The 130,362-nt window shown below is 57.6% G+C and overlaps 12 protein-coding genes and 1 long non-coding RNA gene across 42 annotated transcripts in view; 8 read left to right on the top strand and 5 right to left on the bottom strand.

The window, feature by feature from the left end:
• Positions 1-5,471, bottom strand: part of LRRC45 (leucine rich repeat containing 45) — a 7,877-nt gene extending 2,406 nt beyond the window's left edge. For 2 of the 6 annotated variants that reach the window (XM_033438772.2, XM_049701490.1), the window contains exons 1-12: positions 4,796-5,431; positions 4,254-4,315; positions 3,795-3,865; positions 3,338-3,516; positions 2,935-3,075; positions 1,980-2,092; positions 1,551-1,609; positions 1,182-1,259; positions 746-881; positions 566-643; positions 357-468; positions 201-271 (exon numbers count right to left, since the gene is read on the bottom strand). In XM_033438772.2, the coding sequence (XP_033294663.1) occupies positions 201-271; positions 357-468; positions 566-643; positions 746-881; positions 1,182-1,259; positions 1,551-1,609; positions 1,980-2,092; positions 2,935-3,075; positions 3,338-3,516; positions 3,795-3,865; positions 4,254-4,315; positions 4,796-5,015 (1,320 nt within the window). In that variant the 5' untranslated portion in view covers positions 5,016-5,431. Of the gene's footprint in view, positions 1-200; positions 272-356; positions 469-565; positions 644-745; positions 882-1,181; positions 1,260-1,550; positions 1,610-1,979; positions 2,093-2,934; positions 3,076-3,337; positions 3,517-3,794; positions 3,866-4,253; positions 4,316-4,795 lie in introns of all 6 variants that reach the window. The other 4 variants (XM_004275590.2, XM_033438771.2, XM_033438770.2 and 1 more) reach the window with 4 other exon arrangements.
• Positions 5,472-5,580: 109 nt separating this feature from the next.
• On the top strand, positions 5,581-9,667 carry CENPX (centromere protein X). 2 transcript variants are annotated; one of them, XM_004275732.4, is made up of 5 exons: positions 5,581-5,741; positions 8,349-8,400; positions 8,615-8,668; positions 8,968-9,056; positions 9,151-9,667. In XM_004275732.4, the coding sequence occupies exons 1-5, from the start codon at positions 5,712-5,714 to the stop codon at positions 9,163-9,165; spliced, it is 240 nt and encodes a 79-aa protein (XP_004275780.1). In that variant the 5' UTR covers positions 5,581-5,711; the 3' UTR covers positions 9,166-9,667. The 2 variants fall into 2 exon arrangements, with proteins under 2 accessions (XP_004275780.1, XP_033294677.2); XM_033438786.2 differs by lacking the exon at positions 5,581-5,741 and adding an exon at positions 5,910-6,051.
• A 1,163-nt stretch (positions 9,668-10,830) lies between these two features.
• ASPSCR1 (ASPSCR1 tether for SLC2A4, UBX domain containing) lies at positions 10,831-41,718 on the bottom strand. 10 transcript variants are annotated; one of them, XM_033438774.2, is made up of 17 exons: positions 41,546-41,714; positions 40,588-40,643; positions 37,518-37,632; positions 36,133-36,233; positions 28,092-28,149; positions 27,073-27,146; positions 26,284-26,719; positions 16,865-17,004; positions 16,547-16,628; positions 16,115-16,181; positions 15,605-15,667; positions 14,993-15,045; positions 13,808-13,935; positions 11,573-11,624; positions 11,267-11,336; positions 11,016-11,191; positions 10,831-10,931 (listed from the first exon to the last, which is right to left on the bottom strand). In XM_033438774.2, the coding sequence occupies exons 1-16, from the start codon at positions 41,645-41,647 to the stop codon at positions 11,058-11,060; spliced, it is 1,731 nt and encodes a 576-aa protein (XP_033294665.1). In that variant the 5' UTR covers positions 41,648-41,714; the 3' UTR covers positions 10,831-10,931; positions 11,016-11,057. The 10 variants fall into 10 exon arrangements, 9 of the variants coding, with proteins under 9 accessions (XP_033294665.1, XP_012390516.1, XP_033294666.1 ...); XM_012535062.3 differs by having other exon boundaries at positions 13,808-13,932; XM_033438775.2 differs by having other exon boundaries at positions 13,808-13,911.
• Positions 41,719-53,695: 11,977 nt separating this feature from the next.
• NOTUM (notum, palmitoleoyl-protein carboxylesterase) lies at positions 53,696-61,997 on the top strand. Of its 3 annotated transcripts, none has more exons than XM_049702597.1 (11): positions 53,696-54,304; positions 55,098-55,456; positions 56,583-56,635; positions 56,718-56,813; positions 57,338-57,398; positions 57,647-57,705; positions 58,103-58,205; positions 58,866-59,272; positions 59,812-59,959; positions 60,976-61,023; positions 61,254-61,997. In XM_049702597.1, the coding sequence occupies exons 2-11, from the start codon at positions 55,125-55,127 to the stop codon at positions 61,558-61,560; spliced, it is 1,614 nt and encodes a 537-aa protein (XP_049558554.1). In that variant the 5' UTR covers positions 53,696-54,304; positions 55,098-55,124; the 3' UTR covers positions 61,561-61,997. The 3 variants fall into 3 exon arrangements, with proteins under 3 accessions (XP_049558554.1, XP_049558553.1, XP_004275636.1); XM_004275588.3 differs by lacking the exon at positions 53,696-54,304 and having other exon boundaries at positions 54,788-55,456; positions 58,866-59,057; positions 59,172-59,272; XM_049702596.1 differs by lacking the exon at positions 53,696-54,304 and having other exon boundaries at positions 54,782-55,456.
• A 7,599-nt stretch (positions 61,998-69,596) lies between these two features.
• On the top strand, positions 69,597-73,393 carry MYADML2 (myeloid associated differentiation marker like 2). The gene is made up of 2 exons (XM_004275587.3): positions 69,597-70,981; positions 71,244-73,393. Exon 1 carries the CDS (start codon positions 69,995-69,997, stop codon positions 70,916-70,918), a length of 924 nt encoding a protein of 307 aa, XP_004275635.1. The 5' UTR covers positions 69,597-69,994; the 3' UTR covers positions 70,919-70,981; positions 71,244-73,393.
• On the top strand, positions 72,310-78,719 carry PYCR1 (pyrroline-5-carboxylate reductase 1). Of its 5 annotated transcripts, none has more exons than XM_033438764.2 (8): positions 72,564-74,299; positions 74,703-74,827; positions 75,079-75,149; positions 75,859-76,038; positions 76,279-76,497; positions 76,677-76,769; positions 76,924-77,087; positions 77,906-78,719. In XM_033438764.2, the coding sequence occupies exons 1-8, from the start codon at positions 73,812-73,814 to the stop codon at positions 78,069-78,071; spliced, it is 1,506 nt and encodes a 501-aa protein (XP_033294655.2). In that variant the 5' UTR covers positions 72,564-73,811; the 3' UTR covers positions 78,072-78,719. The 5 variants fall into 5 exon arrangements, with proteins under 5 accessions (XP_049558541.1, XP_033294655.2, XP_004275634.2 ...); XM_004275585.3 differs by having other exon boundaries at positions 72,589-74,299; positions 76,276-76,497; XM_049702584.1 differs by having other exon boundaries at positions 72,310-74,299; positions 75,859-76,497.
• Positions 78,720-79,612: 893 nt separating this feature from the next.
• LOC125962199 (uncharacterized) lies at positions 79,613-81,900 on the bottom strand. The gene is made up of 2 exons (XR_007473706.1): positions 81,462-81,900; positions 79,613-81,369 (listed from the first exon to the last, which is right to left on the bottom strand). It is a non-coding gene; the product is annotated as an uncharacterized LOC125962199 (long non-coding RNA).
• Positions 81,901-82,085: 185 nt separating this feature from the next.
• MAFG (MAF bZIP transcription factor G) lies at positions 82,086-91,359 on the top strand. Of its 3 annotated transcripts, none has more exons than XM_004275584.2 (3): positions 82,086-82,285; positions 86,349-86,411; positions 86,509-91,359. In XM_004275584.2, exons 2-3 carry the CDS (start codon positions 86,376-86,378, stop codon positions 86,959-86,961), a joined length of 489 nt encoding a protein of 162 aa, XP_004275632.1. In that variant the 5' UTR covers positions 82,086-82,285; positions 86,349-86,375; the 3' UTR covers positions 86,962-91,359. The 3 variants fall into 3 exon arrangements, with proteins under 3 accessions (XP_004275632.1, XP_033294657.1, XP_033294658.1); XM_033438766.2 differs by having other exon boundaries at positions 82,098-82,281; XM_033438767.1 differs by lacking the exon at positions 82,086-82,285 and adding an exon at positions 85,242-86,199.
• A 57-nt stretch (positions 91,360-91,416) lies between these two features.
• SIRT7 (sirtuin 7) lies at positions 91,417-97,979 on the top strand. 4 transcript variants are annotated; one of them, XR_007473705.1, is made up of 11 exons: positions 91,417-91,576; positions 91,647-91,784; positions 91,866-91,970; positions 93,648-93,718; positions 93,808-93,880; positions 95,250-95,348; positions 95,423-95,659; positions 95,807-95,887; positions 96,065-96,171; positions 96,618-96,703; positions 97,290-97,430. XR_007473705.1 is itself a non-coding variant. In XM_004275583.3 (10 exons), the coding sequence occupies exons 1-10, from the start codon at positions 91,424-91,426 to the stop codon at positions 97,486-97,488; spliced, it is 1,263 nt and encodes a 420-aa protein (XP_004275631.2). In that variant the 5' UTR covers positions 91,417-91,423; the 3' UTR covers positions 97,489-97,979. The 4 variants fall into 4 exon arrangements, 2 of the variants coding, with proteins under 2 accessions (XP_004275631.2, XP_012390495.2); XR_004486414.2 differs by having other exon boundaries at positions 95,423-95,887; XM_004275583.3 differs by lacking the exon at positions 96,618-96,703 and having other exon boundaries at positions 97,290-97,979.
• Positions 97,980-98,252: 273 nt separating this feature from the next.
• On the top strand, positions 98,253-105,622 carry PCYT2 (phosphate cytidylyltransferase 2, ethanolamine). 2 transcript variants are annotated; one of them, XM_012535074.3, is made up of 14 exons: positions 98,253-98,412; positions 100,277-100,365; positions 100,949-101,110; positions 101,367-101,433; positions 102,098-102,182; positions 102,350-102,394; positions 102,631-102,684; positions 103,123-103,261; positions 103,516-103,598; positions 103,847-103,924; positions 104,102-104,167; positions 104,333-104,398; positions 104,674-104,762; positions 104,848-105,622. In XM_012535074.3, the coding sequence occupies exons 1-14, from the start codon at positions 98,258-98,260 to the stop codon at positions 104,957-104,959; spliced, it is 1,290 nt and encodes a 429-aa protein (XP_012390528.2). In that variant the 5' UTR covers positions 98,253-98,257; the 3' UTR covers positions 104,960-105,622. The 2 variants fall into 2 exon arrangements, with proteins under 2 accessions (XP_012390528.2, XP_033294651.2); XM_033438760.2 differs by lacking the exon at positions 102,631-102,684.
• A 2,137-nt stretch (positions 105,623-107,759) lies between these two features.
• Positions 107,760-108,668, bottom strand: NPB (neuropeptide B). Its single transcript, XM_004275731.4, has 2 exons — positions 108,122-108,668; positions 107,760-108,047 (listed from the first exon to the last, which is right to left on the bottom strand). The coding sequence occupies exons 1-2, from the start codon at positions 108,365-108,367 to the stop codon at positions 107,919-107,921; spliced, it is 375 nt and encodes a 124-aa protein (XP_004275779.1). The 5' UTR covers positions 108,368-108,668; the 3' UTR covers positions 107,760-107,918.
• A 1,953-nt stretch (positions 108,669-110,621) lies between these two features.
• Positions 110,622-115,434, bottom strand: ANAPC11 (anaphase promoting complex subunit 11). 3 transcript variants are annotated; one of them, XM_012535097.3, is made up of 3 exons: positions 115,295-115,434; positions 114,671-114,791; positions 110,622-110,969 (listed from the first exon to the last, which is right to left on the bottom strand). In XM_012535097.3, the coding sequence occupies exons 2-3, from the start codon at positions 114,777-114,779 to the stop codon at positions 110,824-110,826; spliced, it is 255 nt and encodes an 84-aa protein (XP_012390551.1). In that variant the 5' UTR covers positions 114,780-114,791; positions 115,295-115,434; the 3' UTR covers positions 110,622-110,823. The 3 variants fall into 3 exon arrangements, with proteins under 3 accessions (XP_012390551.1, XP_004275629.1, XP_049558559.1); XM_004275581.4 differs by having other exon boundaries at positions 115,275-115,415; XM_049702602.1 differs by having other exon boundaries at positions 115,265-115,404.
• Positions 115,410-119,321, top strand: ALYREF (Aly/REF export factor). Its single transcript, XM_004275580.4, has 6 exons — positions 115,410-115,792; positions 116,252-116,383; positions 117,855-118,002; positions 118,575-118,638; positions 118,734-118,911; positions 119,005-119,321. Exons 1-6 carry the CDS (start codon positions 115,556-115,558, stop codon positions 119,017-119,019), a joined length of 774 nt encoding a protein of 257 aa, XP_004275628.1. The 5' UTR covers positions 115,410-115,555; the 3' UTR covers positions 119,020-119,321.
• Positions 119,322-130,362: the final 11,041 nt, after the last annotated feature.

Raw genomic sequence — 130,362 nt, 5'->3', positions numbered from 1 at the left:
GGGTCCCTTCTAGAAACTGGTGGGGAGGTTCTGGGTCTGACATCTACCAGGGCTGTTGGAGAAATGCTACCAGCACCCCAAGGTTGTCGAGGGAAGCCTGGCCAGGAGTGCGCCTTGGGGACACCATGCCACACCGAGGTGTCTGCAGGCCCCGATGAAGCGGAGAGAGCAAAGGCCAGACGACACAACTAATGAGGCACCTCCTTGAAGCGCAGGTGTTCCGCGTCCTCCAAGCTCTGCCGGGACCTCTTCTTCTCCAGTTCCAGGCGTTCTGGAAGCACAGGGGAAGAGCGTGGGTAGGACTCCTCTGGGGGCCTTGGTTCTCAGGACCCAGTGGCAGGCCTGTGTGTGCCCACCTTCAGCCTGGACAGCCCGCATCTTCAGCTCAGCTGCCGTGTTGGTCAGCTCCTGCCTGGTCAGGAATAGCTGATCCTGCTGAGATTTCACTTTCCGCTCCAACTCGTCCACCTGGAAAACCGGCACTGAGGGAGGGAAGCTTTGGCCCCTTCCCTGAAGCCCTGCCCCAGGCCTTCCAGGGACCTGCCCCCACACCCTGCCCCCATACCTGGTTTTGCAAAAGCAAGTTCTTTTCATTGGCAGCAGACAAGTCTCTGAGGAGCTTAGACTCCCGCTCTGCAGCTTCCTGGGGGTCAGATGGGGAAAGGGCACCACTGGACACCTGCCACCACGCACCGCCTGCCTACCCCACACCCAACCACCTGCCCATCCAGCCCTCCCTGCCCACCTGCTGCTCCAGCCTGTGCTCCTTTGCCTGCCTCTGTGCCAGGCTCCGCTGTTCCTGCTCTGTGGTGGCCAGGAGCTCCCCCAAGTCCTGGGCCTTCTGCTCTGACAGAGCCAGGGCGGCCTCAGCCATCTGCAGCCTGCAAGGAGGGAAGGGCTAGCCCCACCCCATCCCTCCTCTAGACTCTGCTAAGTCCTTGCTGTTCTCACTCTTGCCAGACTATTACCCCAGCTAGCGCCCACCTCCTCCAAGAAGCGTTCCCAGGTTACCATCCCAGCGGTCCCTCCACCTCCTTTGTACGCTGGGGACTCGAGTCCTTGTCTGGACAGTCCTCCTCTGCCCTGTGGGCAGGTCTCTAAAGTGTTTTGAAGCCTCCGCACAACCCCGTCCTACCCTCTGCTCCTCCTTACTTGGCGTCCTACCCTCTGCTCCTCCTTACTTGGCCTTGAGAGCGTTGATGATGGAATGCCTCTCGTTCAGGGCTTCCTGAAGCTGCCCCACGCGTGCTGCCGACGCCCTGTGGGCACAGAGGAGGGTTCAAGAGACCCAAACCCTGGCGCCCTCTGGGCCCCTCCCTGCGGCAGCTGCTGCTCCTCACACTCACGCCACCTCCAGGTGTGGGCTGAGGAAGTCACGGTGCAGCCTCTAACCCTCCAGCCAACTCCCTCAGTAAACACACCCCACAACCTTGTTCACGGGCAGGCGACGAGGCTCACGTCAGGTCACTCCAAGGCCAGAGTGAGGACCCGAAGCCCGGGTACCCCCAGCGCACCACCTCCCTGCCCCCTGGCCCTGGGGCCACACTCACTTGCTGCTCCTGACCATCTCTTCTCTCTGTCTGTCGATCGTCTCCATCAAGTCCAGAAACTGGGGACAGAGCCAGCCAGAGCCCGGTCAGGGCCCAGAGCCCGCCCACTCCCCACCGTCAGCGGACAGGAGGGCAGACATCCACTGAGGCGGCAGGACACGAAAGGGCTCAGCCTCATCCAAAGGGAGAGTGGCTCCCACGCAGGGAGGCCCAGAGGGGAAGCCCACCTACCCGCCCACCCAGCCAGAGGGCATCAGAACAAGAGGCTGCCTCCCAGGCCTGGCTACTGGCTGCTTGGAGAGGCTCCAGGGCCCAGAAGGAAGGAACAAGGCCATGGCACGGGGGCTGAGGGGGGCCCTTTGTCCATACAGCCAGGGCGGGGCTGGGGTCGGGGCGAGGCCCTGCAGTCAGAGGCAGCACTGTCCTCACCTGTTTGGACTTCTCTTCCCGGAGGTGCCGCACCTCCTTGCTGAGCACGTGGGCGCGGGCCTGGCTTTCCCGGAAGGCGGTCTGCCGGTCCTGGTTGTGATCCATGGCTTGCTCTGTTGGAAAGAGCCAAGTTGTCTACCGGGAGGCCGAGCCCCAGGAGTGGCCAACGGCCAGCCCAGCCCCATGCCCAGAAGACACTGCGCGAGGTGGTATCTCACCCCACAAATCAGACCCCTCAGTGCACTAGCAAGTGAGGGGCTCAGAGGGGGCGGGGGTAGGGACAACAGTGAAGCCAGGAGCCTGGGAGGGGGAACAGGCACACGGGGAGAGGTGGGGAGGCTGCTCAACTGCCAGAAAAGGTGGGCATTTGGGCTCCGCCCCAAAGGCCAAAGGCCAGCGTGTGACGTTTAAGAGGTGAATGGTGTGCTCAGCTCCCATGCTCTGGAAAGGTCCAGGCAGCATTTGGAGAGAGGCCAGCCCGACGTGGCCACAGTGCCAACTGGGGTGACTCAGAGGCAGGCCCAAGAACCAAGAAGTGGGAGAGGACATGCGTTGGGCAGACCCAGCAGGTGGTGATGCCACACTAGATTGCAACCCAGGCTCGGGCCCTTGGGTGGCTGGTGCTGCCGGTGGGACAACGAGCCATGGGGAGTGGCAGAGTGCTCAGTGGGCTTGGGGCTGAGGAGTCAGGGTCATGACAGGCGGAGACCGTGGTGCGAGGAGGGTGAGGCGCAGCACCAGGCAGTCAGCACTCTGCAGGCTCCTGCCGCTGCCTTTTCTTCCCTGGAGCCTGCTCTCACTTCCTCTGTTTTTAACATGCTACCATCATGATGCCGTGTTTACTTGTTCTGGCCCAAGCCACCCCTCCCTCAGTGGCTGAGTCTCTGACACAGGGAATCAGCTCTATGTCCTGCTCCAAACAGTGCAAGCCACCAGCGGCTCCATGTGCCCGTACCCACGGCTCTGAGGATGTCACCGGGGATGCTGTTCCCAGCCAGCTCCAGCTTCCACAGGGTTCTGTTGCTGGGGAGACAGTTTACCAGGGCGCGGCCCCCCAGGAGGCCGATGTGATTCCAGCGCAGGTCTGGAGGGAAATCTGGTGTTGCCAGATGGAAAGCACGGGGCGGGGGTGGGAGGGCTGGCCCAGCCTGGAATACTGGTACTCCCTGCGATCGGCCACAGATCAGGAGCCCAGCTCAGCGTGCCCCTCCTCTCCCACCCCCACCCTTCTGGGAGAGGACAAAGGAAGCAGTGGGAGGGCTGAGGAAGCGATGAGATGCAACCCCTCCCCCTTCCCCCCCAGACCAAGACCTCCTGGCCCGGTCTGAGGACGAAGAGGCCAGTGCTGGCGGCCTCACCAAGCTGCTGGAGGCTGGTGTTGCTCTTCAGGGCCAGAGCCAGCTCCTCGGCACCCTTGTGGCTGATCTGGTTGTTGCGGAGGTCCAGCTGCCGCAGGGCGCCATTGGCTGCCAGGGCCCCGCAGAAGGCCGCGAAGGCTTCTTCCCACGTGCCCAGGCTGTTCCACTCCAGGGTTAGGCTGCAGGAAGGGTGGACGTGAGGTGCGTGGCCCCGAAGGCTCCCATCCTGCTCCCATGGGGTCCAGCGGGCTTGAGGAGGGGCACAGGCTTGGGTGTCTCTGGCAGAAAGGCTGGAGGCGCGTGAGTAACTCATACCCGCCTACTCCCCACCACGGAAGACCGGCATGAAGGCGTGAACTCTCATGTTGCAGAACCGTGTCCGCTGGAGCCAACCCAGAACCACGCAGAGAGAGAGCGGGGGCTCGGGGGAGAGCGGGGGCTGGGACCGCCACCCTACCTCTGAATGGACTTGTTCTGTCGGAGGAGTTTTGCCAGTGCCTCGGCCCCTGAGGCGCGAAGGTTATTGCCCTAGGACAGGAAGAGGCCAGCCAGTCACTCCCCGGCATCCTGAGCTGGGCTCTGAATACCCTCGCCAGGCGTCAGGCGTCAGGCGGTGGGGGAGGCCATGGCAAACGGAAGGTGTGGCTCCTTTCAAATTCTGCTTTCCCTGCCCGCAGTGGCTTCCTAATGCAGGCTATTTCAGTTTGCTTGTGAGAACATTCTGGAACTCATGTTCCTGCCCTCAGAACACCGACACGCGTGCGTGAGACCATGAGCAAATGGTGCGGAGCCTGTGTGCTAAGAGTGCTTACAGACACAGTCTCCGGCCACCATGCAGACCCCTGGTCGCCAGGACACCTGTATCTTCTCTACTCCTGCTCTCAGGTGGCACACCCCTGAGTGCAGATCCACCCACCTTGAGATCCAGAAACCGCACGATGGTGTTGACACACAGCCCCTGCAGCAGCAGCACGGCCCCTGTAAGAGAGCAGGGCAGTCACCCTCCACCCCTGGTGTCTCCGTCTTGGGTCAGCTCCCCACACATAGGGGAGAGACGGCTGTCCCAGTGGCCCCCACCAGCCAAGGTTCATGCCAAAAAGGAGTCACCCCACTCCTGTGTCAGGTTTGAAACATCCGCCAGGTGTGGAGTCAGGTGGCTCACCAGCACAGCGGGACTCTCCTAAGTCAGGGGACACTAAGGCTTTCCCATTACAAAGAGAAACTGCCTTCCGCTCCCGGGTTTCCAGAGAGGACGCTGCTGCTGCTTTATGACAGTAAAAGGGAGTAACCTCACAAAGAAGACATCGGGTGGGACTGAGTTCTCTGCTAGAGATGCTAAGCACCAAGGACTGTGGCACGTGCAGCTAATAAGCAGCAGAGCAAAAAGAAGCCAGGGGAGCCCGGCCCCAACACTGAAGTTGGAAGGGCTGCCCTGGGCCGCCGGCCCTTGGTGCCCACCTTCCTCACTCAGCATGCAGTCACTCAGGACGAGCTCTGTCAGCAGTGCCTCCTTCTGTAGCAGCTTGCCCAGAGCCCTGCAGGTGTCCACTGTCAGGCTCTGTGTGGCCAGGTCCAGCCGGCCCTGCGGCAGCTGGTGCATTTGCTGCAGAACAGTCTCCTGGGGCTCGGCCCCACTCTCCTTGCACAGCCGGCTGTAGGTGCGCCGGAACTCCTCCATGTCCCTGGGGTGCAGGAAGGGCTTCCCGGAAAGCGCCTAGACAGGCCTCACCAGGAGCCAGCTGGGACCGGGAAGCCGGGGAAGGGCAGTACGGCAGGGCCTCTCCCCTGGGGGCCTTCAGAGAACCCCCGGCAGCTCAGTGGGGGCACAAAGACTCTAAGTCTTCAGCAGCCAGGAAAAGAGGCGCAAACTGAGTTGGTCCAACAGGCGGGAGGCCCCAGGAGGGCAGGGGCGGGTGATTCTCAGCGGACCGCTGAAGCCTGGGACCGAGGAGGTGGGGCGTCCTCGGGGGCGGGGCCTCCAGCGGCGGGGCCGGTCCGTCCGGACGTCGCCCGTACCCCTGGGCTCCGGGCCCGATGCCCCAGCCCTCGCGCCGCTGGCCCCCCGCTCGCTCGTCACGGCCGCCGCGCGCCTCAGTATCCAGGAAGAGCAGGGAGCTTCGGGAAGACCTGGAGGAAACTACAACTCCCAGGAGGCTTTGCGGAGGAGGGGCGCTCACCGCGGGCTAGTGAAGGCGAAGGAGCGGGCGCGCGCGGAGGGTCCTTTGGCTGGAGGCGGGGGGGCGGGGCTCCAGAAGGCGCGCTCTTTGTCGATTGGTTGGAGTCGCGAGGGAGGGTCTCCGGAGGGCGCGCTCAAGGTTCATTGGCTGGGGACGCGGGGGCGGGGCTCCGGAGGGCGCGCACCTTGGTGGCGGTCATGGAGGAAATCGGCGCCGGCTTCCGGAAAGTGAGAGAGGGCCTGCTGGCGGGGCGGGCTGGGGGCGCGGGGCGAGGCCGCCGGGGCGGGGGGCACGCGCGGGTCCGGCGGGGACGCTGCGGCCCGGTCCCCTGAGTGACCCACGTGCGGATCCTGAGCCAGCCCCCGCGCTGCCGTCGGGTGCCTTATAGGGTGAGCCCATTCCCAGAATCTGGCAATGACCCTCGTCCTGCACACCTTTCGTCCTCCGTGGATGGGATCCCGCGGCCGGGTAGCGGAAGGTTGGGTAGGCAGCCTGGTCTGCGGCAAGAGGGAGAGGGTCTGCAGAAATCGGGCAGGGGTAAGTGCCAGCACAAATGAAGGGAGGCTCAGAGAGGAGCCTGGGCTCCCGCCCCGCGGCTCCGGGATCCGCAGGACTCACCCTAAAGAATTTAGCGTAGAGCACAGTGCGGCCCAGCTCGCGGGTAGTCTCGGCGCCTGCGTATTCTAAAGCTTCCTTTTGGCCTGTTTCCTATCACACCAGCCCTGTGCTTTGCGTCTCACTTGAGCCAGGCTGGCTTCGTTGCCTGGTGTGTACGTGGCTCTACAAGTGCTTTTCTTAGCAGCACACCCAGCACAGTCAGGCACTGTTACATGTACTTGAAATGGATTAGCCCGTGTAATGCTCAACACCATAGGAGATGGGTACTGGTACTACCCCCACCTGCCAGTGGGAAAGAGGCAGAACTAGAGTCAAACCCAGGCCATCCGCCTCCAGAGTCAGCCCCTTTGCTCTGCACCTGGCAAATGGGGCTCTGGGTGGGTGGGTGGTGAGGTCAGCTGCCTCCCACACCCCGCAGGCTGTAAGTGGTCTGAGTCTCACATTGTTGCTCTGTCTTAAGGTTAGGTGACATTGAGCCCTTGATATCAGGCCTTTGTGGGCAGGAGGGAGAGTCTCAGCCCCTCATGAGTACTTGTCCAGCCAGTCCCCAGTGGGTGTTCTCTTTCTATCACCCAGAATCGTCACTCTGCCCTGGCCTACAAGGGGTATATAGTGTCAAAGGGAAAACCACCGAGGCAGGGGATTGTAGGAATCCTCCACTGTAATAGCTGCAGAGGGGAGCACTGGGCTGGGCCTCCTTCATGCAGTCCTGCACAGCTCTGGAGCCCTCACCCTCAGAGGGCTCTGGCCAGAGCTGGGGTTATGGTCATTACCCATGAGCAGGGCTGTCCCCGGGGAGGGGGAGGGGTCGTGGTGCCCCCACACAGTGGGGCAAAGGCTGACCACATCCCAGGTCCCATCCTACCCTCTGCAAGTTTAGGGAACCTCTGCTCCCAGCTGGTGCTGACTGCTTTAGTTATCACAGCAACCCCATGCAGCTGCCCCCCAGCAGCAGCCTGGTTGATTTAGCTCTTCCCCAGGGTCTGGGAGCTGGCGGAGCAGTAGAGCCTTCTGTGCCTTTGCTGGTACCTTTCAGGTACACAGCAAGGAGGGCCAGCAGGTGGCGCCAAGCTCACGTGGTCACTGCTGGGAGGATGAGGCTGCTTCTTTGGTGCTGCCCCAAGTGACTGGTGACGAGCTCTTACCCTCCTGAGCCAGGGCTTCGTCAGGGTCCGCTCCCTCCACTCTGCTCTCCAGCTTTGCTGAGCTGCACTGGGTGAGGCAGTGCCATCTCCGTGGCTAAGGCTAGAGGCCTGGTGGGTCCCTAGCTCACCTTCCCTGCACGACACCCAGTTTCTCCTGGGCACCCACTGCTGCTGTCCTCCCGCCTCCCCTGGCGCTCTGCTGGCTCCTCATTCGCAGCCTCTTCTGGCTGGTCCCTGCCCTCAGCAACCTCCCTTGGTCCACCCACGTGCTGCCACCTCCCAGATCCTCATCGCCAGCTTCAACCATCTCTGAGTTCCAGCCACCCAATGGCTGCTCTGCTTGGACACCTCACGTGTGTCCCTCATGCAACATGTTCCAAGCTGAGCTCCTGAGATGCTGATCCCCAGAATCTATATCCGCTTAGTGGTGCCATACTTTGGGGCTCAAGCCTCTCCCTTGAGGAGTCTTGGCCTGGGCCCGCCCTTGTCCCATCCTCATTGGTCAGGAAGTCCTGCAGATAGTCTGGGCCCTGCCCCCTACCTTGACTGCCCATTGACCGAGGAGCCTGGCCCCTCCCCAGCTCTGCGGTTCCCACAGTGCCCTTCCCCATTACAGGAAGATCCCTTTCCACATGTCGTGTCGTGTCGTAGGCTCCAGGGAGGGACCTGGGATGGAGCTGACCCAGTGCCCAGAGCAGGGTCTGGCAAAGCCGGGCGGCATTGGTGGTGTGGACAGGCCTGTAAAGGGGCCCAGTGTGGGGAGAGCACCTCGTCCCTGGGGGCAGGAGCACAGGACTGCTCTGGATACCATGAGGACTGGAGCCCCAGAGAGCGGCAGGCAGGCACCTGGGCTGCTCCCACCGGTCTGCCACTTGCATCTAATTTCTGGTCCTCCTGGAGGCACTCAGAGAGGTTTCTCCCCACTGCCTAATCTCCCCACCCTGGGAGAGCCCCACAGACAGCATTTCCAGCCAGAAATTACAACCCCATCCCATCCAGAACTAAATGCCTAAGGGGTGTGCAGCAGAGGGGCGGGGGCGGTGGCTCACTGACGCCCCCTCCGTCCCTCAGGAGCTGGTGAGCAAGCTGCTGCACTTGCATTTTAAAGACGACAAGACCAAAGGTGTGTGAAGGGGAGGGTGGGGGGGCGGTGGCCGGGGACTGCTGGGCACCCGGGACCCTGCACTGCACCTCTGCAGGGGCCAGAGCCTCAGAGAGGACTGGGCCAGACGGAGGGCTGAGGTCACCGGCAAGAGCGTGAGGTCAGCAGCAGTGAGGGCAGAGTGGGGCAGCAGGGAGAGGGTGTGTGTCTGTAACCTCCTCCCTTCACCTTGCAGTCAGCGGGGACGCGCTGCAGCTCATGGCCGAGCTGCTCAAGATCTTCGTTGTGGGTGAGCAGAGGGACCCAGCAGTGTTCTCTAGTATCCCACCCAGGCCCGTCCGGATCATTCACGACCGCTTTGCATTTTATTTTTCAGTGGGGTAACCAAGACACATTTTTCCAGTTTTTCCCCAAGCACCTAAGCTCCCTGTCCCTGAAAAGCTCCGTGTTTCAGAGGCCCCAACCTCAGCCTTCTGAGCTGTCGGCTGGCACGGGGGTGGGCCAGCAGCCAGGGCTGAGGCCCACGGGGTTTAGGGTTCAAGGCCCCCCAAGCCTTCTCTGCCTCACTTCCCTCCTGCATCACGGCAGAAGCGGCCATCCGCAGCGTCCGGCAGGCCCAGGCAGAGGACCTGGCCCAAGTGGACGTGGAACAGCTGGAGAAGGTGCTGCCTCAGCTGGTAGGTGCACCTCCAGGAACAGGGCCTGGCCCAGGAGACGGGGGTGGGGGGGTGGCTACATCCACGAGGCTCTGAGCGCTCCTCTCCCCCACAGCTTCTGGACTTCTAAGGGTTTCCACCCTCACTGTGGCCACCGCTCCACGTCATGGCCTCTGGCTTCAGACAGGACAGGAGCTGCTGATCCCCCAAGGTTCTCCTCCAGCTCCCAGGATTGGCCGGGTGCCAGCAAAGCACCACTCTCTTCCCCCTGTCATCCCCTCTGCCTGCTGCTGATGGCCGGGATGCAGCAGATAGAGGGGTCACTGACAGGATGAGGGTCCTGCACCTGGGTTGGTGCCCTCCCCTCACGCCCCCCGCCCTCAGGACAGCCGAGCACCCACCGGTGTGGGAGAAGCACTTGGTCACCTGGAAGCAGGTGCGGGAGACCCGCCTGCCTGAGCAGGTAGCCTGTGTGTCCTCCACAAACAAGCAGAACGGTGTGGTTCTGCCACCGACATCAAAGCTTGTGTGTCACCTTCTAGCCGTCTGATATTCCCCTCAAAAGATGCTTGCCTGAGCTGTATATTTGTTCTCACAAAGCAACGTCAGTAAATCAGAGCCACGTCCCCAGGCACAGCCTCCTGTTGCCATTAATCACCCAAAGTCAAGTTGCTTCAAAGCTGGGAGAGGACAGAATAACAAACAGCATGTGTGAGTGCCCTGCTGTGGGCCAGGCTCAAGAGGCTGTGAAATCGGAGCCCTCGCACGTGTGGCTGCTCGCCTGGGACGGTGCCTCTGCCACAGGGCTGCTGTGAGTGTGGTGTGCCACCGGCCCGGCAGGGGTGCTGGTGGGGCAGGGGGAGCCACGCCAGCGGGAAGGACCACCGGTCCCAGGGCCACAGGGCCAGGCAGCTCAGAGCTGCTTGGGAGCCGCTAGAAGCCCAGTCGGGAGGCCTGGCTGCCCTCCCCCCCCAACACAGTACCCACCTCCCACCAGTTCTGAAAGCTGCTGGGACTCATCAGCCCAGGACAGAAACACCCAGAGGGCCCTGGGCCCAGTGACCATGGGGTCAGGACTCTCACAGAGCTAGAGGACCTATTCCACTGGGGAGGGACGTCTGCCCCTGCTGCCACGGGCACCCAGGAGCCCCACCCCCATGCCCAAGGATGGCATGGGTGGGGGGCCAGCCCTCCCTCCCTAGTTTAGCCCCGCTGGCCCCTTCTCGCACCCGTTCCCCGCCTCTGCCCCCCACTCCCCTCTCCCCCCTCCTGCAGGGAGTCTCAGGGCTTCAAAGCTCTGGGCGCATGTGGAAGTCATTAGACCTGAGGGGAGAGGCTGGCGACAAGTGCCAGAGCCCGTGCCCCACAGCCACTTTGAAGTGCGCTCAGATGGTGGGGCGGGCGGGGCACCGGGAAACCCCAGGCCAGCCCTGCCCGGTCCCACCGCAGGGTGGGGGCTGCGTCCGCCCCTCTCCTGCCAAGGGCTGGGGGCCCAGCCTGAAATGCAGCCAGGCAGGCGATGCCTGGAGGTCCTTCTCCCTGAACTTGTGTCCTGCCTAGAGGAGTCGTCATGAACAACGTCAGTGAAGTAAAAACCAAGGGGCAGGCGGTTCAGGGCAGACACCTGTGCCCTCGTTAAGGAGAACAAGCCCCAGCAAGCAGCCTCCCAGGCCCACGTCACCGTCCAGCCAGGCTGGAGGCCCGCGGCTGGGGACGCGGCGCAGGGGCAGCAGCAGGAGGAGGGCCGTGGGTCAGAGGACCGAGGGCCTCTGCCCTGGAAAGGACGACAGGAGGGTCTCAAGAGAGGCTTGCATGTTTATTCCCGCTCAGGGTGGGCAGGGGTCCTGTGGCTGGCAGAGTGGCACCTCTGGGCTGGCGGCTCTCACCTCTTGCTGGCTGCAGCGCAAACACATGGGATGACCTCTGGGCCCTGGGCTCCCGCCCAGCAGCCCCTCCCTGCCCGGCCACCCCCCATAGTACCTGGCAGCTTCAGCCACTTGGGCACCTTGCCCAGACCCCTCCTCACTGGCTGGGCCGTCCCAGGGCTGGGCTCAGGGGGGCCCACTGCCCCTTCTTCAGCAGTTGGCTCCAACTCAACGGGCGCAGGGTCAGGGGCTGGTGGCGGGGGTGGGGTTCCAGCAGCCCTGGACATGGACCTGAGAACAAAGGCCGAGGTGCCAGATGGTGGGCACTGTGGCAGCGGGCTCTCCCCACCCTCTGTGGACACTCACCTGGCCACCAGCACGTCAGCTGCAGACGGGGAAATGGTGTGTTCCAGCAGCGTGGGCTCCAGGTAGATGCCTGCAGGAGGCCCAGCCTACCCTCAGGCCACAGAGAATGGGGTGCCCCTGCCTACTGCTGCTCTGCTCTGGGAGGGGGCGTGACCCAGCCTGAAGCCCCCAGGAGAAGGGTATGGGGTATCGGGGCCACAGGTCTCCCTCCCAGACCCGAAGTCCCCTGCTCTGGGGCGTCTGATGAGCTGGGATGTGCGGCCCGGGGCTGGTCAGCAGCGGTGGGCAGAGGGGGGCCCCACCCACCTGTTGGCTCCTCAGATCCAAAGTGCACAAGGGCAGCAGGGAAGAGGTTTGCCTGCAGGGAGGACAGAGGAGAGCTCAGGGACCAAGTGGGCACCGTGGAGGACGGCAGAGAGGGCCGCACTGCACTTCCATGCTGGCCTCATGGGTGCTGCACCCATAAGGCCCAGGGCTCCGCTGAGGGCTACAGCCCGACCAGGCCCCTCCCACCGTGCAGTCCACTGCCCAGCTTCACCTATTCCTCCTCTGGCACCAACCCCAGTGCAAGCCAGGCCAAGGCATCAGACCATCGAATCCTAGGGCCAGCCCCAAACACCAGCTGAACAGGAAGTTCTCGTGGTGTGTGTGCTCTGGCATTTTTACCTACCTCCCCTTCCTGCCCAGTTCCCGGGGTAAACAGTTGACAGTCTGAAGGTGGGAACTAAGCTTGGAAGCCCCCGCCCTCAGCAGAGACTGCAGGAGGTCAAGAGGTCAGAGGAGATGCAGACTCACACAGAACTGCATGGGTGGGGGCATGGGGCACAGCCCGCCATGCCCCCCACTCCCCTCCCTCACCTGTGCTGCCCAAAGAACAGAGTGCAGGAGTCGGGGGCACTCCATAGGGACTGACATATGAGCCCAGGTGCACTGGAAGCAGCTAGACTGGAGACAGGAGCACCAGGGGAGGGACCCTCAGTGGCCCCGGCACAAGGGGAAGGTGGGGGGGGGGGCTCTGGGAGCCAAGCTGCTTTGGGAGTCCCAGGCTGATCGGTGCCTCCAGGCCTACTGCCTTGACCCAAAAGCCCATAGGTGGGTTCCCTGACTCGGCACTGGTCTCGCTTGGTAAGGAAAAGCCAGTGCCAGCCAGCATCAAGCCTGTCCTGCAGGGTGGGTGTTGCACTGGGGTCCCCACACCCCTCCCGGAGGCCTGTCCATGGGGGTGGTGGTGCAAGATTTCTGCTCAGGACTGGCTCCACCTGCGCAGGTGTGGGACAAGGACACATCACGTGGCCCCCAAAACGCCCCCGGAGGCCTCCCAGGTAGGGGGCTGGACTGTGGTGCAGAGTCAGGGCTGTTGCAGAGGATCCCGAAGCCCTCCAGTGTCGTAACCTGCCTCTATTCCCGCCTCTGCACCCGACGAGGACCATGGCTGTAAGCCCCAAAGCTGGCCTGAGCCAGCAGGAAGGCCACCGCCCAAGGCTCTGTGTCCTTAGCCCTGGAGGAAGGGCCACTGCTGCCAGCTGAGCGCATCCTCTCTGCCCAGCTCTGAGCTCCTGGCGTCTGGGCGGGGAGTATTAATAAGAGGAAGCTTCAAAGGCCAGGCCTAGGAACGCTGAGATTGCAGTTGAAGCTGAGGGACAGAGAAGGGCCGTGAACACTCTGAAACCCCACTGTGATGCCTGGAATGATAGCCTGATGCGGGGAGATGGGCTGCAGGGTGGAGGGCAGCCCCAGGGCCCTGGAGGCACTGGAAGCTGGGGGCGTGGGGAGAGAAACACAGGTAGGACAGTGCCTCAACCTTTCTAGGGTAGCGCAGTGAAGCCAGACCCTGACCCGGCCAACCCGCCAGGCACTGGGGCCACCCACCCGGCTGGGCTGTCTGGGAGCTGCAGAGCTTGAAGTCTTGAAGGACCCATTTGGGCCCCTCGAGGCAGCTCCTCTTGAACCTGGCCTCCCTGCCTTTCCTCAGCACCTGCTGGAAGCCCCCTACCTGCCAGCCTGTGTCTCAGGGAATCCCATTGGAAAAGGGGTGAGTGGACGGCACAGAAGACCACCATGACCGCCAGGAGGGAGGGTGTACCCCTCTGCTCAGGCTGACGAGGTCTACATGGATCGTGGTGGTCTTCAAGGCCCACTAAGGGTGATGGAGGGGCTCTGGGCGAGGCAGTGGTGGGGGTGGCTGAGACAGGAGCCGAGTGAGCTCCCTGAGGCTTGGGGCAGAACCAGCACTAAGGGGGCTCAGTCCCAGGAAGCAGGTACGACGTGGGGGGTTGGGGACCTTTGTGTCCACGGACTGGGTCCTCTGCATCCTCCCATCCTTGGCCTCACCCTTTTTTGGCCTCTCCCAACGAATAGTCACTCTGACCTGATCCAGTGGCCAAAAAGGGCACTGGGCTGCCATCCCCCACACCCACCCTGAGCTGTCACTTTCTGGGGCGCAGGACCAGCCCCCGGGCAGCCTCCAGGGCAGCCGGCAGCCAGAACGCGGCCCTGCCAGGGACATGAAAGCCAGCAGCTTCCGCGCCCGCGCCTGCTCACCCGCAGGAGGGAGGAAGCCTTCCTTCCCTGAGCCCTGCCAGCTCTCTGATCGCGGGCGGGCAGGGACGCCACTCTGAGCAGAGGCCCCACGGCTCCAGGGCGAGCTGACGGATGAAAGGAGACGGCTGCTGGTAGCGGGGGCAGAGTGTCACCAGGAATCAGGCCACGTGGGCGGGACAGGCAGCACCCCAGGGTTCCTAATTGGAGGGGGGTGCCTGGACGCTGGCCCCTCTCCATCCCAAAGCATCTTCCAAATTCAATGTTTATCAACAGGCTGGCCAGCGAGGGAGAGTGGGGAGGGAGGGAGGGCGGGTGGGGATAGAGGAAGGAGGCCCAGTGCCTCTGGGGCTCCCGGGGGGCTGCAGAAGGGGGCTGAGAAGGGGGAGTGGGGGCGGGGGAAGCACCCTGCTCCCCCCAACCTTGACTCCTTTCCTTGGTGGGCTTCCAGCCTCTCTGCTGCTCTGGCCCCATCCCCCCATGACGGTGGCAGTCCTGAGCAGCAAGCAGACCCCCTTGCCCCAACTAGACCTCTGCAGGGCCTGCTGGCCACTCAACAAAGGCCAGCCTCTGTTACTAATTAAAATATCTGAAGACACTTTAAGAGGAAACCATTAGGCTAGAGGGCTGGGGAGGCCTCAGGCTGCTCTCCTGGGGTGAAGGGACAGGACATTCCTTCTTGCTCTGGACTGCGGCCCAGCAGGGCACCGGATCAACGCTCCTCACCCTGGGAGCTCTAGGGGCCTCCAGCTAGCAGGGAGGGCCCACCACGGCATTCCCAGAGGAGGCCACAGGGCCCAGGGGAAAGGCAGGGGCAGGGCAGCAGGCCTGGCAGCAGCCCCTCCCGTCTGGGCAGCTGGCCACCTGCAGCCGAGGCCTCTGACCCTTGGCCCTTAAGGGGTTCCCCTAAGCAGCCCCACCTGCCAGCCCCTTCTCATCCAGACCCAGGGGCAGTCCTGGCTCAGGACGGTGGCAGCCAGCCGGGCAGGCCCATCCCCACCGGGACAGGAGGCAGAGGAGGCTGGAAAGCCCCCAAACTGACTTCAGCAGCACCCGGCTCCCTCCTAGTCCACCCTCTAAAAGGCCTTATCATACTCCCGACTGTGGCCTCACGCTCCCTCCTGGGCAGGTGCCCCTCCCGGGCCAGCCTAGCAGCACCCACCAGCCAGCCAGGCAGGCAGGCAGTACCTGAAAGAGGGTCAGCGTGTGGTCGTCCAGGATGGTTTTTGGAGGAGCAATGACTGCGGAAAGATGGTTGTCTGCGCCAGGAAACACCTCACGCCCCCCATCACCCCCCCATCCCTTGCCCATGCACCCCCTGCCCCAGGACAGGCCTGAGAGTGAGCATGAGGCCTGGGCCATAGGCCTCAGCTGAGGAATTTCTGAAGTACTCCTCAGCTCACATCCCCCTGTCCATCACTCTACCGCTGCAAAAACCCAGCAAGAAGCTGGGAAGAGGGCCTCGGGCAGACTCACCTGCAAGGGGACACCTGCCCTTCACAGTTCCCTGTGCAGCCCTGCGGCCTGACCCTTCACTACCCAGACGCCCTCCAAAGGAAGCCAGCAGCTCGCCCCTGTGCCCCCAGCCCCTACAGCTCCTGGCCAGGTGGGAAGCAAAGGGCACAGGGGCGCTGAGCAGGGTCAACCTCCCTCCCCAACTTCCCCAGTCCCGGACTCATGCTCAGACACCGGCACAGGACCTGCCTGCCCCATGATGCTGTTTCTGTGGGAAAAGCTGCTTCAAGCCCCAACTGGGAGGTGCCAGGGCTGCTGAGCAGGAGATCCCAGAAAAGCACTTACACAAGTAGAACGGCAGCTTGGGGTTGCCCAGGTGGCTCCTCACGAAGTCCCGCAAATCCCCCACTGCAGGAGGAAGGGTGGGGTGAGCAGGGATCCCACACTCAGACCCACTCCAGGGCCGGGCCCCCTCTGCAATGGGACGGGAGCCAGGTCCAACCTGTGTGCAGACCCGCTCCCCAAGGTCACCAAGAACCCCACTCAGAACTGGTGGCACTGCTGCCTTCCTTCCAGGTGAGCTGCAGCCCCAGGCCAAAGACCCCGCTACTGGGTGTGGGGGAGACCTGGGTCCACCCTTCTCTGGGTGCCCCTCTGTCCCACCCATGCTCAGAACAGATGGGTGCACGGGGCCACCCAGTCCCACGGGTACTGCCTAGCTGGTCTGCCGAGCCTCCAACGTGAGCCGGTCCCCAGCCCTGCACCCGCTGCCTGCCCCATGGCCCAGAGGGAAGGAGCCTGGAAGAGCTCACAGGGCGCCCCCACCCTCCCGGACGCCCAGACGGGGCTGCTCACCGGTCTCGCTGGGGCGGAAGAAGCCCTGCAGGATGTAGCGGTCAGGAAACAGGACCCTCAAGACCACCTAGGCCAGGACAAGCCAGCTTGTCAACAGGACAGCTGGAGTCCAATCCAGGCGTCCACACCCCTGGGCCCACGATGGCTAGGTCCCCCGGCCACGTCGGGCCAGCACCCCCTCACCTTGGCTGCCCCCTAACGCTCCTGGCCCCATGGGCTGGACACAAGGACCAGTCAAGTACCCACGTGCACTTGTGAAAACACACTGATGTTTTTCATCTTAGAATGGGGCTGCCTGGCTCATTAACGAACCACGGCCGTGTAGGCCTGGGCTGAAGTACAGGAGACCATGGCCAGTGGCTTGTGGGCTGCAGAAGCCGCAGGAGGCCCCAGTGCAGAGCCATGTGCAGACCACCTCCCGCCCAAAGGTACCTTAGGGTAGCGCTGCAGCTTCTCCTTCATCTGAGCCTCTCTGAAGGCCTTGGTCACCAAGGGGGCTTCTTCCAGGCGCTTCCTGGGGTGGGGGGGTGGGGTAGGGGGTGGCAGTGGTGAAGGTCCCAGGTCTCCCCAACCAGAGCAGAGGCCCCACACCAGCTGGACTCTGGGTTTCTCCCTCGTCCCCCTGGACTTCGTGAGCTGCTCCGCAACACAGGGCCAGACAGGACTAGGAGCCCCCTGCCTGGGACCCCTCACCCTCTGAGGTGTTGCCAAGGGAACGGGTGTCTCTGAAGGGGCCGGGTGCACACCCACCGTTCACTCTTGAGCTGGGCCAAACGTCTTCTGACATCATCCACGGTCACTTCGAAGAACTCGTCAGGCAGCTCTGCAGGCCAGGCCTGGAGCAGCACCTCCAGGTCAGGGTGGCACACCACGGGGTCTCGGTCCACTGGCTAGGCAGGCAGAGGGCTCGGCTGATGCAGGTCCCGGGAAGGGCCCAGGCTCCCGACCCCAGGGGGCTGGGGTGGCCGTGCAGACCCCGGCTGAGCCATGTGCTGCCAGCCCCGCCTGTTAGCCCATGGCCAGGGCCGGGTCTCCGTGATGGGGCATGGGACAGCCGAGCCTGTCCAGGACTGGAGCCCCTCCCACCATGCCTGCCTGCTTAGCAACACTGACACTGAGACCCTCACTCACCACCAGGGCACATGGCCCTGGGGTCTTGGCTTAGCCGGGTCAGCTGGCGCCCTGACTGCTGGGGGGTACTTGGGCAGTGGGTGAACAGCAGCATCTCTGTTCACTTCCTGTCTCCGTGGGGGCTCCCCACGAGCCCCAGGGAGCTACCTGTTATCAGGGTCTCCCAGTGGGGAACAAACTTGGGGAGCAATGCCCTGGTCATGGCCATGTCAGCGGTTCCACGGGAAGGGCAGGAGAAGCGACAGCCCCCAAATTAGAGATTTGGCAAAAACCTGCCAGCTGCTGGCCCTATGGCCAGGCTGACCCCTCCTCCCTTCTCTGGGGGAGCAGCTGGCCCCACCCTCTGCCCACCGTGGGGACACAGGAAGGGACAGCGTCTCTCCTAATTGGCAGCAACGGAGAGGGAAATTATAAGGCAGGGCCTGCTCTGCTCGCAGTGCCTCCGGGTGGGTAATTGTAGCGAGTGTAGCCCAAGTGACTATGTGGGGAGACACCTTCGTGGCGCTGAGGCCGCCCATGGAGCCGGGCCCGACAGAGGTGTCCAGCTGCGCCGGCAGGGCCTATGCCAGGTCCTACCCTCCCTCGCACAGAACATCCACAAGCCGTCTGGGGTGAGGTCACTTCTCTGCCTTCTGCTCCCGCCTGCCCCCTCCTCCCCGCCCCAGCCTGGCACCGAAATCCCACCTCCTGCCTTCAACACTCAGAGCCGGGCTCAGCAGGCTTCTCTGATCATCCCTTCCTGCGCTCCGGCCCGACCACAGCCCCACCCACTCTAGAGGTCAGACTCACCAACCTGGGGCTGGTCGAGGGCTGAGGCTGCCCAGTGCACCTGCCAGGTGTCCCAGGGCTGCTCCCCCAGCCACACCCGAGGCCTTGACTGCCCAGGCCAGCAGGTCTCTGCCATTCCTGAGTGCACAGCTGTGTCACTCCTCGTAATGAAGGGAGGTGGGTTCTCGCCAGGAAGCCCCACTGATCTCAAGGCACTGTGGCAGGGTGGCCAGGAAGGGCTGGCTGAGGCCCGGGCAGTGGGGTCTGTAGGTGGCTGATCGAGGCCCCTGGGGGCTGCCCCCTCAAAGCCACAACCCTCCTGCCGCCCACAGGCAGTCCACACCAGAGCTTTTTATAACAAGATGCCAGGCTGCCCCCCATAGCCACGGCGCCTGCATTCCAGAAGGGCCGAGCACTCGCCTGGGCTCCCGGGGGAGGGCGAGGGCAGATGTGGATGTGCCTGAGCTGGGCACCGCCGTGTCCACGAGTGCCAGGCCCCCGGCGCTCGAGCACAAAGCCCACAAGCCAACGAGCAAGCTCTGGGACCTCCCTGTCCCAGTCCCGCCCTCCGAGGACCCAGTTCTGGACACATGAGTCACCCCGAGAATCCAGCAATTGGGTGACTTGTGATCCACGGCCTGGAGCTGAGCCTGACCATCAGACAGGCCCCCTGATCCCCGGGGCGGGGCACGGCTGGGGAAGCCCGACCCTGAGTGCACGGGGCCACTCTGGCCTCCTTATCCTCCTGGGTACTTCCAGTGCACAGCCCAGGGGTAACCTGGAGGACTGCAGACTGCTAGCACTTCCCACAACCCTCCCACAACTTCCAGAACAGGGACGCAGGTGACACCAGCTGCTGGCTTCATGCTGCTCAGGGGCCACTGACTTTCAGTCAGAAAGTGAGCAGACAAAAATCTCTCTCCCCGCTGGATCTACCTTCAATTCACACCCCTCCTCCCATGCCTCAGCTCTGCTCCAGAAGCCCGTTTGTCTGTCCAAGAGCAGTCAGGAGCCGGGGTCCCACACGGGAACCAGAGCACTGGGAGAGAGCCATCTCGAGATCCCACTCTCATTCTCCTGCACCGCCCTGCGTCTTGGGGACCTCCCTGCTCCTGGGCAGAGGAGCCAGGGTTCTGAGCAGCCTCTGCTGCCCATCAGAGCCCAGGGGCCAGATCACCCAAGTCCCAGAGCTGCCGCCACGACCGGACCCCAGGCGGTCCCTGTCCCATGAGAACAGTGGATATCCATGGCTGGGCTGGTAGGACGGACCACTCTGTCCTACCAAATGACCGAGGGAGAAGCCAGGGGGCTTCAAACACCTCCATGAGGCCTGCCCAGAAGATATTTCCACCGCAAAGAGGAGAGAGACCAGGAAAGGAGGAGTGGGTCTGACCGCTCCACGTGGGAGGAAGCAGGGCAGACACGGCGCCAGCGGAGGCCAAGCCCTGGCCGTGCTCACTTCCAATGCTCTGCCGGCAATCTAGCCCTCATTTGCTGTTCCTTTACCCGCCGCTCCTTAGTCATGGGCAGTTATCATGCACAGCTCCCATCCTAGGTGGATTTATGGAGATGTTTTTGGATGGAGAATAGAGATCTAGGATGAGACACCATTAAGAAAAAAAAAAAAAAAAACGCATACAGTGACCACTGTCAGAGGGCCTCAGCGCCCTCACCATGGGGACTGGGTTCCTGTGTGCTGGCCGAGGGAGGGACACAGCCCCAGGGTCCAGGATGGGCCTCCAAGATGAACCTCCCAGTTGGTGCCTGAGGATGCTGGTGGGGTGGCAGGCCTAGAACCTTCCCAGCGCACCTGACAGCTGGCCCACCTGACAGCCCGAATCTCCAGGTCTGCTCCTCCAGATCCTACCAGGGAGCCACTCAGAGGACGCGCCTCCACTAAGAACCCAATGTCACCAGGCTTGGGTCATCCTGCCAAAGTCACAGGTTTTCCATCATCAGCTCAAGGTCCAGCTCCTGAACGCTGTCAGTGTCCAGAGCACATCCCCGGCCCCGTCTCCCGCCGCCCCCACCCCCTAACCCCAGGAAAGCCAGAGGAGCCGGTTCCTCCCCCGGTGGCCCCGACACTGCGGGCATCTCACTGTCGGCTAGAAGATGGGCAGAATGAGGAGGAGGCAGCCAGAGCCTGGGGTCTGAGCCCATGGGGTGGGGGGGCCTACATGACAGCGCATGACAGATGAGAAAACAGGCACGGGCATGATCCTGAGGGGAGGATCGGCAGGTGTCTGCAGCCTCCAAGGGCGGGGCCACAGGAGACCCGATTCTTCTGGTGGAACGCCCAGCAGGGGTCTCTCATTTCCTGCAAGCAAGCACAAGACCCTAGCAAAGACTCCCCTGTCCCAGCCTCCACCGAGGGTATTAAGACAAGAGAACACCCAGAAGACCAGAAAGGAGGGAGGTGGACGGAGAGAGCAGACGAGTCAGGCTGTCTGCAAACTGGAGGATACTGGCGAGGGGCACAGAGGGCATTTGGGAGGGAAAGGACCCTCCAGAGGTGGGGGAACAGGAGCACCCTCTGCGGGTGATGTTCAGAGGAGGCCCTGGGTGACGGCCTGAGGCTGCAGACACTGGACTGACACCTGGGCCACTCAGCCATGGGGACTTGGGGACCCGCCACCAGCTGTGGACGGCCACCAGTGCCTTCAGGAAGAGCCTCTGTCACACCAGGATGGACCCTTCAAGGGAGACCCGAGGGGAGGAAGGTGTGAGGGCACTGCCTACCCTCAGCCCCATGCCACAGGCAGTGAGATGCCAGGCCTGGAGGGGACCAGGGGACGGGGCTCTGGGCTGAGACGTGGGCCCACGGCTTCCCCCAACAGCCAGTGGACATGCTCCAGTGGCCACCACACGAGTGGCTGAGAACCCACTTGGGCACACAGGGGTCTCCTCATGTCAAAAGCGGCCTCACTGCCTGCTGAGGTTTCATTTTCTTGACAGTAATTTTCCAGGACATGATGACAGAGGGAGAAAAAATGTAAAAACTATTTGGAGGTGACCTCAACCCCAGATTTTCCAGCTGCCCTGTGAGGGCTCTTGTTTTCCTCCCGCCCTCCCACCTCCCTCTTACCCAGACTGTCCTCTGACAATGGTTTTTGGTAACAGGGAATGTGAAGCGTTTCCCCTTGAGGCTTGGAGCTGAAATGAAACACTACGCGGGAGGAAGGCGGGCCAAGCCTCCGTCACTCTCAGAGCCGGCCGCCCTCTGGAGGGAGCAACGCGCCAGCACGAGGCCAGGCCTGACCGGCAAGGCTGCACTGAACTCCAGCCCCTCATCCGCTGGGCCTGCCAGCGGCACAGGCGGAGGCCGCGCCTGCCCCAGCCCTGGGCCAACGTCCACACCTGGGCCTGCACGCCTTCCAAGCAGGAAAAATGAGAGCATCTTTAAGAAGAGGAGAAACGCTGGGCTGCGACAGTGACGCAGGCACACTTTGAAACCCGGTGGCTCCACGCCCTGGCGTGGCCCCACCTGTCTGTGCACGCAGTGCATGAACCCCCAAAGGACTGAAATAAGCAAATGTAAGGCATGGGGTGGCTCTCCTCATGCACAGGGGAAGACGCCTGCTCCAGGCCAGCAAACCCAGGGGTGGACGCACACAGCAGACCAAAGGGCCAGGAGAAACCCCGCAGAGGGAGCCCCTTGAGCCCGATCAGGATGGGGGCCTGCAAACGAGGCTGCCTGGCCCTGCGGGCAGCTCTGGGGTTCCAGGGGGTACTCTGGCAGCCGGGGCGCCCTGCCCACCAGTTCTCCATGGCTTCGCAGGTTGGGCATCTGTCTCTCCCCCGAGTCCAGTCATGGTTGAGACACAGCATGACAAGGACAGCTGGAGGGCACCTGCCTGTCACCAGGCTTTAAAAACCGCCTCAAGACTCAGTTGGGGCCTTCAAAGTTGCTGACCCATCTGCCAGCAAACCTCAAAGGGCATCCCAAGTTAAGGCCAAGGCCAGAGCCCCGGGACTGTCCACAAACAGCGGCAGGGCAGGGACAGGCTCACAGCACGCCCTGGGCCCACACACGGGGGGACAGCGGGCTGTGCTCTTGGGGGCATGTCATGGACAGGCACCCCGGGCCAAGAGGAGGAGGGTGGCAGGGCAGCAAGGGGCACTGCTCTCGGTCCACCCCAGGCCCCAGGTCCTGGCCAGGCTCCCCCCAGCCCTGCGTGTTCTAAACCTTCCCGTAAACCGGGGACAGCCAGAGGCGAAGCTGACGCCTGCCCTGAGACATGGGTGCAAGGTGCGGAGTAAGCCCCCGGGGCCACGTCTTCAGGAGATGAGACCATCCCCTGGAGGGTGAGGGGCAGGCAGGGGAGACTGCCGTCAGCCCGCCCTTCCCAGGGGGTTGGGGCCTTTGATCACGAACCCCTGTGCCAGCTGCGTGGGGGGACGCCGGCTGGGAGCACAGCCCAGCAGCACAAAGAGCTGCGGGGCAGCCTCCTGGGCCAGCGGAAGGACTTCAAAGGACAGGCCAGGGGCCGCCGGGCAGCCCCAGCCTCTCTCCGCACTTGGTTCTGACGGCCAGTAAAACTACCTTCTAATAATTAATGTTCTGACATCAAAGGCAGGAGCCGCCCGGGTCTGTAAACCATCCCGGGCCTCAGCCGAGGACCTGCCTGTATTTCATCCTGTCTCTTCTGACTCTTCATTCAAATCCAAAACCACACACAGGCAAAGCATTAATGGGAAACTTGGAAACTCTTTTTGATTACTAAAGTGTACCTTTGAAGTTCCCCCGAAAGTTCTGATTTGTTCCCTTCTCCCCTCCCCCAGGACTCGAGGGGACACAAAGCAGACAGCATGTGGCCAGCCGGGCCTCCGGGTGCACGGCTGTCAGTGTGACAGGAGGCGCAAGGCAGGCGGGCGGGGGACGCTCCACAATCAACCAGCTGCTGGGGCTCCCAGATCAAAGACACGCACTGCTGGCGGCCAGGCGGACCCTCCCCAGGACTCCTCCTTCCTGGGGCCCCTGGGGTCAGCGCTCGGGGATGCACTGGGATCCTGCGCCTGACAGCAACCACCTATCAGGCTGGCACCAGACCAGGCCACTCCCCACACAGCCCTGGGGAGTCAGCAGGCTCCCAAGAGATGCAGAGAGCCACAGCCTTTAGGGTGGGAGAAGGAGACAGCCAGCCCCGGTACTAGTTTTCTGGCCCCCAAACCTAGGGGTCCCCAGAAAGAGCAGGCCCGAAGGGAGTTGGGCCCCCAGCCCTGGCTCACCCCAACCACAAGGCTCTGCTTTCGAAAGCTGATTCTGGGCCCAGGTGACGAGCCTGTGAGACTGGGGGCTTCGTACTAGTGTCTAATGCAGCCCAGACATCAGCGTAGAAGCCAGTGGGGTCCCTGAAGAGCCAGGGCACCACCACCACCTCCCCAGGACGGACATTCACGGGGCTTGAGACTGGCTCAGTTCCCCTCCCTTCCCCCATCCATTCAGCAAGGACACACAAAGCATGGTTCAGGAAGCAGGAGGAAGCCCCCACCACCTGCCCCTCTGCAGGAACTTGGGCTCTGTCCCACCGCTGAGCCTCCGCACGGCCCACCCCGCACAGGCACAGGTGCCCCTGTCCCTCTACCCTCCCCTTCAGGTATGTGACCTGAAAGCAAGAGTGAGGAGGGTGCTCTAGAAGAGACAGGATGCAGGCTCCAGCACTAAAATATTAGTTAACAGCAGCTCAGAGTGCAGCTAAACACATCACTGAAACTGGACTGACCCCTGGAATGCAAAGATAGCTTCGTGGGGGAAATCCATCCCAAACCTCAGCATGCAAACGAACTAAATGAGAGCGAAGGCGTGGAATCACCTCAATGCGGGAAACGCAGCTCATAAAGCACCACTCTTGGGCTTCCCTGGTGGCGCAGTGGTTGAGAGTCCGCCTGCCGATGCAGGGGACACGGGTTCGTGCCCCGGTCCGGGAAGATCCCACATGCCGCGGGGCGGCTGCGCCCGTGAGCCATGGCCGCTGAGCCTGCGCTGCACAACGGGAGAGGCCACAACAGTGAGAGGCCAGCGTACGGCAAAAAAAAAAAAAGCACCACTCTTACTTTTGATAAAGAAAAATTCTCAGAGAATTAGGAATAGAAACTCTTGATTTGATAAAGATTTTTCACAGCCCACAGCATCTTTCACAGATAAACTAAGATTACTCCATGTGAGATCAAGGTCAAGACAAGGATGCCCACTAAATTTGCTGCTATTCAACAGAGACTCAATCACTGCAATACGACAAGAAAAAAAAATGAGAGAAGTAAGGACATCAAGGAAAAAGATAAGCTGACATTATCTGCAGACTCCAATTGAAAATGAGAAACTGCTGGAACCAGTAAAGCAAGTGAGCAAGGCTGCTGGGTATAAAAGCCAGCAGAATCCATGCCCGGGTGGAGCCTCTCCATTCTCACTCCACAAGCTCCTGCTCCAGGCAGGGAATCCTGCAATGGCTCTCCATCGTCTGGAAAGGTGATTTGTACAAAGGAATTCGTTTCAGCAGTGGCATCCTTCTCGTCACTTAAAACCTCAAGTGGACCCTATGCGTTGGCACATGGAGCCACTCTGGCTGGAAGGAAGGGCAGAAGAGAGCGGAGAGCCTGAAGCCCTCACTCAGAAGGTGCAGCTGCGTCTCGAATAACGCCCACATGCACCTGTGCAGCCTCATGGGCTCCACAGGTGACAACGTGCAGCCCAGGCTGGAAACCCAGGCTGGCCCCACCGTAAGGTCTCTTTATTTGGAAAGACCCTCTCCAGCCACAAGCCAGAGACCTAAGCTGGACTCTGGATGAATGCCTGAGCCTCTCCGGGGGCCAACCCCAAGAGGCAGGGGGCCCAGCACAGCGCAGGAGCCCAAAACGTTGGGAAATCTACAACACGCCTTTCCTGAAAACAGTCTGTGAGCTCTGCTGAGGGAGCAGTCACACAGAGGGACACAAAGAAGCCTATGGGGGCTTCCCTGGTGGCGCAGTGGTTGAGAGTCGGCCTGCGGATGCAGGGGACACGGGTTCGCGCCCCGGTCCGGGAAGGTCCCACATGCCGTGGAGCGGCTGGGCCCGTGAGCCACGGCCACTAAGCCTGCACGTCCGGAGCCTGTGCTCCGCAAAGGGAGAGGCCACAACAGTAAGAGGCCTGCGTACCGCAAAAAAAAAAAAAAAAAAAAAAAGAAGCCTATGGAAGCTCTGCCGTACGACTCATGAAAGCCCTACTGGAGAAAGTCCCAGAGGCGCTCCAGGGAGAAAGTCCTGCCCTGGTGCCAAGCTTGAGCACCAACCCGACAGGGGCCACGCCTGTCCTCCCTCTTAGGAGCTCCAACACAGCTGCAACTGCCCAGGGAGAGGTTGGCCTGACCCACAGACGACCAGAGATGGCCTCCATCAGACACCTCCAGGCAGACACTGGCCACACGCCTGACTTCTGCAGAGGTGCCGCCCACCTGGGGGTCCTCCTGCTCAGCGTGATCCAAGATGCAAGGCCCCTTCCACCCCTCATGTCTGTGTGTGGTCAGAGCAGGGGACGGGGGCGGGAATCACTGTGGGGGAGGATGTGAGACTAGGGCACAGCTCAAAGGTGTCCAAAGACAGATTCAACATCGAGAAGACAAAAAGCCTAACACTGCCCTGATGGTAGGTGTCTATTAAGTCGTACCTCAATAGAGCTGATCAGACTAGAAGACAGCGTCACAGAGGCAACCCAGGGCCTGGGCCGTTTCATCACAGCTCCGTGAGGGCTGCACGCCCTCCTCCCAGCTGTGGCTCAGACGGCCGCCAGGAACTTCCAAGAAGTCCCCACCAGAGACGTCCGAGGCCCCACCCACAAGCTTGTGAAGAGTGAGCAAACTCACCCTCTTCTGCCTGTTTGGCGCGTGCCCCACACGCCCACTGGCCAGTGGTGGGACGTAGCATGTGAGCTGCAGCACGCCTGGCTCAGGAGTCAATGTGGCGTGGGACGATCAAGGCCAAACCATCTTCCTGTCAAAAGCCAGTCAAACCCACCAGCCCAGGAGAAGGTGGAGGCGCCGCGTCCAAGGCTCTAGGAAGGATGGCTCTCTTGGCTGTGACATGGCCAGCCAGGACACACAGGTTTGTCAAAACCCATCAACTGTACATCTAAAATGGTGCCTCAAGAAAGCTGATTTCAGGCAAAGCAAAACCAAAAAATCGCTTCCCTGGGAAGATGAAACCGCACCCAGCGACCCTGCTGCACCCTGGGCTGAGCAGGAACGAGGTCAGGTGCAGTTAAGAGAAAGGACCCCAGCGCCCAGCTCGCCCCTTACCAGCTCCGGCTCCGGCTGGGGCTCCTGGCCAGGCCTCGACTTCTTTGGCTGGGAGGGGCCTGCAGGGCTGAAGAAGGACTTTGGCAGTTTGGCTGAAGATGACATCACAGGCCTCACGGACCCGGAGGGGCCCCCCAGTCGCTGTCCCCCACCCGAGAAAGGAACAAAGGGGGCTGGCGTGGGCTCCTTCGAGATCTGCTTTGCCTGAGCGTCCACTGGCTTCGGGCCCAGGCCATCCACGCGGCCAGCCCCCGGGCTCGCTGCCTCATCCTGATGGCTCACATCGCCCTGGCTGAGCTCCGTTGAATTCAGTGGAAACGGAGGGCTGCTGGCTGCCTGGTCGGCCGACAAGGAAGGGGTCGGGCTTCCTGGGCTTCTGCTGCAGGAGACCCCAGGCTCCTGCCTGCCAGTGGAATCATGTCTCTTCATGGAAAACCTGAGTGGGTAGGCCCGGAAAGCAAATGAAACTCCATACACGGAGCCCCGCGTCTCACAGTGCCAGCATCGTCTCTTCTGGTGACTACCAAACCAAATCCAACCCCTGAAAGCACCCCACAGCCCTTCCCGACCCGCCTCAGCTCACAGGGGAAGAAGCGTGCGTGGGGCTGCCACGCCAGCCCGGCTGAGGGCAGATCCCCCCCACCTGATGCTGCACCCCATGGTGCCCAGCCCCCACAGACTGCAGGCAGGAGAAGCGACTGGCAAGGGTCTGGGCTTCCCCACGTTTCCTGTTTCCTTTCCCTTGAGACCGCAGTTTTCTTCACTAAACCAGACTCAGAGACCCCCCACCTGATGATGGCGCTGCCCCCGGTGAGGCCCAGTGACTGCAGCGTCGTGCTCTGCAAGGCGGCTCTACCGGTCACCTGTGAGGAAGGAACAGGACATCCTGCTGACCCCTCGCTGCCTCCCCCAGCCTGGGCACTGTGTCACCAGCACCATGGGGTCCCGCAGCCAGCCACAGCTCCCAAAAGGCCTGGGTCCAGCCCCCTGCACCCCAATCTACATCCGAGCATTTGTTCGCTGGTCCATGTCTGTCTCCCCAACCCCACCCCATCTGAGGTCTGGGTGGGCAGGGCTCAGGCCGGGGTTAGGCACATCTGGCCAGCTAACCAGCCCTCTGAGGGCTGGAGCTGATCCAGGCCCAGGTGCCTGAGGCCCAGTGGTCTGTCTCCTCCAGGGGAGGACCCATCCCCCAAGGTCCCTCCCGCTCACAGCCCTGGAACCCCTGCCCCACTGAGCCCTGGGTCAGGAACCTCAAACTGGGATAAATAGGTGGGTGTGCCCTGTCTACACCAGGGGCCCCTCGGGGACAGTGGGCACCCCAGGCCAGGAAAGGGCGCTTGGCCAGGGTTGAAACAAAAAGCCCCTGTGAGCCAGGGGACAAGCGCCAAGAGGGTCCCCCGTCACGGGCGGGCGGGCGGGGACAGGCAGGGCCTCAGTGCCAGGCCAAGCCTGCACCACGCCACACTCGGTTTTGAAAAAGATCAAAACTTTGAGCAAAGCAAATATTTATTAAAATGAAACCACTTTTGTGACTTTTGGGCTTTGAGAGAAGCTGAGAAAACAAACAGGGCTCTGAGGGAGGTTTGGGAGCAGCCCGGGCGGCCCGCAGTTGGTTCCAGCGGAGCCGGCGTCCTGCCTTTTTTCCATGAAACACATCATGCTTTCAGGGCCCCAGTCTGCCCATCGCTGCTTTGAAAGGTCTAAAGGAGTGAATTTTCCAGATTGGAAAGTGGGGTGGGCCCATGTGGCGGCTGGGAGGGGGCGACAGGGCGCGGGCCCGGCGGGTGGGCCCACAGCTCACCTACCTCATCTCTCATGTACACGCAAACGGGGCTGGCCTCACACGGCCGGTCCAGACACTCCCTGAGAGGGGAGAGAAGAAAGCATCACAGGTAGCCACTGCCTGGGGACACTGCTGCCCTGGGGACAGCACCCTGGCCAGCCACTGTGGGGGACCCGCCCACCCTGGCCACCCCACGGCTGGCCATCAGCCCATGGCCTGGGGGTGTCTCCCACCTGCCCACGGCCTCCCGGCTCAGAGCAAAGGGAGGACACAGAACACGGGGACGGGCGGCACCAGCCACCTCCTGGACGTGCCTTGGGTTGCTGTCAACTGTGCCCAGGGTCGGCGATGAGAAAGTCCTGGGAGGGCATGATCTGGGCTTTTATCTGAAGCTGTCCCCTGAGAAGGTTGCTGCCCCAGAAGCACCAGGAGCACTTGGCACGGATCTATCACACAAACTCCGAGGAGAGAGTGGGGCAATGCCAGGACAAACAGGGAGGTGGGCAGCGGGCCCAGCCACCAACGCCCCTCCCCTATAAACCAGACCCTGAGATGGGAGGGAAGGGCCCCCAGGAAGCACAGCTGGGCAGGCTGGAGGATGGCAGGCATGCAGGCGCACCATCGCGCACACACCCTCAGGATGGCCAACACCACTCACACAGGCCTGTACCTCGACAGCTGTACCACACAGGCCTGCGACGACCAAGGGAAGTTTATTTCTGCATTTCCTGACACATACCCGTAGAACTAGCCCCCAAATAAACGCATGTCCCAGACCTAGCAGCAGTGCCCCAGGCCTGACCCTCTCCTCCGGGAAGGGTGACACAAGGCGTTGCGCCTGCCAGAGTAGGAGACCTGGAGCACCCTCAGGCCGTGCAGTGCTCCCGGCCAAGCCCAGGGCTCAGACAAGGAGGTGGCTGGGATGGGAGACACAGAGGCTCAGCTGGTGACTGTACACAGACACTCGGACACTCGACTGCCTGGGCCCGTCCCCGAGACCCGTGACACTGTCCTCTGCTCAGGTTCAGCATGTTTTCTCCCGTCTCTCTTGTTTGCTTTCAGTTTATGCTTTGCATATTCCTCAGGGCTGAGACACTCAAGCTAATCCAGAGGTTGCCGTGGGGGCCCCTGGAAGAGGTCCCCGGCCACCTCCCACAGGCTGCCGGTCCCCATGGAGCACCCCGGGCTCTCCCCAAGGCTGTGCTCACAAAGAAGCTGCTCCCCAGGGAAGGCTTCCAGCCCTCGACCAGAGCCTCATGGGGGCCGGCCATGGCGGGTGTGACCCCGCACACACAGCGTGGCCAGGCCTCAGGAAAACACAAGACCCCAAAGTGCCAGAGAGACAACCCTGACCAGGCCTACACACTCTTCATCCTGAAGCCAAAACAGAGAAAGAGTGAAGGAAGATACTCCAGCAAACAAGATCCCAGGGCTAGAGAGGAGGAAGGCGGTGGGGAGACACAGGGGTCCTGCTCCTTTCAACGGCAACAGAGACAGCAGCTTTCAGGGCTGGGCTCAGAAAGCAAGCTGACTGCCCACCACGAGACAGGCAGAGTCCCCTCTGCTCTCAGGGGTTCTGGCCAGGCGTCCTCCCTCGAAATCCTTGTCCAGGGCACCCAATGCCAGCGTGGGGACCACAAATCACAAACAGGGACGAGAGCACAGCAGCACCCGGGAAGGCCTGCCTGCCTGCTGCCCTCGGAGGCCCCTGGACATCAAACAGCAGCTCAGCTTTGATGTCGGCTCCTCCAGAGGGATCGGATTCCCGCGTGTGGGATCTGAGGAGAGGCCTGTAAACACGCCGAGGGGAGGGGCAGCCGAGATCACTTCCAGACTTTCCTGGCCAATTAACAGCGCTCTCCCATCCGGCCGAGGACAGTGGACCAGGAGGTTCCAGCTCAACGGAGAGCCGAAGCCACCACTCCCTGCAACAGACATTGCTAAAGTTCCACGTGTCTCAGAGGGAGCCTAGAGGGGACCTCCCGGGGACCCTTGTGCCCCTGGACCTGCTCCCACCCCCCAGCCCAGGCAGAGCCACTGGACGCCACTTGGCCCAAGGGATGATGCTGGGGAGGAGTGGCAGGATCTCACTCTATCTAAGGCCAGCACACCTGCTCTCGGGGCCAGGCCTGGGGCCAGCAGGGTCAGCCAGGCAGGGCAAAGGCACTGCTGCTGCTGTGCTCTTCAACCACCATGGAGGGTGTCACCCCATAGACATGGGCCATCCGCCCACCCAGATGGCTCCTGGCAGGGCTCGCAGGGAGGTGATGCTGTGAACTGGGGGCAAGGCAGGCATCTGGAGCCCCTTCTGTTTTTGTCACCTGTTTGGGCCTGACCAAGTTGGGCTGGTACAAACTCAGGTGCCACCGACACAAGCCTGACACCACAGCACTCCAACACAACAACCAAGGGCTTCCCTGGTGGCGCAGTGGTTGAGAGTCCACCTGCCGATGCAGGGGACACGGGTTCGTGCCCTGGTCCAGGAAGATCCCACATGCCACGGAGCGGCTGGGCCCATGAGCCATGGCCGCTGAGCCTGCGCGTCTGGAGCCTGTGCTCTGCAACAGGAGAGGCCACAGCAGTGAGAGGCCTGCGTACCGCAAAAAAAAAAAAAAGAACAACCAAAACTGACAAAAACCAACTGAAACTAACAGAGCTGTGACTTCAGGCTCAGAGGGGTCCCTGCTGCCACAAGGAAGCCCAGGGTGGGTGAGGCCACATCCCAAGGGGCCAGGTGACTCACATCCACCACCACCCAGCAGCCCAACCCACAAAGAGATGAGGTTGTGGCCCAAGGGAGCAAGGAGGCCGAGGCTCGGCCGAATCACAGAGACTCCTCCTCCAGAGCAGACGGAGTGGGGAGTTGCAGGGGGAAGGCAGCCTCTGGCCTTCCCAAACACGACGGGGGGTGGGGAGGTGCTGCGCGAGAGCCCTGAATCTAGGCCTCTGGCTGCCCGCCCACAAGGCTCTGGGTCTGGGCACAGCGTGACCACAGGCCGGCCCCCAACCTCAGGGGCAGCCCCTCCCTGCAGCCCGCTGTGCCCTGGGGGCCCTACGACCCTGAGAGAACAGGCAGACACCTACCTTTCCCAGGGACACTCGACTCCCTGCTTTTACTATGCATGGGATGAACACGGCTGAGATGGACCAGTGGGCTTGGCTGTGAAATGAGGCCAGGTGTAGAGGGGCAACGGGCTTCCGGGAAGAATCCAGCCTGGCATGGCATGCCTGGAGCCCTCCCTGAAGCAGATGCCCGAGAAGCAGAGAGGAGGACGGGCCAGCCCACATGGAGCCAGTGCCATCCGTGGCGGCTACCCGTCCACACGGGTGCCGAGCACGCGCAGGGCAGCTGGCCCAGAAGGAGGCCAGCTCCAAGTGTGAGACACACCGGATTTCAAAGACCTCTTACCAACAAAGAATGTAAAATATCTCCTTTTTCCTGTTGATTACACGTTCAGAGAATATTTTGGATATATTGAGTCAAGTTAATTATATTCCTAAAATTAATTACACCTGTTTTTACTTTCCTTTGATGTGGCTACCAGAAAATTCTGAATTACCTCCATGTCCCGCACATGTGGCCCACATGGCATGTCCAGTGGACAGTTCATTGCTCCAGATGCTAGGGTCAGGGCCGGGCCACCATCCACCCTGATCCCCATGCATAGGACCTGCCTCCTGACCAACAGTGGATCCAGGGTGCTGTGCTCATCTCCCACAGCTCCTGGCCATGCACGGCACCAGCTGCTCTGGGACTCTTACTGCTCCCAAAAGCATCAAGTGAGAAAAACCAGCTTCCTACTTGTCCCACTCTGTGGGGACTTGGACACTTGGAATTCCCAGAGCTTCCTGCCCCCGGCCAGCAAGGGAGCTGCTGTGAGCCAGCCAGAGCTCCCTTGCCTCACCGGACCTGTCAGGCAGCTGCCCCCCATGTTGGCAGGCCCTTGCAGTGGTGGGCAGCTGATGCAGCCCCTGCACAGCCCCAGCATGGTTTCGCCAGCTCACTGGGCATCTGGCCATGACGTTGGGGCTGAAGACGCTGCCCTCCCTCCCTCATCTGAACCTTGCTTCACGGTTAGGGAGTGCCAGCTTCCAAGGAAAGGCCTGGACCTGCACTTCCGGAGATGAAGCCGAGACAAGTCCCCATTTGCTAGGCCAGCAATTCTGCCTCCAGAGTAAATTCTCAGGGCGGAGTGGGGCACAGACCTCCAGCTGCCCACAGGATGGGCTGGGCGCGCGCGCGCGCACACACACACAGGACAGGACTGCACAGCCATGGAAACGATGCTGAGGGCATTTCCAAGAAAACGCAGAACAGTCACAGCAAGAAAGAGAGGGTGCAAGCCGTGCCGTGCTCAACGCTGCATGAGTCAAGAATCCGTCCCTGCGCACAGCAAGAAAGAGAGGGTGCGTGCTGTGCCGTGCTCAACGCCGCATGAGAGTCAAGAATTCGTCCCTGCGTGACGACCCCTCCCAGGGCCCACATCCTCCTGATGTCACCTCGCTTCTTATGCCGCTGTCCCCACTGCCCCCACATTCTGTTTCTTGTATCTTAAACCCAGGTTACTGAGTCAGTCAGTCCTGAGAGGCTCGTGTGAACCAGTGTTCCCAGCACCTCGGCCCCTCCACAGAGGCAGCCCCCAGACCGCCCAGCCAACAACTCGAGGGCCAGATGGGAGCATCAGGCTTCATCATGACAGGGCGACCCTGGCTCCCCAGGCCAACAGCTGAGGAACCACCCAGTCTTCCCGGGGGGATGGACCCCGTACCATGGAGCCCCGTCTCCTCCCTCTGGGATACTCCTCCTTTTGGTGGTCACAGCCTAAGCGGGGGGCCTGGCAACATGGGCTCCCACCACGCCTGTGTCTGGGGCCCAGGCGTCAGCCCCCCACGCCCCTCGTCTGCCTGCTTCTGGGTGGACCTGCCCGCCTGCCCTTTGGTGGAGCAGTTAGCAGCTTGCTCAGAGGGTGTGTGCGGTAAATGGGTGACCTTTGTGTCTAAAAATGGCTTTGTTTCATCCTCACCCTTCAACAATCTAGCAAAATAGAGAATTCTAGAACAAATGAATTTCCTACAGTATTCTGAAGGCACTGCTTGGCCACCTTCCTGGTGGTGCCACAGGGAGCCTGAGGCCTTTGTGCAGGACTGCTGTCCCTCTCTGAGCATGGGGAACCATCCCATCATCTCCAGCTCCTGATGAGTTACAGTGATGCCACCAGATGAGGCCCCACTGGTACAGGCATAGCCGGCCTGTCACTCTGGAAACGCATGCCCTTCGGTTCCAGGACGGTTTCCCACCATCTTCACCAGCTTCCTCCTGTGCTTCTGTTTTATTTCTAGAGATGCAGTATCAGGAGCCAGCGGCCTGTCCTGTCCCGAGGCCCCTTCCTCTGGCCTCCATCCTGTGCTTGGCCGCCTGGCTCTATGGCTCCTCCCAGGAGGAGGAATGGCAGGGACCCTGCACCCCAGGTCCAAGCATCGGCTCCCAAGCCTCGAGTGGCGGACCCCACGTGCCCTCAGGCATTTGCCACCTCGGAAAGAATGCGCTCAGTCAGGCTGCAGACCAGCCAGTCACACCGGCTAACCCTCAGGCGCGTGAGTAGAACGGCATATCCTCGGACCACCGGCCACTCCCAGACACGCGGCACCCTGTCATGTGTGACAGGGATTGTGCCGTTTGATCCATAGCTGTGGCTGACCCCTGCACCTTCTACTGCAGCTTTCCGATCCACTTCCAAGGGCTCTTCCTTTTTTTTTTTTTTTTTTGCAGCACACGGGGCTCTCACTGTTGTGGCCTCTCCCGTTGCGGAGCACAGGCTCCGGATGCGCAGGCTCAGAGGCCATGGCTCACGGGCCCAGCCGCTCCACGGCATGTGGGATCCTCCGAGACCGGGGCACGAACCCGTGTCCCCTGCATTGGCAGGCGGACCCTCAACCACTGTGCCACCAGGGAAGCCCTTCCTTATCTTTGAATGTTTCTTTTTAATAGCATCCAGCTCCAGTTCCAACAGCCCCTCCATCCTCGGAGAACAGGAACAAATGCTGTCACCCGTCCTGACAGCTGCCATCTCTTCCTGTCTGTCTGCATTGGCCTCTCACGTCAGCCTTGCTCAAATGTCTGGGCACCTTTGGCTGTGGGCTCCTGTTTACGCCCAGGGCTCTGGCCGCAGTGCAGCTATCAGTATCCAGGTGGTGATCTGGGGAGCCACCCATGCCCCCAACATTGGGAGCTTCCACCATTTTGGAAGCCACATGGGGGGCTCACGCTCACCTACCCCGGTTCTCGGGACAGCAAGGGCATCCCCAGTCCAGAGAGCCCCACCCTACCCAGGGAACCAGCTCTGGCACCAGCAGCATGGAGTGCGAGGGGATCTAGGACCCCACGTCATCCAGCGCCTGCCCTGGCCACCCCCCTGCCACCCCTGGCCCCTTGTCACCCTCCCCACCCACGTCCAGGTGCTGTCACTGCCTCAGCTCCTGCTCTCTCCATCCTCCAGGCTGTATCTCTGTAAAGTCCTTTAATGACGTTTTAGTTGCCTTTTGGGAGGGAGAAGAATCACAAGCTGTGTTCCATGTGTTTCTCCTCTCCTTATTTCTGCCCCAGGGCCTTTGCACTTGCTGCTCCTTTGGCCCAGATGTCTCCTTCTCAGATCCTAGTGCAGCTGGCTCCTCCACGACCTTCCCCACCACCTCCCAAGGCATCTTCCCTTCTTCTTTGTGATAGCTTCTGATAGTTTCTTCTGGTAGTTCTGTATACCTGCCTATTAGCTATGGGAGACCAGGACTAACTTCCTACTAGAGCCCCAGCCAAGCCTGTGCTGAATAAATGAAAGAAGGAAGTAGAAACAGAGGCAGAGGCCCCATCTTTTCAGCAGCTGAGAAGGCAGGTGCTGGCAACCCAGGCCCTGGTCTTTGAGGAGCCCCCTCCTCCCCTGGGTCTCTGTTTCTTCTTCTGAAAACAAGGGTAACAGCAGCCTGACCCCCCCAGCTGACAGAGGAACCAGTCAGACAACAGGTGCCAAGAGCAGTAGAGTGAGGTGGCAGCCTATGTACTCATTTTAGAAGCCCTAATACTGTCAGAAGCCACCTGAGTGGGGGCAGAGTTCTCTCAGGAGAGCATCTGGGTAGGAAGCAGAAGCTGGCTGCAGGGGCGGCATCCCCGGCTACCCAGGACCAGGCTCATAGGAGGGGAAGGGGCCAGCTGGTCTTTGCACAGCAGCCCACCGTGGCCTCGTCATAGAAAGAACTGGCAACAGGGGGACACCAGCACATCAGATACGGGGAGAGGAGTTCCATGGGAGCGGCTGAGGTGGGGGAGCAGGAATCTGGATGCTGGGACAGCAGGGGCAGTGGGTGCCACATCAGATCAGAGCAGGCTTTCCTAGAGGCCCTGTCACCGTGATGGCCCTACCCAGAGCCCCTTCTTCTGCACAGACAAACCGTGGGCAAGGTCCTGTTCTCGGCACTTGAGACACATTAACTCATCTCATCCTCACATCACCCCTGCGAGGCCCACAGAGGGCAAACAACTTGCCCACGGCCACACAGCAACCACTACACCCTCTCACGGTCCCTTCCATTCTGTTGGTTGAGACCTTTAAAAGTGGACAAAGTCTTCCATCCCACAATGAAAAACCAAACCTTAGAAGACTACCATTTTGACACACTCAGAAATAAAGTTTAAACCATTAATCACCAGATAGAAACTGACACATGTTAACTGTCGTCAAGATGTTTTCTTTAAATACGGCCCATTCTCACGACAAGGAAGTTTTACACCTGCAACATTTGTCAGCTGAGAAGCCCAGCACCCCACTTCTCCCCTGACTGCTCACCACACAGGTGGGGACCTCTTGGGTTCCCCACAAGCTCTTCCAGAAGGGCACGGCCTGGCTATCATACCAGGACACCAAGTAAAAAAGATGAGCTACTGGTGACCAGCACCTGCTGGTATGAAGTCAAAGCAAAGCTCAGGCTTGTGGCCCTGGACTAGTCCCAGTGACCGTGGCAGCATCCCCAGGGCAGAGGGAGGCAGAGCCCCAAACCTGCTCACTGACACTTACCTGATCTGGGCAAAACAGCAGAGAAGCTCCCAGAGTGTCTGGCCTGAGCAGAAAGTGTCTTGCAACCTGGAGCCATCATCCAACTGCAGAGCAATGCGCACCTGAGGGGCGAGATACAGGAACCAAGTCAGGAAGAGGAGCAGCTATCCCAGCTAGACCCCAGACCAAGTCTGATCCTTAGGGCACAGGCGGAGGGCATTGTGTTTGCCGAATTTTAGTAAGGGAGCACACTGCCTTACAGGATAATTTTAACAATTATCTCCCTAAATAGTGACACAAGTCTATAACCCACAAGGGGGTAAATTCTCCTCTGGTCCCTCTGTTGAACAACAGACACACTAAAGCACGAGTGCAGAGACCCAAAGTAAGGACCTTGCACAGCCCCACCTGTCACAGCCCAGCGCATGACTCTCTAGGTCATTGCTACTCCTGCCCTTCTAGCCAAGGGACTCCTCAAGGGCACGTTTATTTACATTAAATCCCAATAACAAACAAAGGAGGAACTGTTCTGTGGGAAGAAACTGAGAGGGGGTCTCCAGCACACCCAAGGAACCCACAAGGGAAGTCAGGGTGCTTCCATGTGAAAGGCTGAGAACCACAACTCTAATGGAAAAAGAGGTGTATTAATAAGCTCAGCCCCAGGCGCCTGACTCCTGGTGGGCTCTGGACAGAGAACTAACACCCCAGGGCCTGAGCCTCCTTGCCTCTCGACATGGATGAAAACCACTTCCCTGCAGTGTTGGGAGAATTTGCAGTTTTGTATGTAAAGGACCCACTTGTGCACAAGAGAGCAGCTATCACCATGATTCTTGTCTCTATCCACAGTAACCCTAGTGTCATTCACTAAATCCCTAGGACATAAAAGTTACTGATTTGGTAGAAAGCAATGGACTGCAGTCAGGAGACTCGGGCTGTGGTCTAGCCAAGACTGGTCAGAGGAAGCCTGCGCCCCTGAGCTGGGTGTCCTCGTCCCAGAAGTGAGGCTCCACTGGACACCGCACAGAGTCCTGTGGGCTCTAAGACTCTTGGTGATTTTCTGACCAGAAACATCAGGTCGTATGGTGGATGCTACCAGCACGCTGATACGGACACAGCACAATTAACCGCCTCTCCACCCCCCACCCCCAAAAAACATTCAGCACAAAGAATGAAAAGTCTCATTTCCAATCATCAGCTTTTGGAGTAGAAAAGTGGCTCTGGCCTAACCTAGAGAAGGCAGCCTCACCCAAGGACGAGGACAAGTGCCTCGCCTGCACAGCCCTCTGAAACAGCCCACGCTCCACACCCCGTCTGCTCGGCCTGCTGATACATCCTGCGGCCCAAATGGTCTGAATGGAAGAGCCGGGAGGAGCAGTGAAGCCAGTCCCTCCTTGAGAGCCACCTACCATGTTCTCGGGCCCCTCGCGGCTCCGGGAGATGGGCACCATCTCCAGCTTGGCGTTATTGGGCAGATTGGCAAATCTCCACTGGAGAGAGAGGTCAAGCACATTCCTCTGAAACCTGCAAAACAGACCAAAGCCACAGGCTGCCCGCCGACCCGAACACAGCCCAGCCCTGCCGGGACCACGGCACAAGCAGAGTGACGCCCACGTCTGGCTAGCAATTCCACAGCCCATGGCGCCAAGGCTGCAGGAACAGAGTGACGGCCGGCAAGCCTGCAGAGACAGGGTGGGTCCCTGACTCCAGCAGTGGGTCTTCCAAAGGAAAGAGAGAGTGAGCATTGATACAGTTCAGGCAAGAACAGAGAGAACACAGACAGGTCACCCCTGGGGCAAACCGAGGGCCTGCTCTTTCAGACTGTGAAGCAGCAACCAGCCCAAGTACAAACTCAGAAGATAAAAGCGCACGTGGGCATGACTAAGGGGTGTGCACCATGCTCTGAGCAGAAAAGTTCTAACAGAACGATGCCTTGTCGCCACTGCTCGGAGCTGCAGCAGTCTGGCCACTGTGGCCACTCTCCCTGTGCTGCTGGCCATCAGCCAAAATGACCCGCTCCTGTCACTCCTGCTTCCTGCTACCCTTGGAAGCAGGGCCACAACCCCAAAGACCAGTGACAGAGGCAAAAGTTCTAGAGAACCACAAATGGAATGACCGGGCCTGAAGTCTCCATGGAGAGCCAGGCCCTCACGGTGGCTGAGATTCACAGATGAAGGGCTGAGACCGCCATTCCTAGCTCACAAAGCCAGGTCCTCCAACCCTGGAGCAGCCCTTCAGTCTCTCTGCCTGTGTCCTGCATGTTTTAGCTGCTGCACAGGGACGTGGCAGCTTAGAGCTTCCAACAGATGAGGAAGAGGCCCACATGGGCTTGCAGCCTCCTCTGACCCTCATGCATAGAGCTCCTGGATCCAAGGAGGGATGGTTCTTGGAAGGAACTGAGGGGAGCAAAGTGAACTGGTGAGTCAGGGCGGAAATATCCACAGCCAGGAGAGAAGGGCAGGTGGAGAATCCAGGGACCTCCGAGACGCCTGCTGCTCTCTATTGACAGCCTGCCCTCCCGAGACGCACAGTCAGGGTCGTGGTCACCCTACTTCACAAACAGGAAACTCAGATGAGAAGTGCCAGTAGGTAGCCCAGGCCACCCAAAGGCAGTGCTGGGACCACAATCTGCAGCTCCTGATATCCATCTCAGATCATACCTCTTTGGTGGACTGACAGGGAGGCAGATACCCACTCCTGAGAAGAGGAGAGAGAGGAAGGGGCGTGGGCTTTGAAGGCCTGGACACTGCCTCACCCGTGGGCAGGGAGGGTGGCGGTCAGGTGGCCCTGGAGCCTGAGTGACCCTGGGCCCTCTCCTCCTGACCCCCTTAGCTCCCAGGAACCCTACAGGAAGGAGAACCACCACTGTTAACCCTATAGATCACTTGGGTCTCAGAAAAGCTCCTGCCCACAGTAGAAAATAGTTCTGCCGTGTGGCCTTGACTTTACAAGAGACAGACAGCAGCCAGAATAAGTCACCAGGAGAGGGAAAAAGAGAACTTATTTATGTCTCTCAGAAATCAGACTGTGAGCTCTATTTTCAATGAACGTTTAGGGGAAAAACTACAGCACTAGTGAGAGAATGTGAGCTTTGAATACACACAAAGTGGTCACCCGATGGCATGAATGCCAAGATGCCTTTGGAAACAATGGTTTTCTGAACATGAATAGGGCGTTTAGAAGACTTGGGAAAGAAACACCTTTGATACCCATCTTCAACACTGGCTGGAAATTGCCTTATAACAACCTCAACGTCAAGTGCAAGACAGGACAGATGACCTAAGGAAAACCCGAGAAGCGGGGCTCAGAGCTCTGGAGATGAGAGGAAGGGGTCTCACACACGTGCACACACATGCGTGTGCAAAACGCTGCCTTCGGTGGCAGTGGCAGCAGTTTTTAAACAAATTACACAGTCGGTGGATACAAAGGAGACAAGAGAAAAATCAATACCTGTTGTAACAGTCCAACCAGGCACCACGTGATCTCAGGCAGGTTCAGGGAGAGCAAAGAAAGGGCACACAGCTCTGTGACAGGATGCCAGGGGACAGCCCAGCACTGGCCCTAGGATTCTCGGTGGCAAGAGGCAGAGACCTGGGATGACGTGAGGGCATCTCCGCTCACACCTCCTCTGCAGAGCCCTACGTGAGACGCAGCACGGGCCAGGTCTAGCAGAGCAGGCTCCCACCCCTTGGGCTCCTCTCTACCCCTGAATGTGAGGACAGCCAAACAGTGAAGGACACGCCGCTGCTAAGATCGGAAGCTCCCCATACGGGACAGAAATCCATACCAACCAGTGAGGCGTTTTGAGTCTTTCATTGCCTTAGACCCCACAAGAATCTGGTAAAAGCCCTCTCTTTGGAAAAACGCCTGCACACAAAGACCCATGCACACAACTCCAGAGTCTGTGAGCCCACCAGAACCCACCTACAGTTTGCAGGTTTCTTCCCATTTCTCCATGACCACCTCCTCTTGCCCTCAGAGCTCCACCAGGAACTTACACAACCAAATGCACAAAAGCCCTCTGCAGTGGGCAGAATGGCGGCCCCTAAAGAGACATACCCACATCCTAACACCCAGAACTCACAAATGTGCCTTATTTGGAAACAAGGCCTTTGCAGATGTAATTAAGGATCTTGAGATGAGGTCATCCTGGATTACATGGTAGCCCCTAAATTCAAAGACAAGTAGCCTTATAAGAGACAAAAGAGGAGAGACACAAACACACAGGAAGCAGGGAGGCAGAGACTGGAGGGAGGCGGCCACAAGCCCAGGGACGCCTGGAGCCCCCAAAAGCTGAAAGAGGCAAGACAGGTGCCTCCCCTAGACCTCTGGAGGGAGTGCGGCCCCACCAACACCATCATTAGGGGCTTCTAGCCTCCAGAGGGTGAGAGAATAAACCTTGTGGGTTTAAGCCTCAGCAGGGCCCTGCGGGAAGGGTGGATGGATTTGGAGCCCGAGGCCCGGCCAAAGCAAACTCACTTCAGGTCGTACTCGTTGGGGTTGAAGTCCTGCCGATGGCACGTGTCCTCCAGGACCTAGGGGTGAGATGAGGGCATGAGCCAGTGTATCTGGCCTGGTGGGCCCTGGCGGGGGTAGGCAAGTGACACTGAGGCAGCCAAGGGCACAGAGTCCACCTCTTGGAGAGCCGGTCGGCTCTGTAGGACTAAGCCTAATACAAGCCAGGTGATGGACCGTCCACTCAACAGCTCCACACGTCTCACTTGCAAATCCTGCTCACTCTCCTCCTCCTCACTGGGCCTGCTTTGTCAACCCAGCTCTGTGGGACCCAACAAAACGGGTCCCCAACAAACCCGGCACCACAGACATCTTCCTACACTCGGGGACACCCCACACACAGAGAATAAAGTTCAAACTCCACAGAGACCCAGCTCGAGTGGGTCCTAGGTGCCCCCCTGGGCGGGAGCCCCAGTCCCTACCCTGCACACACTGAGTTACCATTCATCGTCTCAGCCCCCTGCACCACCGTGTATGTGCACCGTCCCCTACACTTCAGGGTCCAACAAGCATTTCCAACGTAATGCAATCGACGTCCGCCAGGTGCCCGGTGAAGTGCTGCGAGTGACTCAGCACACCCGGCCACAGCACACCGAGACGAAGGGCGACCCCGGGGTGGGGACAAGGTTCGGGGGCCCTCGGAGGCGGGCTCGTAGGACCGCGAGCTCGGGTGGGGGTGGCAGAGGCCGCGACCCCTGACAGCCCCTGAGTGCAGCGTCCCCGCCACCACGGACCCGGAGCCCGGCGCGGAAGTGAGCGGGCCCACCGCGCCAGGAGGCCGCTCATTGGACGTCGCAAACCCCGCCCCGAGGGTCCCGCCCGGCCCCGCCCCGCGGCCCTCGCAGGAACCGCAGGAGCGGCCGGCGCCGAGTCGCGGCCGTCGCGTCCCTGCTTGCCGCCCGCCGCCCGCCCGCGGCCGCACCTGCAGTAGCACTGTGCTCGGCGTCACCTTCACCGTGTGGCGCCGCCCGTTCGGGGCCAGCACCGACACCGCAGAGCCCCCGCTGCCCGCCGGGGCCGCCATCTTCTCCTCACGTGACCTGCCGCCGCCCGCCCAGCGTCAAACTTTATCCGCAACAGCCGGACGCACAGCCTCGCGGCCTCGGGGGCGGGCCCTGGGGCGGGGCGGGGCCAGCGCGCCTCCGGGCCCGCCCCTGCCTGGCCACGCCCCCGGTGCTTTCGCGGGGCCCGCGAGCGCGCGCCCGACGTTAGATAGGCGCGGTCACTCCAGCGCGGCCACGTGGCCCGGTTCTGGGCCGGCGGTGAGGGCAGCGAGTGCGTCTAGGCCTCGGCTCCCTGTCCTCGCCGGCCCGTCCTGGGTCCCACTGCCCCCTTTCCTGCCCCCTCTGGTCCCGAGGGGTAGGGTCAGGCCCGGGACCCCTGCGGAGTGAATGCCTGCCGGCCGTGGGGTGGTGTCAAGGTCAGGGAGCAGCTGCCAGGAAAGGCCGGCCAGAAACTCCAAACCAGAGAGCAGATTCAATGAAAGTCTGTGACGAGCATTGTGCCTGTCCGTGCTCTCACTCTGCCAGCAGCTAAACTCTTGACAGAACTTGTCCCCCAATTCCACCTGCCCAAGGCAGTGGAAGGGCCGGGAGGAGGGGCATGTGGGATCCTGCCACCCCTCTGGTGTGGGTGCTGTCATGCCTTGGTGTAGCTGACACATCTGTCTCACAAGCAGTTTCATACTGACAAACAGACGACTGCATGCTTATGCGAGAAAACGGGAAAGCCTCAGGGTAGCCACAGCTCCACGGCCACCCCCGAGGGACTGTCTAGCACTCTATGCAACCTCAGTGCCTCACCGAGCCACACACACTTCCTGGTCCCCATCGGCCAGTCCCCTCTCCTGAGGCCGGGGAACACCACAGGACACAGGACAGAGAAATTTTCTGGCTCAGAGACAGCGTCTGCTGACCTGCCCCACCCCCTGCTACCTGCTCACATGGGTCTCATCATCTATGTGTAGCCGAGTACACGAGGCCTTGGAGCAGACACCTGTGGGGCATTTGTGACCACTGCCTGCAAGCTCTCAAACCCACCCTTCAGCCCAGCAGGGCCCCACATGCAGTTCTGCGGCAGCCAGGCCCCAAGTTGCCCCCAACCTGGCCTCTTCAGCACTGTGGGGTTTCCTCAGAGCCTCATCTGCACTGGGACAGGCCTTTCGTGCCTGCTCACTTGTTTACTGGCTGTCCCAAGGCAGCCCCGTCTGTCTGGCCCTCCGCCGGCAGGCACGCAGAGCAGAGCCTGGCACGGGGTGGGTGCTCTGCAAACATCTGTGAGAGGAATGACTATCGATGGGACAAACGAATGCACAGTCCCCCCACATGTGCCTTCTCCTCCTTCTGCTGCCACTCACCTGGCAGGGGCAGGGTGCCCCAGGCTCAATGGGGTCTGTGTCCTGGCATTGGCACTAGGAGGTGGGAAAGGCAGAGCAGACCCGCCTCCCTTAGTGGCCTGGCTGGGCCAGACCTGGTGAAGACCAAGCAGGACAGACCAGACCCCACGAAGCTCCCATGAAGCAAGCCCCAGAGCCGACCCCTGGATGCTGGACCTCAGCTTGAGAAGCCTCCAGAGGCTGGAAATGCCCAGCAGAGGCTCCCCTGGTACAGGGGATTATTTTAGGCTGGAGGCAAAAATTCCAGGTTAACACACCAGCTCCACACCACAGCAGGAAGGACCCTCACCTGCCCCATGGCAAGTTTGCCATAGATTAGGACCCACACGCCTGGCCCTCCATTTGCTCTGTGGGGAGGCTGCCTCCTCGTGCTTACCTTCCACAGTTCCTCACTGCAACTTGGCACCTTCCCTCAAGGCCCCATCACCTCCTGCGGGTGGTCCAGGCACAGCCTTAAGGGCGTGATCACAGCAGAGGTCACAGAGATGACTGTAGGGTCAAAGATCATCTTTGGGGGACTCCCCTGGTGGCCCAGTGGTAAAGAATCGGCCTTACAGTGCAGGGGATACGGGTTCGATCCCTGGTCAGGGAACTAAGATCCCACATGCAGTGGGGCAAGTAAGTCTGCGTGCCACAACGACTGAGCTCGCGAGCCTCAACTAGAGCCCACGCGCCCTGGAGCCCTCACACCACAACTAAAGAAGAGAAAACCTGAACACCACAACTAGAGAGAAGCCCGCATGCTGCAGTGAAAGATCCCACGTGCTGCAAATAAGACCCGATGCAGCCAAAAAATAAATAAATAAATAAATAATCTTTAGGAAAAAAAAATCATCTCTGAGAGGCATTCAAGGCCCCAAAGGGGAGCCTCTTCTTTGTGCTCATAGTTCAGCCTTTCTCTGCAGCTCACATTTTTCTTTCCAATTTTGCCGTTTTAAAAAATGACAGATCTGTACATTAACTTTCACAGCAGCTTTATCTAATAGTCAAAAGCTGGAATGAACCTGGATGACCGTCAACAGGTTGAGCAGTTAAACAATGTGGCACATCCACACATGGAACACTGCTCAGCAATCACGGGAATGAACTACTGACACCGCAGCCTGGGTGAGTCTCCAGGGAAACATGCTGAGTGAAAAGAGCTGGTCCCCAAAGATTGCATACTGTGCCATTCCATTTATATAGCATTATGGAAATGACAGCATTTGCTTTTTCTCTCTGCATTAATATATGCATATATATTTATATTTGAAAGTAAGTTGATGACATCCAGGCACTCTCCCCCCAAATAATGCGGCAGCTCCTCCTAAGAACCAGGACCTTCCCCTTTTTAATCATAACCCATCACCACACCCAACAACCATGGATATAATGATATTATCTAATACACAGCCCACTTTAGACTTTCCCTTGTTGTCCCCAAATGCTCCTTTATAGCTGGTTATCACATTGCATTTTGTTGTTGGGTCTGTTTACACTCCTTTAATCTACCACAGTCCTGGGAATTCCCTGGCGGTCCAGTAGTTAGGACTCTGCACTTTCGCTGCTGAGGGCATGGGTTCGATTCCTGGTTGGGGAACTAAGATCCTGCAAGCTGTGTGGTGAGGCCAGAAAAAAAAAAAAAAAAAAAAAAAAACACCCTACCACAGTCCCTCTATTTTTTGTTTCGTTTTAATTTTTCATGACATTTGCATTTTTTAGAGCCCAAGGCTGGATCTGTCTGATCTTTTCCTGGAGTTAAACATTCAGTGCAGTGAGGCAGCATAGATGAAAGCCCCCCAGGAGGTCCAGGATATCAGTTTTTCCCATTAGTGGGGACATGCAGACTGAACCTCCATGTTCCAGGTCCCGTGTAGACTGAATAAGCTATGTGTGGGGTAATTCTTTGAGAGCACAAATGTGATGTTTTTCCAAGAACCATTTACCCAGTGGTTTTAGCATCAGTTGATGGTCCTTGCCTGAATCCATCATTACATTTATGGTGCAAAATCACAACCTTCCAACTTTATCATTCCTCTACATTTAATAGGCATTTTTTGGTCAAGAATTTTTTTTAATTCCTAAATATTAATATGAACTCATGGATTCTTTTTCTTCATTCAGTTATTCTTTCTGATGCTCAAATTTGATCCAAATTTGGCCAGTGAGACACACACCCCCTTTAAGCTGGCTCCTATGCTCCCTTGGGTGGGGGGGCAGTGACTTCTTATTTTCATATTATTTCAAATGTAGAAGTTGCAAGAACAGTAAAAGGAACTCCTGCATACCTCTTAGACAGACTCTCCAGTTGTTTACATGTTGCCCATTTGCTTCATCATAATTATCTCTCTCTCTCTCCGTATATGTGTATATATGTTCTGAACCACCTGAGAGTAAGTGGAGACATTGTTCACCTCTGCCACTAAATACTTCAGTGTGTATTTCTCAAGAGCAAGGCCGCTCTCTTACTTCACCACCGAACTGTGATACAACATTGGGAGATCTGTCATTGATACCACACTCCGAGCTACTCTACAGTCACCTGTAGCACTCACATCTTTCCTGCATCTTTTCGATGTTTGTGTTGTTCTCTGAGCACTTCATCACTTCAGCCACAAGAAAGTATTTTAGGCCCCCCCAGGATGTCCCTGCCCCAGCCCTGAATGCCATTTCTCAAGGAAGCCCTAGTCCCTTTTTGAGGGGAATGAGATTTAGAAACCGAGGTCTGGAGCTGAGCATGTTCGTTGCTACCGGTGTGCCTCTGGTTTGTAGGCCCTCTCAGGGGACAGAACTAGCATCCTGAATTCACCACCCCTCAGTCTTCTTCTTCTTCCCTCCTTCCGTATTTATATTTGGTTGAATTGTATGAAATTGCCAATATTCAACTATTTTCAATCTACGAAAAAAGGCACAACCAAATATCCCCTTATCCACAGTGAGAACCCTTATTTTCAGCAGCATCAATATATTTATTAATTTGCTCTGTTCCAAAATACCCTTCAGGGACTTCCCTGGTGGTCCAGTGGTTAAGACTCCGCACTCCCAATAGAGGGGGCCCGGGTTTGATCCCTGGTCAGGGAACTAGCTCCCGCATGCATGCTGCAACTAAAAGATCCCACATGCTGCAACGAAGATTCCCACATGCTGCAACTAAGACCCAGCGCAGCCAAATAAATAAATAAATATTAAAAAAACAACAACCCTCCAAATAGCTTTGGAATTACTACAACAATACTGCTAGTAACCAGACCTACTAAGGAAATCTCAAGATTTCTTTGTAGTTATTTTTGTCCTCAGAATATATCGCACAAAAGAAATACAGAGTATTGTGTTCAAAATTATTTGAATTAATTCTTTTTTGTGTGTGTGGTTATGTTAATTGGATACACATGTTCATTTATTACTGAATTTTAGGGTCTTTTTCACTCTTTTTTGATTTAATGTTATATTTTGATTATGAAAAATATTTATTTATTATTTGATTTGAATATTATTTGATTCAAAAGTTATAAGTATAAAATGACACATAGCCAGAAGAGGGTCCTCCTTCTTCATCCACTCCCACTCGCCCCCATAAGAACTAATCTTCTTCTGGTTCTGGGGTAGCTTTCCTGCCTTTTTGCAAAGATGAGCACATGCATGTAGCAGAGGCTAAGTGGACACAGATGCGGATTCTTCCTCTCCTTCCTTCTTACACAGCAGGTGACACAGAACATACCCTCATTTGTTCTTTTCTCTGCAGCCTACATGACCCACTCTGGGACCCCGTCTAACTCCGCTCCCCTCCACAGTGCGGTACATCCAGAGCACAAAGTCCTGGATGTCGTATAGGCTGTCACAGCATCCCGGCAGCCCAGGGAATGGTCAGGGCATGGGGTCCCGGCTCCCCTACCTGCGCCAAGCAGAGCTTTGACACCTCCTGGCTGCCCGGGCCTCCGTGCTTCATCTGTAAAACTCGACCCAGGGAGGTGGAGGTCAGCGCAGGTGAGGCAGACAGAACATCACAGGCAGCAGTTCCCCCCAGTAGCTGTGGGAAGCCCTGAGCCCAGTCAGAAGGTGAGGCTGGGGTCCTCACCCCAGGCTGCACAGAATCCTTTCAAGGTTGGCCTGGGTCCCACCTGAATGCTGGGGTGGGGTGTCCCTGGTGGGACCAAGGCTGTATTTTCCAAAGAAACAATGTCCCAAACTGTGGTTCTATTAGGACTTCAGGTCATAGGTTAAAGTTAAAAAGCCCATGGCTGGGCTGGGCTGACCTGGGAACCGAAGCGCCTCGAACCTGTCTCTTTGGGAAAGTTATGGCTCATTCTCAGAGCAAGTGGCTTCTGAGGCTCTTCTGAGCTGGGCCCACGGAGGCACAGCCCTGCCCCATGCTGTGCTTACGGTCCAGCCGAATGCATTTAAAAATATGTATGTAAAGATATATATAATTGTGGTAAAATTGCAGTTTAAATTTAATCAGCTTAAAATATATTTTTTAAATAAATTTATTTTATTTATTTATTTTTGGCTGTGTTGGGTTTTCGTTGCTGTGCGCGGGCTTTCTCTAGTTGCGGCGAGCGGGGGCTACTCTTCGTTGTGGTGCGCAGGCTTCTCACTGCGGTGGCTTCTCTTGCTGAAGAGCACGGGCTCTAGGTGCGCCGGCTTCAATAGTTGTGACACACGGGCTTAGTTGCTCCGTGGCATGTGGGATCTTCCCGGACCAGGGCTCGAACCTGTGTCCCCTGCATTGGCAGGTGGATTCTTAACCACTGTGCCACCAGGGAAGTCCCTTAAAAATCTACTTTCCAGCATAGATCCTTTGGGAGTTTATCTGTATTATCAATAAGGCAGTGGCTTTCCACCGCCAAAGAAAAAAATGTAACTTCCTGGTGGCTGCGTGCTGCTCACTCTCACCGCTCTCCACCGCACAGCCTCCTTCAGCCTGTCCCCCAAGCCTTTCCTCAGCTCCCTCACGTCATGAGGGCTATGCCCACATGTCACCTGCTGGGGGACTTCCGTGACCGCATCCCACCTGCCACCCTCTGCCTGGTTTTCTCGTTTTCTCTCCCCTCCTGACATCACATTGTGGAGCCCCTTGGGCAGCTGTTTTCCATCATCTGCCCCCTCACCCCCAGCAGACAAGCCTGGGCCAGGGCTCTGGTGAGTGAGTGTGAGATCGTCAGGGACCCTTCCCCCGTGCATGGAGCTGCCCTACATCTGGTCTCAGTCGGTGGCCTCCAGGCAGGACAGACACCTGGACAGGTAAGAACCTTGGCTCATTCTCACACATGCAAGAGAGATCACACTATCGATTTCACGAAATGAGCTGCGTTTCTACGTTGCCACCCTAGCCGCTGGCAGAATAATCAATGCCCTTGACTCAGGAGCTTTCTGGGCCCTCAGCGTTCTCCTCTGAGAAATGGATCCTGACTCCTAGGTGGAGGGTGGTGGTGCTTCTGCAAGACGGTATAAGGAAAGTGTGCAGCATAGTTCCCACAGCCCTCTCACAAGTAAGCAAACACACTGGGGTCTGGAGAGGACAGGGAAGGCCACCTTCCTGCTCCTCCTCACCTCATCTTCCTCCCTCCCAGGCAGTGGCTAGACAGCTGTTCCCAGGCTCTGCTTTGAATTAAAAAGTGGTGTGGCCCTTTAAGAGAAGCATCCGCCACCCCCGCTGCCCTGCTGCCCCCTTTGAAGTCCCTGGCGCTGAAAGGTTCCCAGTGGCAGATCTGAGGGTTTGTTTCTGCCTCCCCAGAGGCCACGTGCGGATCACAGGGTGGGAGGGAGGGAGGGCCGAAGGTCACAAGGCCGGCCAGGCCTCCCTGGCCTGCAGCCGCTATTGCAGCAGGCACTGAGGACCAGCAGGCTGCATGGATGGGGACCAGGCGGCTGGAGCTCATTAGGGCTCAGCAGAGGCAGCAGCTGGGAGAGCTAAGGAGGCGCTGTCTCCCGCCCTCCCCGTGGGCCTGGGGCAGCCTGACTTCCCCAACGCCCTCTCACCTATACAGTGAGGAGCATGCGCTGGCACTTCGGAGCCGCTCTGGCCACACCCCAAGAAGCCCCATCTGCACAGATGTGTAGGAAGCCCCTCCCATCGCCATGACCTTCCTCCCCCCAGCTTTGGAATATGGCTGGTTCCAGGTGGACCCAGGTGGACCCTGACACGCCACAGTTAGCTGAGGTCAGCTGTGGGTTGGCATCCAGGAGGGTTCTTCAGCCAGGACTGCCGACAAGCCAGGTGTGGCTGTGTGAGGGGGGTGGGCTGGGGCAGGGGCTCTCAGAAGCTGGCTCCCAGGGGTCGAGCCTGGGACCAGAAAATGCTACTTGTCCTCTGTTCACCAGGCACCGGAGGGTGGGGTTTGCAGCAGAGTGGCAGGAGCATCTGGGACTCAGCTTCCTCCCGCTCTCACCCATAAGTAAAGGGGACTCTGACTCCCACATGTTCCCAGTCCTAGGGTGAGGTGTGTGTGGGTCTCTTCTGCAGGTGACCCCAAGGCTGCTCAGGCCAGGCCTGCAAATGGCCACCAATTCCCAGGAGAGGACTTCTTCTGGCATCATGCCTAGGAGCTGTCTATTAAAGCCTGTAACTGACCAGGTGGTCCCAGCCCCACCTTCCCCTGCCCCTGCACCAGATGGCTCCAATGGACTTTTCTCATCAAGGCCCCAGGATGTGAGGCAAGGGGGGTTCCTGCTGATGGATGGGGGGGGGCTCGGGGAATCCAAAAGGGTTCAAGCTCTGTAATTGCATGGCCTGAGCTTAAGGCCCCTCCCCCAGCTCAGAGCCGGCGGTGGGCTCTTGCCTGGCTATGGAGTGGGGTCTCCATTCAGGGCAAGCCACTGGGGGGAGTGCAGTGGTCTGCCCCACTTCCCTGCCCTCTTGGGCCTCAGAGGCCAGCAGCTGGGATGCAGAGCCGCCCAGGTGGTTGTGTGAGGCGGGGCGGCTGAGGCCCGCAGGCAACAGCTGGGCCCCAGACGGCAGGCAGCAGCTGCAGCACAGAACAGCCTTGTGCTCTTGGAGCCCTGGGCTCAGGGCCCTCGCGGATCCCCAGGAAGGAGCTGGCTGTGTGATACGGGGCAGTCCCAAGTCCAGGCAAGGGCACTGGGTCTGGAGCTCCTGGACATCCTGAGGACCTGAAGGCCCAGTCCCAGGTGGGATCCCCTGCACCACTGACTGTCCCCACCATACCTTCCTCCCCAGGGCCTGCCTGCCAGTCTGGGCCCCAAGCCTGCCTCAACTCGGGCCCTAGCTCTTGCTTCCTGAAATGTGCCATCTCTGATGCCCCCTTCCCAGGAATTGGGCACATGTCCATGTGTGGACCACAAGTCTCATTGCCCCCCTCTGTGATCCCTTCCTTATATCTTCCTCCCCAAGGGACCAGCCCCTGAACCCCCATCCTATACCTGGGGATGCTGCTCCAAAATAGGCAGAGGCCCCCCTCTGGGCTCTCATTTTCCCAGGCCTCCTTGCACCTGGGCATGCATGAGATCTAAGCTTGACCAGAAGCACCTGCAGCCCACCTGAATGGGAGCCAGGAAGCCAAGAGGCAGGAATGATACAGAACCCACCCTGGACATGGCAATGGGGGGCGCTGGTAAGCAGAAGGGTGGGTCCCATGTCCAGCATACGTGGTGTCCATGGCCCATGGGACCACTGCAACAAGGCAATTTGGGACATTGTTCCTGCTTCTCCTCCTCAAGCTTGAGTGTTGGCCCTCCAGACATTCCATGAGCCCCCTGTGCCCAGGACCTCAGTCTACCTTGGTGTCTGAAGGATGGCCAGCATCCACCAGGGAGCAATAACTATCAAACAAGTCCTGCCTCATTTCATGCTCTCATGACCCTGGAAAGCAGGTACTATTCTCGTCTCCACCTTACACATAACAAGCCTGAGGTTCAGAGAGCCAGCTGCAGGCCCAGCAGCAGCAGAGCCAGGCCCTGAATGCAGAGATAGGCTCTCAGTCCCGCAGCTACATCTCTTAGTGTGTGGGCCCCACAGACATCTGTCTAATGAGTGAACGGGGGCATGTACATGCCATGTCCCAGCAGGATCTCCAGGGTAGGACCAGCCCACCACGTTCATTCACCTGCCCCGCATCCCTGCCAGTCACCTGGTGCCTCAGGCCCAGCCTGCTGACCATCATTGGTTAGACCCATTGGTGTTTGGGGTTTTTTAGGTAAAATTTATAATATAAAACCACTTCAAGGTGTACAATTCCATGGCATTTAGTACATTCACCATGTTATGCAACCATCAACATGATCAATTTTAGAACATTTTCGTCACCCCAAAAAGAAACACTGTACCCACTAGCAGTCACTCCCTGTTCCTCCCTGTCCCCTGGCAACCAAAAGTCTGCTTTTCTATCTCTATAGATTTGCCTATTCTGCATATTTCATGTAAATGGAATCATAAGATATGTGGCCCTTTGTTTCTGGCTTATTTCACTTACCTTAATGTTTTTAAGGTTCGTCTGTGTCATAGCATGTGTCAGCACTTTGTTCCTTTTTATGGCTGAATAATAGTCCATTGTATGAATGGACCACATTTTATTTATCCATTTTATTCATTATGGACGTTTGGGTTGTTTCCCCCTTTTGGCTATAGTGAGTACTGCTGCTGTGAACATTGATGGTCAAGTTTTTGTTTGAACACCTGCTTTCATCTCTTTTGGGATTATACCTAGGAGTGGAATTGCTGAGTCATGTGATAATTATACATGTAATTTATTGAGCAGCCACCAAACTGTTTCCATAGTGGCTGTACCATTTTATGCTCCCGCCAGCAATGCACGGGCTCCAGTTTCTCCACATCCTCACCAATGCATGCTGTTTTCCATTTGTTTTTGTTTTTGTTTTTGGCCACACCACGTGGCTTGCAGGATCTTAGTTCCCTGACCAGGGATTGAACCCAGGCCCTCGGCAGTGAAAGCGCCGAGTCCTAACCACTGGACCACCAGGGAATTCCCTGTTTTCCATGGTTTTGATCACAGCCATCCTAGTGGATGTGAGGTGTTATCTGAACTGCTGCTGTTCCACCAGGTTCCCCTTCCTCCCATGTGTCAAGGCCACAGTGGCCTCTGGGCTGAGTGCAGGCAGCCTGGAAGCAGAGGCCCGGAGCTGAGCTGAGTGGCTCCCAGAACCTGCTGTCCTAGAAACCCCCTCCCATATTTTGGGAGCTGAAAACTCTGAGTTGGGGGAGTCTGAGGTGCAGAAGGTAAAGCTGGCCCTTGAGGGGAGGGAGCCCAAGTACAGAGCTAGTCTGTCTGAGTCGAGAGAAGGATGAAGTATGAACAGCCAAGGAAGGCTCTCTCAGGGGCTGTCACCACCAAGAGTCTGAGTTGGGGGTCTAAAGCTTAAAGGAGAGGGTGTGGGGAAGGCAGAGACACAGAAGGACAGGGAAGTTCTGGGGAAGACTCTTCACTTCTGCTAGTAGTGTTGAATAAATCAAACGGATTCATTTCGGTCAAAGTGCAGGCTAAATCTCATTACAGCAATACTAGCGAGTCCAACATGCATGCTCCCGCCTCGCACCGGCATTTCATTGGCAATTGTAACTGCCATTCCCACAGCACCGAGCACTTTCATGCATGGGCTCCCGTAATCCCACAACAGCCCTCTGATGGAGGTACGGTCATTGCCCCGCTTTAAAGAAGAGGAAACAGAGGCACACAGAGAGGTCACGGGCCTTGCCCAGGAGCTCCTGCCAGGAAATGGCTCAGAGCCAGGTCCGTGTGAAGTACAACCCTACGCAGTCTTGCCATCCGGCTGGAAGCAGCATTTCCCTGCCTGGGACTTGGAATAACAGGCTCCTAGATGTAGAGTGTTCCTGGGGCATGTTCTCCCCCATGCCTAGGAACACCTTCGCGTGGGGGACCTGTGTTTGAAATGCCTGCCTCTGGCCAGTCCCACGCAGGGCCTATATATTGACCTGAAGACAGGAGGGTGGCAAGTGTGGATTTCCAGATGCACAGCTCACTCTCAGCTCTTCTGCTGGCATGTCTGAGTCTCAGTTCCCCTCATCAGGAAAATGGATGCCCAGCTGCACCACAGAAGCTTGTGGGGAGGACCTCTTTTTGTCACAGCTGCTCTCTCCTTCACTGAGTGACCCCAGCCAAGGCCGACCTCTGGGGCACCTCAGCCTGATGTTAGGCTTCGAGGTTTAATTTACCGCTTAAACCTCACACAGCAGCTCTCAAGGACCCTGTCTGGTCTCCCACTTTGTCTTCTGAGAGCCTGGCCAGAGCAGCCTGCTGTGTCTGTGCACGGGGTGGGTGTTGTAACTTTTTAACCCTCAGCCCATTACTCAGCCCAGGGACTGGTGAGGACAGCTCAGGAGGCAAAGGCAGGGGCAGGATCCCCGGTGCTGCCAGAGCCTCTGGCAACCTCTATTCTCCTGCCCCAGAGGGGCTGCAGGTGCCTGCCAGCGGACACAGCTTCCCCACTGCCCCGAATTAGGAGGGAGCTCAGGAAGCTCTACCCCAGCTCTAGACCCAAAAGGCAAGGTCTGTTTCCTGTCTTTACAATGGTGTAATGACATCCACGGAGCTGTGGCTGGGAGGGGAATGAGAGGTCTACCAAAGCTGTCTATGGCACTTTGTGGGTGTGTGTGGAGGGCAAATAAATGCCCTTTTTTTTCTTTTGTCTGCCCACCTAGCCGGGAGGAAGCCTCCTAAGTAAACAGCTGCCCCCTCATCCCATTTTGATTTCTGAGGAGGAATCTCCTTCTGTCCCCAGTGAGGTGCACTGGGAAGGTGAGGTGATGGGGCAGATGCACTACGGTGCTTGGAGGTCACTGAACAGAAACCAAGGCGGCAGCTCTTCCATCCGCGACCACCCCAGGGGCGGCTGGGACTGCGGGAGAGGTTCTTGGGGGTCCTTGGCATGGGGTGCAAAGCGAGGGCGCACGCGGGGAGGATCCAGGACTCCGCCCCGAGGCCCACCGACCTCGATAAGTGGCAGCGCCCCCTCTGCCCCCACTGCCCTCCGAGGGCCGCCCAGAATCTGTCCACCCAGGCGCGGGACAGGGTGACTCCCCCGTGGCGCCGTGCCGCGGCGCCCAGTCCCTCCCGCAGGTCGCCGAGGGCGCCGGGGCCTCGCACCACACCTGTCCGCTCCTCCGGGAGGCCCCGGCGCCTCTGCTGCCGGCCCCTCGGCGCGGAGCCCTGTGTCCGCCGTCGCTTTGATCCCGGGGGCCCCGCTGGATAAAAGTCCCGGGAGGCTCCGCGCCAGCGCCAGAGGGGAGGCAGCCGAGCCGGGCGTACCAGCAGGCTGGCGCTGGGCGAGCGACGCCGAGGAGCCGGGGCCGCGGGGCCGCCCTCGCCGCCCGCGGTGAGCGCAGGGCTCCGGGCCGGTTCGGGGTGGGGGTTGCGGAGCGGGGTTCTGGTCGCCCGTGGGTTGCTGTGGGCCTGGGCGGCGGGGGCGAGGGGACCCCGGCGGCTCAGGTGAGCGCTCCCCCTGTGCCCCCAGCCCGTCGGGCCGACCCGCCCCGTGGCGGACGGAGCTCCCCCCGCGCGGAAAAGCCCCGCTCCTTCCCCACCGCCCCCCCCCGCCGCCCCTTCCAGTCGCCCGGGGGCGGGGGCGGCGGCGCCGGGCTGGCCGCGATGAATGAGCCGCCGGGGCCGCCGGGCCGCGCTGCCCCCCATGGAGCCGGGCCGGGAGCGCCTCCGGCGGCCGCGGCGGGATAGTCCAGGCCCCTCCGTCAGGCTTGCGGTTTGGGAAGAAAAGGCGATGCCTCCGCCAAGAAAAGAGCGAGCGCGGCCCCCTCCCCCTCCGCCGAGCCCGGGCGGCGGCGGTGGCGGCACTTCTAACGCGCGGGCACCCGGGCCGCCGCGGCCCCCGCAAACTACGCCCAGGCTCGGCCCCCGCCGCTCATTGGCGCGGGCCGGAGCCAGCGCACCCAGACCCTGCGCTGCCCTCGGCCGGACGCGCGCGGAGCCCCAGCTGCCCAGGCCGACGGCGCCCGGCCCGAGAGCCTCGACGCCGAGCCGCCCTCGCCTCCTCTGCCGGGCCCAACGCAGGGAGCGGGGCGAACGAGCCGGCGCGGCTGGCGCCCCGCGGCCCGGGCGCCCCCGGCCCGGCGCCCTCGCCACCGCGCCGCCTCAAGGCCGCCCGCTCTCCGCAGGTGGCCGCGGGCCCGAGCAGCGCGGCCATGGGCCGAGGGGTGCGCGTGCTGCTGCTGCTGGGCCTGCTGCACTGGGCCGGGGGCGGCGAGGGCAGGAAGACCTGGCGGCGCCGCGGCCAGCAGCCACCCCCGCCGCCGCCCCCGCCGCGGGCCGAGGCGGCGACGGCGGCTGGGCAGCCGGTGGAGAGCTTCCCGCTGGACTTCACGGCCGTGGAAGGCAACATGGACAGCTTCATGGCACAGGTCAAGAGCCTGGCACAGTCCCTGTACCCCTGCTCGGCACAGCAGCTCAACGAGGACCTGCGCCTGCACCTCCTGCTCAACACGTCGGTGACTTGCAACGACGGCAGCTCGGCCGGGTAAGGCCCGCACCCGCCCGCCGCGACCGGCGCGCCCCCGCCGCTGGCCTCGGGGCCGCGGGCCGCCTCGTCGCCGGCGGGTTCGCACACCCGCCTCCCTGTCCCCGCTCAGACGCACGGAGTCTCTGCACTGGACCCTCCCTGCTGGCCGCAGCGGTGCTCGCCCACAGGGGAAAGGGCTCCCGTCGGGTCTCGGAGGCGCTGGCCCCGGGAAGGGCCCTGCTCGGAGGCTTGCCGCGCGGGGGTGGGGCAGCGCTGGCAGCGCTGGTCGCGGGCCAGCCCGGGCACTGACCCCTCGGCCACCGGTGCCCAGCCCCTGTGCTCGCGTCCTTCGTTCCCTGGGCGGGGAGATGGCAGTCCGCGAGTGGCCCTGGCTCCAGCAGGAGGAGGTGACACAGGGGGGCGGGGAGAGTCCTGCCGTACCCCCACCCCCACACCAGCTCTACTCGCCCCGTCTGCTCCCTGCTGCTGCTGGGACTGCCAGGGAGCCCAGCCAGCCAGAGGGACAGGCAGGGGGCGCAGGTGGGACAGAAGGACCTGGGGTGCAGCATTCACCCCTCTCCAAACGGAAGCAGATAAAAAAGAATGCGAGGCTGAGGGTTGGGGAGGGGTTGGGGGCGCCCATGCCCTCAGCGACTCCACAGCCCGAGGAACTGGACGTTAGGTCGGGCCTCGGAAGGAAGGCTGCGACCCTGCCTCGGTGGCGCCCTCGCCCCTCCACGCGCGCCTGTCCTACCCCAGTGCCCCTGCCCCACGCACACTCCTCCAGCGAGAGTGCTTTTCACTCTCCAAGCGCCACTGCGCGTCCCAGGAGGATCCCGAGCCCCAGCGAGGACCCCACCCCCACCCCCGCCCGGCCGCCAGCGCCGAGGTTACAGCGGGTCTGTCGCGGGGCGGGCAGTGGGGATTTTCCACGGACCACACAACCCCTCGCCGCCCTTCCCCGCCCCGCGAGCGCCACCTCCCGGGACTGGCTGGCCGGGCCGGGCGCGCTCTGCGGGGGCCTGGCCGCTGGCGCCCCCGTGCGGTCTGCGCGCGCCCGGCGACAGGTGGAATGACCCCTTCCTTCCTGGAGCTGGGCCCTGAAGCCCCAGCTGACCGCCCGCTCCGCCCACTTCCCTTGCAGCTACTACCTGAAGGAATCCAAGGGCAGCCGGCGATGGCTACTGTTTCTGGAAGGTGCGTCCTAGGTGCGGAGGTGGCGGGGTGGGGGTGGGGATCCACTCGGCACTGGACCCTGAGGTGGTGGCTGTGCCCGCAGGAGGCTGGTACTGCTTCAACCGGGAGAACTGCGACTCCCGATATGACACCATGCGGCGCCTCATGAGCTCCAAGGACTGGCCGCTCACTCGAACAGGTCAGCGTGCCAGGGACTGACCAGGAGCCCCCACGAGGCGGGGGGGGCGGGTGGTGGCGGGGGAAGGGGCTCATAATTGGAAGTCCTGGAAGAAGCTCCTCCTCTTTCACTCCCTAGAGGCCCAGAGAGGCCCCACCCCATCCATCCCCCCCCCAAAGTTAGGGATCATTCATTCTCACCTTTCATTCTTCTTCCACAGGTAACTTCCCAGGGCTCACCCTGGCTGTGCAGTACACAGCTGGTCCCTAGGTCAAAATATCTGGTGGAAGGGGGGAGGTTGAGGGCCATGTCCAGATGTCACAGCCTGGCTGGTCATCCTGGCCATGGGGACTCCGTGGAGTAACTAAACCCATCCATTCATTCCCCACTTCCTCAGCCACCTTGGTTCAGGTGGGTGTCACCACCCACCTCCTTGCTGTGGCCAAGTAGGATGCCCCCACAGCCCCACACCTTCCTATAGTCCTCACCCCTGCATGCCCCCTCCCACCAGAAAGACCCACTGCCTCTGTCCTCCCCTGCCACAGGCACGGGGATCCTGTCCTCCCAGCCAGAGGAGAACCCCCACTGGTGGAACGCCAACATGGTGTAAGAGGGAGCCGAAGGTGTTTCCTTGGGGGTCCTGTCCTTGGGGGTCCTTCCTGGAGGATCCTTCCTAAGAGGTTCTTAGGGGGGAGTCCATCCTTGGGGATCCCATCCTTGAGGGGGTCTGGTCCTGGGAGAGGTCTTCCTAGGGGGTTCCTGTCCTCAGGAGTCCTTCCTGAGGAGGGTGGTCCTTCCTGGGGTCCTCGGGCAACAGAGAAGCATGGCGGGCTCACACCATCCCTGTGTCACAGCTTCATCCCCTACTGCTCCAGCGATGTCTGGAGTGGGGCTTCATCCAAGTCTGAAAAGAGTGAGTCCCCTGCCTTCCCCCAGCTCCCCCCCACCCCTGACAGAGGCAGGGCAGGGAGGACGGAGCTCCTGGAGAAATACAGACTTTCAGCCTTGTAACTCCCTCTAACCCTTTGATAGTGTGTCCCAGGGTGCCTGCCCTCAGCACCCATTGCCTGGCTTGTCCATGGCTGGCCTGACCCTGAGGCGTCCTCACTCCTGGTTGTTCCCTGCGGGAGAGCCCCCAGCACAGCCTTGTGCACCTAACCCGCCTCTCTCTAGTCTACCCAGACCCTGTTCCCATCCCCTCTAAGACCCTCCAGACCCCCAGCTATACCCCTCCTTCTGCCAACCTGGGGGTGGGAGGCCTTGCTCTGTGTCCAGGCCCCCACTTGAATCCACCCTCCTTCTCTGTGCAGACGAGTACGCCTTCATGGGCGCCCTCATCATCCAGGAGGTTGTGCGAGAGCTCCTGGACAAAGGGTTGAGCGGGGCCAAGGTGCTGCTGCTGGCAGGGAGCAGGTGGGCTGGGCAGGGGCTGGGGTGGGAGTGTGGATGGAAGGGAGAAGATGGGGCTGAGCCAGGGCAAATGCATGACCGGGAGGCTCAGCATCACGGGGCATCTCAGAGTTCGGCTCCCAGGTGCCATGTAGCTGGAAGCTGTCCAGAGGATGCTTCTGGGTCCATGGTTGTTGGGTGTGAGGGAAGCCTTGGACTTCAGTGACCTAGGCAGTTGGTTAGGGGTTAGCTGTGAACCCATGTGCCACCAGGGCTGGGGTCCCTGTAGGCAGGATCACACCTGCTGGTCACTGTATCCCAGCAGGCATGTAGGGGACCCAGGGGACATCCAAGGAATGGATGGAGAGGCCTGGGGCACCTAGTTCATCTTAATTTTCAGATAAGGAAACTGAATCAGAGAGTGAGAGAGAGGAAGGGAAGGAGGGGTGGGAGGAAGTGGGATGACCTGACACTTAGCGCTGGGTCAGTGCCGGGAGCTCTGCCAGCCCTTCTCTGCCTCCAAGACCTCGAAGGGCCCAGGGGACTTACACATGAACACAGAACGTGTTGGCAGCTCAGAATGCTCTCAGATCCCTGCCCACTCGGGGATGGGCTTGGGGATGGGCGGGCCCTGGTAGGTGAGTGTCCTCATCTGCCTGGCCTGACATCCCACCTTCCCTGCAGCGCGGGGGGCACAGGAGTGCTGCTGAACGTGGACCGCGTGGCCGAGCAGCTGGAGGAGCTGGGCTATCCAGCCATCCAGGTGCGGGGCCTGGCTGACTCTGGCTGGTTCCTGGACAACAAGCAGTACCGCCGCACAGACTGCATTGACACCATCACCTGCGCGCCCACGGAGGCCATCCGCCGGGGCATCAGGTGCTCTGGGAGGGAGGGCCCATCCTGTGCAGAGGGCCTGGGGTGTGGTGGCATCTGTGGGTGGAGAAGCTCATGGGAGGCCAGGGGCAGCCTAACCTGCAGCATGTGGCCTAGGTACTGGAATGGGGTGGTCCCGGAGCGCTGTAGGCGCCAGTTCAAGGAGGGCGAGGAGTGGAACTGCTTCTTTGGCTACAAAGTCTACCCAACCCTGCGCTGTGAGTGGGCATATGGGGCAGCGGGGGGTGTTTAGACTATCTGCGCCTGCTGGAAACCCAGCCTGGAGTCCAGCCCTCAGAGGCTAGGCCCAGAGACCACTGTCCCACCTAGGATGGGTGACAAAGTCATCTGGGCTTGGCTGGGACTTTCCTGGTCTTAGCACTGGCAGTCCACTTGGTTCGAGGCAAACCAGGATGGTTAGTCATGTTTCCACATCCACGGTGAGGAATGTGCTTTGGAGCTGGATCCCAGTGCTGCGCCTGTGTGGGGCCTTGGCTGTCCCCCCAGCCCCACACTTGAAGGGACATCATCACCATGTTTTGGTCAAAGTAGAGTCCCTGGGAGCCAGGCCAAGGTGCGGGGAGGGAACAAGGCATCTCTTCAAGGAAGGGTGCTGGGGATGCTGGCGGCCAGCACCCTGCACAGAGAGCCTGGTTGGCCTGTGAGCCTGCTGTGGAGCTGACTGCAGCCTCGGGCCCCTGAGCCTGGGGTGGGGGGCAGAGCACCGAGGTGAGGCCCATCTGAGCCATCCCCCCAGGCCCGGTGTTCGTGGTACAGTGGCTGTTTGACGAGGCCCAGCTGACTGTGGACAATGTGCACCTCACGGGGCAGCCGGTGCAGGAGGGCCAGTGGCTGTACATCCAAAACCTGGGCCGTGAGCTGCGGAACACACTCAAGGACGTGCCGTGAGTGTGTTGGGGACCCCACTCAGCCCCCACCCCAAATATACAGTAAACCACTTGACTTAAAAAGAGAGAGAGGCCTCAAAGATGGAAAACAGTAAGCAGCCAAGGGGTCCTTGAGTACGTGACAAACTGTGGTCCACGTAGACAAGGGGATCTTACCCAGCGCTAGAAAGAAGTGAGCGATCAAGCGGCAAAAAGACAGGAGGAACCTTAAAGGCGTGTTACCAAGTGAAAGAAGCCGATCTAAAAAGGCTACATGCTGTGTGATTCCAACTCTATGTCACCCTGGAAAAGGCAAAACTACGGACACAGTAAAAAGATCAGTGGCTGCCAGGGGTTGGGGGAGAGAGGTATGAATAGGTGGAGAACAGGAATTTTAGGCCTGAGGAGCTACTCTGTATGGTACCACAATGGTGGATACGTGGCATTATACATTTGTCCAAACTCATAGAACGTACAACACCAAGAGTGAACCCTGATGTAAGAGTGAACCCTGATGTGAACCCTGATGTACAGACTCTGGGTGGTAATGTTGTAAGAGTGAACCCTGATGTACAGACTCTAGGTGGTAATGATGTGTCAGTGTAGGTTCATTGATTGTAACAAATGTACCAGCTGGTGGGGGTTGTTGATGACAGGGGAGGCTGTGCGTGTATAAGAGCAGGGGATAAATGGGAGCTCTCTATGCCTTCCATTCAATTTTGATGTGAACCTAAAACTTCGATTAAAAGCTAACTTATTAAGAAAAACAAAATATTCACCTGTCCGGGAGAGCCCCCACTCCGAGCAGGATTTGGAGGCCGGAAGGGACAGGGGTTAGTAGGGAGCATGTGTGCTGGGGGGGACAAGGCCTTGGGGAGCCGCTGGCTGGCACAGAGGCAGGAGGGAAGTAGGACGCAGGCAGGGGACAGCCTCCCAGTAGAGGGGGCTGGAGCTGCTGTGACCTGTGGGCTTTGGGGGTGGGGAAGGGCTGAGGCGGGGACATGGTTGCTCACAGGTTGTCTTCTCCCCAACAGGGCCAGCTTTGCCCCTGCCTGCCTCTCCCACGAGATCATCATCCGAAGGTCAGTGTCGCCAAGCCCCAGGACAGCTCGCGTCTATGGCTCTCACTCCAAGCATCTGCAGTGCCCCCATCCCCAGCAGGCCTGCCCACCGGCCTCCCCGGCTCTGGCTTCTTTTGGGGGCTTTCAAAATCACTTAGACAACCCACTGTGTGGCAAGAATTCACTGGTAGCAATGCCGTCCTCTGCTTTGGCCACACCTGAGTGACCCCCACCTGGGTTTCTGTCTGCAGCCACTGGACAGACGTCCAGGTAAAGGGGACCTCGCTGCCCCGGGCACTGCACTGCTGGGACAGAAGCCTCCACGACAGCCACAAGGCCAGCAAAGCTCCCCTGAAGGGCTGCCCCATCCACCTGGTGGACAGCTGCCCCTGGCCCCACTGCAACCCATCTTGCCCCACCATCCGGGACCAGTTCACGGGGCAGGAGATGAACGTGGCCCAGTTCCTGATGCACATGGGCTTCGACGTGCAGACAGTGGCACAGCAGCAGGGCCTGGAGCCCAGTAAACTGCTGGGGATGCTGAGCAGCGGGAGCTAGGGCCCCGCCCACCTGCCCTCCAGGCCCTCCTGTCCTCCTAGGGCCGCAGGGCCCCGGCCATCCCCATCCTGGGTCTGGATGCCCTCCCCTGGCAGCCTTCACTGCCTCTTTCCCACTGCCTCTGGGAGGCCCAGCCTGAGATGGACCCACCGTCAGCCCAGCTGTGGCCCTGGGCCCCCTCCCATCCCTCCCTCCTGACTCCCGCCTCCAGCCCACAGTGGGGAGTCAGAAGCACTGGATTCCTCAGCCCCCAGCCCAGAAGGCCCCGCCCCAGCCCAGCCCCCAGCCTCGCCTGCCCTTTTGTATTATTTTATAAAGTGACTTTTTTTATTACTTTAATTTTTTAAGAAAGAAAAATAAGCAAGAAATATATAGTGAATGATATTGTTTTGTAACATATTTTTTTTAAATAATGAAGAAAAAAGATAACAAAAGAGCCTCACCCTGTAGATGTGTTTATTTGAGGGGGCACTTTGCCCACTTCACACCCCTCCCCCAACCCCGACTCCACCCCCCCCACCCCACCCCCCCACCCCACCCCCCTGGTCCAGGGCAGCAGAGAGACTGGGGGCGACCACGGGGCCTCTTGCCCTTCAATCCCTGCTCCTTCTGTTCATCGTTTCAGCAAACAGTAGTGATGGGCTTGTTTCGGGCGAGCCCCCAGCAAGGTTTTATGCTCCCTTTCCTCTTTATTTTGTTCTTGGGGTGACCTTCACGCCGCAACCCCGCCATTTCTAAGTGCATGACTCAGCGTTTGTACATCCACAATGTTTGTCTCTACCAGCAACCTCCACTTTCAAAACTTTATCACAAAACACTCCCTACCCAGCTAACACTTTCTTAGAAGTTTGTATTGTGTTTATTTTCACTACGTCACACATGCACATGGTCCAGAATTTGAAAGAAGCAAAGCTTTGGAGGGTGAAAATTCTCCCTCTGGCCAGCCCCTGGCTCTGCATCTGTGGCTAGTCCCAGAGGACCTGGCCTCCCATAAACACGTACACACACACACACACACACACACACACACACACACACACACACTACTTTTCCTTCCACATGTGACTGCATGCCATACACTTGCCGCCTGGTTTCTACTTCCCGTTGCATCTTGGGGCCGCGGAGAGCTCCATGCTGGCGGGACATGACCAGTGAGCAATGAGCTCTGTGCTTCATACCCTTTTCAGGTACGAAGGGTGCAGCGTGGCTAGCCTGTGTCAGCATCACTGCACGCGGCCGTCGTCTCTGTGGGATGCACCCAGAAGTGGCATGTGGGTCAAAGACAGTAAGCAAGCACCTGTGGTTTCAGTGACACACTGATAAGCCCCCCCAGGTGGCCAGGTCATGACCCTCCAACAGACGTGGCTTCCTCAGCACTCCCTGCATTAAGTGTCCCACGCACATAGCACCCTGATTCCTCCAGGCGCCGGGCAAGTAGGTCTTATTATAAAACCCCAATTTACAGATAAAGAAACTGAGGCCCAAAGAGGCTATGTGAAGGGTTGAAGGGACAGAGGGAGGATTCATGCCTGGGCTCTGCTCCCAGCCTCCGACCACCCAGCCTCTCTCAGGGAGTCTGCAGCCCCAGTCCTAGAGTGGGGAGAATCACAGAGACCCCATCGTCTCACCCGCGCCAAGACTGGGGGTGTCCCCTGAGGTCTTATCAGCTCTGGACCCACCTGCGGCCCACTCATCACCAATGTCAGCTTCCCCAGGGGGAGCTAAGTGGCCCAATCACGGTTTCCTCTGTGGACCACTCTTGTGGGAAGCCACGGAGTCCCAGTGGCCAAGGGAAACAGTGAGGTCAGGGAGGGGGGTGGCAAAAGGCTAGAGATGAAAGAAAGGGTACCCAGGGGCAGCTGCTGGTTTGGGGGAGCAGCCCCATCCTTGGCCTCCCTGGAGGGCCATGGACAGTTCTCCCCATACGACAGTGGGCTCCCAGCGGGAGAGGGGGCTGGGAGGACCTGGAAGGGGCCTGGCCTTCACCTACCTGGGGAGACTTGTTCAGAGGGAGGGGCCCACGCTTCGGTCAGAGCTGGGTCGGGGGGACCCCGGAGGTGCTGGCGCAAGACCAGTTCCTTGTGTGGAGAAGGGCGGCAGGCAGTGACATCAGCACAGACAGATGTCTCGCTCTGTTTGAGGTGGGCTGAAAAGAGTCAGAGGGTAGCTTTGTGTGTCTCAGGCATGCCAGGCCCACTGAATGTTATACTTGTGGGTTAGGCCCAGTGGGATTTCACCAAATGAATAAATCCCTTCTCCCCATGTTCCTGACAAAGAAGGAACATGGGAGAAAGGCCTACCTCCGGCCTCTGTGCTTCACCTTGGGGACTAGTGGCAAAATGAGCCCAGGACCCGTAAGGACAGTGGGTGACGCCAAACCTGCAGTGCTCAGTGAGCCATCGATGTGACACACTGACTTCCCGACTTCTCTTTTTCTATTTTTTGTCCGTGCCACGCGGCATGCAGGATCTAAATTCCCTGACCAGGGATCGAACTTGTGCCCCCTGCAGTGGAAGCTCAAATTCTTAACCACTGGACCACCAGGAAGTCCCCAACTTTTCTAGAAATGTTGCTGCTTTACATTTTCCACATCACAGGCTTCCCGTAGCAGCAAAAATGCTCAGGACAGAAGTGACCAAGATTTCTTTTCAGTAGATGAACGGGTAAATAAACTGCAGTCCATCCAGACAATGGACCGTTACTCAGCACTAAGAAGAAATGAGCTCTCAAGCCATGAAAAGGCTGGAGGAACCTTAAATGCATATTATTAAGTGAAGGAAGCCAATCAGAAAAGGCTACATATGGTGTGATTCCAACTCTATGACATTCTAGAAAAGGCAAAACTATGGGGACAGTAAAAAGATCGCTCGTTGCCAGGGGTGAGGATGGGGCTGACTAGGTGGAGCACAGAGGATTCTTAGGGCAGAGAAACAACTCTGTATGGTCCCACCATATGGTGGGTACATGTCATTACACATTTGTCCAAATTCATAGAAGGTACAAAACCAAGAGTGAATCCTGATGTAAACTGTAGACTCTGGGTGATGCTGACAGATGAGTGTAGGTTCATCGATGGTAAAAAGTCAATGGTGTATCACTCTGGTGGGGATGTAGATAATGGGCAGGCTGTGCCCGGTTAAGGGCAGGGAGTATACAGGACTCTCGGTGCTTTCTGCTCAGTTTTGATATGAGCCGTGTTGAGAGCACGGACCCTTGACGTGACGTGGTGTAAACAGCAGCTCCAAGAGGACAAAGACTCTGGTCTCCCTTGTTCTTTGCTGTTTCTCAGCGCCTAGAACGAGGCCTGGCACTCAGCAGCTACTGCAGAAGAACTTGTTTAGTGAATGAAAACATTAATCAGAAGGAATAGAAACAAAAAGTAATAACACACTACTGGAAATTTTAAAGCCATAGGGAGACGTGAAGAGAAGAAACCCAGAGGTTTTGGTAAAACCTGATATATGTGTACTACCTAGTTTTAATGACCTTTGCAGGCCCTTTTAGGAAAATTCTTTAAATACATTTTGAATAACATTGCTTTATTTGTACATACAAATACTTGTTACAATGTGTGAAAGTTCACTCCAGCAGCAATGAGCACACCTGGCACCCAGATCTTAGTCTCTTACACCATCTCCAATAACAGGAACCAGGGCTCCTTGGAAAACACCTAGCAGGAAACGTGCAGGATGAGCCCCGGGCATCTTGCAGTGCCTGCAGTGAGGAGGTGCCGAAAACCCCACCCCCATTGATGGGGGTACGTAAGGGGACACATGGAAGGCTTTGAGCAACAGAATAAAAAAATATAGTTTTGGACTATAACTCAAAGTATAAAATAAATGTATAAAGTATAAAATAAAATAAAATAAAATAATAAATAAATTATAAATTATTTATAAATAAATTAATTAAATAAATAAATTTATAAATAAATTAAAATAAAATAAATTAAGTGGGGGAGAAAAAAGAAATCTCTTTGCAGAGTTCCAAATAATTTATGTCGATACTGTCCCCTCAAGGAGGGGAAGCATACACCCCCCTTAAGTGTGGGCCACGCATGGTGACATCCCGCCCCCAGAGAGAACAGGATGGAAAGGGGGAGAAAGAGGAACTCCCCAGTGGAGACACCTGACAGACACACCTCAGCCAAGTGACCAAGGGCACAGCCACGGTGAGGAGTCATGTTGAGAGCACAGGCCCTGAAGGGATGTAAGGAGAAGGGCACTTTCCCTCTGTGGTCTTCCTCCCCCAAACCCACAAGCCCAGACTAATAATGAGAAAGACATCAGACAAACTAGCAGAGGGACAGTCTGCACCTCCTTGCCCAGCCCTCCTTCAAACCGTCGGGGTCGTTCAAACCAGGAAAGTCTGAGAGACCGTCCTGGCCAAGAGCAGCCAGAGGAGATGTGGTGACTAAATATCCCACGTGGGGTCCTTGACAAGTCCTGGAGCAGCAGGAGGGCATGATGTTAAAACTGGGGAAACCTGAATAAAGTATTCACTTTGCTTAATAATAGTGTATTAATAATGATTTATCAATATTGGCTCATTAATTGTAACATGTCCCATAGGATGTTCCCAATAGGGGAATTCCCTGGTGGTCTAGCGGTTAAGACTCCACGCTTCCACTGCAGGGGACCCAGGTTCAATCCCTGGCTGGGGAACTAAGATCCCGCAGTCTGCGTGGCACAGCCAAATAAAATAATAAAGAGAATTTAAAAAAAAAAAAAAAAGGTGTTCCCAATAGAACACACTGGATATGAGGTATATGGGAGCTCTATCAGTGCAGTTTCTTTTTGCATCTACAGCTGTTCTAGAAAATAAAGTCTATTTAAAAATTTTGTAAAAGGAAGGTATTTTTTTTAATCTTTTTTACTTTTTTGGCCACACTGTGCAGCACGCAGGATTTTAGTTCCCCGACCAGGGACTGAACCCGTGCCGCCTACAGTGGAAACTCAGAGTCTTAACCACTGGACCGCCAGGGAAGTCCTGTTTTCAATTTTTATTTTTATTTTTTATTTTATTTTTTAAAGCAAGTTTTGTATTCATACAAGAATATAAACCTATTTATACTTCATTTATTATTTTTTTATTTTTCATTTATTTATTTTAAAATTATTTATTTTATTTATTTATTTTTGGCTGGGTTGGGTCTTTGTTGCTGTGCGGGGGCTTTCTCTAGTTGCTGCAAGACAGGGCTACTCTTTGTTGTGGTGCATGGGCTTCTCACTGCGGTGGCTTCTCTTGTTGCGGAGCAAGGGCTCTAGGCGCGCGGGCTTCAGTAGTTGTGGCTCTCCAGCTCTAGAGCGCAGGCTCAGTAGTTGTGGCACACGGGCTTAGTTGCTCTGCGGCATGAGGGATCTTCCCGGACCAGAGCTCGAACCCGTGTCCCCTGCACTGGCAGGCGGATTCTTAACCACTGAGCCACCAGGGAAGCCCTACTTCATTTTTTTTTTTTAATTATTCTTTTTTTCTGGTTTAGGAAGTAGTACCTATTCATTTTAAAACTGGAAAACACTGAAAACCCAAAGGAGAGCCAAAGCACCTGCTGCCCTGCGCCTCGGACGTGACAGTGGGGCATCTCAGGCTTTTACTCAGCCTTTCTCTCTCTTCAGAGGCACATGTGCCCACAGGTCCTTTTGTCTTCACGCAGATCGCTGCCCTTGTGATCTCCCACCACGTTACCTGATCTTCTATGAGGCGACTTCAGGGCATCCTAAGTGTCCCTCATGTGGATGTGCTCAAGTTTACTCCCCAATCCCTACTGATGAACTTTAAGTGATTTCCAGCCAAATTTACTTTGTTGATATTTCCACGCTGTGGGAAGCTGTCAATTTAGAATCGCTCTGTTTCTGTAATTGTAACACGTTAGCAAAAGCTCACGAGCAGAAGACATTGTCACCAAGTAGCCCAGTGGCCAAGCAGCTGGGAGTTGGTGTCTAGAATTGGGAGCATAGCCTATGACAGGGTCCAGGAAGCCTCGCCATTGTCCAGCCATGAAGCAGCCGCCCAGACCGTGGTGGGGACCCCGAGCTACCCTGGGCCCTGTGGGCTGGCAGAGCTAGAATGGCAAAGCAAGGAAAGATGATTTTGTTGTGATTTGTTCTCAGATTCTCACGGCCTCTTTCAGAGAAGGAGCTGATAATTTTTAAATTATTTATTATTATTATTTTTTAAAGAATCATTTTTATTTATTTTTGGTTGTGTTGGGTCTTTATTGCTGCATGTGGGCTTTCTCTAGCTGTGGAGAGCGGGGGCTCCTCTTCATTGCAGTGCGTGTGCCTCTCATTGCAGTGGCTTCTCTTGTTACATAGCACGGGCTCTAGGTGCGCAGGCTTCAGTAGCTGTGGCACACGGGCTCAGTAGTTGTGGCTCGCGGGCTCTAGAGGCCGCTGGCTGGGACACTTCAAAAAATTCAGTGTTATGAAATATTAAAAAAGCAGAGACTATTCCAGAATAAAGGAAAATGAGAGACATGACAGCCAAATGCAATGTATAATTCCAATCAGATCCTGGTGCAAAAATTAAAAATGCTATAAAGTGTAGTTTGGGGGCAGGTGGGGAAAAACTGCAGGACTGTATATTAGGTGATCATTCGTCAATTTCCCAAGTGTGGTCGCTGTGTTCAGGTTCTGTAGGAAAACGGCCTTGCTTTTAGGAGGTGTCCGTGGAAGTATCTAGGGGAGAATTGTCATATCTCCAGAATTAATTAATGTTATTATTAATTATTTATGGGGGGGAGAGAGAGCACAAACAGGGCAAAGTATTAATTATTCTTTTTTTTTTGGCTGCAGCCTGCGGCATGTGGAACTCCCCTGACCAGGGATTGAACCCTGCGTCCCCTGCAGTGGAAGCACGGAGTCTTAACCACTGGACCACCAGGCAAGTCCCAAAATATTAATAATTCTTAAATCTGGGTGAAAGATATATGAGTGTTCATTGTGCTATTTTGCAAATTTCTTCTGTAAATTTGAAATTTTCCTAAATGAAAAGTTGGGGGAAATACACATAAGGCTATATATATAGTGTCAAAGGGGATTGGTTCCAGGACCCCCTAGGATACCAAAATCCACTGATGCCCAAGTCCCTTGTATAAAGTGGCATAGTATTTGTGTATAACTTATGCACATCCTCCCGTACACTTTATTTTTATTTATTTATTTATTTATTTATTGGTCAAATTGCTCGGCTTGTGGGATCTTAGTCACCCGACCAGGGATTGAACCTAGGGACACAGCAGTGAAAGTCCCAAGTCCTAACCACTGGACCGCCAGGGAATTCCCCTCCCATATACTTTAACTTATCTCTAGATGACTTATAATACCTAATAGAAAGTCAATGCTATGTAAATAGTTCCTGGCTCATGCCAAATTCAAGCTTTGGTTTTTGGAACATTCTGGAATTTTTTTCCCCCAATATTTTCAATCTGCTGTTGGTTGAATCCGTGGATAGGGAACCTGTGGATACAGAGGGCCAACTGTATACACGGGATGTTCACAGGGGTTGAATCTAGGAGCTAGAATTACAGGCAGATTAATTACTGGCAGATTAATCACTGGCAGATTAATCACTGGCAGATTAATCGCTGGCAATCTTTCTTCTCTTTCTGTGCTGATTGGGCCTGAGCATGTACTACTTTTACAGTCAGAAAAATTTCTTTTCCTTTTCAAAAACATTTCATATATTTTTAATATTTTAGACTAAAACTGGGAGAGTTGAGTTTTTCCTAGGTGTTTACATATCTAGGAGGGACAAGTAAAGTGCTCCATTATGATCCCCCCAAATAATAACTAAAACTTAACTCCCCCAGGTCAGGCTGGGGGATGTGAGAAGAATGAGGGTGGGCACCTTTGGGAGGGGGCACAGGATCTCCACTCCCCTCTCCCACCACCTCCCAGGAATCAGAGCTGAGTGTGGGCCAAGGGACAATGACAATGGGGTCCTGAAACCATCCCAGCTCTGAACCGAGCCCTGCAGGGCTCCCAGATCCCCCACTGCCGCCCTCTCCTCCCTGTGCCCCTCCCCCTTGAAGCTGCTGGAGCTGGGTTGCCTGGTCCTCTCTGCTCTTCTCCCTCCCCCTCCCCCACGGGCAGTGGCACCGACTGACCGACAGAAGCAGGTGCTTTGGAGGTGGGGGTGGTGCCAGCAGCCAAGGGGTTAATGGTCCTGGCAGGGGCTCGATGGATCACAAGGGTCAGATGTCCCTCCTGGATAGGGACAGGCACAGGAACGCAAGCTGCTATTCCCGGGCTCTGATCACGGTCACCTATTTATAGAGCTGGGGGGGGCCTCGGCCCTCCCCACACAGGCGGTGGAGAGGCTGCTCTGCTGCAATGTCACCAGCGTCACTGCCACTGCAGGCTGCTGGCATCTGCCGCTGCCGCAGGCTCCGGGGCCACCAGGCACTGTGTGAAGCAGAGACTCGGCCGGCCACATGGGCAGCACCATGGAGCCCCCCGGGGGTGGGTACCTGCACCTGGGCGCTGTGACATCGCCTGTGGGCACGGCCCGCATGCTGCAGCTGGCCTTTGGCTGCACCACCTTCAGCCTGGTGGCCCACCGGGGCGGCTTCGATGGCGTCCAGGGCACCTTCTGCATGGCCGCCTGGGGCTTCTGCTTCGCGCTCTCGGTCCTGGTGGTGGCTTGTGAGTTCACCCGGCTGCACAGCTGCCTGCACCTGTCCTGGGGAAACTTCACAGCAGCCTTCGCCATGCTGGCCACGCTGCTATCCGCCACAGCTGCGGTCATCTACCCACTGTACTTCACCCAGCTGGAGTGCCTACCCGAGCCCGCGGGCTGCACAGCCAGGGACTTCCGCATAGCAGCCAGCATCTTCGCCGGGCTCCTCTTCCTGGCCTATGCCACGGAGGTGGCCCTGACCCGGGCCCGGCCAGGTCAGGTGGCCAGCTACATGGCCACGGTGTCGGGACTCCTCAAGATCGTCCAGGCCTTTGTGGCCTGCATCATATTTGGGGCGCTGGTCCACGACAGCCGCTACGGGCGCTACGTGGCCACCCAGTGGTGTGTGGCCGTCTACAGCCTGTGCTTCCTTGCCACAGTGGTCGTGGTGGCCCTGAGCGTGATGGGCCACACGGGGGGCCTGGGCTGCCCCTTCGACCGTGTAGTGGTGGTGTATACCTTCCTGGCTGTGCTCCTCTACCTCAGTGCTGCAGTGATCTGGCCTGTCTTCTGCTTCGACCCCAAGTACGGTGAGCCTGGGCGCCCCCCCGACTGCCTGAGGGGCAGCTGCACCTGGGACAGCCAGCTGGTGGTGGCCACCTTCACCTATGTCAACCTGCTCCTCTACGTCGCCGACCTGGCTTACTCCCAGAGGATCCGCTTCGTGCCTACCTTGTAGCCCGACAGGCAGCGGCCCACCCACCTCTGCTCTCCAGGGCTCAGGCACCATGAGGGGACCCAGGTGAGCCCAGACTTCCAGGGACAAGCCAGAGGGAGGCAGCCAGTAGAGCCATGACTGGGCTTCTGGCAGTGCTCAGCAGCTCATCTCAGGGAGGGGCAGAGGGGGGACAGAACAGGTCACGGGGAAGGAGTCTGCCAGGCAGCTCCCAGCCCCTCTCTCTCCCCGTCTATCTCTCTGTCTTTGTCTCTCTCTGTCTCTCTCCATCTCTCTTCATTTGCTGGCACACCCTGCCTCCGTGCTGGCCACTGTAACACATGAGAAGACTTTGAAGCAGGTGCTGTTGTGACCCACTTTGCAGATGGGGACCCTGAGGCTAGGATTAAGAAGTTGGCCCCAAGCGTCCATAAACGTCTGGAGACCACATTTGGGCTGAGTAAACTAAGTAGTGTGAAAAAGGAGCGTGGTGAGCCTGCGCTTCCTCTAGCCTTGAAGGGGCAGTTCCTGGAGCCCTGGAAGGACAGCTATCCAAGCAGGGCCCTGCTGGGGCATCTGTGCCAACTCGAGGAGGAGCTGGGAATCAGGACCCCGCCTTGCCGCCTCTGAGCGGCCACAGCTTTGGAAGCTGAGCAAGGACTCTGGTGTGGTCACACAGGGCAGCCTCATCATGCTGGAGACAGTGCAGGCTTGGAGGGATCCATGGGGCGGCAACACTGACAAGAGCACAGCATGCTAAGGAGAAGCTGGGTTCCCACCCAGGCAGGGAGCCACCACTGGGCCCCTGCTGTCTGCCCCGATGCGGCAGCTTCTGCAGTGCCTGCCATGGGCCCCGGGGGGCTGGCCTAGGGCAGCCCTGACCCAGGGGAGGACCAGCCTGGGGCAGCCACTGGGGCATGGAGCCTGGGCACCAGGCATCACCCTGGTGCTCACCCGCCCACCACCTCTGTTCAAGTGTTCATTTGCCTGGCTGCCAACCACGAGGGCCTGCTGGGGCCATTGTCCTCCACACTCCAGGGAGCTTCTCCCACTCAAGAACCCAGACTGGGCCAGCCCAGAGCAGCGCACTAGCTGCCGAAGCACAGCAGCCGCTCAGCCCATAGACGGGCCCCTGGCCTTGAGCAGGAACTAAACACCAACGCTGATCTGCACGGAGAAGTTTCTGCTTAGGGGGTGGTAGCCAGAGGGGGTGGTGGCCAGCTGTCCCTCCTGGGTCATCCACCAGCATGTTCCCAGAGACGAGCCTAGACTGGGCTTGGCTGAGGAAGGAGGCAGCTGCGGGAGGGCTGGGGCACTCTGGGGGTAAGAGTGGCCTCCCGAGGAAGTAGTGTCCTCTCCCCAGGTGGGTGACAGCAAGGGGAGGATGGGGGTGGGGAGCTCTCGGCACTCACCACCACTGCTGGGGTTTCCAAGGGCCCTGGGCATAGCAGTGGGCAGAGGGGCTGCTACACCCGTGGCAGCAGAGCCCAAGCAGCTGTTAGGCACGGGGTCCAAGGGCTCCCTGTGCTGGCACCATGCACAGTGTGAGAGAAGTGGCCCGCCCGCCCGCTGGGGAGGGCACACGCACAGGGGTCCTTTACCTGGAGAGGCCCGTCTTCAGCAGCAGATCCCTGAGGGGGCAGGGACCCCAGATCCCTGAGGGGGCAGGGACCCCTGTGTCCTGAGGCGTCCTGAGGGCCCTGCTGGCTGAGGGAGGGCGGGGGTTGGGAGTGTGTTACCAGGTGACAAAGGAGCATATGGGCCACACCCTTCCCAGCTCACAGGGAGGCCTAGACAGTCTTCCTTTTCTAATCAAATTTCTGAAATGAGTTATCTGTCACCAACTTCCAATTTCCTCACTGTCCTATGGACTTCTGCCCCCAGAGCTCCACCCAGCCTAAGTTTCAAAGATCCTGAGGGGGAGAGAGAGGAGGCAAGGGGTTCCAGGGCTCAAGATAAGCATGGCAGATGTCGACTGGCCTCCGGGAGGCTGCCCTGGGGATTGTCTTCATGCCATTCTCTCCCCGGATCAGAGGACTCTTGCTCTTTGGAGGAAGGAGTTATTTGTCGTCGTCACTTGAGAAACAATACTTTTTAAAGGATGGACTCTGTTCTCTGATTATATACAGTCAGTTAAAATGGAGTGGGACCCCCAAGTTTGCGTCTATGGGTTTGAGTCTGGGCCACTCCCTGAACAGTCCACTTTGGACCGGATCTTACTATAGCTCCTCCCTAAGAGGGTGAGGACTGAACACCAGAATAAACATACGAGGAGGCCTGGACATCTGCCGCGTACACACGCTCACTACAGTGGTCTGGTGGTGTTGATGTTGGTCATTATTATGTCAAGGAGAACTCACAGCCCTGCTTCTGCGGCACAATCATCCAAGTAACACTGAAATTACATTTCAGAACAGTTTGTCGTCATTTAAGATACAGAACCGAAAAAATAAAGCACCCCCACCCCCTCCCCTGGTGGGGGGATGGGATGTCAATGATGATGCTTCTTACTTTGCCCTTAACCCTGCTGCTGACTGGGACCCCAGACTATCCTGAAACCCAAATGCAGACTCAGCTCAGACGAGCCCTGAGCGCGTCCTCGGGGAGATGACTAGAGCTTTTTCTTCGGAAAACCTAGGGTCAAAAAATTCCACGGACCCTTCACATGAGATGTCAGGAGACATGGGTGCTCCGTGGAAACTGGGGGCACTAGGGGGTCATCTTCCTCTATCTACTGGTTGACCACCACCCACCCTGAGAGCCTGTTTGAGGAGGTTCACGTGGTAACAGGCCAGTGGCCCCCAGTGTCATGCAGTTTTCAAAGGGCGCCTGAGCCTTAGAAGAGACTTGGAGAGCAGAAACCCCAGGTGGGAAGGAGGGGGTCCAGATCTCAGGGGGACCGACCTAGACCTCCCAGATGCCTCCCCGCTTTGAGATTCTGAGAAGGTCCGGGCTATGTCGCCAGTTTCCAAACCCGAGTGAGGGCCACGCCATCACGGACGCCAGCCTGACGTGTCCGTGTCCATGTCCAACGACAGGGCCCCGAGAGAGGAGCCCTAGCCCAGGGCCACTCTTTGAGGGCCCGGCTCCTGCCGCCCCTCCCCCGGTGCCCTCAGTCCTCAGGCGCGGTCCCGGGGGATGGGGGTGGGGGCGGCGAAGGTTTCGGTGCGCTGGGGCCAGGACTGAAGGCACAGGTTCGGGAGTGCGGGGGCGACTGGACCCAGCGGGAGGGGGCGGGGGTGAGCGGATGATGCAACTGCCCCTCGGCGCCTCCCGCGCCCCCAGATTGGCCGGTTCCAGGGCGGCCGCGCCGCGGATTGGCTGGGGCGGGGGGCCCCCCGGCGCTGGGTGCCGCGTGGCGGGCGCGCAGCTGCGGACAGGGGGAGACTCGCACCGAGTAACTGGGTAATTGGGAGCCAAGCTGTGGGTCGGGGTTCGGCTCGGGCGGGCGGTAGTGCCGCCGGGCAGGGGGAAATGCAAGTCCGCGCACTCGACTCCGGCGTCGGGGGTGCTCGGACCTGGGGGAGCGTGGGCGTGGGGAGGGGATTCGGGCGTGGGGAGGGGACTCGGGCGTGGGGGCGTCCCCTTACCCCATGCGTCTTCCCGACCCTTTCCGGAGGCTGGCTCACCCCTCTCTGCCCCGTCTGGGACCTGCAGGAGCAGGTCGGGACGCTGCGGTGGGCGGGGGCACCGGAGCGGGGGAGAGTTAGACCCGCTGGGATGGGGGTCACCGGTCGGCGGTGGAGTAGTCAAGCCTGGCACTGCCCGCCTAACTTCTTGTTCTGGATTCTGCGCCATCTTCCCGCAGCTGCTCCTGCGGAGACGGTGCCAGCTGTGAGGGCAGTGGGCGCAGGCCTCCAGACACCATGAGCGTGGGCTTCATCGGGGCTGGCCAGCTGGCCTTTGCCCTGGCCAAGGGCTTCACAGCAGCCGGTAGGCGCTGCGGCCAGGAAGGGGCCAAGCGTGAGAGGGTGGGCCAGTTACTCTTCCCCAGGCTGGGAGGTGAGGGTGGAGTCTGCATTAACGTGCCTCATTTGAGCACTGTGGGAAACGGTAGCCTTGGAAGGTTTGGGGTAAGGCAGGGGTTGCTGTCTTACCCTGGGTGGTGCAATTTCTGTTCTTCCTGAGGATGTGGTGGAGGGACGCCAAGACTGGCCTTGAGGGAGGAACTCTGTCTCTCACAGGTGTCCTGGCTGCCCACAAGATAATGGCCAGCTCCCCAGACATGGACCTGGCCACTGTTTCTGCCCTCAGGGTAGGTGCAGGGTGGAGGGTGACCAGTCAGTATTTCTAGAGGCCAGTGTGTGATAGCCTTGACCCTGGAAGGCCAGGAGTAGCGGCCCCAGAGGGAGGCACCATGCCACAGTCCCCCACGCCAATGAGAAGAGGGTCCCTGGGCTGGAGTATCTAAAAGACCCTGCCTCCTGGCCTGCAGATGGGTCCCCTCCCTATGCTTTTGGGAACTTGGTGACCGGCACATGTGCCACTGGTGGTCAGGAATGGGGTTCCCCAAGTGGACCACCACAGGGGATCACAGTATGGGGGCCAGGAGAGACCACCTGGGGGCCGAATACAGTTTCAGTTTGCCATAGCTGAGTGAGGGCTCCATGTCCAAGGGTGGGGGCAGGCTACCAGCTTGAGACCACTATCCACACCACCACTCGCACTTGACGAGGTGGTCAGGGGTTTGGGGGCTGCAGCCCTAGGTGGGGTGGGCTGGGACTTTGGTTTGGATGCGGTTTCGCTTGTCCGCCCTTCCAGATCAGGATGCTTCCTCCACTTTTGGGTGGGAAGGGCAGTTAGATGGTGTCAGAGCCCCATGCCTTGAGCCCCCAGCCCTGCCATGCCCACGTTCCCATCATTCTCTGTGCTGTTCTACACGAGGGGCTCTCGGCCTGCGGGGATACTAAGGGGGCCAGCCAGCCACATACAGCAGGCTGAGCTCGCCTTGGCACTCCCTGCAGAAGATGGGGGTGAACCTGACGCCCCACAACAAGGAGACTGTGCAGCACAGTGATGTGCTCTTCCTGGCGGTGAAACCACACATTATCCCTTTCATCCTGGATGAGATTGCCGCTGACATTGAGGATCGGCACATCGTGGTGTCCTGTGCAGCTGGCGTTACCATCAGTTCCATCGAGAAGGTGGGCACTACGGGTCAGGGTCCGGCGGGGTCTGGAGATGGAGTGGAGGTGTGCACTGCAGAGGGCTCAGGAGCCCTGGCGTGCTCCACACCTGGTTCTCCATCTTTGGAATGGGTGTGTTTGTATAGCTCACAGAACTCAGGAAGCGTTCAGTTGGATGAGCATGTTCACACCCGCACCCAGCACAGCATGCTGGGCAAGGGGCTGGGATGGACACACAGCCAGTTTCTCCCCCAGAAGCTGACAGCCTTCCAGCCGGCCCCCAAAGTCATCCGCTGCATGACCAACACGCCGGTCGTAGTGCGGGAAGGAGCCACTGTGTATGCCACGGGCACCCACGCCCAGGTGGAGGATGGCAGGCTCCTGGAGCAGCTCATGAGCAGTGTGGGCTTTTGCACGGAGGTGGAGGAGGACCTGATTGATGCTGTCACGGGACTCAGCGGCAGCGGCCCAGCTTATGTGAGGACTGGGGAGGAGCGGGGGCAGTAGGCAGTCCCCAGGATCTCAGGGCACGTCTGCCCATCTTCCACCCTCCTCCTTGCTCTGGGCCCCTGCGGGCAGAGCTGCTGGACTAACCACTGCCTAGAGGAAATGGAGGAAAGGCCTGGGACAGCAGCTTAGGTGCTTTCTCTCTGCAGGCATTCACAGCCCTGGATGCACTGGCTGATGGGGGTGTGAAGATGGGGCTTCCAAGGCGCCTGGCAGTCCGCCTCGGGGCCCAGGCTTTGCTGGTTAGTGTTCTTCCTGACCCTCTGGTGGGGGCCACTCCTTACCAGGACCAAGACTGGTGCTCTGGGGTGGATGGGTGGAGAGTCAGTGGGTGCTGCATTGGTTGGGGCTGGAAGCAGTACCCTCACAACCTTCAGCCCCCCTCTCTGGCTTCAGGGGGCCGCTAAGATGCTACTGGACTCCGAACAGCACCCAGGCCAGCTCAAGGACAACGTCTGCTCTCCCGGTGGGGCCACCATCCACGCCTTGCACGTGCTGGAGAGCGGGGGCTTTCGCTCCCTGCTCATCAATGCCGTGGAGGCCTCTTGCATCCGCACACGGTGGGCCCCCGCTGCTGCCTGCCCACTCAGTCATTCACTCACCAGATGTTTATCAAGCTCTGGCCTACCAGCGGGTAGGGTGCGGGGAGCCCTGAGGTTCCCTGGGGTGGCGGTGTGCAGCATCCCTCACCACTCTCCATCATCCTGTGAAGAGGGGCCCTCTGGGCCCACGCTGGGCTCCGCACGTGATTTCATCACTTGTGGCCTTCAGACTGGGGTGGTCATCCAAGCCAGGGAGGCAGACCAGGGGGAACCTCTGTGGGGCTGATGATAACACATTCCTCTTGGCCTTGCCGGGGAGACAGAGTTAGAAGCACAGGATGCACTGGCACAACGACAGCACATGAGAGCTGAAAGAAATCCAAGGAGCAGGGGATGGACAGGCCTCCAGGATGGACAGGGCTCTTTCTCACCACCCTACCTGCCCTCCAGTCCAAGCCCACAGGCTTCTCTGCCACTGCCTGACAGTGAGGCTAGAACGTAATGCTGCTCTCCTGGCACCAACCTGCAGGGGAGACAGATGAGGCATGTGTCCCGTGCTCAGGGCCATGAGGGTTCAGTGTCTGGGGGGCTGCTGGTAGATTCGGTGACCCTGAGCTGGCTTGAATGAGGTGAGAGGCCACTGAACGGCAATCTAGGGGAGAGGTAGCTGGTGGCGGGAAGTGCAGGGGCAAAGGCCCTAAGGTGGGAGTGACAGCACAGCAGCACCCTAGGCTGGCAGGTGCTGGGAGCTGTGCACTTCTTGCCACTTCCACTTGGACCCCTGGGCTCGGAAGGAGGCGGAGCCCTGGACACAGCCCTCCTCGCTGTCTCCCCAGAGAGCTGCAGTCCGTGGCCGACCGGGAGAAGGTCTCACCAGCTGCCATCAAGAAGACCATCCTGGACAAGGTGAAGCTGGACTCCCCTCCCGGCACCTTACTGGCCCCTTCTGGCCACTCCAAGCTGCTGCCCCGCAGCATGGCCCCGGCAGGCAAGAAGGACTGAGGTGTCCAACCTGCCCGCAGGCCACTCTCTGCCTTTTCCTCCTGGGCTCGGAGCTCTGTGCTGGGAGTGTCTAGCCCCAGGCCTCACAGGATGTCCTCACATCCCCCGTGGCTCTGATCCACTTGGGTCAGTGGAGCTGTAGCCAGGGAGGGGGCACATCACTTCCCAGTGGGAACCTCCATGGTCCCCAAGTGTGTCCTGGTCCAGAACAAGGAAGGATTCTCTGACCTAAGCCTCCCCCTTCCTCTGCCCCCAAACCAGGTCAGGACCACCTTCCTCCAGGGCTTGGGGGGCTTCAGCACCCAGTGTCAGCTGGCTTGGGCTTGAGTACAAAGGTCAAGGTCCCCCCCGACCCACCCCACCCCAACCATGAAGGCCCAGCCAAGGAGAGAGCTTGATCCCACTCCTGCCCTTTCTCCACTCTGCACTCCTTCCTCAGTGTGGGAAGGGCCAGAGGGTCCCTGGAATCCAGCAAAAGGGCCCATGGTTCTTGGCCAGCGTGACATTTGAGAAAAGGGCTCCTCAGATGGTTGAACGCCCGAGGCCCCAATACACTCAGGCCATCATCTCCCATTCCTGGTCCAACCAACAGATGCTGTCATTTCTGTCTCTGACTTTTCAGGTTAAATAAATTCGTTTTCAGCCCCAGTGTCCTGACTTCTAACTTTGTCACCACCTGTGGAGGGAGGCCCAGACCTGTGCCAGAGGGTCATTGCTGTCCGATGTAACACTGAAGGCTGAGCCAGCAGCCCACAGGCCCAGAGCCCTGCATTCCAACGCAGCCAGTCTGGCTGGTGGGGCTGAGTCTCCAATGAGCAGAGGGGGAGGGGGCTTCTGGGGCCTCAGTCACTAGAGGCATGACTGGAAGCTGGCACTGGAAGCTGGGCTTGGCAGGCCCTGCTGTGGGAGGGGCATCAGCCTCAGCACCCTCTATGCCTCCTGGTTTGGTGGGGGCAGATGTCTCCCCGACTCACCCAGGTGAGGCCAAGGGTGGGTGAGGAAGAAGCTTCCTAGGAAAGTGTATTAGGGTTCTCCAGAGAAACAACCAGTAGGAGATGGCTTATATATATAGAAGAGGGAATATAGAAACAAAAGAGATTTATTATAAGGAGTTGGCTCACACAATTATGGAGGCTAGCAGGCAGGCTGGAGACCTGGAGAGAGCCAATATTTCGATTCAAAGGCCATCAGGCAGGGAGAGCTGATGTTGCAGGTGATGTCTGAAGGCAGACTGATGGAGAATTCTGTCTTACTCTGCAGAGAGTTGGTCTTCTGTTCTATTCAGGCCTTCAACTGCTTGAGTGATGCCCACCCACATATGGAGGGCAATCTGCTTTATTGGTTAAAATGTTAATTTGGTCTAATGTTGAAGTCTACTGATTTACATGTTAATTCCATGCAAAAACACCCTCACAGAAACAGAATAATATCTGGTCACCCCATGGCCCAAAGGTTGATGTAAAATTAACCATCACAGGAGGCCCACAAGATCAAAGGAGCTGCTGAGGTCAGAACCCTTTATGGGGCCAGGAGTGCTCACATTTGTTTGATCAACAGTTACTGAGCACAGAAACAGTAAGACACTCACACACACACACCCGGGTGAGTATATCAGAGGAGCGGGGCTGGGTGTCTGTAGGGTGTTGGCAGGGGGCACCCAGGTGAAGCAATGGGTCCCAGGAGGGGCAGGGGAGGGGACCAGGAGAGCCCCTGGGCAGAGGTTTTCCAGGAACTACATTGCAAGGTCTCAACTCCAGTTCGTTTCCTTCCCCTGGGCCTACTTAGAACCAAGGCCTGATGCAAGTGGGGTAGGAGAGGGAGCACTCTGAGGACAAGGACCCAGCCTTCCAAATCTACAGGAGACAGGAAAAACAGAGCAAGTGAGGGGCAAGACCATATACCCTTGACCCTGCCAGGGTGGCCTCCAGAGTCTAGGTCACACCCCATGTACCGACTGCCCAAGGCTCTCACGGGGCCTAGAGTCCCTACAGGGCCCTCCTAAGGCATAAACCCCTGGCACAGGCCACCATGCTGGTGGATAGAAGCTGGCGTGAGGTGGGCTGTGGGCCTCCCCTGGCAAAGTACTTGGCAGTGCAGGGAGACCCTGGCACCCTCCCTCTGGGGAAAAGATGTTCCAGAAGAGATTGTCCCAAAGGCCACACATCTGCCCAGGACCAAAGCTTCCCCCTGACTGTTCCCTTAAGTCAAGGCCAGTCTCACTGTTTGAGTGCCTGCTGTGTGTGTCAGGTGCTGACCAATAAGACAAGGGGGGCCTGCTGCTCCCACATGTGCCCTGGGTCTGGGGTCTGGAAGAAGCCAGCAGGCGGCTCTAAAGTGAAGAATCACACGTCACAGCCTGGGAGGAGGCACAGGAGTCCAGACGAGCTTTGCGGTGGGCTTTACGCCACGCCGTGAAAAACACACTGGGTTTCAGCAGGCAGGAATGTGAGCCTTGGTCCCAACCACCAAAAGCCAGATGTGGGGAAGTGGGGCAGAGCCACACGGGCCTGAGAAGGGGTGTGATGCGGGAAGAAAGCTATGAGGTCTCTGGTGTTCTGCAGGGACTGACACCTGGGGAACCCCCTGCAAGTGTGAGCACAGACCTGAGCAGAGCAGGCCAGAAGGAGCCGGCAGCTGGTGGTGAGGATGCTAGAAGTCCAAAAGGACCTCTTTCTTGGCCTCAGAGGCAAGTCTTTGTGATTTAGTACAATAAAAGTTGAGGGCTTGGGCTTCTCTGGTGGCGCAGTGGTTGAGAGTCCGCCTGCCGATGCAGGGGACACGGGTTCATGCCCCTGTCTGGGAAAATCCCAGATGCCGCGGAGCAGCTAGGCCCGTGAGCCATGGCCGCTGAGCCTGCGCATCCGGAGCCTGTGCTCCGCAATGGGAGAGGCGGCAACAACAAAAAGTTGAGGGCTTTAGAAGTCTTGCCCTGGGCATATTAAGGCCCTGTAGGTTCAGAGGGAAGCTACTGGAGTCTGGCAGGGAGAGCTGCTGACACCTTGATGTCCCCTGGCTCTGGGGGCCTCCTGGGTTGGCCTCCATCATTCATTCAGTGGCACTGAATCCCCTTGAGGACCCAGCAGCCCTCACTCATCCCTCTTTCAGCTCACCTGATTTCTACTGACCTGCCTGGCAGGGTAGGTCACCCTTCCTGGCTTTACACTTGAGAAGGTAAATCAACGTAGAAATTGGATCCCTTCAATTTCTCTTCTTCCTTTCGTCACCTCTTTCTCTGGGAATTTTGAACAGCAGTGAGAACTCCTTACAGAAAGTGCAGGAGCAGACATGGACCAGTGACCTGAGTTCCAGGCAGATGTTGATGAAACAGGAAAGGAAAGGTGCAATTCCTACATCAACTATTAATTCAACAGATGTTTACCCCACACTCACCCTGAGCCGGACTCGTTCCAGGAACCGCCTGAGTCCTTGTCACTCATGTGAGCGCTCGGGATGTTGCGTGAAGACAGACCACTACACAGAGGATCTTGGAGGCGGCCTTGAGAAGACCTAAGTTTTGAATCCTGGACAAGCCCTTCACCTACAGGAGCGTATGGGTCTCCTGTGTGCCAGGCCACTGTTCCTGGCAGGGATGAGACCCGCTCCAGTTACGGAGGCAGTGCATGCAGTCTGACAGACGGCATCAGAAACACCATGAGAATCTTCTCCATAATGCGTGGGGACCTCCGCACCTGCACCCTGGACACGTGGCCTTTGAAACGTCTACACAGAAGGCTCAGGAGAGCATTTGGGCAGGATCACCAGGCCCCGCCTCGAAGGGGGCGTGGCCGGTCGGGAGCGCACTCCCGGGCCAGTCCCGCGAGACCTCACCCACCAGGCGCGGCTTGCGTTGCCCGGGCGACGGCGCCCGGGCGCGCAGGCGCAGTGCAGGCGTGCCCCGCCCCCCGCCGCCGCCGCCGCCGCCGCGCCTTCCCTTTTAAGCCCCAGCCGGTCGCGTCGCCGCTTCATGAATGGAGCCCACGTGACCAAACATCATGTGACGTCTGTGGAGCGGCGGCGGCGGCGGCGGCGGCGGCGGAGGATCCGGAGCCCCAAGCCTGGTCCGGCCCGGCCTTCCTAGTGCGCTCGGCCCGGCCCGCGCAGGCGGCGAGCTCCCACTCTGGGCCCGGAGCCCTCGCGCGGCCAGCCCCGCGCGGCCTCGGAGCGCCCGCCCCGCCCCGCCCCGGCCTCGGCCCGCCGGGCCCGCAGTGTGGTGGGTGAGTGCGGCGGCGGCCGGGCCGGGGCCGGGGCCGGGGGCCAGGGCCGAGCGGGGGGCGTGCGGGTGCTCCGATCCGGGGGCGGGTGCTCGCGGGGCCGCTGCTCCTTCCGGCGGCCTGTGGCGGCGTGGTCCGGGTGCTCCGGGCTTTGGGTCTGCCCTGTGCCCTGCTGGCGGCCCATGCCTCGATTTCCCCACCGGTCCGGAGCGGCTCCTGGTCCCTCCGCCGGGGGTACTGGGGTGGGCGCGCGGGCCCGCAGGGGCGGGTGGGGCGTGCGCTGGTCTTGCTCGGTGAAGCCGGGGAGTCCTGGAGGGAGGGACGGCCGGGGTGGCGGGAGGAAAGGGTGGGGTCGAGCGGGGCGCCCAGGGCTCCGTGGAAGAGCTCGGCGGCCCCAGCCTGAGCTGCTGATTCATCAGGTGTCTGTGTCAACGCCTCCCAGGCGCGGGGTCCTCGGCTGGCTAGGGGGAGGAAGCGGCACGTGGAGGGGGGGCTGGGAAGACCCTGCCCGCTCCGGCTTCGCTCCGTCACACGCTTGCCAGAGCCCAGAAGGAGACTTGCTGAGTCATCAGCATGAGGTCACTCGATGCTCGTCCTGATGCCTGGGGGGATTAGAGCTAGGGGCCTGAGAGGCCGGGAAACAGGGGTAAGAGGGAAACCGTGGGGAGTGAGAAGGGGCCAGGCCCTGGGCTGGGGCGCCTGCTTAAGTTTGGGCTGATGTGGGAGTTTAGGGTAGGGTGGGTGAGGAGTAAATACAGAGGTCTTGGTGCAGGTTATCCCGGGGTAGAGGGTGAAGCCCCTGGCCTGTTCATCCCCTCCCAGGCAGGCTCTTCTCAGGCTGCTGGTCCCTGACCCGCCTCTGGGACAGCTCCCCAAACTGGGAAATAGTTCTGAGTGAGAAGAGGGGAGGAGCTTAGGGGGGCCGTGCTTGCGGGCTGGGAAGTAGGCTTTCCCTATGACTGGTCTGTTTGGCCAGGCTGGGAAGTCTCCCGGTGGGAAGAGGCCGAGGCAGTGGGTGAAGGAGGGGTGCCTGTACTAGAGTCCTGGGTGACAGTGGACAGGGCAGAGGGCGAGTAGGCGCAGCTCTACCAGGAAATTGCAAATGAGAGGAGGCAGCAGGACTTAGACTCTGATCAGGGGAGCGAGGTGTCTGGTGAGCAGGCTGTGGCTCTCTTCGCAGCCTGGCCTTGGGGTCCGGGTTGAGGCTGCGGGTGGTGGTAACTTTGAGGGCGCCCAGCAGGTGGACTGGTGTGGATGGCATGGGTTGAAGAATCCCAATCACCCCAAAGTTGTTCCACTTGAGGTTGGGGCGCAGTATTGTGCAGGTTAGCAAAGAACGTGGCCCTGATGGGTGTCAGGCCAGGTGGTAGGGACTCCTGGGGAGTGACAGCCTCAGGGTGGTGTGGCTTGAGCCACTTTTCCTGGGTGTATGAATGGTTCCTGGTCTTCAGGGGTGGGGGAGTGTTTCGTCTAGACCAGAGCTGACCATTCTTGCCCATGCGTTCATGGCTAGGTAAGGCTGACCTTGTAGTTTGTCCTCAGACATTCCCTGCTGCTGCCCTCTCCCCCATCCCTGAGCTTATAGATGCCAGATGTCTTAACACTTCAGCTGATCTTTTGGCTGGAATTTTATGCCCCAGGAAAATGCAGATTCCTGGAGGGATGTTTTTTCAAATCTTCTCAGCTACTTATGCTTTGGTGGAAACTAAGTTTTAGACTTTTTTCAGAGGGCTTCTGGAGGAGGTGGGTCTAAAGGGCAGGGTGGGAGTGTAGCGTGCTAGGTGGGGGCTCCAGAGTGACCAAGGCCACACCTGCCTTGGCTTGGGAGGTTTGGCCACTGGGGTTTGCAGGACAGGAGAAGGAACAGGGGCGGGCTGGCCTCTTGTCTACTGTCCATGCCCTGGAGTTTGGGCCCAGGGGAAGGGGATGGAGTTCTTTCCCCTTTCCGGCTGGCTCTCACCTTGAGTGGGTGGCCCTGGGTACCTTGGTGGATCAGTGCTCTTGGGACCACCCATGCCTTCTCCACAAAATGTGCTCAGCCTCAGGGGGAGCAGAGGCGGGAGGAGGGCTGAGGGTTCTTGATCCAGTCTCTGGGATCCCCTCCCTCTAGTTTCTAGAGGTGCCCTGAGCCATCAATCCCAGCCCATGCCCAAAAGCTGTCTCTGTCCCATCAGTGTGTGTCCCCAGGTAGTGGAGACAAGGCCAGGAGGCTGGATGCATGGGCTTTGCTGAGACCCACCCCTCCCCCACCCGAGCACAAGCACACCTTTGATTAGGAGGCGATTGGCTTCACTTGTGCTGAGTTCAGGGCTTCTGTGGAGGGTGAAATCTGCCGAGGAGGCACTTTTCAGCTCCCAGCCGCCACGCTCGGCACTTTTCTGTGTGATCTCTTCAGGAAGTCACCGTGTGCTCAGCATTCGTGGGGTGGAGGGAGGATGGCGGGTGGGAAAAGCTGGTGCCAGGGCTTTTCCTTTGGACTGACAGTGGCAGGACCAGTGCAGTGACGCTGTACCTGGACCTGAGGTTGGGGGAGCTCCTCCAGCTCTGCCTTGAGGACTTGACTCCGGGGGTAGGCGTGGGGCCCTGAGGACCTTCTGGCCTCCAGCTCCTCTGCCCCATCCTCTGCTCTGGAAGAACATTGGGGCCGGAGCCTCGGGGCATGGCTGTGGGGAGGCGTCTCTGGCCCCCTTGCCTGCAGCCTCACATCCTGATGCAGGGCTGGGTGAGGAGGGGTCTCTACCCTGAGTGAGTGTTTGCCTCCACCTCCCCAGCCATACTTTAGTGACCTGATAGGGCTGAGAAGACCCCGCAGCCCCAAATTGCCTGAGTGCTTGTAGCTTCTCCAGGAGGGCACCACAGTGCTTGTTAGGCCTCCGTTTACCTCCCTGCATCTAACCTGGAAGGTCATGGAGGGAGTGGGGGTGGGCAGAGGGGGTCCAGCTGAGCCAGGAATCCCAGGACTAGGTGGGTAAAAATGTCCTTGGCAGGGCTGCGGAAAAGATGACCAAGTGGGTGGGAGGGGGGCCTCTGGTTTTTGTTTCTTGCCCTGTGGGTGCGGACCCTGAGCAGGGAGCCAGAGAGTAGTCAGTGGCCAGAGAGGGCTGAGCAGGCCGCTGGGGGGTCGATTGTGGGCACTCTTGTGAAATACCCTGGATGGGGTGGGGCAGAGTACAAAAGGCTGCAACCCAAAGCCACAGGATGGTTACTCCATCAGCAGCAGAGGTGGACAGAGAGGGCCAAGGGGCCTGGGGCCCGGCTTCTCCGGCTGGAGTGTCTGCCACCAGTAGGTTTGGGGAACTCCCACCAGTGTTAAAGACAGAGTCAGAGCTGGTTGGACAGCTCCGTTTGCTGCTCTTCAAAGTGAGCCGTCTGGGAGAATTGGCGCTCTCCTGCATCCTCTCCTCTGCCGGAGTCCCCAGCGGGGACGCCCAGTGAGCCTTCATGGGAGCAGGGCTTTGCCCCAGGCCAGCTTAGGGGAGGTAGAGCCCTAGAGGACACGCTCACAGGGGCGCTGGCCCTGGCCCTCACCTGCTGCTGGCCAGGCTGGCCTTCGTCGCCCCAGCAGCTTGCTGCTGCCCGTCCCCTGGAGCTGTGTTGGCTGGCGGCCTTGGGGAGTGCCAGGCTGGTGAGAGAGCGGGAGCGATGTGCTGAGTCAGCATGACTCGCCAGGAACAGCCGTGCTCTGGGGCGCACTGGGGTTATTTTTAAAGCTCCCGGCTTCCTTCTAGGCTGGCCCCTCCCTCATCCTTCTAATCTCTCCCCTGGCCCCTTTTCTTGCCTCTGCCTCCCTAATAGCCCTTCAGTTCCCCTTCCCCCATCAGACCCTCCTGGTCTCCCACCTGGTTCCCTAGGGGCAGGGGGACAGGGAGCAGCCCAGCTTGGGAGAGGCGAGGCTGAAGGGCGGTCCTTGAGGCCAGGTATCAGGGGAATGGGCGGGCAAGAGGTGAGGCTGGGGACTGGGTGCCTTCCCCTGAGTGGGCAGAGGGTGTAAGGGGGCTCAGGGCTCTGTGTGGACTGGGGAGGGGAAGGGTCTCCAGGGTCCTGACCTACGCTCCCTGTCTCACAGAGTGCCTGCTTGCTGTGCCCTCGGGTTATGACGACCCCCAATAAAGGAAACAAGGCCTTGAAGGTGAGCAGATAGGGTGGGCAGTGTCTCAGGGCTGGGGTGGCACAGGGGCAGACTGCCCCCACTTGGCCTGTGACCTCGTGCGCTATGCCCTCCCCAGGTGAAGCGGGAGCCGGGAGAGAATGGCACCAGCCTGACAGATGAGGAGCTGGTGACCATGTCAGTGCGGGAGCTGAACCAGCACCTGCGGGGCCTGTCCAAGGAGGAGATCATCCAGCTGAAGCAGCGCCGGCGCACGCTCAAGAACCGCGGCTATGCCGCCAGCTGCCGCGTGAAGCGGGTGACCCAGAAGGAGGAGCTGGAGAAGCAGAAGGCAGAGCTGCAGCAGGAGGTGGAGAAGCTGGCCTCGGAGAACGCCAGCATGAAGCTGGAGCTCGATGCCCTGCGCTCCAAGTACGAGGCCCTGCAGAACTTCGCCAGGACCGTGGCCCGAAGCCCTGTGGCACCAGCTCGGGGTCCCCTTGCTGCTGGCTTGGGGCCCCTCGTCCCTGGCAAGGTGGCCGCCACCAGCGTCATCACGATAGTAAAGTCCAAGACGGACGCCCGGTCGTAGGGATGCGCTTGCCCAGGCGGGTCTGCAAGGGGCCAGTAGGCGCATGGCAAATTCAGCAGCCCTGTCCCCTTCTCCCTCCCTCCTCTTTCTCCTCTTCTCTTCTTTTCCTCCTCTCCTACCTCCTCCCTTCCCTGCAAAGCACAACCTGCACCCCAGGGGCGCCGGGCTGAGCCCCTTTGATCTCGTCGTTGTCATCGTGTGTTTTGTACGTTGGGATTGGTCAGTTTGGTGGTGACGTGGGGTCGCCCCCGCCCCCTTTGTCCCACGAGCAGGTGGGCTTGGAGTCCAGAGTCGGCCTGTGGGAGTGAACAGAGAGAAAGATTGACCGGGTGCTCTGGGGCACATGTGTCCCTGAGCAGGGAGGGCTGCAGGGCAGGAGAGAGGCTGTTCTCCTTGCAGAATGGCCCACAGGCTCTGACAGCCGCCAGGCTAGCGGGAGGCCGGGAGGCCGGGAGGCCGGGCAGTTCACTCTCAGCTCGGCCTGCAGGCATAGGTAGGCACTGCTCTGCAGAGTAGGCTGTCCCTGAGGGCCCTGGACAGGCGGGCCACTGGTCTGGCGCTGGGGGGGATGGGGTGTCGTGTGGCTGTGGGCCGGGGGCCTTGGCACTCACACCTGACGTGTTGCACTGAACAAGACCAAATCACTGGTTGTGAGCGTACGTGAAGGGTGTGTCCAGTGTCCTGCGATGGGTCCCGTGTCACTGTTTACATGACCTATTTGTGTGGTTACATAGCCCTTTATTTAAAAGAGAGAAGTTCCTTTTACGAAGTTATTAAATTATATGTTTAAAAGCTAAAGAAAAAAAAAGCTGCAGAGTATTTATAAAACTGTCTTTTTAAAAAAAAAAAAAGCGAGAACATTTGACCGTATAAACAGAAAAGGGAAGAAAGTATAATAGAAACTTTGCTACTTTAAAAAAAGAAAAAAAAATCCTTTCTTGTAAACTTACAGACAAGTCTTTGTGGCTGTTGAAGTTTAGTTTTTATATACACAGAGTTATCAGACGTTATTTATAAAACTTAGTTAAAAAAAAGACAAAAAAAAAGCCAAGCCGTGAGCGACCAGAAGGCGCGTCCTGACGTCCTCTTTGCTATCTCTTTTGCAATTGTACCGAAAGTGACTTACTCCTTTGCCCTTCCTGCTTCCGTCTCTTGCCGGTGCCGTGGTGTTGTCTGTGCCTGGTGAGGTCTTGTGCAGCGTCACGTGCTGGTGCTTCTGGTGATCTTTGACCTGTGGGTGTCACTTCTTGTGTCTGTTCTCCCGTGTTTGTTTTTTGGATTTGGTTGTGGTTTTGCTTCTGCTGGCTTGTCAGGCCTGGGCTGTAGTGCCAGGCTGCGCCTGCTCCAGTGGAGCTTGGGTGTCTGTGCCTCCAGCCCAGCCTCTTCTGCTTTGGCGCCCACCCCGAGCCCCCGGGGGGTCAGATGCAGGGCTCTGCCACACCCCTCTGCTGACCCTTGGTTTCGCATGTGTGTCTCAGGCTTGGGCTGATCCAGTGGCAGGGTAGGTGAAACTGGGGGTCATCCTGGGCCCCCCTCCCGCCCCCTCACTACTTCCTTGCCCACCATCTCTGGCCCTGGGTGGGGGCTTGCAGGGACCACAAGGAGTCACTGTGGGTGCCCGCCAGGCCAGGGCCAAGCTGCCCCCGACTGTCTTCCTTCTGGCCTCCAGTCAATGTGTTTGGGCTCCAGCCACCAATCTGGGGTTTGTTCCGGTGGGTTTTGTGTGGGCCTCAGCAGGGGAACCCCAGGGGCCCGCGGCCCACTCATCCCAGAACTATTTCCATGCTGCGGGACGGTGCTTCCCAGGCAGAACCAGGTGGTTTCGGGGCCCACCTGGGGCAGCCCCTTCTCCTTGCCTGAGGGCCTGGGGGTCTCCACCAGTGCCAGACAAGGGCTACGGTCTCCAGGGCCAGGTCCTGTCCCCCCTCTCCCCCTGAACATGCTGGCAGCTCTTGGCTATGGGCCTTCTTTCAACTCCCTTTGGGGTCTGTGTCTTCCAGGGATCCACTGCTTGGCTTGTGGAGGTGCTTCCCCGGGGCTGAGCCCACCTCCCCGTCCTGGCCACTCGGTGAGGCAGCCAAGTCTCCCAGACTTGGCTCAGGCAGCTGCTCGTAGGCATGTGATGGGGCTGCCTGTGGTGCCTGCTCCCCAAGAGGCTACTGCCCTGGCTCTGGCCGTGTGGGGCTTGGCTACTCCTTGGAGTTGCTGGTTGGCTTCTCTGGGGGTCCTGAACCCCTGAAAAGGCACAGACAAGTGAGCTAATGAAAAGAAAAACAATGTGGCCAGGCAGGGTTTAACCTTGTGGACAGCAGAATCTTCATCCCAGAGTTTACAGTGTGCCTGTGGGATAGGAGGGGGGATGTGCTGTCAACTTCTGTTGTCTTGATGGGCTGATCTTGGCCCTAGATATTCAGAGACATTCCTGGCTGTACCCAGGTTGGCCTGCAATGGAGATTTTGACCATTGACTCTGAATCACTTAGTGGCTTCCTTTGCCTCCCTGCAGTCTGGCTTTGTCCACCTAAGGTCCAGACGAGAGTAGTTGATGTTTCTTGTAGCAGCAAGTTGGAATCACATCATAAGAATCCCTAAAGAGAGATCATGCCCTGTCCTGGACAGGGGGAGGGACAGGCTCCCCATGTCCAAGTACGGTTCCCACTTTTATCCTGGCTGGGAGGTGGTCCTCCATCTCTGTGCACCCCTGCCATGCTGTAGACCTAGAGAGAGGAGGGTTTGAGGGTGAGCATGTGCTGAACAGAAATTGCAGGTCCTTGGTTTGGTTTACAGACGCTTCTGGAGTTAGTGAAGCTATACTTCCTTTCGAGGTTTTTGGATTTGGAGCAACTGTTCCTTGGGTCTGGGGGAGCATCCTGCTCCCATCAAGCCAGTCTCTTTGGGGCTGCTGTGCCCCTTCTCCCCTTCACTTTGGTTATTGACAGTAGATCCTGTGTCCACATGTGACTGTTTGGCATCTTTCTGATTCTCGTTAATTCGTTTTTCCTACTGTGAGTGTGTTGTGTTCTCTCTCCTCAACTTTTTGACACAGCGAATTGAGGGCTTTGGCCGAGGCCAAGTCTCCCAAACTTGTCCGCTAAGTAAACCATAATGTGCACCTTCCTTCACACCTTGCCCACATCCTCCCTATCCCAACATGGACACTCAGATTTCAGAGGAGAACCCTTTGAGAACAGGTCAGCTCCTGCCCAGAGTATGGCCCCAGGGAGCCCTCCCCATGGCTCTTGGCTGCTGCTGCAGGTGGCACTGCGTTTGTGCAGGTGAGAAGTTGTGGCTGCTTTGTGGTGTGCTGGTTTCTGTCGGGTGCCAGGCCTCCCTGGAGGCTTTTCTACTCTTGGTCCAGGCTTCAGGTCTGGGCATAACCCTGATCAGCAGCAGCAGCCTTGATGGTCGGTGGCTGGGCCCACGGCTCTGATCAGCTGCAGCCTCCTTTGGGATGGGTGGTCGAGCCCCATCTTGTCCCTGCGACTTCCCTCTCTGGGGTGGCCGGTTGGCCAAAGCTTCCGTCCACAGCTGGGAAGCCACAGCCTGCAACACTGTTTCCGCTCTAGGATCTTTTAAGTTACTTTTTTAGGCTGTGGTTTGGTGAAAGGAACCAACACATTAACGATTTTTTTCCCCAGAAGCCACTGAATAATTCTTGCTGGCCGGTTTTCGCCTTCCTTTTGGCTGTCTGGTTTTGAAGCAGATGGGAAGAGGCAGGGGTGTGCCCTCAAGACTGATGGCTTGTCCTGCTCTGGCCTTTGTGTCCTGAGCATGTGCTGTACCTGTTGGACCAGTCGCACACATTTCCACCCCACTCTGCAGCAGCAGCAGCCTTGGTACGTGGGTGTCCCTTCAGTCTGAGCTAGAGTGTAGGAGAGCTTGTCCCCGATGACCTGTGAAGGGGGACCCCTCTAACAGCCTCATGTCCCAGCCCCACCCTTCCCCACATCCCCTCAATCTGAAGCCTTTAACCAAACGGGAGTGGGTACAGAAAGCCTTCTCCTGGCATCTTAGGGCAGCAGGACAAGGGCTGTCCAGTGTGTCCAGCTCTGCTGCTCTCCTGGCGCTGAGAAGTGGGCGGAGCAGAGTTGATCAGACCCTGCCTGCCCTGCTTAGGGCTGAAGACAGGAGGTGGGGTGGGTACGCTGGGATCTGCCGGGGTGGGCGGGGGTTGTTGAAGACCCAGGTGGGGAGGGGCCCCACTGGAGCACTCTGGCTGACCTGGGTGGCGTCGGCCTCGCGCCCTCCCTACCCTGTGCAGTATTTATTGCTAAATTATTGTCCAGGAGGGGCGGCACTGGGCCGGGCCCCGGGTATTTATTGCTGTACATAGTGTATGTTTGTGATATATAAGGTTTTCTTTATTTTGTATATGATCAATAAACACCTTTTAAAGAGACTGGCAGGTGCTTCCTTGGGGCGACGCAAGGGCGGGGCGGAAGGGCGGGGCGGGCCTCGCGCGCATGTGTCGGCGCGCGGCCTGCCGGGAGGCGGAAGCGGAAGCGCGAGTCTCCCCGGGAGAGATGGCCGCCGGGGGTCCGAGCCGGTTGGAGCGCAAGGCGGCGGAGCGGGTCCGGAGGCTGCGGGAGGAGCAGCAGAGGGAGCGCCTCCGCCAGGTACGGCGTTGCCCGCCCCGCGCCGCGCCCCCAGTCCGCGCCGCCCTCACCGCCTGCCCCGCGCCCGCAGGTGTCGCGCATCCTGAGGAAGGCGGTGGCCGAGCGCAGCGCGGAGGAGGGCCGGCTCCTGGCCGAGAGCGAAGACCTGGTGACCGAGCTGCAGGGCCGGAGCAGGCGGCGCGAGGGCCTGAAGCGGCGGCAGGAGGAGGCGAGTCCGGGGTGCGGGCGGGCCGGGCGGGGGCGCGGGCGAGCCGGGGCCGGCTCACGACCGGCTTCGGCGTCTCGGCAGGTGTGCGACGACCCGGAGGAGCTGCGGAGGAAAGTCCGGGAGCTGGCTAGCGCCGTCCGAAACGCCAAGCACCTGGTCGTCTACACGGGCGCGGGGATCAGCACGGTAAGGAGACGAGGCAGGGACGGCCGCGCCCCGGGTCGGCTCCCAGGTTGTGCGAAACACGGACCGCCGGGGGCGGGCGTGGGGCGCCCCCTTCTGGGTGTCGGACCCCAGCACCGAGCACCGTCTTCTGTTAAGCAACAGTACCGATTCGCAAAAGCTCGACTTAAAAGCACCTCTTGAGGGTCTTTCTTTTCTTAGAGAAACTCAGAACGACTCTATTTGGAACTTCGCAAAATAGAAAAACATTCTTAAATGCTTGAATTTTGTATTGTACTTAGTTAGAGACAGGAAAGGAAGAGGGATAAAAACGGGACGTAATAGTTTGGTGCTTGTCCTAAGATTATATATTGGCAGAGCTAAACCCCAAACTGTCTTCTGATTCCCCATTCGTTGTGTCCCCTGAATGTTGAAGTAAGGTAAGTGGAATGCAAGGCAGTATGCATTAGAGTGCACCAGGTAAGGAAGAGAAATGCTTTGGCTTTTGATAAGTTTTATCAGGAAGCTACCTGGGTGGTAGAATGTGACTAGCTTTGACAGTGAGGATAGCACGTTGTTAAATTGCTGGGTGCAAGTTGAGTGTGACCTACATGTAGGTCCAGCAGAGGTGAATAGCAAGGATTTATGTGGAGAGGTCCGCAGGTGACGATAATAAACCATATAAACGAATGACTGTAACATGAAGCTGGCTGTGCTAGGCTGCTAGAGTAGAAATCCAGATACGCCTTCTGTGGTCTCTGAGAGCTGGGAAACCCATCTGGTTGTTTTTTTATGAGAGGTGGCATTGAGTCTGGGCCTTGGAGGGTGGGTAGGATTTTACAGATACTTATGAAGTAAGACACTCCATACAGGGATGACTGAAGAAGCCCAGTAGCGAGAATGCGTGAGGTATGTTAACTGCTTTAACTTATCAACACCTGGAGCCCTGGCACATGTGACCTCTTGTCATTATGTAAAAGCAGTAATGCCATCTTTTAAAGAACTGTAAGCAGCTACTAAAGCCACTTGCTGTTCATTAATTTGCTCTGTTACTGTTTGAGGTTCCTTTTTCCATGTGGGTCAGACCCACTGGTCAGGTGGGCATTTTTCTGAGCTTTAGCAACAGGGAAGAGACAGGGCTCCCTACAAGGGAGGTCACTCACACCTCAGGAAGCACAGGGCACCTTGATCCTGGCACACTATCTGCTTTCTTCTCTCGGGGTGGCTCTGTTTCACTGGATTGGGAACTTGGGAAACGCAGTAATGTTTATCTCATTGAAGAGGTTGGTCTGTGTGGAGGTAGGCCAGGAAACACTTACAGCATCAGGATGTGAGAACGTGGAGGGAGGCCTGCAGTGAGCCTAACCAGTCCTCCCTCTCAGTATGAGGACAGACGTGGCCACAGAGCCCAGGCTGTACTACATGCTAGAGAGTCTCCCAGGGCGGGCAGGGCTCCTTGGAGCCTAGAAGGATGAGCTGGACCAGGTTTGGGTGCAGGGGTCCTGGCAGAGGGAAGGAGCCACAGCGGGTGCACTCCATCTGGGAGGACAGGTTAGACTAGGAAATGCTCAGCCTGAGGAACGAATTGAGGCCAGTCTGTGGGCCAGCACTTCTCAAAGTGCTGGGAGAAATTATTGGGAATTCTGCCAGTGCCTACAGTGATGTCTTTTCACTGGGCTTATCTCCTTTCTGAACCTGCAGGCAGCTTCTATCCCAGATTACCGGGGTCCTAATGGAGTGTGGACGCTGCTTCAGAAAGGAAGAAGCATTAGGTAAGCAGTCTAGCACAGCCTTCCCACCTAGTTAAGCAGAGACCTGACCTTGAAGCTCTCCTCACCTTCATTTCCCTTCTACCTGGCAGTGCTGCTGACCTGAGTGAGGCCGAGCCAACCCTCACCCACATGAGCATCACCTGCTTACACGAGCAGAAGCTGGTAAGAGCCCAGGGTGGCTGGTGTACGGCCATCCTTCGGTATCCCCCTTGGATACCAAAAGCTGAGGGTGCTCAAGTCCCTTGTATAAAATGGCGTAGTGTTTGTATATAACCTGCACACCTCCCCCCATACTTTATTATTTACTTACTTATTTATTTTTAAAATAAATTTATTTTATTTTTGGCTGCGTTGGGTCTTCGTTGCTGCGAGCGGGCTTTTCTCTAGTTGCGACAACCAGGGGCTACTCTTCGTCGCGGTGCGCGGCCTTCTCACTGCGGTGGCTTCTCTTGTTGCGGAGTTCAGGCTCAGAAGTTGTGGCGCACAGGCTTAGTGGCTCCACGGCATGTGGGATCTTCCCGGACCAGGGCTCAAACCCACGTCCCCTGCATTGGCAGGTGGATTCTTAACCACTCGCCACCAGGGAAGTCCTCCCCACCCCCATACTTTAAATCATCTCTGAATTACTTATAATACCTAATAAAATGTCAGTACCACTTAAAAAGATATAAATACAATGTAAATGCTACACAGGTACTTGCCAGCGTGTGGCAAATTCAAGTTTTGCCTTTTGGAACTTTCTGGATTTTTTTTTTTCCCGGAATATTTTTGATATTTGGTTGGTTGAATCTGCGGATGTAGAACCGTCAGATACGGAGGGCTGATTGTACTCACTGGGTCCACGGCGAGGACCGGGAGGGCCACTTTGGTGCCCAGGTGACAACTGCATCCTACTTCCATCAGCCAGTGGACCCTGTGATGAGTGCCCACCAAGCAGTTTAGATTCCTGGTTTGAGCCTACCTCTACTCCTCCTGTGTTTCCTCTCCAAGAGTAGAGAGCAGCCTCTCTGCTGAATCATCACATAGAGGGTCCACACAGGCCCAGAGCTCGTGAGGGTAGCCCCTTCCCCTTGTGTTTCTCTTGCATTTTTCCCACAGACCTCAGGAGCCACCTAGATACAGGGGAGGCTAGTAGGAAACCTCTGGAGATCCTCTGCTAAGCACCTGCAACCGAGTGGGGAAGGGGTCGAGCCTCCTGGGCCTTCAAGGACCTGAAGCATGATGACCCAAGAGAGCATCAGTTTGGGCCCCAAGCTCCTTTCCAGCCAAGAGGGGGCGGTGCAAACATTTGCCCTCCTGGGGGCTCCTAGGGCTTCTGAGTCTTTGGGGGTGGGCCCAGGGCCCTCCCCACCGGAGCTTCCTGAGTCCTACTGGGACCAGCCTGCTGCCCTGGGTTTGCCTTCGATGCTTTGTGCAGGGTCGGAGTTGCCGCTGGCTTGGGGGCTCTGGGGCGGGCAGGGCTCGGTATGGTTTCACTCCTGAGTGCTGCTTCCCCCCTTCCTCCTGCTGACTGCCACTGTCGCCCTTCCAGGTGCAGCACGTGGTGTCTCAGAACTGTGACGGGCTCCACCTGCGGAGCGGGCTGCCTCGCACAGCCATGTCGGAGCTCCACGGGAACATGTATATCGAAGTGAGCGGTCCCTCTGGGACTCGGGGGACTGGGCAGGCCAGTGGCTCCTGCTCACAGGGCCCTACTCTCCTCAGGTCTGCACAGCCTGCACTCCCAACAGGGAGTATGTGCGGGTGTTTGATGTGACGGAGCGCACCGCCCTGCACCGACACCAGACTGGCCGCACCTGCCACAAGTGCGGGGCCCAGCTCCGGGACACCATCGTGCACTTTGGGGAGAGGGGGACATTGGGACAGCCTCTGAACTGGGAGGCGGCCACCCAGGCTGCCAGCAGAGCAGACACAATCCTGTGCTTAGGCTCCAGCTTAAAGGTATGCGAATGGCACTGTGGATGGGAACGGGTGAGCCTTCCCGCAGCTGGCCAGCTCAGCCTTAGACCCCAGCTTCCTGTAGCCTCCTTCCCTGGGGTGTGTGTGTGTGTGTGTGTGGTCTGTCTGTCCATCCGTCCATTCCCGCAGGTTCTAAAGAAGTATCCACACCTCTGGTGCATGACCAAGCCCCCCAGCCGGCGGCCCAAGCTCTACATTGTGAACTTGCAGGTAACTCAGGTGCTCAGAGGTGCCTCCCTACACCTGGGCCTTAGGAGAGCCAGCAGTCCCTGGGACATTTATGTCCCACACTAATGCACCACGAGGTCTGGCTGAGTAGGGGCCAAGGCCAGCAGGCCATTGGGAAGGAGTGAGGTGCTGTCCTCACTTACCTTTTCCTGTCCCCAGTGGACCCCGAAGGATGACTGGGCTGCCCTGAAGCTGCACGGAAAGTGTGATGACGTCATGCGGCTCCTCATGGATGAGCTGGGCCTGGAGATCCCCCGCTACAGCAGGTGAGGGGGCACAGACACATCCCCCACTTCCCTGCCCCTGTGTGGATGGGTTGTATCTGTTGTCTTTTGTGAGCTGAGTGTAGAGAAAGCTCTGAGCTGCGGCAGATGGCATCTGAGGCGTGACTGCAGTGTGGTGGCCTCTGCAGGGACCAGCCCCAGCATTGGCTGAGGTGTCCTGGCTGGCGTGATTCCTGCGGGGAGAGGGAATCTGCCAGGGCACACCTGGATGTCCCCCTTCACCTCAGGCAGCCTGGACGGGAAGGTGCCTTGAAGGGATGTGCTCTCAGCAACTCTGCTCGTCAGGATCTGGGTGCACTGGCTTGGGGAGCTGGAATACTTTGGGGAAGCTTAAATAGATTGTGCCTGAATACAGAATTTGTGATAATTGAGATGTGGTGTGTGTATTGAGTGAAAAGTTTACACTTTCTTTCTCTGTGAATTTTCAGGGTCTTATAGGGGAAATCAATAACTTCTTTTAATCAAAGGGTTGGAGAATTAAGGATCCCTTCACCTTCTGGGCCTGGCAATTCTTGTATGTTATGTTTGTGGTGTTCTGTAATGTGGGCCTGTTGTGTACTGTACTTTTTTTTTTTTTCCACATTAACTTAGCTCATTTTCTTTATCAGTGCTTATCTGTATATTAAGTTTATGATATGTGGTTCTACATCTCAGTCAGACACATGATCTCTTCACGGTGTAGTGTTTAGGCCGCGCCTCCCTAGTCAGCTTCCCTCCCATCAAGTCCTGCAGTCTGGGAAGGGGAAGAGGGTCTGGTCTACCTGTCCCTGGCCGTACAAGTGAAAGGTGGGGCCCAGAGTTGGCTAGTGACTCACCCCTCCTGGGGCTACTGCCGCCCTACCCCATGTGTGCACAGCCCCCTCAATCACCGACGAGGACTGAGTTCTGCAGAGGCTGGGCTAGTCTGGGTGCTAGCCTTTGAGTTACTTGCGGAGCTTACCCCTCTCGCAGATGTTGTGGAGCTACCACTGAGCAAAGCCCAGCCATGGTTAAGACGTGGGAGGGATGCAGGGTGACCTCAGTCAGCTTTCCCGTCCTGGGGCGGGTTGTGATTGTGAGGGGCTCCCAGGCACGCCTGACCCAGCTTTCCCTTTGCGTAGGTGGCAGGACCCCATCTTCTCGCTGGCCACTCCCCTGCGTGCGGGTGAAGAAGGCAGCCACAGTCGCAAGTCGCTGTGCAGAAGTCGAGAAGAACCTGGGCCTGGGGACCGGGGTGCACCACTTAGCTCAGCCCCTGTCCTGGGCGGCTGGTTTGGCAGGGGCTGCACCAAGCGCACAAAAAGGAAGAAAGTAACATAACCTGTTGCATGACCGAGAACAATGATGGCACTTTGCAAATGACCAGGACTCTTCTTCTTCAGGGGCAAGTGGCACTGTTAAGGCCAGGACTGCCCCTGGAATTCTCTGGGGGTGACATTTTCACCCTGACATGTTTAGCCATTTGTCATTGTGGAAAGCTCCCTTGCACTGCTGTGGTTGCCCCCCTGCATGGGCCTAATGATGGAAGACACCTCGCCCAAGCAGCCTCTTCTGAAGAGGTGGCAGCCACACCCTCTGTGAAAACAGGACTCGTGTTATTTCACACTTGGCCACAAAGAGGAAGCACACGGCTGCCTTACCTCATTCACTAGGCTAGTCTCAGGGGCCTCAACTCTATTTCTACCACTTCTTACTAAAAATGTTAAGTTTATAGAAGCCTTTTTCTGTATTGGGTATGCTGCAAAGGAGTGGTTTTTGAGCCTTGGCTCTCAGCAGGCCTTTTTATTGTTATTAAACATCTCTGCACTGTCTTCCTCGTGTCACCGAGTGACTGCCTTTCTGAAGCGGTGGGTGGGAGCGGGCGCCTGGCGAGACTCCTGGAGGGGCGGATGCGCCCCACGTGGTCCTGCCCCAACCGCCGCTCCAGGTGGGAGCTGCGGGCTGGTGGGCGCAGGCTATTGGCCGGGAGCGGAGGGGCGGGGCTCGCCATTGGCCTCGCGAGGGAGGTGAGGGGGCGGGGCTCCGCGCGCGGGGCGGGGCGGTGCTCGACATTGGCTGTGAGAGGCGGGTGAGGCCCGCGTGACGGCGCATGCGTGCGCGAGCTGCGGGGGCTGGGAGTGGGGAGCCGGCCGTGCCGCGCTGCCGGTTCGAGGCCATGATCCGGAACGGGCACGGGGAGGCAGGCGGCGCCGAGCGTCCGGGCCCAGGGGGCAGGCGTGCCGTGCGGGTGTGGTGCGACGGCTGGTGAGCGCGGTAGGGGGCGGGGGGCACGGGCGGGGCCGCGGTGACAGCTGTGGTCGCCTTCGCCGGGGTCGGGCGGCCGGCTAGTGTGGGGCGGGCGGCGCCTCGGCCGCGTAGGACGCCTGGAACCCGGGTCACCGCGTCGCCGCGGGCAGCGCGGCTGAGGGTTGCTGGAGTCTTTCTGCGGATCTCTACATGAGCGCCTTCCCCGGACGCTCCTTCTCTCACGTTTGCCTTTAAGCCGGAGACCCAGCCAGGCTGTCCCACCTGCCTAACTCGTGCACGATAGTGGCCAAAGTTGCGTGTCTAACCTTGATGACTTTAATCATTTCAGTGCCCTAGGAGCTCTTTTTCTCCGAAGGAGCCGTGCACCCAAAATGTCTTCCCAGAGTTCTCCTTGTCCGGCTCCCAGCTTGCCGGCACAAAACCAGGAAGGTTCTCCTAGGTATCTGGGCAAGCGTCAGCGCAGGCATTGCCCGATCTGTGTAAGACCCTAATGAAGCCCCCAGGCTCCTGGGTCCATCTGAGGAGGGCTACAGTGCCGAACTGTCCTCTTTTCTGGCAAGCCAGACAGCTGGAGTGGTGTTGAGATAGGTTTGAGGCCGTCAGCAGACAGGAGGAAAGTGAACCTCTAGTGATAAGTTGACGACTTGGATGCTTCCTTAGACCTTATTTGATGGAAGCAGAGAAAGAAAAACATCTGGCTAGCCCAGGGCTTCAGCGGCCAGCAAGTGGGGCTGCCATACTCCTGGGCCTGCACCTGAGTCACCTTGTGGAGGGGGCGTGGCTTCCTGTCCGTTGACTCTGACCTTGGCCCTGACCAGGCCTGGCCCCTGCCCCAGCAGGCCACAGCCACAGGCCATAGTGACTGGGATACAGCCTGGACCCAGGTCCACCCTGCATTCTGTGCCATGCACCCTCCTTCTGCCCAGCCTGTCCAGTGGGCACAAGGGCCTGCCAGGCTCCTGAATTTGGACTTCCCTCTTCCCTAAGCCCAGGACCAGAGCCCTGTGCCCCACAGGCTTGTCTGCTGGGGCCTGATGTGCTGGGGTGGGGCTAGCAGGTGGCGCTGAGTAGAATGGTTTTGTACACCTGGGTCACCTGGAGAAGCAGGGACAGCTCCACCTACTCAGAGGGCAATACAAGGCTGGGAAGAAGCAGAGTGAGAATGAGGGCCCACCTCAGGGCCCACAGAGAAGTGGATGTCCCCTCTGCCACACATGGCAACCCGAGTGGAGCTGCTGTGGTGCTGTGTGTGGCCTTCAGCTGAGAGTTCACTCTTAACCAGGCCTGGATTTGAGGATGAAAGCTCTAGTACCAGGTGATAGGGAGGTCGTTGTTGGCCCCAGAGAGCAAAGCTTCACTGAGTTTCCAGAGGCCTTGGGGAGCAGGCAGGATTTCTAAAGCCAGTGACTGCCCTTGTTCATTGGCTGGACTTTGTTTTGTGTTGGCCCCCAGGACTGTCTGGCTGTTTCACAGTAGTACAGAGCCCAGTCCACCCCTGAACTAACATTGCCTTCTATTACCTTTCAGAGGGACTGCCTGTGACAGTTTGTATTTGGGAAGGGGAGGGGCTGAGGGCAGAGTGCTGTCCCAGGTGTGGGGAGCAGGGGCTGTTCTGTGCACTCACCAGCCCTCAGGTCTGCCAGGCCTTGTCCCCAGGCACAGCCATGCTCGCTCAGTCTGACCTTGAGCCTAGGGGCCAGTAATGTGGAGAGCTGAGCACCCCGCCCCTCTGAAAGCCCAGGCCTAACCGGACCCTGGGAGCAGTTGCCCATGGTGGCTTCCCAGAGGGCTTCCTAAGGACACTGCAGAGGAGCAAGACTGCACCCCCAACACTGAGATGATGGCCCTGCCCTCTCCACAGCTATGACATGGTACATTATGGCCACTCCAACCAGCTGCGCCAGGCACGGGCCATGGGTGACCACCTCATCGTGGGTGTACACACTGACGGTAAGCCGGGCTGCCAGGCCCACCCTCCTCCCCCACGCCTGTGACAGATGCCACAGGTCCCCTTGGTGGGTAGGGCCAGGCCCAGCCATCCTCCCCAGAAGTGCAGCTCCACAGGCTCGCCCCAACCCCGGCCCAGGCCAAGCCATCCAGAGCTTTCCCGTCTTGCATCCTGTCGTGAGCTTGGGGGGCAGGGGTGGTCCAGTGGATCAGTCCAGGTATGCCGCCCACTTCCTACCCCCTTCCTGGTTCCCAGGGCCTTAGAGGACAGAGCACCCAGCCATCAAAAGGGAACCCCGGACCGTACCTGGAACTCTGGTTGGCTGGGGGTGAGGGGCGTGCAGTTACCCAGCAAGTGCATCCGCAGCGCCTGTACCGGCTCACAGAGGACAGAGCAGGGCTGCTCCTTGTGGTCCTGCCTCGTGAGCTGAGGGCCCGATGAGAGACAGCCTCCCACCGTGAGCCCTCATGTGGCCGCAGACCCTGCTCGATTCTGGGAGGGGACTTCTGAGGAGGAGCCAGTGAGCCTGTGGCCAGCCTTCCAGTGGTCACCCACCTTGTTCTTTGCCCTCTTCTCTCTCCCTAGAGGAGATCGCCAAGCACAAGGGGCCCCCGGTGTTCACTCAGGAGGAAAGATACAAGATGGTGCAGGCCATCAAGTGGGTGGACGAGGTGGTGCCAGCAGCCCCCTATGTCACCACGCTGGAGACGCTGGACAAGTACAGCTGCGACTTCTGCGTCCACGGCAGTGAGTCGGCAGGGCAGAGCCCCCGGGGCAGGGGAATTGGGCAGCTCCAGACCTGACCATCAGAGGGGCATCTGGAGGTGCCGGCCTCTTCACACTTTGGGGAGCACAGAGCTTTTGAGGGTCTGAGGAAGCTCTGGGTCCTTCCCCAGAAAGGAGCGCATGCACACCAGGGCAGGCCTGGAGCCGGGGTATGGGCCTGGAGGTCTTCATGGCTTTGGGTTAAGATCCTTGTTCTCGTGTGCGTGTCACCCCTTAGATGATATCACGCTGACTGTAGATGGCCGGGATACCTACGAGGAAGTGAAGCAGGCTGGGAGGTACAGGTAAGCTCTACTTGCTGAGTGCCCTGCTTTTCGAGGAGCGGGGCTCCCAGGTCCCATCGAGCTCCTTCTGCCTGTGAGGGCAGCGTCCGGGCCGCAGCCTGTTTCTCGTGGCCTGGACTGGAGCTGGGGGTGCCATACATCTGCATCGCCCAGTACGGTAGCCACTGGCCCCGGGCAGCTGCTAAGCAGGGGAAACGTGGGGTATGACTGGGGAGCTGGCTTTTGTTTGAGTCACTTTAATTGAAAAGGCCAGTGTGGCCAGCAGCTCGAATGGGGCAGTGAAGCCTGGCGTTCCCTTGGCAGGGAGTGTGTGATGAGGCACGACCTGGGCGTCAGTGGACAAAACAGGACCAGAGCCACCCTGTATGGCCTGCTCACCCCGACACTGCGAACTTGGGGCTTAGTGACAGCGTTCTGTCCAGTCATTTCCTTTGGTTGATAAAATCTCAGTGGTCCCTCCACTCTCCTGGTCTTGGTTTTTTGTTGTGGCTGAGAGTGGCGAGGAGACGCCCGGGTCTGTGCACAGCATGGCTGGGGGCTGGACCACGGTAGACTCAGCCACAAGCAGAGTTGCCCTTAGGTGGGGCAACTTAGGTGCCCATAGGAGGTGCAGCCTTGCAGGTGTGTCCCAGGATGAGAGCCCCACCCCCAACTCTTTTCCCAGAGAATGCAAGCGCACCCAGGGGGTGTCCACCACAGACCTCGTTGGCCGCATGCTGCTTGTGACCAAGGCCCATCACAGCAGCCAGGTGAGTCTTGGGGCCAGAGCGGAATCCCCGAGGTCCCAGAGCTGGGAGGGAGGGATCGCCTACCCCACCCTTGCCCCTCAGTGGGCACTAGGACAGCAAGCTTCGGTGTCCTGGGGTTGGTTGCGTCTGGAGGGCAAGGCCCCTCAACCCCCTGCCCTTCCGTGCAGGAGATGTCCTCCGAGTACCGGGAGTATGCAGACAGCTTTGGCAAGGTGAGTGTCACCTGTGCTGTCTGGGCCGCTGCCCAACCCCCAGGCCACCCCTGGGGAAAGGCTGGCCTGGAGCCTTGCCCTCTACCCTGCTCCCTGCTTTCTGGACACTGACCGGGTACTGACCGCCGGTCTTGCTGGCTGGCCGGTCCCAGCAGCCACTGCATGGAGGAAAAGTGAGGACTGCCCGCGTACGAGGGGTCTCTAACCAGGTGACCTGGTCCTCTCTCCCTCTGTAGCTCTCTCACCCGACACCCTCCAGGGAGACACTTTCCTCAGGAGGCTCCTCCCAGGTGACCAGACGGTGGCCTCAGGGTGCCAGGTCCCCACGAGGGCCATGTCCACTGGCCTCTTCCTAGCGGGTTCGTTGCCAGGCCAAGGTGGTGTTGGCTGCAGCGCCTGCTTGGCCATGGGACAGAACCCCAGTCCCACCGGCCATAGCGGCCCTGCCCAGCCTGCTTGTGGTGTGAACCAGGCACCTGCCAGCCAGCCCTCGGCATCCCTGCCTGAGATGTCTGCCTGGAAACAACAGCAGAGCGACAAGCGAGTGGCAGGCTGTGGCTAGGGGTTTGGAGTCCCGGCCTATAGCCCCCATGCCTGCCCCCGCCATCTCACACCTGTGCCGCCCAGAGCAGACTGACAGGCGGATGCGGGCAGGCCCAAGGATGGGCACAGGCAAGGGACGTGCCTGCGAGGCCTCTGTCGCTGACCAGGTTGTTCTCGGCTTACAGTGTCCTGGGGGGCGGAACCCTTGGACGGGGGTGTCCCAGTTTTTACAGACATCCCGGAAGATCATCCAGTTTGCTTCGGGGAAGGAGCCCCAGCCGGGGGAGACGGTCATCTACGTGGCTGGTGCTTTTGACCTGTTCCGTATCCTCTGGGACTGGGTCGGGAGTTGTCCCTGCCCCAGGCCTTTTCTGTGCATTTCCACATCTGCCCCAGCGGGCTGTGGGGGCTAGAGGGGCCTCCCTGACTCTCGAAGGCCCAGGATTGCGGTGGGGTGCAGGGGCGCCACTGTCAGCATGGAGAGGCACGAGCAGGTGGGTGGGAAGGTACCTGTCTGAGCCCCTGCTTCTGTGGGCGGCCGCTCCTCGTTGGTTCCTCAGTCCTTAACCTGGGCGCAGACATCGGGCACGTGGACTTCCTGGAGAAGGTACATGGCCTGGCGGAGAGGCCCTACATCATCGCCGGCTTGCACTTTGACCAGGTCTCACCCCGGGCAGCCGGTAGCGTGGGGGCTCTGGAGGGGCTCCTAGGGTTGGGATTGGGCACAGGCGAGGTAGAGGTGGCAAGCTTGGGCCTCTTCCCAGGGAGAAGCCCAGGAGAGCCTCCCATCGAGGGCTTTCCCACACTGGCAGACGCCCCACGAGGGATTGTTGGGAGGGAGCACGGCCTCACTCCCACCCCAGCCCACCCCTGAGGTCACCAGCTGACCCAACCTTGTTCTGGCTCTAGGAGGTCAACCACTACAAGGGGAAGAACTACCCCATCATGAACCTGCATGAGCGGACCCTGAGCGTGCTGGCCTGCAGGGTGAGTGCAGGCGGGCAGGTGGCAGGCCCAGTGGCGCCTCCTTCCAAGGCTGGAGCTGCTTCTCCGCAGGACCCTCCCTGGGGTACAGGAGTCTGGGGCTTCACCATGCTGCCTCTCAGCCCCTACCCCGCAGCCTGGTGAGGCCCATCTAACCAGCTGTGCTCCCTTTCCGCCCAGTATGTGTCCGAAGTGGTGATTGGGGCCCCGTACTCGGTCACAGCAGAGCTCCTGGATCACTTCAAGGTGAGGACGGGGCTCCTGGCGGGCGGCTTCCAGGGAGAGTCTTGACTGAGTGGCGCCAGGCCAGCTCTCTGAGCCCAGGCTGCTTCCCTGGAGAGGGCCTTCTGGGGGCAGGGGACCATGGGTGGAGATGCTGGGAGGGCGCCCTGACCCCCGCCTCCTCCCCAGGTGGACCTGGTGTGTCATGGGAAGACAGAAATCATGCCTGACAAGGATGGCTCCGACCCATATGAGGTGGGTCATGCTGGGCCCTCGACAGACATGAGATGGCCACTGTCTGATGCTTCCCAGCCACCTAACGCCCCCGCACCTCATCATGCCTGTCTGGGAAATGGGTGGGATGACAGCTGCCACGCTAATGGCCTCACGGCTTAAGGAGGCAGGTTGCTAACGGGTGGGAATAACTGCCCCCACCATACTGGGGTGGGAACTCTCTGAACCAGGGCAGCAGGGCAGTCTTCTTGGGGTCCAAAGGAGGGCTCTCACCTCCTCCTCCTCCTGGCCTCCAGCAGCCCAAAAGAAGGGGTATTTTCTGTCAGATCGACAGTGGGAATGACCTCACCACGGATCTCATTGTCCAGCGCATCATCAAGAACAGGTGAGTCTCAGCCAGGCTGCTGGGGGCACGGGAAGCCGCTGAGGCTTGGGTATGGGTGCACCACTCACCCCCACCTGGCCCCCAGGCTGGAGTACGAGGCCCGGAACCAGAAGAAGGAGGCCAAGGAGCTGGCCTTCCTGGAGGCCATGAGACAGCAGGAGGCGCGGCCTGAGAGGGAGAGCGACTGTGACTTCTGACCAGAGGGGAGAGGTCGCCAAGGGCCCTCCGAGTGCTGGCCCTGTCCCAGCCCTGCCTCGAGAGCTTGGCTCGGTTTTTAACAAAGCTGCGGTGCCCTCCTTTCCAACCACCTGGCCGTGGAAGGGCTGGTGTGGAGGACACTGCCTTTCACCCTGCCCGTGAGGTGTCCGTCTTGCAGCAGGCCCTCCTGCCCTTCCTGCCGAGCTGCACAGTGAGGGGATCCAGCACAGTGGAGCAGCCCAACAGGCAGGATGAGCAGGGGGCACCTTCAACAGAGGGGTGCCACCCTGCGTGCCCGGAAAGGCCCAGTTTCCATTCTTTCGGCTCCGCTGCTGCTCTCCATTCTGCCCCCAGGAAGCTCCTGCAGACCCTGGATGCCCCCCACCGCCCAGCTCGAGGCCGTGGCCTTCCTGCCCGCCCGGCCTCCGTGGGAGCCAGCATCAGGGAGCAGTGACCCAGGGCCCCGCCCCCTTTCCTCCTCAGAGTGCAGACCATGCCACCTCCCACATGAGCGGCCTCTGCCCTGCAGTGTGTCCCTGGCGCCCCGGGGCCTGTCGCCCGGACGCTGCACCCCCTGCTTCCCGGGCCAGCCTCCCCACAGACTGTTCTCAGTTTTGTACGTGACCAGCTGGTGTGCAACCGAATAAACCTGCTAGGAGGTGCTCTGCCTCAGGCTCTCAACCCTGCAGGGCAGGACCAGGAAACCCACCACCTTGGCCGTGCTCCCCGTTGCCCACCCAGCAAGGAGGGGGCCAGCAGGCAGCATGATGGCAGCAAGGAACCCCCCAGATCTGGGCCCCCAGACACCTCCAGCTGCCTCCCACGTGGCAGGCGACAAAAAAAGGGGAGGGAGGCAAGGACCAACAGAGTACCTTTGGCCCCAGGGTCTGTCATGGGGAAAATGAGAGGCTGACACCCCGCGGCCCACATAGAGCTACCTGATCCAGGAAGGAATTAGGGGCTGCTCCCTGGCCCAATCCGCAGAATCTCAGGGTCTTCTGCACCCAAGTCAGGGCACACTTGGAGTAGCGCCGTGGCTGCAGGGTGCTGACCCCGGGCACCTCTTGAGGGGGTTGGGGGGGAACAGTGGCAGTGGTTTATGGCTCTGTGGTGTTCAAGAGTGAGGACTGTGATGTTTTCTCAGTCCTCTGCCAGTTTCCTCCAGAATGGCCTCTGCCCTGCGCTGCTGAGCCAGATGGGGCTGGAGTACCCTGTGGCCCGGCCCCATGGGAGCCCCTGGCCAGCGGTCACTCCTTCTGGAAGGTGGGCCTGTCCTTTCTTTTGGTCCTTAAGGTCCAGCCTAGAACCCATGCAGGAAGCTGCTGTGGGGGACTACGGTGCACGCACCCTGGCCGGGCAGCTGCTGCCTTGCTTCCTTTGTTCCCTCCTCGAGTAGGGGGAGCTCACTAAGCTGTGAGAGGCACAGGGCCCTCCCTGCACCCCCACCCCACCTGGGCCCCCAATTTCAGGAGCCCAGTGATGCCAGACTTTCCCACGCTCAGATCCCTGGGCAGCAGGGATCAGCCAGTCTCCTGTAGACTGATGTAAGTGTGGGACACAGGAGAGGCCGGAGGTTCCTCTTGAGACTGGAGTCAGCCCTAGGCCTGCTGAGAACCCCCTGCTGGGTGGCACCGCAAGGTGAGGACTGGGGAACAGTCCACAGCAGCAGTCAGGAAGCCCCAGGTGAGCCACGCACGGTTGGAGGAGACTCAGGGCCTGGGGGTCCAGGAGGTGGGCTCCTCCAGAGACTGGTCCACCAGGTGCAGCAGGATTGCGGGTCCCACCGCCAGCCTAAGTGGAGGGCCGGTAGGTCCAGCTGGCAAGGCCCCATGGGGGTGGGGGACACCACTGAGACAGGCTGCAGACCTCTGGGACCAGGGCTCAGGCCAAGGACTCAAGTCAACTTCATTGGGGGTGGGGAGGGCAAATCAACCTGCTAAGATGCCCACAAGTGAATTAGGGAATTAGCCTGAGTGTGAGGTGGGGGGAGGCTGGCACAAGGCAGCTGTGCTCAGGAGCTTTGGCCCTACACAGCCCCTCCCTCTTCAAGGTGGGGCAGCACCCATTGCTTTGGGGATATGTGCTTCCCTGTGGGTCTAGGGAGGGCTGAACAAAGAGTTCCCAGGCCTGGGAGGAGCCAGCTGCCTGACGTCAGATTCAGGACTCAGCTGCAGTGGCGCCCAGCTTTGTCATCCCCCTGGTGCAGCCCCTCCTGGTCCTGGAGCTGCACATCTGGCTGCTTTCCCACTCCTGCTGGGCCCAGCCTATTCATTCACTTGGCACAAGTATTGTCCTGTGCTGTGTACTTTGAGGAATTTTGGGGGGCTCCAAGAAGAGTGACCCCAGAGCTGCCCCTCTGGTAAGGGAGATCTTTGGTCTCAAGAAACCTAGGATTTGAGGCAGGAGGGCCTCCCGGTGTGGAGTGTTCAGGGGAAGCTTTTGTAAGGCAGGACATTTGAGCTGGCCTAATAGACTTGATGGCTAGTGGGCGACCCAGGCACCACCTCCTGGGAGGATCCAGGAGCTGCGTGGACAAAGGCAGGGAGGTGTCGGGTAGGGGCTGGAGGTGGGGGACATGGAGAGCAGCCTTGCAGAGCCAGATGTGGGGCTCCAGAAGATGTCTGGGGCCAATACAGCTGGAGGCCCAGCAGCACTTTGCCAGCAGTGGGGCTTGGGAGCTCCTCTGCAGGTGTTTCCGTGAAGCCTGTGGGCCTAAGGGCCCTAGTTGCTGTCTGTGCTCCTAGGTGGCCAGAGTCCGGTTTGGAGATTCACAGGTACTTGCCCACTCCGTCTGCTGGGCCACCGGCCCCCCCAGAGGCTGCGAGTCTCATTTATTCATTAAGCCATTTACTATGGGGATGGGTGGGCGGTACTGGGTGCCATCTGGTGCCAGGGCAAGGGCAGGCCCCAGGGTGTGCCCGCGGGAGCCAGGCCAGGTCCACGTTCCGGGATCGGGGTTCACGTGCTAAGATAGTCCGCGGCGCGGAGTGACAGGAAGACGTCGGCCTTGCACTGGAACATGGCTCGGCCGTCGGGGAGCCGCTCGCAGCTCTTCAGGTTCCGGGTAATGTCCTCGACGCACACGGCCTGGGGGCGGGGGGAGGATGAGGGGGCGTCCGCACCCCTCCAGCGCCCCGCACCCTCCAGCGCCCAGTACTCACAAGGCTCCGCAGGCTGGGGCGCAGCTCCGGGAAAGGCTCCAGCCCGTCCCGGGGTGTCCCGTGCCCACGGGGGGGCTCGGAGCGCCGCGCGTACGGCGACCTGCGGAAGCCGGACAACAGCCCCGCGGCGCAACCCACGGAGTAGTAGGCCGGCCCCGCCGCCTGCTTGTACCACGCGAGGCCGGGGGGCGCCAGCAGCAGGCACAGCGCCAAGGCGGCGGCCACCACTATCGCAAGCCCGGCCATGGGGACGCGGGCGGCGGCGGGCGGCGGGGCGCGAAACAGCAGCACCGGCGCCTTGTATCTGCGGCTGGGCGGGGCGAGGTGCGAGGGCGGACGCCGGGACGCAGGGGCCTCCCCATCCCAGAGGGAGAAGCCCCATGGGGTCAGCGCCTATTGGGCACAGGGGCGCGCTGGAGGAACAGATGGTCGAGAGCTTGGTGGAGACGCCCCCTTCTCCCCCACCCCGGCCCACCTCCCCGTTTCTGACCCTGCCTGCTCTTACTGGGAGGCGGCCCCCAGGCCACTCCCACCAACCTTGGTCCCTCCTGGGTCTGGCCTCAGTGGGAGCGGGGGCAGCAGTGCTGCACTGAACCCTCAACCAGTCCGATGGCGCCCCAGCCCCGAGTCACCCCCGGAGGTCCCCAGCACTCATGAGGCTGGAGAGAGAGCCACTGGCTGCACTGTGCCCAGGGGACAAACGAGCAGTTCCCACCCTAAAGGGGAACTGACCAGAGGACAAGGGCTTCTTGAGGAGGCACGGAAGTCTGGAAGGGCCTGGGGCCAGAAGTCAGTTTCAACAACTGGTCTGGTCCTCAGAGCTGATGGCAGGACAGGCAGAATGGCTCACAGGAGAGATGAGGGGAAGCCAGGGGAGAGCATTTGCAAAGGCAGGTGCTGTGATCCTGTGCCACCATGGCGGGGAGAGAGAGCTGAGGTTATGGGATCCTGAGAGGACCTGGTGTGGCCCCTGAGCTTCCCGGGAGAGGGCAGATGGCTGGACTCTGGGTGTGTGCAGGGCCTGGCAGGCAGCTGTGTGTCCAGCTCAAGGGGACCAAGCAGGCCCTGGGAGGACTGGGCTGGAACCCAGGAAAGAGTGGAGAGGAGCCCACCTGGCAGGGAAGGGGCAGTGGCCTGCCAGGAGGACCATGTGACCTATGGCAAGCTGTGGACCCCTCTGGGGTGAGTGCACCTGTCCCAGCGCAGGAAGGCTAAAAGCCTGGAGGCTGGGCTCAGGGTCTGGCACCCCAGGCATGTGGGTACTTCCTGTCACAGGAGAGCATTCCCCAGGGAAGGAAGGACTTCAGGGAGGGGAGGCGGACTGGGGGTAGGCCAGATGGAGGCCAGGCCCTGCAGTGGGACCCTCTGCAGTTGCCACAGCCCACTTCTCAGTGAGGGCTGGTCTTCCTACTGGTCTGTGAGCTCCTTGGTGACCCTGCATCCAGACAGTGTAGACAGGCCCCTAGAGTAGAGCTGCTGCCTAGAAACTGGCAGCTAAGTAGGAGCACCCAGGAGGCTGAACCCAAGGGTCCAAGATGGAGGGCACACAGCAGGCGACGTCAGCCATTAGGCTTGCTCAGCCACCCGTCCTCCTGCTCACACTTTCCAAACATCCTGGCCACGTGCCTTCCCAGGACAGACACCAGCACAAGGGCCCTGGCAGTTGGGTTTCTGGGCAAGGAGCACATGACCTCCAGGTTCTGTGAGGGCTTCCTTTCCTCTGGGCACAATGTTCAGATGGGAAGCATGGTACCACATGGGTGACCATGCACTGCCCAGTCTTCTCGCCTGGGGACTGGGGACAGGTAGAGTAGCATAAACGTGCTCAGCAACCAGCTACAGGACAGTGGCCCCGAGGGGGGAGGTCATCGAGAATAGACTGGAAGGAGCCAGTGCTCACAAGACATGCAGCCTGCAGCGGTCTCCACCCAGAAGCTGCACAAGACCATTAGGTCTGGGACCGCTGCCCCCCAGGGGCCACCACCCCATGGGAGCTGTGGTGGAACAGAAGTGCTCAAAGATGGCCCAACGGCTGTCCTTCCCTAGGAAGGGAGACCCTCAGACACCTGCGGACACATCCTAACGTCAAGGACATCAGCCCTGACAAGGAGCTGGCTTTCAGTTGGAGCAGGGGAGAAAGGGATCAAGAAAACCCATCACAGCTGCCTCAGCAGAGCCGGTTCAGCACCACCAGCACCTGCTCAGGGAAGGCCCACCGGCAGGAGGAACCAAAGCAGTGGCCACCAGCTGTGTCCTGCCAGGGTCCTAACGACCAGCCTGAAGAGTAGTCCCCAGGCCTCCGCACGGCTAGTCTCTTCAAGCCGCTGAGCCCGTCCCTCCTACCCCGGCTCCTCCGGCTGATCCCAAGCTCCTTCTCCTCCAGGGGATGTGACTCAGGGCCTCGTGGAAACACATCGAGATGTTTATTCATGAGAGTTTTCATTTCGGCGCACACCAAGACAGCCTCAGCACCAAGAAAACAAGCAACAGGAGGCCTCTGGCCAGGCTCATGTGGTTTAATGAGTTTTACTTATTGGATAAAAGTGTCAGTGTTGTGATGGAAAAAAACAACCACAGCTCCAGTCCTCGTTTCAACCCTGTCACAGCCCAAAGGGGACTGTCCCAGTGGAAACCATGGCCACCCAGAGCCAATGTGGGGGTGGGGCCGTCTCAGGGCGAGGGGGGAGTAAGGCAGTGCAGCCTCACTCCTTGAACTTCCACTCCTGGCGGCACATGGGGCAGTGCTGCTGCACCTGCTGCGCATTGAGCCACTTGAGGATGCAGTGCATGTGGAAGCAGTGCGAGCACTGGCCCCACACCAGCGGGCAGTCGTCACCTGGCACCTTGCCTGCGGGTGGGATGAGAGGACTAGTGAGTCACAGAGCTCGGGACAAGCCAGGTGGGGGATGTGCACCCAGGGTGGCCTTGTGTCTTAGAGAGGACAGGTTTCAGGAGTGAAACCACAGATTCTGCCGTGCAGCTGCCCCAGGTAAACATCTGCAAAGCCCACCCAGGCTGCTCCTGCTTCCACTCTCCCCTCACAAGGGGGAGCAGCTCAGGGAGCTCAGCGGCAGGAAGAGCTCTGGCCTCCCAGGGGCTGGGCCCATCTGCAGACACACCACAGCTCTGCCATCACCTGGCACCTGTGATGCCAAGAAGGTTACATCAGTGTGTCAAGGAGCCTGCAGAGGTGACCCGCCTCTGAGCGGTGAACTATTCCTCTTGATCAAGGTGAGGTGGGCTGGGGCCTTGGGACCTAGATGGCTCCTTCCTTAGGCAGCAGGGACCCAGTGCAGTACCAGGGAGTGGGCTGGTGGCAGCTGGGAGTGATACAGCACTACCTTCCATTTCCTCTCCATTTCTAGCCTAAAAGGATCCTACCTCCAAGGCCCAGGGCACCTGCTGCTGGCACTCCACCCCACACACCTGGAAATGCTACCTCTGTGGAGAGGGCCTGGCACAGAGAGGACACGCTACACTGCCTGTCATCAAGAGAAACTAGCCTCTCTCTGATTTTCAAGAATCTAGAAAACCCCATCACGCAGCTGGTGCCAGCAGAGCACAGTGGCCTCCCCCAGCCTCGAGTCAGGTCCCCATGGGCATTAAGGAGCTGCAGCTTGCTTTCTCCACCCTCTCTTAGGGGTGTCATTCCCCCAATCATTGCCCTGGGGGCCCTTCACGCCTATCAAACACGAGCTGTATCCAGATGTCACTAGCACATAAACACGGTGGACCAGCCGGACAAGCCAGGGTGAACAGGGTACATCCTGTCCACGAAGTGGTTCCTAAGTGCAGGGCTGAACCCCTGTGACCACAGGGCTGGGCTGGTCACCTGTGGTCCTGGTCCTCACTCTTGACACCAAACACAGGGACAGTTGACTGTACGATGCGTTAAAGAGATAACACCATGGCTGAGCCACATGACAATGCTCTCAAAACCTCATGTAGCACCTGCTCCGAGCTGCACAAGGGGCTGGGAACCTGGCCTGTGCTCTCATCCAACCTCACGGTGCTCCCGCAGCCTCCGTCACCCGACCTGACAGACAGGAGGCCAGGGCCACACGACTCACGAAGGCAGATGCCACTGCCTGAAGGGACCAGGAGGCTGGTATGGGTGCCAGGTCTTAAATATCCTTCAATGTCTGCTGAAAACACTCAGCTCCTTCCCAATTCGCAAGCAGCCCCTGCCCCACAGTGGTACCTAAACCCCACGGAGCCTGAAGGGATGGGCACTTCCATCTTTCTACTCTTTGGTTTGGGGCAGTGTTCCTCAATCTTTTAAAAAAATCCTTTCAATAACGAAACGCCACACCCTTTCTGAAACTTTTATGACAAAACAAACAGAAAATAATTTACTTGGCAAATACAAAACGATCTAACTCACTCTGCTTCCCAGGCCAGGGGGGGTGGGGTGAGTAGGACTCTGTGCCAGGAACCCACAGAGTGTGACACCTGATTTATATTGGTTCCCACCCACCCAGGGTCTTTCCAACCTCAGCAGAACTATGCTTGGAATCACCCCTAACACATTAGTCCCTACAAACAGAGTCTGGAAGAGGGTGAGCAGGGGCCAGCCAGCCTGTTGGTGGGGGTACCCAGCCATCCTGTCCGTTTGAGGGAGGGCTCCTGGAGGCAGCCCGCCGGGGCATCTGACAGCACAAGTGCAAGCCGACAGTGACTCATGCCAGCGCCGGTGGAATCTTCTTAACAAGACTTTCACTCCCAAAGCCCAGGGACGAGGAGCAGATTTATGACAGCCTGAGTCACTCTGGATTCTCCATAGGAGTTCCATTTCAGCAGAGAGAAACCCAGTGTCACTTGATCTGTATAGAAAGCGCCCTGGCCTAGCCAAACACTTTGCTCATTACAACTGGCTCACTCTAACCTCATAACCAGCAGGTCCAAAGTTCAGACTCTAAACCCCCTCTTCCTAGCAGCCAGCACACGTGAGCAAGCACCGCACACTGGGATGCGGCCCCTGGTGCCATCTCAGACACAAAGGCTCACTGGCCCACATTAGGCCGAGGGAATGGCCACATAAATGCTTCCGAGGACTTTTCTGTTCAGAGGTCACAATCTGCTGCTGAGGAAGTTGCAAGTACCTACCCACAGCCTGTGCTGTACCCTTAGGAAGGGTGGTTTTAAATGGATTAAACCAAGCCAGACCTTGTGCTTCTACTTTCCTTCCCTGTTATGTAAAACCTCATCAAGTAGAGCCAATCACTGACTTCCCAAGATTATATCCCACCTGTTTGATTAAATCAGGATAGATTAGCCCCTGAGTGATGACATTTCCTCTCAGGAGATGTAAAGATTAAGACTAAGATAAAATGATATTTGCACCACAATTCAATAATTTCAATTTCATGGTAAGAAGCAAAAACCTATGATTATTCCGATGCTCACAGCCCCACAGTGACAGGCCTGGTCACTGACTTCTCACCAGTCCCCACGTCCCTCTTCTCTCTTGGGACCACCCTTGTCCCCTAGGCAAAGCCTCAGATCCTTTCAGTTGGGTCTGACTAGAAACTAAATTACTGGTGCAAAAATCTGCTTCTGACCCAAATATATAACCGAACACTTTGAGTTCACAGAATACAGTGGGGACAAAGGAACGATGCAAAGGCCGCCACCACGAAGAAATCCGATAAAACCCGAGCGCAGGCATTCTGCAAGACCACACTTTCTGAAATAATTAGATGTCTTTTTTAAAAAGGGACAGAGAACTCGAAACAGAACTGCTCTAGATTAAGTAGCGAAGGAACAAAGTGATCACACCTTGGGTCCTGGCTCACCCCACCCAATAACAAAAAGACATTTGCGGGGCTTCCCCGGTGGTGCAGTGGTTGAGAGTCCGCCTGCGGATGCAGGGGACATGGGTTCGTGCCCCGGTCCGGGAGGATCCCACATGCCGCGGAGCGGCTGGGCCCGTGAGCCATGGCCGCTGAGCCTGTGCTCCTCAACGGGAGAGGCCACAACAGTGAGAGGCCCGCGTACCGCAAAAAAAAGACATTTGGAAACAACTAAAGAAATCTGAATAAGGACTAGGAATGAGGGGCAACAGTAAAGAACTATCGTCATGTTATCTGATGTGACAACAGTGGTGGGTAAAAGTCAGCACTACATTTAGAGACGCAGCTGAAGTGAGTGGGGTGAGGCTTCATATCTAGCATTAACTTTAAAACATCTGGGCAAAAACAAATATAGACACATGTTACTCACTGCTCTATGTGCTGCATGGGGGATGACCTTATAACATTACGTTTTTGTGTTCGCTTGAGAATTTTCAAATGAAAGGTTTTAACACAACTTTTTGTTCCACGTGTCTCATAGCGACTTCCATCAGGATAGGAAGCTGTGCTCTTTTTCTTACAAAACTTTTGACGGGGTCTTTGTACAAATATGGGCCCAAATAGCCTGGCTTTTCTCTATTAACTTTTCCTGGGGAAAGGAAACCAAACCCTAGGGACGCTGCGCAGGTATTTCTAGGGACACGTCAAGGCCGAAGGGTAGGCAAAGCTCGAGAGAGAGCGGGCAGGGTGCACTCACAGTCCGGGCAACAGCCATTGAAGGCCATCCGGCAGATGCCGCAGTTCTCGTCGTTGGCCACCCAGAGCCAAGTGGCCACACCGTTCCAGCACTTGATCTTCACCTTCATGGCGCGGGAAGCCTGCGGGGAGGAAAGAGACCACGAGGCTCCGTTGAGTATGCGGAGCTACAGCACTTGTGAGCCAAAGGAGTGCCGCCCCGAGCCAGAGGGTCAGCGCAAGCAGGAGTCGCCGCCGAAGGGCAGCACAAGCTGTCTACAAGGGGGCTGGGGCTGGGACCGACTCCTCGGGAGACCAGGACGCTCAAGGCGTCTGGCAACACCGCACTTCTGCGCGGGCGTCCAGAGAAAGGCGCGTCGGATTCCGTTAACAATTGCAAAAACGCGCTCTGCGCAACTTCTGAAAGGGACATGACTGACGGGGTGAGAGATGGAGACCCACGCCCGCTCCCTACGAGGGCACGCCGTAACAACCCCGGGCCAGGTCGCGCAAGCCGCACCCGCTCCCCGCCGCGGGACTGGGGTGCGGGGTCTGGGTGCGGTGGGGGAGGGGCAAGGGAGGGTCGGCACGCCCGGCCCCGCCCCAACGGCCTCACCCCCGCCGACCTAATCGCGTGCCGCCCCACCCGCTTTCAGTTGGCAGCGCCGGCGCCGCGCGGGAAGGTATGTAAACGACTGCGGCCGCGGCCCGGCAATTCTCAGCGGCGCCTGCCGAGCCCCTTGGCCCAGCGCGCACGCGCCGCCTCGCTCCTTGCCGACGCCACCGACCCACAGCCAATCCACGGCCGCTCCGAGGACGCGGCACCGGAAAACCCCGGGCGGCGCAGGAAGTGACGTGCCGACGTGCTGACGCGCGGGCTCGAGCCGAGGCCGATTCCGCGCCCGCCATGGCCGACAAAATGGATATGTCTCTGGACGACATCATTAAACTGAACCGGAGCCAGCGAGGCGGCCGCGGCGGGGGCAGGGGCCGCGGCCGGGCCGGCTCCCAGGGCGGCCGCGGAGGCGGGGCGCAGGCCGCAGCGCGAGTGAACCGAGGCGGCGGACCCATTCGGAACCGGCCGGCCATCGCCCGCGGCGCGGCGGGCGGCGGCGGCAGAAACCGGCCGGCGCCCTACAGCAGGGTGAGTGCGGAGGCCGGGTGGCGGGCCGCGGCAGGGGAACGGGCCGGCGGCGCGGCGCCGGGGCGGGCAGCCAGCCGGCCAACCGGGCTGGAGGGCGAGGGCGCCGGCCGGCCGAGCGGACGGGGAGGTCGCGCGCCGGCCGGGCTCCAAGGCGGAGACCCCGGCGGCCTTTGTCTTGGTTGGGCGTCCGGCCTCATGGCGCCGGGGGCCGAAGGGCCGTTGGCGCGACCGCCCGGGAGATGGGAAGTTAGGTGGAGGGAAGTGAAAAGTTGCGGGACGTGTGGCCCCGACGGTCGGCTGCGGCCTGGAGTGGGCGGGAAGCGGGGGCTGCGGGTCCCTCTACGCGCCTTTCTCCCTGCCGTGATGGGGGAGGGTCTTGCTATGGCCGTGAGGTCGAGGGCTAGCCCTGGAGTGAGACTCACGGGTCTCTTTCTGTTCTTATCTTTACTTTTTATTTAGCCGAAACAACTTCCTGACAAATGGCAACATGACCTTTTCGATAGCGGTTTTGGGGGTGGTGCCGGCGTGGAGACCGGTGGGAAACTGCTGGTGTCAAATCTGGATTTTGGAGTGTCTGACGCTGATATTCAGGTAAGGGACTGGAGCTTCTCGGTGGGCAGGTTACCCCGCACGGAATTGATTGTGGTGTTTGGGACGTAGCCCTGAATCCCCACCCACCTTAGGACAGTGAGCCCTCCCAGGCACCCAAGGGCTAGCCACTGTGCCCTGTAAGGGGCTCCAGGAATGCAAAGGAGAGGTCAAGCTAGAGTTGAAAGTCTGACCAGTGGGTCAGTTTGTGCTGGAAGACAGGCCCCCAGCTTAGTCTGAGGAGCCGCTGCTCTTCGTTACTAAGACGTGTTCGTTCTGTGGGTGAAGGCCCTTCGCCTAAGCTTTTCTAACAGAAGCTTGGTTGAATGTGTGTCGTTTCTGTGTTATTGAAAAAACTAGGCTATTCGCCTTCTTTACTTTGTGCCTGTTTTAACGGTTTGTTGGGAGGAGAAAGCCTTTCATTTGTAGAACTGACAAAGCACAGAAGCAGGATGGTGCCAGCATCACTTTGGCTCCATTTGCCTTAAGGCCTATGTCTTATATGGAATTTTGTTCCCTGTTTTATTCTCACTTATTTTCACTTCCTGGGTTTTGTTAGTGGCATGATTCTCTAACTCATCTTTGGTTGAAGCCTCCTTTTCTTCTTTCTTTTCTTTTTTTTTTCTTTCTTTTTTTTCTTTGATTGAACCCCAAAGGCATTTAAATTTGCTTTCTATAATGATATCTTGGGGGTCAGTCCAGGAGATGGCTGGGTCAGGGTACTGGGCCTTCCTGGGTTCAATTTCCCAGAGCCCAGCCACTTTACTTTACCGTGGGAGGACAGAGCAAGGCCGGTGAGCACTCACAGTGTCTCAACACTTTTTTTAAGGTGGTTTCTGGCATCCACTGGAAACCGCTTTTGGTGAACTCCACTTCCCGCTGTGTGCCTGCGGCCGGAGTAGCCCCACACTCTGGGTTCCCTCTCCAACTCCCAGCCTGCCTGAGGTCAGGGCAGTTTCCATGGCAGCGCTTGACTTCAGGCTTTGCGGCAGGCTTGAGTAGGAGGAGAGGGAAAGGTGAGCCAGAATCTGCCCTGGGGGAGGGGCTGGGTCAGGGCTCCCAGTCAGCGGGCCCTTGGAGCTGGTCCACAAGTGGATAGAGCCCCTTGCTCTGTGATCTTGACCTTTGCTGCTTCTTGGCACAGTCCTTGGGTGTGTTGTAAATTTTCCTTTGTTGAAGAAGATAGCGACTTAATCTTGTGCCCTTCACTGGTGGGCTTTGTGATCTTTACCTGCATCGTGGTGCAGATGTCAGGTCCCCAAGTGGGCAGGAGCCCTCGGGCCCAGCTGCTCTTGGAAATTGTTGTCCCACCTGTCCCATCCCATACCCCAGACCCTACTACCACTGCCCTGCCCCCAACATGTATGTCTGCCTCCCAGGGAAATACCCCAAAGCAGTTCATACTTCCAGGGAGTGTCCCTGGGGCGCCAGAAGAAAAACTGCTTTGCTGACAACTGCTCTTTCTGACTCTCAGGAACTCTTTGCTGAATTTGGAACTCTGAAGAAGGCGGCTGTGCACTACGACCGATCCGGCCGCAGTTTAGGAACAGCTGATGTGCACTTTGAGCGGAAGGCAGATGCACTAAAAGCTATGAAACAGTACAACGGTGTCCCTTTGGATGGTGCGTTTGGGATTGGCTCAGAAAGGCTACAACACTGTAGGCAGTTTGTGGAGCCTGGGGCTGGCCCCAGCCCTGCAGGAGTAGGACCCCCTCTACCTGAGGACACTTTGCATTCGCCCCTTTGTCTCTCTCTTCCATTCTGCCACTTCTCATGCTGCCCCGTACATCTGGACCAACCTCTTGTGAACCCCCATCCAGCAAGCTACATTCCTCCCCTCCTTCAGCTCCTTCCGGAAGATTCACTTCTGTGAAGCCTTCTCAGAACCACCATAGTACACCTCTGAGTACCGGGCTGTAGTCGTAAAGACAAAGGTACTTTTCCGCTTGTGAGCACCCCGGACACCTGACAGACACCCACCTACACTGGGTGAGAAGGAGCAAGGAGGCGCTGGTGGGGCTGTCGTTGGCAACATTTCGTTCTCCCACCAGCATCTCCAGGCTGTTGCTCTTGTTGGGAGCATTGAGATGCACAGCGCCCCTTTCTAGTGCTTGCATGGAGGCCAGGGTGTGTGCCGCCAGCAGGCCTCAGAGTCCTCTAACAGGAGCTGGTCCTCTTGTGTTCTCTGCCGCAGGCCGCCCCATGAACATTCAGCTCGTCACCTCACAGATTGACACACAGCGGAGACCTGCACAGAGGTGAGTTTGGGGCCTCTGGGCGGGGCTGGCCTGTGGGTGTCCACTTACCCCGCAGACCTTTCCAGGCACGTGAGCAAGTTCCCTTTTTTTGGTAGCATAAACAGAGGCGGGATGACTAGAAACCGTGGTTCGGGAGGTTTTGGTGGTGGCGGTGGCACCCGGAGAGGCACCCGTGGAGGCAGCCGGGGCAGAGGCAGAGGAACCGGCAGGAGTTCAAAGCAGCAGCTTTCTGCAGAGGAATTGGACGCCCAGCTGGATGCTTATAATGCAAGAGTAAGTCCCAGAGGAAGACTGGGTGGGGGCCGGTCAAAGACCAACTGGAGGAGGACCTCATTTTGAGCGAGAACCTCTCTTTCTCTGTTTCAGATGGACACCAGTTAAACAGACTGGCAAATCCGTGCATGGACCAGGACCCGGAAGTCTCGTCCGTGCTCCCTGGTGGGAGGGGTGACAGACTGGGGCTGTGTGGCCAATGATGGATTTGTTTCCTTTATGTTCTAAAATAGGATTTAAAATTCATGTAAAGGTTTCTTTTTTTTTTTTTCCTTTTTTTTTTTTTTTTTTTAAATTCTGAAACAGACCTGTTTTGTACTGAGTTATTTTTGGGATAAATTTTACTGGTTGTTGTTGTGGAGAAGGTGGTGTTTTCACCTTTGCCATAATAAAATAGAAATGTGTGTAGAGCTGGAACTGTTTAATTCATCTCACTCTTGGAGTCCTCACCTGGGCCAGAACTCTGGTGTGGTCTGGCGGGCAGGGGGGACACAGGATCTAAGGGGGAAATGGGGCAGGCCTGCCAGGCACGTGGCACTTGGCCTGCAGGTTGGAGTTAGTCCTGCAGGAGGATGGTGGCTGCCCCTCTCCCATCTCTGTTCCCGCAGATCCGAACTCCTTTCTCTCCACCCCCAACCCCGGTAGGTGGGAGGATGTGGAGCAGTGGTCCTCAGCCTGCAGCTGCCTGTGCACTGCCTGCACAGCCAGGTGAGGGGCGGGGTGGAGTGGGGCGGGGTGCCCTGTGTTTCTGCCAGATTTCATATGGCTTCTGGGTTGAACTGTTCCTTTCCTTCTGATGCTCTGGTTCTCAGAAATGTGATTTAGCAGTTCTGACTTTGCAACATAATCCCCTCATGTTTTTCGTCTTTTGTGTCATCAAGGAAGGAGCACCGTGTTAGGGTGTTTTCTTAGTTGCGTACTTGGTGATGTAGCTAGTGGGAGCTGCGGAAGAATATAACTCGATCTGCAGAGAACTGGAGGGGCTGGCAGACACGGGTGCCCATCTGGACCACTCCTGGGACAGACTAGAGCTGGACAGTGACGTCACACGCTTGAACGCCGGTGACCTGCCGTGCAGTTTCTGTGGTTCAGGAGGGGCCGAGATCCCTGTGGAATGCAGGGCACGGACACCCCTTTGTGCCCCCTCTCCTGAGGGCATGCCTGTGAGCTACTCACAGGGTCCTGGTTCTGTGGCTCACAGGTACATTCCGGGGTGGGAGGGGGAACCTTTTATCACCTGATGCTGGGTTGGTTAGAACATGGTGATAGCTTTTTGAGAATAGAGACTGTGGGGAGGGGTGGGTGGGGGCCTGCAGAATGGAGCTCAGAGTCACCCCAGCCTTATGGCAGCCATTGGTTCTTCCGGAGGCAGCTGCCATGGTCTGCAGCTCAGGAGGCTTTCAGGCTTCCATGTTTGGGATGGGGCTGGAGTGAGTCACGAGGAAGGGGTGTGATTAAGGGGTGGCCTTTTAACTGTCAGTTACCGAGCTATCACTGCAGATCCAGCGGCTGCCACTTGAGCTGCCTGAGCCATGTTAGGCGCTTAATGGAAAGATGGGTGAGGTGACTCATCCCTGCCCTCAGAGGAGCCCAGTCTAACAGGAAGGGATCGTCCAGGGCCTGGCTTTAGGTGCCATGGTCATGAGGGGTGGGTGTGGTAGAGGTTGGACCATCTGGGCAGAGCTGGGCAGCACCCCTGAGGAGGTGGCCTTGGGCTAAGCAGGCACGTTCCAGGCAAGGAGACTGCTTTCTGGATGTTGGGAGAGGCGGTAGGACATCTTGCTCTGCTCCGCCTGGAAGCTGAAGAGCACCTGATTGAGGGGTGCGCTGGGCCCAGGCCAGAGGCTGTAAATGGTGGGACTAGTGGCCCCTGGGATGGGGAGCCGTGGGCTGTTGGCTCAGGTGTTTGGAGCTAGTGATGGCCAGGATTTGGGGGCTTGTGGGGCATCGTGAGGAGTGGCCAAGGGGTGCTGCATGGGAGGAGGATGTCTTTAGTGAAGAGAAAGTTTCAGGAAGAAAGCAGGCCATGGACAGGGGCCGTGCTCAGTGGTGGGTCCAGGTGGGCAGAAACACCGGATGTGGGTAGGCGTCCAGATGTGGACCCAGACGAGAGTTGCTTTGAGCTGGATGTCTCTGACCTGGAAGTTGGCTTGGGGACACTAGCTGGAGGCGACAGGAGTAGGCAGGGGGTGACGTCATGGTTGCCGGAGGCCTGTGGTGGGGAGGCGACCGAGTCAAAAAGCCTGTGTTTTGGCAGGGAGCTGAGAGAAGCCTTCTCATCATTTTAATCCTCAGTCTTCTTATTTGTGAAATGGGAAACCCCACATTACTTCAAGGGCTGGAGGACCATGTGCTTTGCTGTTCACGTAGGGATACTCTTGGAAAGAAAGGACTGGTGAGTGTGCAGCGGCAGCTTCTGTGCTCCAAGGCAACTCAGGCTTCTGGTCACCTGAGGGCAGTGCTGGGTGTCCCTGTGATAGTCAGCACTTCCCCCAAAATACTGGTCGAATGAGTGAAAGGATGAAATAGACTTGGTGCTCTTGCACGTTTTCTCCTTCATGTTCTTTGCTCAGACGCTGGATTGCAGTCTCGCAGAACGGGTGGATGGGGCTGCCCCTCTTGCTGGGTCAGGCCCCCACTGGGATGTGCCCCAGCCCACCTCCCACCATGTGGTATGAGTGGAAAGCTCAGTGATTGGTCCAGGAGTGGCAACACGCCTCGCCTGGCTGGTCAGTTAGTCTTTAGGATTTTCAAAGGTGTTGAGAAGAAAGCCAGCGCCAGGTAGGGTGGCACACCCACAGGGACTGGGGCTTCTGGGCTCTGATGGGATGCTCAGGTGGAGAGGAGCCACTCAGCTCCTGGGTGTGTTCCTGACATTTGCTTGGTTGAGCAAAGATACACGTGGTTTACAGAGCAACGTGGATAAGGAGGAACAGCCCTGTTCCTTGGCAGGTGATGGGAAACCCAGCAGGAGCCAAGGTGCCAGAGTCGTTGAACAGTTGTCACACTTAGACATGGTTTGAAATACCAGAAGAGGAACGTTGCTGTGTCTGTGCTCAGCAACAGTTCTCTAAACAAGGGTTTTGTTCTTGCATGCAGGGAGCTGAGGCTCTAATACAGGAAACAAAAGTGAGAAATTATAGTACAGTCTAACAACTACAATAGAAATAAGTGAAGGAGAACATAGAGCATTTGTGTTCTGCTGGAACGTACATTCCAATGGGGGAAAGGTCGGAAAAGTGAAATACAGGATGTCAGGTGGTGACAAGGCTGTGTAGGAAAACAAAGCAGAGGATGGTAAGGAGTGGGGAGAGGCCTTTGCTGATGAGGTGGAGGTGTGAGCACCTGGATATTTGGAGGGGAGCCTTGCTGGCAGAGAGAAGAGCAAGTGCAAAGGTCCTGGGGTGAGAACGCCAGGACAAGCCAGAGCCTAAGCGTGGCTGGGTGGAGGGGGCAGAGGTTGTGGGGCCTCACTACTGGCTTCTGTGCTGGGCTTTGAAGGAAGTAGCCCTGTGGGGGCATCTACCAGAGGTGCAGCTTGGCTTGAGGAGGGGCCGCCAGGGCCTAGCATTTGGAGACTGACGTGGGTGACATCCATAGACAACGACTGAAAAAGCAGAGAGGATGGAGTAGGCTTTTGTGTTTTTGTTTCAATGTGTATGGAATGTGAAGTACTCTTAAAAGCACTAGTTTTTTAACTGAAAAAAAAAAAACACAGTCAGTACAAAAGGGTAATGATGTAAACAATCACCTTCCCAACGTTGTCCAGACGAGACCCTTGTTACTTCAGGATTTTTTTTTTTAATGAGAGCTTTATTAACGTGTAACTGACATACTATAGAGCTAACCCAGTTACAGTAATTTTACTACATTCACAGAGTCACAAATCCACTACCACATTCAAATTCCAGAATATTCTCATTACCCCAAAAAGAAACCCATTAGCTGTCATGCCTCAGTTCCCCTCTCTTAGCCTCCACTTGTCCACTTTCCGTCTCTGTGGATTTGCCTGTTCTGGACATTTCATACAAATGGATTTATACAATATGTGACCTTAGTGTCTGGCTTCTTTACTCAGCATAATGTCTTTGAGGTTCATCGTTGTTATAGCCTGTGTTAGTATCCAGTCCTTTATCTTGCCAAATATCCTATGGTGGTTATTTCACATTTTGTTTTATCCGTTCATCAGTTGATAGATATTTGGGTTGTATCTACTTTTTGGCTATTGAAATAATGCTGCTGTGAGCATCTATGTACACATTTTTATGTGGAGGTAGTTTTCAGTTCCTGTGGAGTGGAATTGCTGGGTCATAAAGCAACTAAGTTTAACTTTTTGAGGAGTCGTGGATCTTTCCACAGCAGCTGCACCATCTTGCATTCCAGACAGCAGTGATAAGGGCTCCAACTTCCCCACTTTCTTGCCAGTAGTTGCCGTCTATTTTTTTATTTTAGCCATCTATAGGGTGTGAAGTGGGTTCTCATTGTGGTTTTGCTTTGCAGTTTCTTTTCTTTATAATCTTTCTTTTTTTAAATGTCTGGATTGAATAATAGTTATCATGGATAACACGTTCCTCCCTGGACAATTTGGAGGCCTTTCCTTGCAAACACTCATAGCCTAAATGGAATTGAATGTCCTGTTACTATCACCAACATTCATCACATTCAACAAAATAAAATCGTAAAAGGTTGATTTAGTTGAACATGAGTACCTGTACTCCAGTTTTATAAAGATGAATACAGAGATCTCTTTATATTACCTGTATTCTTTAGATTTTATAGAAATGCTCAATCAGAAATGATGTGATCTTCTTGAAATTGACATAGCTAGCATCTTCCCTAATCATTTCTGTTAAAGTCGGCCTATTTCTCCGTTTAACTGTGCATGTTCTTAAGTGTCATTTTGTAATTTTGATATTCAGATTTATAGAAAAGAAGTGAAAATCATACAAAGAATTCCTGGATCCTCACCCAGACCCCCAGATGGAACCCCGTTCCTTTTCATTCTCTGTTTCTTTCTGAACTGATGGAGAGTAAGTTGCAGCGTGATGCCACTATACCCCTAAATCCTTCCACGTGTATGTCTTTAAAAACAAGGACATCATCTTACATAATCAGACCTTAACACTTGATAACAATACCGTTATCTGAACCACAGACCTTATTCAAGTTTAGCCAGCTGACCTAATAGCGTGTGTTGTAAATGCTTTCTCTGGTTCACATGGAAGAGGAATGCCTGGGCCACTGCCTTGAGCTAAAGATGTCTGTAGTCGCCTGTAACTGGTAGTACTTAGCCTTTTCGTATCTTTCATGACCTTGACACTTTTTGAAGATCAGTCTCATTGGGGATTGTTTTGCTTCGTTATGATTAGTCCAGGGTTATGTATTCCAGGCAAGAATACCACTGAAAGGGTTTCCCGTGGGGTACAGCATGGTGGTCTATCTGTCTCATTACCCATGCTGTGACCTTGCTTGTGTGGTTCAGTAGGAGCTGCCAGGTTTCTGGACTGTAGCATTATCCTTCTCCCCTTTATAAATTTATTGGAGGAGAACTTTGAGACTAAATGAATACTTGTTTCTCACCTCATTTTGCCTGCTGATTTTAGCATGCTATGATGCAATAATTATTATGGTGTTTAATGGTGAGTTTTTTACATTTCCCCCATTCTTTCAACATTAATTGGAATTTTTTTCTAAGAAAGAGCAGTCCCTTCACCATTTATTCACTTATATATATCAGTATGGACTTGTGGGTATGTATTTGATTCTATGAGTCATAATCTGATAACTGTTAAACTCTGTTGCTCAGACTGTTAGGATTCCTCCTGTGCCCTTTTGACATGCCGCGTCCGTTTTTTTTTGGCTGCGTTATATGCAGCATGTGGGATCTCAGTCCCCCAACCAGGGATCGAACCCATACCCCCTTGCAGTGGAAGTGCAGAGTCTTAACCGCTGCACTGCCAGGCAAGACCGCCATGTCCTTTTTAAAGCACGTCCTGACTTTCTGGCCCCAGGAGAGGCTCCAGGCTCACCTTCTAGTCCCTGGCTCCTTTCATGGTGACTGTATTTAGCAACCAAGATCTGGATATTGGGTGTGCTCTTTGCTACTGAGCTGTTGTTGCATCTGAGCCCTCCCAGGACAGAGCTAGGAACTGTATATACTAATTCATGCATACGCATCTATATTCACTTCTGTATCTATTTAGCTGTATATATGCATTTTTAAAAACCATGAGTTCATACTGATATCTCTGATTCCAACCCAATTCCATAGGATTCCTTCTCACTTCCCCTTATTTGTAAATTGTTTCCCTGACAGAAACGTGGCTCTCATTATCAACATGATATTTGCTTATATGATGTAAATCCCTTAAGTGTCCACCTAACCTGATTTTAGAACTCTAACATATAGTCCTGTGAGAAGCATTTACTAACTAGGGTACAGAATTGGGTTCTTCTGTGAGTTGAGGTCAACGCATAGAAGAGTATCCAGTGAGAAAGTACTGGTTTCCAAAGTTGCTTATGCGAGTCCTTCTCTTCCACCCCCTTCAGTGTAATTTGTACTATAGTTAGTTTCTTTTGTTACACTTTGCATTCCATTGTGGCTTCCTCACATACCCTGGTTGATTTTTTTTTTTTGGTAATTTACATATATTGTCATGGAATTACATATGATTGTATAATTTTCATAAATGTTTATATGGCTTACATTAATTAGCTGTTATTAATGAGTCACCCTGGGATCAACTGACCATTTAGGGGAAAATAGCAATAAATAATATATATCATTAAAGATTTTAATATAAAAATAAACCATCAAAGTACCAGGAGGTAATCTCATATTAGTTTTATTTTTTTAATTTATTATTTTAAAATTTATTTATTTTAGGGCTCCCCTGGTGGCGTAGTGGTTGAGAGTCCGCCTGCCGACGCAGGGGACACGGGTTCGTGCCCCAGTCCGGGAAGATCCCATGTGCCGCGGAGCGGCTGGGCCCGTGAGCCACGGCCGCTGAGCCTGCGCGTCCAGAGCCTGTGCTCCGCAACGGGAGAGGCCACAACAGTGAGAGGCCCGCGTACCGCAAAAAAAAAAAAAAAATTATTTATTTTATTTATTTTTGGCTGCATTGGGTCTTTGTTACTGCGCGCAGGCTTTCTCTAGTTGCGGCGAGCGGGGGCTACTCTTTGTTGCAGTGCGTGGGCTTCTCTTTGCAGTGGCTTCTCTTGTAGTGGAGCATGGGCTCTAGGCGTGCAGGCTTCAGTAGTTGTGGCACACAGACTCAGTAGTTGTGGTTCTCGGGCTCTAGAGCGCAGGCTCAGTAGTTGTGACGCATGGGCTTAGTTGCTCGTGGCATGTGGGATCTTCCGGGACCGGGGCTCGAACCCATGTCCCCTGCATTGGCAGGTGGATTCTTAACCACCGCACCACCAGAGAAGCCCGATTCTCATTAGTTTCAAATACATCAGCTTGTGTAAGCTAGGCCAGAGTTAATTTTTATGTTATCTATGTGGGTTGTACAAACAAATTATAAAATGTTTTAGCATGTTAATTAATTGTAAATTAATATCTGTATATAAAATCAATGTGAGCATTCCAGTTTTTTTAAATGTACAAAGCCATCATAAACAAGCCATTCAAGTTACCATTAATGATTTCATAGAGTTAATATTTCTTTCTGGGTTGTTCTCTTTTTTCTTTTTTTTTTTTTTTTTGGTCCTTGTCAAATATATAAACATCCAAGAGTTGATGATGATACTTAAAAAAATCTAATGTTCACATCTGGAGATTACTTTGGCACTAATTCATTCTAAAAATTGACAAATAAAAGCAAAGGAACAAACATTTAATGTTTTTTTCTATACAAACTGTAATTTGAAGGGGTTAAATAGCTGATGACTGGAGGTTCTTTTAAAAGAATTCCAGCTAAGAAATGCAGAAATGTTAGAAAAATCACCATTTTGTGATACCTAATAAAATGTTGCATGTTGGGAAGAGTCCTCAGCAGCTGATGTGGTGATGGATGATGGTGGACCAGGCAGCTCCTGGAGCCTACTGCACCTCACTGCAGGTGGGACCAGCAGAGTGTCCCCTGAGATGAAGCATTGGGAAGCCCACAGCACCTCCCGAAATTGACCTGGGGCTCATCCCCCCTGAGATGTAAGGGGAATAGAAGACCACACCACACTACACCACACTTAGAGGATTCACCTAGCAAATCCAGAAGTGCCCACGGGAAGTTCTCACCACAGGTGTCCTGGCTTCCTCCCCACCTAAGTGCCACAAGCATAGAAAAGGCGTCAAAAGTGACTGTGGTATAATAAATAAGTAGTAAATTGATCTTTCTCCCTGGTTCCTGGGACAGAGCTCCTAAATCCCTTGGAATTTCCTGAATGATAGGATCGTCTTTTGTTATTCATAACAAGGCCCTTTCAATTCATGTTAATGAATGACTCTTGGTCGGCCCCTGGATAGTTTCAGGCTGGATGCTGGTCACCAGAAAGACCAAGACTTGATTACTGGGTTGGAACTCTCAGCCCCACCCACCCACTATCCCCTGACCTCTGGGGAGGGGAGAGGGGCTGGAGATTGAGTTAATCACCAACATTCAAATATTTAATAAGAACCCCCCTGCCAATGCAGGGGACACGGTTTGAGCCCTGGTCCAGGAAGATCCCATATGTCATGGAGCAACTAAGCCTGTACGTCACAACTACTGAGCCTGCACTCTAGAACCCGAGAGCCACAAACTACTGAGCCTGCGTGCTGCAACTACTGAAGCCCGCTCGCCTAGAGCCTGTGCTCCGCAATAAGAGAAGCCACCGCAATAAGAAGCCCCGTGCACTGCAACAAAGAGTAGCCCCCGCTCGCCGCAACTAGAGAAAGCCTGCACACAGCAATGAAGACCCAAAGGCAGCCAAAAAAAACTATATGATGCCATCATTTTAGGACATTAAATTGTCAAAGATATGTTCTTTTAAAAGATTAACACAAGCTTTTCTTGGAAAGGGTAAAACCAGGGATTTTCATAGAGGTGACATGATCCTACAGGTACAAAATCTTAAGGAATTACACAAACTTTAAGAACTAGTAAATGAGGGCTTCCCTGGTGGCGCAGTGGTTAAGAATCCGCCTGCCAATGCAAGGGACACGGGTTCGAGCCCTGGTCCGGGAAGATCCCACATACCGCAGAGCAACTAAGCCCATGCGCCACAACTACTGAGCCTGAGCTCTAGAGCCTTCAAGCCACAGCTACTGAAGCCCACGTGCCTAGAGCCCGTGCTCTGCAACACAAGAAGCCACCGCAATGAGAAGCCCGCGCACAGCAACGAAGACCCAACGTAACCATAAATAAATAAATTATTAATTTAAAAAAAAAGAACTAGTAAATGAGCTTAGTAAGGTTGCAGAATATAAGGATATAACATCAATACACAGAAGTCAACCAACAATTCAAAAATGAAATTAAAATTCTATTTATGTCAATACAAAAAAGAATAAAATTGGGACTTCCCTGGTTGTCCAGTGGTTAAGACTCCGCACTGCCAGTGCAGGAGGCATGGGTTTGATCCCTGGTCAGGGAACTAAGATCCCACATGCCACTCCATGTAGCCAAAAAAAAAAAAAAAAAAAGGAACAAATTTAACAATAGAAGTGCCAGACCTGCACACTGAAAACTGAAATACTGCTGAGAGAAACTAAAGATTAAATAGTTGTGTGGGGGTGGGGGAGGGACAGACTGGGAGTTTGGGGTTAACTGTTACAGAATGGATAAACAAGGTCCTACTGCATAGCACAGGGAAGTATATTCAATATCCTGGGATAAACCATAATAGAAAAGTATATAAAAAAGAATGTATATATGTGTATAACTGAGTCACTGTGTTGTACAGCAGAAATAAACACATTGTAAATCAACTATACTTCAATTAAAAAATTAAAGGACTTCCCTGGTGGTCCAATGGTTAAGACTCCCTGCTTCCACTGCAGGAGGCACGGGTTCAATCCTTGGTCAGGGAACTAAGATCCCGCATGCCACAAGGCATGGTCAAAAAAATTTTTTTAATAAATAGATGCATAGAAATCTCATGCTTTGGGTTGGAACATTCAATATTGTTAAAATGGCAATTCTCCCCAGATTGCTTTATGAGTCAATGTAATTCCTATCGATAGGTGCTTTTGTAGAAATTGCGAACACATTTTTAAGATTTATATGGAAATTCAAAGGACCTAGAATAGCCAAAACAATTCTGAAAAGAATAATAAAGTTGGAGAACCTACACTACCAGATTTCAAAACTTACAACAAAGCTACAGCAATCAAGAGGTTGTGGCATATAGATTAAGGAACAGAATTGAGTCTATAAATAAACCCTTTTTAAGTTTATGGTGAATAAAATTTCAACAAACGTGTGAAGACAGTTCAGTGGGGAGAATTATTAGTCTTTTCAACTCTTGACACGTGTTATACACAAAAATTAACTCAGAATGGAGTACAGACCTAAATGGAAGCTGAAATTGTACACATAACAGAAGAAAATATAGGAGAAAATCTTTACAACTTTGGCTTAGGCAAAGAGTTCTTAGACACAACATCAAAAGCATGAGCCATGAAAAAAAAATTGATGTTAGAATTCACTTAAAAGGTTTTGCCCTTCAAAAGACATCATTAAGAAAAAAAAGTCACAGAAAATATATCTGACAAAGGACTCCCATCCAGGACCCATCAATAGTCTTACAACTGAATAGAACAACCAAACTTAAAAATGGACAAAAAAACTTGAATAGATGTTTTACCAAAGAAGACTCTTCAACAGGGAAATGCAAATCAAAGCCACAAAGAGACACCGTGTCACATCCACTAGGACAGCTTTAATCAAAAAGACAGGGACTTCCCTGGTGGTGCAGTGGCTAAGATTCAGCCTGCCAATGCAGGGGACACAGGTTCGAGCCCTGGTCCGGGAAGATCCCACATGCCATGGAGCAACTAAGCCCGTGCGCCACAACTACTGAGCCTATGCTCTAGAGCCCGTGAGCCACAACTACTGAGCGCACGTGCCACAACTACTGAAGCCTGCATGCCTAGAGCCCATGCTCCGCAACAATAGAAGCCACCGCAATGAAAAGCCCACCTGCCGCAACGAAGAGTAGCCACCGCTCGCCGCAAATAGAGAAAGCCCGCATGCAGCAATGAAGACCCAATGTAGCCAAAAAAAAAGACAGACAATGCCAAATGTTGGCAGGGTGTGCCCAACTGGAACCTTTTCACATTGCTGAAATGTGAAAAGGTGCATCCCCACCTTGGAAAACACGAGGAATTTCACACTTGGCAATCTACCCAAGACAAATGAACAAACGTTCATGCAAAGACAGCAAATGTTCACAACAGACAAAAAGGAAACCAAAAGTGCATCAACTGACAAGTGAATACAAACAGAATATGCTCTACTTATACAATAA

This window comes from Orcinus orca, chromosome 19 (assembly GCF_937001465.1).
Source record: "Orcinus orca chromosome 19, mOrcOrc1.1, whole genome shotgun sequence".
NCBI lineage: Eukaryota > Metazoa > Chordata > Mammalia > Artiodactyla > Delphinidae > Orcinus > Orcinus orca.
The sequence above is the reverse complement of the archived record's forward strand: the minus strand, read 5'-3'. Positions and strand labels throughout refer to the sequence as shown.

Coding starts and splice junctions, on each gene's coding strand:
- CENPX (XM_033438786.2), top strand. CDS start 5,929: ATGACCCTCGTCCTGCACACCTTTCGTCCTCCGTGGATGGGATCCCGC. Junction 8,401..8,614: donor TAAAGACGACAAGACCAAAG/GTGTGTGAAGGG, acceptor TTCACCTTGCAG/TCAGCGGGGACGCGCTGCAG. Junction 8,669..8,967: donor GCTCAAGATCTTCGTTGTGG/GTGAGCAGAGGG, acceptor GCATCACGGCAG/AAGCGGCCATCCGCAGCGTC.
- ASPSCR1 (XM_033438774.2), bottom strand. CDS start 41,647: ATGGCGGCCCCGGCGGGCAGCGGGGGCTCTGCGGTGTCGGTGCTGGCC. Junction 36,234..37,517: donor GCGAGGGGCCCGAGAACATG/GTAGGTGGCTCT, acceptor CTCGCCCCTCAG/GTGCGCATTGCTCTGCAGTT. Junction 16,182..16,546: donor AGCTGCAGCGCTACCCTAAG/GTACCTTTGGGC, acceptor GTCCTGGCCTAG/GTGGTCTTGAGGGTCCTGTT.
- NOTUM (XM_049702597.1), top strand. CDS start 55,125: ATGGGCCGAGGGGTGCGCGTGCTGCTGCTGCTGGGCCTGCTGCACTGG. Junction 55,457..56,582: donor AACGACGGCAGCTCGGCCGG/GTAAGGCCCGCA, acceptor CTTCCCTTGCAG/CTACTACCTGAAGGAATCCA. Junction 59,273..59,811: donor AGTCTACCCAACCCTGCGCT/GTGAGTGGGCAT, acceptor CCATCCCCCCAG/GCCCGGTGTTCGTGGTACAG.
- MYADML2 (XM_004275587.3), top strand. CDS start 69,995: ATGGGCAGCACCATGGAGCCCCCCGGGGGTGGGTACCTGCACCTGGGC.
- PYCR1 (XM_049702584.1), top strand. CDS start 73,812: ATGCCTCCCCGCTTTGAGATTCTGAGAAGGTCCGGGCTATGTCGCCAG. Junction 74,828..75,078: donor CAAGGGCTTCACAGCAGCCG/GTAGGCGCTGCG, acceptor TGTCTCTCACAG/GTGTCCTGGCTGCCCACAAG. Junction 75,150..75,858: donor CCACTGTTTCTGCCCTCAGG/GTAGGTGCAGGG, acceptor CACTCCCTGCAG/AAGATGGGGGTGAACCTGAC.
- MAFG (XM_004275584.2), top strand. CDS start 86,376: ATGACGACCCCCAATAAAGGAAACAAGGCCTTGAAG. Junction 86,412..86,508: donor AAGGAAACAAGGCCTTGAAG/GTGAGCAGATAG, acceptor TGCCCTCCCCAG/GTGAAGCGGGAGCCGGGAGA.
- SIRT7 (XM_012535041.3), top strand. CDS start 91,424: ATGTGTCGGCGCGCGGCCTGCCGGGAGGCGGAAGCGGAAGCGCGAGTC. Junction 91,577..91,646: donor AGAGGGAGCGCCTCCGCCAG/GTACGGCGTTGC, acceptor CCGCGCCCGCAG/GTGTCGCGCATCCTGAGGAA. Junction 93,881..95,249: donor GCTTACACGAGCAGAAGCTG/GTAAGAGCCCAG, acceptor TCGCCCTTCCAG/GTGCAGCACGTGGTGTCTCA.
- PCYT2 (XM_012535074.3), top strand. CDS start 98,258: ATGCGTGCGCGAGCTGCGGGGGCTGGGAGTGGGGAGCCGGCCGTGCCG. Junction 100,366..100,948: donor CGTGGGTGTACACACTGACG/GTAAGCCGGGCT, acceptor CTCTCTCCCTAG/AGGAGATCGCCAAGCACAAG. Junction 102,685..103,122: donor CCTCAGGAGGCTCCTCCCAG/GTGACCAGACGG, acceptor CTCGGCTTACAG/TGTCCTGGGGGGCGGAACCC.
- NPB (XM_004275731.4), bottom strand. CDS start 108,367: ATGGCCGGGCTTGCGATAGTGGTGGCCGCCGCCTTGGCGCTGTGCCTG. Junction 108,048..108,121: donor GCCCCAGCCTGCGGAGCCTT/GTGAGTACTGGG, acceptor CCCCGCCCCCAG/GCCGTGTGCGTCGAGGACAT.
- ANAPC11 (XM_012535097.3), bottom strand. CDS start 114,779: ATGAAGGTGAAGATCAAGTGCTGGAACGGTGTGGCCACTTGGCTCTGG. Junction 110,970..114,670: donor CAATGGCTGTTGCCCGGACT/GTGAGTGCACCC, acceptor TCCCACCCGCAG/GCAAGGTGCCAGGTGACGAC.
- ALYREF (XM_004275580.4), top strand. CDS start 115,556: ATGGCCGACAAAATGGATATGTCTCTGGACGACATCATTAAACTGAAC. Junction 116,384..117,854: donor TGTCTGACGCTGATATTCAG/GTAAGGGACTGG, acceptor TCTGACTCTCAG/GAACTCTTTGCTGAATTTGG. Junction 118,639..118,733: donor CAGCGGAGACCTGCACAGAG/GTGAGTTTGGGG, acceptor TTTTTTTGGTAG/CATAAACAGAGGCGGGATGA.